Source organism: Pecten maximus, chromosome 9, assembly GCF_902652985.1.
Source record: "Pecten maximus chromosome 9, xPecMax1.1, whole genome shotgun sequence".
Lineage (NCBI taxonomy): Eukaryota > Metazoa > Mollusca > Bivalvia > Pectinida > Pectinidae > Pecten > Pecten maximus.
Window position 1 is genome coordinate 14,488,343 of NC_047023.1, and position 144,179 is coordinate 14,632,521.

General features: G+C 36.6%; 5 protein-coding genes and 1 long non-coding RNA gene across 8 annotated transcripts; 3 read left to right on the plus strand and 3 right to left on the minus strand.

The window, feature by feature from the left end:
• The first annotated feature begins 35,354 nt into the window (after positions 1–35,354).
• Positions 35,355–37,801, plus strand: LOC117335233 (basic proline-rich protein-like). 2 transcript variants are annotated; one of them, XR_004534317.1, is made up of 3 exons: positions 35,355–35,711; positions 36,358–37,072; positions 37,601–37,801. XR_004534317.1 is itself a non-coding variant. In XM_033895224.1 (2 exons), exons 1-2 carry the CDS (start codon positions 35,630–35,632, stop codon positions 37,014–37,016), a joined length of 741 nt encoding a protein of 246 aa, XP_033751115.1. In that variant the 5' UTR covers positions 35,357–35,629; the 3' UTR covers positions 37,017–37,797. The 2 variants fall into 2 exon arrangements, 1 of the variants encoding a protein (XP_033751115.1); XM_033895224.1 differs by having other exon boundaries at positions 35,357–35,711; positions 36,358–37,797.
• Positions 37,802–39,078: 1,277 nt separating this feature from the next.
• LOC117334662 (ARL14 effector protein-like) lies at positions 39,079–43,904 on the minus strand. The gene is made up of 3 exons (XM_033894412.1): positions 43,726–43,904; positions 42,080–42,201; positions 39,079–41,548 (listed from the first exon to the last, which is right to left on the minus strand). Exons 1-3 carry the CDS (start codon positions 43,894–43,896, stop codon positions 41,305–41,307), a joined length of 537 nt encoding a protein of 178 aa, XP_033750303.1. The 5' UTR covers positions 43,897–43,904; the 3' UTR covers positions 39,079–41,304.
• Positions 43,905–43,966: 62 nt separating this feature from the next.
• LOC117334655 lies at positions 43,967–51,520 on the plus strand. The gene is made up of 2 exons (XM_033894402.1): positions 43,967–44,059; positions 48,200–51,520. The coding sequence occupies exon 2, from the start codon at positions 48,263–48,265 to the stop codon at positions 49,322–49,324; it is 1,062 nt and encodes a 353-aa protein (XP_033750293.1). The 5' UTR covers positions 43,967–44,059; positions 48,200–48,262; the 3' UTR covers positions 49,325–51,520.
• Positions 51,521–61,261: 9,741 nt separating this feature from the next.
• LOC117334597 lies at positions 61,262–92,592 on the plus strand. The gene is made up of 12 exons (XM_033894295.1): positions 61,262–61,382; positions 61,694–61,845; positions 72,401–72,508; positions 74,114–74,156; positions 74,688–74,763; positions 76,154–76,198; positions 76,744–76,923; positions 77,232–77,319; positions 78,893–79,045; positions 79,385–79,482; positions 79,983–80,176; positions 80,723–92,592. Exons 2-12 carry the CDS (start codon positions 61,720–61,722, stop codon positions 88,690–88,692), a joined length of 9,081 nt encoding a protein of 3,026 aa, XP_033750186.1. The 5' UTR covers positions 61,262–61,382; positions 61,694–61,719; the 3' UTR covers positions 88,693–92,592.
• On the minus strand, positions 75,045–76,060 carry LOC117334598. The gene is made up of 2 exons (XR_004534200.1): positions 75,840–76,060; positions 75,045–75,211 (listed from the first exon to the last, which is right to left on the minus strand). It is a non-coding gene; the product is annotated as an uncharacterized LOC117334598 (long non-coding RNA).
• Positions 92,593–100,347: 7,755 nt separating the features above from the next.
• Positions 100,348–109,837, minus strand: LOC117334596 (pyroglutamyl-peptidase 1-like). 2 transcript variants are annotated; one of them, XM_033894293.1, is made up of 5 exons: positions 109,726–109,837; positions 109,289–109,393; positions 108,604–108,773; positions 107,030–107,262; positions 100,348–106,527 (listed from the first exon to the last, which is right to left on the minus strand). In XM_033894293.1, the coding sequence occupies exons 2-5, from the start codon at positions 109,326–109,328 to the stop codon at positions 106,371–106,373; spliced, it is 600 nt and encodes a 199-aa protein (XP_033750184.1). In that variant the 5' UTR covers positions 109,329–109,393; positions 109,726–109,837; the 3' UTR covers positions 100,348–106,370. The 2 variants fall into 2 exon arrangements, with proteins under 2 accessions (XP_033750184.1, XP_033750185.1); XM_033894294.1 differs by lacking the exon at positions 109,726–109,837 and adding an exon at positions 109,654–109,720.
• Between the last annotated feature and the right edge of the window lie 34,342 nt (positions 109,838–144,179).

Sequence of the window (144,179 nt, forward strand, 5' to 3'; positions counted from 1 at the left end):
ACCAAAAATGCACAGAGTTTTTAAAACCCGTTTCCTTTTATAAACAAGGGGGAAAACAATTAATTTTCACAATTGAGGGGGTGGGGAATTTTTTTTAACTCCCTTTCCCGGTGAAAACAAGTCTAAACTTTTAATTCCCAAAAAGCGCCCGAATAAAAAATTTTTTTCCCTTTCCAAAGTTAAATGGGCGGGGCCTTTAATTTTAAAAAGGAGCCGGAATAACGTTCCTTTATACATCCCCCCGGGGACTGGTTAATTTTAACTATTGAAAAGGGAAAAAAGGAAATTTTTTAAACCTCCATGTTCCAAATTAAAACTTGGCCCGGGAAACGGGTTTTTTGTTAAAAAGTTCCCAAAAAAAGCGTTGTTTTTTTTTTTCCCCCTGAAAAATCAAACCCTTTTCCATAAAAAACGATGTTTTTTGAAGTCGCCTTTTTAGAAAAATTGGGGGAACTGTTTTTTCCCAAAAAGTTTGGAAAAAACAGTTTCTTTATCATCCCATCCATGCCGAAAATTTTTTAAAAAAATCACCAAAGATTTTAAACCTAATTCCTAGAATTTTAAAAGGGGGGGGGGGGGGGGGGGGGGGGGGGGGGGGGGGGGGGGGGGGGGGGGGGGGGGGGGGGGGGGGGGGGGGGGGGGGGGGGGGGGGGGGGGGGGGGGGGGGGGGGGGGGGGGGGGGGGGGGGGGGGGGGGGGGGGGGGGGGGGGGGGGGGGGGGGGGGGGGGGGGGGGGGGGGGGGGGGGGGGGGGGGGGGGGGGGGGGGGGGGGGGGGGGGGGGGGGGGGGGGGGGGGGGGGGGGGGGGGGGGGGGGGGGGGGGGCCCCCCCCCCCCCCCCCCCCCCCCCCCCCCCCCCCCCCCCCCCCCCCCCCCCCCCCCCCCCCCCCCCCCCCCCCCCCCCCCCCCCCCCCCCCCCCCCCCCCCCCCCCCCCCCCCCCCCCCCCCCCCCCCCCCCCCCCCCCCCCCCCCCCCCCCCCCCCCCCCCCCCCCCCCCCCCCCCCCCCCCCCCCCCCCCCCCCCCCCCCCCCCCCCCCCCCCCCCCCCCCCCCCCCCCCCCCCCCCCCCCCCCCCCCCCCCCCCCCCCCCCCCCCCCCCCCCCCCCTTCTTTTTTAAAAAAAGGGGCCCCCGGAAACCCTTTTTCCTTTAAAAATTTCCCCAAATTTTAAAACCCAAAAAGGAATGGGAAACCTTTAAAATATGGGCCCCTTTTGCCCCCCTTAAAATGAAAAGTTTGGGGAAAATTTTTTTACAAATTTTTTTAAAAGGTTTTTCTCAAAAAATTGCAAAAGAATTTTTTTCCACCCCAAAGGGGGAATTAACCTTCCCAAGGGGGAAAAACCCCCAAAAAAAAGGCCAATGGACCCGGGCCCCAAAGGGTTTTTTTTTTCCCAAAAAAAAGGGAAAACTTTTTTTTCTAAACCAAAAACTGGGGAAAAAGTTTTTTACAAAAAATTTTGGGGGAATGGGAAATTTTCCTTTTTCCCCGAAAAAAAAAAAGGCCCTTTTCACTAAAGAGGGGATAAGCAATTTTTTTAAAAAAAAGGGCGATTTTTTTTAAAAAGGGGTTTAAATTAATTTTTAAAAAATTTTTGCACTAATTCCCAATAAAACGAAACTTTTTTGGGAAAATTTCCTTAAAAAAATTTGGGCATTTTTTTCCCCGGGAAATTTTTAAAAAACCCCTTCCCCCCAAAAATTTGGGGAAGGTTGGTTTCCCCCAAAAAAACCCCAAAGATTTTTTGCCCCCCCAAAAGGGGGCAACTTTTAATTTAAAAAAGGAGGGGAAAACGTTTTGTAAGTAAAAATGGTCCCAAAAAGGAAATTTTTAAAAAAAACCAAAAAAAATTTTTTTTAACCCCCCATGGGAATTAATTGTTTTTAAATTTTAATGAAAGCCAAACGGGTTTTTGGGAAAAAATGGGGGGCCCCCCGGTTTTTTTAACATAAAACGAAAATTTTTCCTTTTTCCCCCAAAATGAAAAAACCTGAAATTTAATCCAATAAAAGGGCCAAACCCTTTTGTTACAAGGGGGGAATTTTTCCCCTTTAATTCAAAAAGACCGGTTTTAACCCCCCACCCCTAAATTTAAACCCAAACTGTTTTTCCCTTTTTTAAAATTTCCTGGAACCCCTTTCCCCGGGAATTGGGTTCCCCTTGGGGCCAAACAAATTTTTTAAACCCCCCCGGGCGAATTAACTTTTTCAAAAAGTTTAAACCCGAAAGCCAAAGGGCCTTTTTTCCCCATGGTAAAAAAAATTTTTCCTTCCCCCCAAAAAAGGGCAATTTTTTTTCCTTTACCAATCCCGGGGAAAAAAAGGGGAAACCCTTTTTTTTTAAAAAAGGGCCGGGGGTTTTGCCCAAATAAATTTCCGGGGAACCCCTTTTTTACCCAAAAAGGGAAAGAAAAATTTTTTTCCCCCGGAAACAAACCCCTTTTTGAAAACTTTTTTTTTTTAAAATGCCAAAAAAAATTTTTTTTTTAATTTGGGAATAAGTTCCAAAACAAATTTTTTAAACAATTTTTCCCCAGGGTTTAACAACTGGGGGAAGGGTTTTTTTGCCCCAAAAAATTGAAAGCGTCTTGAGACAGATGATACGGAACGGATGTTTTTAGAATACTCGTCACTTTGGGATCCGGGAATAACCCAATCTGCTGCCGGAACAAAGTGGTAATTGTTATCACCCCCCCCATACTAAAGGACGTTGCCAGTGTATATTAATGCGCGGAAGATTGTCATGAATCAATAGAATTTCCAACTGGTCATAAGTCGATTTAACACAGTGGACAACTGATTTTCCGCCATGTTCCGATAAAATCTGCCGACACGTATGTTGTCCAATAAGATGCGGAAACTTTTCCTTACACTCCATCATGAAAAATCTGCTCAAACTGAAATGACGACGAATGATTTGAACCGTCACCATGTTCCGTAGTAATGTAACAATGCTGCTGCGGAAACGTGGTTAATTGTTCACCAATGAAAGGATTGTCGGAATAAGCAGATTTTCCTGTTCATCACATCCCACTCGAGGTGCATATGAAGTCTGAACCTTCTAACTACATGAGAAATGAGGACAGACCTGTATTTTGAACCGTCGCCATGTTCCGTAGTAACAATGCTGCCGCGGACACGTTGTTAATTGTTCACCAATGAAAGGATTGCCGGAATAAGCAGATTTTCCTGTTCATCACATCCCACTCCAGGTGAACACGAAGTCTGAACCTTCTAACTACTTAAGAAATGACGACAAAACTGTATTTTGATCCGTCACCATGTTCCGTAATAATTTAACAATGCTGCTGCGGACACGTGGTTAATTGTTCACCAATGAAAGGATTGCCGGAATAAGCAGATTTTCCTGTTCATCACATCCCTCTCGAGGTGCACATGAAGTCTGAACCTTCTAACTACTCAAAAACTGACGACAGACCTGTATTTTGAACCGTCGCCATGTTCCGTATTAATGCAACAATGCTGCCGCGGACACGTTGTTAATTGTTCACCAATGAAGGGATTGTCGGAATAAGCAGATTTTCCTGTTGATCACATCCCACTCCAGGTGAACACGAAGTCTGAATCTTTTAACTACTCAAGAAATGATGACGGAACTGTATTTTGAACCGTCACCATGTTCCGTAGTATTGTAACAATGCTGACGCGGACACGTGGTTACTTGTTCACCAATGAAAGGATTGCCGGAATAAGCAGATTTTCCTGTTTATCACATCCTACTCGAGGTGCACATGAAGTCTGAACCTTCTAACTACTCGAGAAATGATGACGGAACTGTATTTTGGACCGTCACCATGTTCCGTAGTAATGCAACAATGCTGTCGCGGACACGGGGTTAATTGTTCACCAATGAAAGGATTGCCAAAATAAGCAGATTTTCGTGTTGATCACATCCCACTCGAGGTGCATATGAAGTCTGAACCTTCTAACTACTCGAGAAATGATCACGGAACTGTATTTTGAACCGTCACCATGTTCCGTAGTATTGTAACAATGCTGCCGCGGACACGTTGTTAATTGTCCACCAATGAATGGATTGTCGGAATAAGCAGATTTTCCTGTTCATCACATCTTACTCCAGGGGCACATCAAGTCGGAACCTTCTAACTACTCAAGAAATGAGGACAAAACTGTATTTTGATCCATCACCATGTTCCGTAGAAATGTAACAATGCTGACGCGGACACGTGGTTATTTGTTCACCAATGAAAGGATTGCCGAAATAAGCAGATTTTCCTGTTCATCACATCCCTCTCGAGGTGCACACGAAGTCTGAACCTTCTAACTACTCAAAAATTGACGACAGACCTGTAATTTGAACCGTCGCCATGTTCCGTATTAATGCAACAATGCTGCCGCGGACACGTGGTTAATTGTTCACCAATGAAAGGATGGCCGGAATAAGAAGATTTCCCTGTTCATCACATCCCACTCGAGGTGCATATGAAGTCTGAACCTTTTCATTTCAACAAATTTTATTGACATGATGTTAATATCAATTGGATCGAATAACAGGCAAGCCTATATAAATTCTTTCCATGGTGGATTGAGTCATCGAATATAATTATAATCTTTTAAATTAATTGGTCTAAATATTTTGAAATGAAATACATAATATAAACAAAGGAATTAAGGGAAGTAACTATTTTTCAACACAAGATAAACACAGAATATGTTACATAAAGCACTTGCACACACACATACACACTTTAATATCAATATAAACAAATATAACAGTGATTCAGTTCCGAAGGAAATAAATAAACAATTGTAGACATCAAAGTTAATTAATATAGAGACAGTAACAGGTGGCTAGACCAAAAGTCCATGTGCCTATATTGCACAGGTCATCACCACCTGAGCTGTATAGGAATTTTTTATGCATATAATTTATGTAATTTTAATAATACTGTAGTTAATGACCTTATTCACACACTGATTTAATATATAGAAAACAGGAACTAAAATCAATGCAAGTATATTTTAATACATAAATAAATATCAGCTATGTTCAACTGGGTTCATATATATATATATATATATGATATTTAACTTACATTAAAAATTATTAATTTATTAAGAAGTAGTATTTTTCAAGATGAACAGTATGATGGCTTTCTAGATCTTATATAAGTTAAAACGATGAGATTTTCCTATAAAATTTTGGACATCATTAAGTATTACTCTGTTAATATTTCCATCACAACTAGGACATCCATTTAAAATAATGTTAATACAAATATGGTTATGGTCAATATTAAAATCATTGAGGGAAGTAAACAAATTTATCCGCAAGTCATTATGTAGAGGACAATCTAGAAAAAAATGAGAAACTGTTTCATGGTCATCTGAACAATTACATGAAGGATTGTCTGTTAAATGGTCCTGGTTTAAATCAAAATTTAGATCACTGCAATAATTTCTAAGCTGAGTTAAAATTATGTTCGCCCTTCTGTTTCCTTCAGTTTTAAAGATTTTAACAGATTCAATTTCCAATGTGTTATTATTATTTAGTTTATGTTTAAAGCTTGCAAGTGAGGGATAATCAGAGTAGTTAGTATCTGTATTGTTAGCTGTGCGGCACATAGACGGGAAGAAACTATCAAAGTAGCTATTAGTTCTGCATAAAGGTGGGTTAAAAAGTCTGATGTGTCGGAGAGGATAAGTATTATCGTTAGGATTGTTAGTAAATGGAATCAATATATCTTGTAAATATTGCGGTGCGAGTCCATGCATAAGTTTATACATCATAATATGTTTATGTTTCATTCTTCTGGCAGCCAGAGTTTCCCAACCAAGTTCCGTATACAGTTTAATATGTGAAGTGCCAGAGCGAAGGCCTGTGATGATTCTTGCTGCTTCTAATTGTATTGATTCCAGAAGATCGGCAGATTGTTGTGTGCAGTTATCCCAAACAATGTCAGCGTATTCTAATATTGGCCTAATAAAAGCAGTGTAAATTTTAATTAATGTTTTTCGATTGACTTTTGTTTTTATGTATCGAAGAATGTTAAGTCTGCTGTATGCTTATTCATATATGTTCTGAATATGTTGTCTCCATGATGCATCATCTTTAAGGGTAAGCCCTAGGTGTGTATGTGATGTAGTGTCTGTAATCTGGCTGTTTTGAAAAGTTAATGTTGGGTGATTTGTGTCTTGTTTCCTTGAAAATATGACTGATTTAGTTTTATTGGGGTTAAATTTGATGTCCCATATGTTTGCCCATTCACTAATATTAGTAAGGTCAGAGGTTAGTGCTTGTGCAGCTTGAGCGGGGTTTTCATCAATAATTATGTAAAGGGAAGTGTCATCTGCAAAAAGCTTAATATTAGTATTAACATTTTCTGTGATATCATTTATGTAAAGAAGAAAGAGAAGTGGGCCAAGAACAGATCCCTGAGGAACCCCTGCATTAATAACCCTGAATTGAGAGAAATAACCTTCAGTGCTAACTCTTTGTAATCTATCTGTAAGATAACTTTGAATCCAGTCAAGTAAATTACCATTAATTCCATAATTTTTCAGTTTTTGAAGAAGACCTTGGTGCCAAACTCGGCCAAAGGCTTTACTGATGTCACAAAATACAAACCTTAAGTCCTTTCCCTGATCCATATTACTAACAATTTCATTATATATGAATAATAACTGATTAACTGTAGAGTCGCCTGGTGTAAATCCAGACTGATGCTTAGTTATAATAGAGTTTTCAACAAGGTAATTATGAAGATATTTAAAAACAACTTTTTCCATCAATTTACTAAAACAAGAAGTTATTGATATAGGTCTGTAATTTAGGACATCATTAGTAGAACCATTTCCTTTGTAAATAGCATTAATATTTGCTTGTTTCCAACTGTTAGGTACAATCCCTGATTCTAAAGATTTATTAAATAATAGTGTAAGTGGTAGTTTTAGAGAAGAGTTCAGTTTTTTAACAATTTTTGGAATAACGCCATCAGGGCCTGGTGGCTTATTAGCATTAAGAATGTTAATTTGATCAGAGACATCTTGTTCAGTGACTTGAATATGTGTTAGTAAAATTGGGATAAAGTTTTGTGCAGTTTGGGGGAGTTCAAGGTTAGGTGTTGAAGTAGAGATATTAGTGAAGTGATTGTTCAGGACTTCAGCTTTATCAATTGGGTGATGAATGACCTGGTTATTTAATTCAAGAGGGGGGATAGAGGAGGATTTATTAGAGAAGTTAGTGATAGATTTTGCTATCTTCCACCATTTGTCTGGGGAGACCAAGTTATCGTTCAGAGAGTTTTCAATATTTTTTATGTAATTTGCCTTTGCTTCACGGATCAGGTCAATAGTTTCATTTCTAAGAGTGCGAAATCTTTGCCAATAGTGAGGATCCATAGAAGTATCAGTGGCTCTAGTTAAAGTGTCATCAAGTTTGTTCCAGTATTCGATATTACTGTCAGGTCTATATAAACAACCAAGAAGAAATTTATGATTATTAATCAAAACCTCGGACCAAAGCAGTTCTACATCGTCCCTTTCAAGATCAGCTCTTCTTTTTACAATAACAGTGTTTTTATAATATATTGTCACGTAGTTAGTTTTTATTTATATATGACATGTAATTATTAGCCTGTGTATGTATGTATAGATACGTGTGTTTATATAAGTGAGTGAACGAGTGCCTTTATTTATTGTCGTGTTCATGTGCACGTGCCGCTCTCCAGGTGAGACGAGCTATATTTAGCCGTCACACCTGGATAACCGGCTCGGGTACCTGTTCATTGTTAGCGTGTGTGGGTCGGAATGTCTTGTCACGAGAGAGAGATGTCAATCTATGTAGTCGAGATGTCTTGTGTTCTTTAACGTAATAGTGTGAAGTCGAGTCGTAACATGCGTAATAGTGTGAGGTCAAGTCGTCACAGAGTTTTCTTTGTAAATCGTCTGCCTTTGTTCAGGCAGACTGAGCCTGTTTGTTGTGATGAATGGACGTGTCTTTGACACTCTGCTTTATCATTGCTCATGTCTTATCTTATTGCGCCCATGCTTATGACATTGTACTCGTACATGTTTTACTGAATACACATTATTTTAAGTAACACACAGGCCTTTGAGTCGTTATTCCGATATACAACTATTCGTCCCGTGAAACATGGTCACTGGCCGAGTCCAATTCAATATGTTGACAACAGCATTTGTCACATTGGCGCCCAACGTGGGGCTTTGCTAGTGTTGCTATGTAATTGTTATATATCTGCTCATTTTATTGATTTGAATAATTCGCGATGGCTTCGAATTCGTTGTCTCAGTCTCCCAAACATTCGTCGGTTACATCTCAACGTTCGCCAGCTAACAGGTTGGCCCCTGAGATGATCATAGAGTTGTTTGAGAGACAAAATAACATCTTGTCATGTGCTGTCACAGACCTTCAAGGTAATATGAGGTCCGTGTTTAATGATGTTTTGGAGACTACAACCTATCTATTAAATGAGTTGGTTAACACTAGAAAAGAGGTCCAGTTTTTAAATGAGCAAACGTTCGAACTAAAGAAAGAAATTGGTACAATCCATAGTAAGGCGAAGCAGCATGTCCGTTTGTCTGCCGAAAGTTCTTGTCAAACTGATCTAGGGTTATCTTTAGATAACGCACCAGCTGGTGTAGCTCCTACTCCGACGGACGGAATATTCACATTCAACTCTCGTGTTCCGTTGGCCTGCAGCACTCAAGTAGAGTATACTAGGCCCAGCAGTGGTCTAGGGGATACTGCTGTCCCAAATGATGCCCATGATGCGCATGTCGATCATGGTATCATGCAGACAGGGCATGTTGACCTTGCAAGGTCGGATTTCCGAGGTTCAAGCGTTCCACCGAGTATTGAACCTAACCCTAGCTCATCACAATTGTCAGGGGCTAGTAGTAGTAATCCGAAAAGAGTTTCAATGAAACCGGTTACCTACGATGGTAAGGAGGACTGGGAGGAGTATCTCTCTCAGTTCGAAATAGTTGCCGATATAAATAAGTGGGATATTAGGGAAAAGGGCCTGTACTTGGCGGGAAGTCTAGCTGGCTCTGCTAGGGCAGTCCTCAGCGACTTGAATGCGGAAAGCCGCCGCGATTTCTCTCAGCTGACCGATTCTCTACAGCGACGGTTCGGTAGCGAATGTAAATCCGAAATGTATCGTGCCAAGCTGCAGACAAAGGTTAAGGGAAAGGACGAGTCCTTGTCAGATCTGTCTAGGGCTATTCGCAAGCTTACCAGGCAGTCTTATCCTAAGGCAGCACAGGACGTTTTAGAGACGCTTTCTGTAGACTTCTTCATTGATGCCATAGTCGACCCTGACATTCGCCTGCGCTTGCGAGAAGCCCAATTAGATACCTTAACCCATGCTGAAGCTCTTGCTGTGCGGCTTGAGTCCCATAAATTGGCGGATAGGTTCCGAAATCGACCGGTTCGAGCCATCGAAGGGAGAAATGATGAAGACAACAAATCTTCTTCTAAATCTCCGAATGTTTCTCCCAATGATGAATTAATTCAGTCTTTGAGAAGCGAGATTGACAGTCTGAGAAAGAAAGTTGACTCCAAAGGCTCTGATAGAAAGACACAGGAACACTCTGGGCGAGGTTCTAATCCTCCGAATTCTAATTCAAAACGGTCAACTCACAATGGTAGTAACACAACTATTAACCAAGAAAAGCATTCCAGTGGCAAAGCTGACAAGAACTCGGAAAACTTCCAGAGGCCGGACTCGAGGGCCGTAGCCCGGCAATAAAACATATTCCGAGGCCCAACCTGTTAGTAGCCCATAACACATGGACCAATGAAGAGGGCGTGTTTGTTACGGCTAATGTGGAGGGCTTAAATGTCAGTTTCTTGGTCGATACTGGAGCTTCCATTACGTTACTGCGGACAGAACTTTTAAAAGTGTTGCCCGAATCTTTGGCTAAGGAAGTTGAAAGGGTGAATAAGTCGCTACTTACTGCAACCGGTGAGGTGGCACCGCTACATGGTCGGTTGAAAGTAAACATGAAACTGGGTGAAAGGAGCGTCACTCATACAGTTTGGTTTGCTGACATTCAAAACGATGGTATCCTTGGTGCCGACTTCCTCACCAGTAATGGATGCAGTATTCTCCTAGATTCCTTAACTCTTGAGATAGGGGGGCAAAGGGTTCCATTACATATGTCTCTCTCAGAAGAGAGTTCCGCGTGTTGTCGCGTAGCTATTGATGAGACGGTAGTAATTCCCCCTAGGAGTGAAGTTCTTGTCCGTGGTAAACCCGTAGACCAGTATAAACCAGGCCAAACCTGTGTTATAGAACCAACGGTGCGTTTTATCGAGCGTAGCCATGTTTTTTTAGCCAAGACTGTTGTGAAACCTAATAGTTCAGCGATACCTTTACGGTGTATGAATGTCACGGAACGACCACTTACAGTGCATAAGGGTACGGTTGCAGCTTTTTGTGAGCCGGTATGTGCTGTATCTCAGTGTAAAGATCATAGTGAACCTGTATCTGAGGTTGCTAATTCTGTTCCTGAGCATCTTTTAGATCTTTTTGATCGCTCGAAGGAAAACCTTACAGATAATCAGCAACAGCAGGTCGCAGATCTATTGGTAACTTACAGTGACATTTTCTCTAAGGGCCAGTCTGACATTGGCAATACAAATGTGGTCACGCATGAAATTGACACCGGTGGTTCAAAACCCATTCGCCAACCCCCTCGTAGAATTCCGTTGGCAAAGCAAAACGAGGCCGAGAAAGAAGTTGCAGATATGTTACAAATGGGTGTCATTGAGAAAGCTAGTGGTCCGTGGGCATCACCCATTGTTTTAGTGAAAAAGAAGGATGGTTCAACACGCTTTTGCATTGACTACCGCAAGTTGAATGACGTAACGGTAAAGGACAGTCATCCCCTCCCGAGGATAGATGATACACTGGACACGCTTTCCGGTGCTACGTGGTTTTCCACATTGGATCTGAAGAGTGGCTACTGGCAGGTGGATGTTGATGAGAAGGACCGACAGAAAACCGCTTTTGTAACTGGTTATGGTGGGTTTTGGCAATTTAAGGTCATGCCCTTTGGTCTCTGCAACGCCCCTGCCACGTTCGAGCGTCTTATGGAGCAAGTATTGACAGGCTTAACCTGGAAGCTTTGTCTTGTGTACTTGGACGATGTGGTGGTATTTGGATATACTTTTGAACAAGAGCTTGATCATCTTACACAAGTCCTAGATCGTGTGCGTTCTGCAGGCTTGAAGTTGAGTCCCAAAAAGTGTCATCTTTTTCGGCGCAAAGTTCATTTCCTGGGTCACCTAATTTCTGGTCAGGGTATTGAGACAGATCCGGAAAAGGTTTCCGCGGTCCGAGATTGGCCTTCGCCAAAATGTATCAAAGAAGTGAGAAGTTTTCTTGGTATGAGCTCTTACTATAGACGTTTCATCAAAAACTTCTCAACCATTGCTCGTCCCCTCCATCAGCTGATGGAATCCGGCCATGTTTTTGAGTGGACTGACGCTTGTGAATCTGCTTTCCAAGAACTTAAAGACAGGATGGTTGTTGCACCAATCTTGGCATATCCACAGAGGGAAACAATGTTTATCCTTGATACTGATGCCAGCGATACTGGTGTTGGAGCAGTTCTTTCTCAGGTCCAAGATAGCCATGAAAGAGTCATTGCTTATTTTAGCAAATCCATGAGCAAGCCTGAAAGATCTTACTGTGTGACGAGACGGGAATTGTTAGCTCTCGTAAAAGCCGTTAAGCAGTTTCATTGTTATCTTTATGGTCGTCATTTCAAAGTGCGCACAGATCACGGATCCCTTTGTTGGCTGAAGAATTTTAAGAACCCCGAAGGCCAGCTTGCTCGTTGGCTTGAGCTCTTGTCACAATATGACTTCTCGATCGAGCATCGGAGGGGGAAGAGTCATATGAATGCTGATGCTCTCTCCAGGAGGCCTTGTGCCCAGATGTCATGCTCATATTGTGATAAAGTGGATGCCAAATACGCTGTTCATGATAGTGTCGGTGGCGTTGCGGTATTGAGGAAGGCAACTCCCTTTAACAACTCGAGTCAGAACATATCTGTTCCTTCTGACAGCAATGATGATATGATCGATGGAGCCATTTCATTGGAGAGACTGAAAGATTTGCAAGGCAAAGACAAGGTATTGAGTGTAGTTGTAGGTTGGAAAGAAAGGGGGCAAAGACCTTTATGGGAAGACATTTCAGATCGGTCTCCAAGTGTAAAACATTATTGGTCTCGATGGGATGCTTTGTATCTCAGGTCTGGTGTTCTATACAGAAGATTTGAGAATGATGATGGTCTATCCACTGAATGGCAGATAGTGCTGCCAGAGGTATTACATAAAGTTGTTCTTAGAGAACTCCACAACTCGAAGACCGCAGGTCATCTAGGCGTTGCTAAGACGCTAGGAAAGGTGAGGACTAGATATTACTGGTGTGGGCTAAGGAAAGACGTTGAACATTGGTGCAGGGCTTGCGATGTTTGTGCCCGAAGGAAGCGTCCTCCCAAATCTCCAAGAGCTCCCTTGCAGCAGTATGTAGTCGGTGCCCCTCTGGAACGCATTGCTATTGATGTTATGGGTCCGCTTCCGGTAACACATCTTGGTAATCGCTACTTGTTGGTCATGGGAGATTACTTCACCAAATGGTGTGACGCCTACCCAATTCCTGACCAAGAGGCTGTAACTGTGGCGGAGGTGTTGGTAAATCGGTTTATTTCGCAGTTCGGTGTACCCAGGCAACTCCATTCTGACCAGGGTAGGAATTTTGAAAGTGCTGTGTTTAAAGAAATGTGTGTTCTCATGGGAATCGATAAGACAAGAACGACCCCTTTACATCCTCAAAGCGATGGCATGGTGGAGCGCATGAACCAAACCTTAGAGAGCATGCTATCCATGTTCGTTGAGGATAACCAGCGTGACTGGGATGTGCATGTTCCTCTGCTCATGATGGCATACAGGTCATCAGTCCATGACTCAACAGGGGTATCTCCGTGTAATATGATGTTCGGGAGAGAAATAACATTGCCAGTTGATCTGATGTTTGGAAGTCCCGAGTCCGACAGTCCTGTTTTCAAGAGCTCTTATGCGCATGACCTGGCGAACAAGTTGGAACACATTCATGATTTTGCTCGTGACAAGTTGGCATTCGCACACGGTGCAATGAAGAGAAATTATGACCATAATGCTAAGTCTGTCCACTATGAGGTTGGGGAAGCAGTTTGGCTGCACAATCTTGTCAGGAAGAAAGGGGTGTCCCCAAAACTGCAGTTGCCATGGATTGGACCTTTCATTGTAACTAAAAGGCTGACTGATGTTACATATCGCATTCAGCAGAGTCATCGGTCGAAGCCCCGAATCGTCCATTTTAATCGTCTGAAGCCATATAGAGGTGATCAGAAACCTGCCTGGTTCGACGATTCAATGACCAGATCCAATGAAAGCAGTATCGTCTCTCTTCCGGATAACTCTGCACAAGAATCCGTTCTCTCCACGTCTCCTTCTCCTGGGGCAAATGTTCTAGAGAGTGATGCTGAATCCGAGGATTCTAATCTTGGAGGTCTCGGTAATACTGCTGTTGATGCATCAAGTACAACTTCCTCTTCTGTCTCTGACAGCTATAACATTGTCAGTAGACGAGGAAGGCGCATCGTAAAGCCTGCCTGGCATCGGGACTATGCAATGCAGAGTTGATGTTCCCACGTGACTTCGTGGATGATGGTTTCACTACCGTGGACCATGGATGTACGATGTTCCCACGTGACCTCGTGGATGATGGTTTCACTACCGTGGACCATGGATGTACGATGTCCTCACGTGACCTCGTGGATGATGGTTTCACTACCGAGAACCATGGGTGAACGATGTTCCCACGTGACCTCGTGGAAGATGGCTTCACTCCCGTGAGCCATATTGGTGATTTGCCCGCGCTACCACGGATGAAGTCTCCGCTGCATTTTACCATGGTTCATTATTCGCGATTTCTTGGAAGCATTTCCATCACTTCGGATTGGTATCGTCATCGATTGTCAACTGGACGCAGCTGGAAAGGTAACAACGGATGTTTGGTGGACATTGACTTTATGACTAAGGTTGTTTTCGGAAGGACTCTGGAACGGACCACGGACTGGAACCGGAAGTGTATGGTAACATTATTTTCTTTTCAGGAATTTGTGATGATGTGACATTGTGACTCATTTAATTGATAATCTTTATGTAATTTTATGTAATTAATTTACCTGTAAGTAGTATGCAATTTGTCAAATGTGAGATAATTTCATGTACATGTATTGTAGTTAATTTGAGGACAAATTTCCATCTTAGCAGGGGGCAGTGTCACGTAGTTAGTTTTTATTTATATATGACATGTAATTATTAGCCTGTGTATGTATGTATAGATACGTGTGTTTATATAAGTGAGTGAACGAGTGCCTTTATTTATTGTCGTGTTCATGTGCACGTGCCGCTCTCCAGGTGAGACGAGCTATATTTAGCCGTCACACCTGGATAACCGGCTCGGGTACCTGTTCATTGTTAGCGTGTGTGGGTCGGAATGTCTTGTCACGAGAGAGAGATGTCAATCTATGTAGTCGAGATGTCTTGTGTTCTTTAACGTAATAGTGTGAAGTCGAGTCGTAACATGCGTAATAGTGTGAGGTCAAGTCGTCACAGAGTTTTCTTTGTAAATCGTCTGCCTTTGTTCAGGCAGACTGAGCCTGTTCGTTGTGATGAATGGACGTGTCTTTGACACTCTGTTTTATTATACCTCATGTCTTATCCTATTGCGCCCATGCTTATGACATTGTACTCGTACATGTTTTACTGAATACACATTATTTTAAGTAACACACAGGCCTTTGAGTCGTTATTCCGATATACAACTATTCGTCCCGTGAAACATGGTCACTGGCCGAGTCCAATTCAATATGTTGACAACAGCATTTGTCACAATATTATGACCCCACCCCCTGGGCCTGTAGTTCTATCTTTCCTGTGTGGAGAAAAAGTGAAGGAATGCATTTGAATGTCTCTGCTATTTATCAGTGGATTTAAATGTGTTTCTGTCAGGCATACAATATCGTTACTTTCAAATACGGTTTCAAGTAAGGAAGTTTTGTTTCTAATAGATCTAACATTTAGATGAACCATGTTCAGATTATAAAACGGACCAGGATTACTTTCAACATCATTGCATAACAGCAGAATAATAGGTTGTGAAAATAGTATGAATGATAGATTTTCAAAACATAGAGATGATAAATAATTAAGAATTACAGAGAAATATAAGCCATCATAAAGTATCTTGAAATCAATTGTAAGTATATTTAAAAATAACCACCGGCGATCTACCCAAATTAGGATACCCGCAGAAGAGTTACCCATTCTCATACTGGAAACGTTTGACGATATGGTAGGATCCGTCGATCGTCCGGCAGCTCATGATCAGGACAACATTCAATGATGCATATGAAAACCAGTTAAACATAGCTGTGAAATACAAGAAACGACACAAAGATACAACAATCAAACACATACACACACACATACGTAAATAGAAAAGCGGAAGTGACTCTGACTCATCAGAGTGCTTGGAACGTTTGAAGACACAGGTCCTTGTATGACAAAACTATTTTTACTGCATATGGAATATTATATAACAGGGCAACAACTAAAGTGGAGTTTAATTAACGAACATTATAAAGAAAAAAAAAATTGTTAACATTAATAATAGGTACCAACGATTTGTGCATTAGTTAATAAAGTTAAAAAAAAAATAAAAAAATATATGAAAAGACTTGTTTTTAACTAACCCCTATGATTGGGGTCACGTATTGGATCGATTATGCAGAACTCCAAATAAAAAATGACCATGTGATAGTTTAGACAACGTGTTTATAATGTGCACATTCACGTGGAAGGCAATTTGTTGCTGGCAAGACGAACACGTATACACGTGTGCGTATAATATTTTGCACGTTGTTGGGTAATAGAGAAGGAAGTGTTTGTTCATATATATAAATATAAGGACTCAGGACATATTTTTAAATATATTTATGGAGACTCAGGATATAGGTTTAAGTATTCAATTTTTAGGTAAGTTTTATGCATGTCTTTATATTTAAATTATCTTTTGATTGACATTTACCTGCACAATTCATTGGACACACCGAACCTACATGTATGAAATTAAGGTACATGTATGAGAGCATAGAGGCATTATACCTATGGAAATTAAATTAACAATTAAATTTATAAAATAATAATAAAAATATGAAGATTAATGAACATGTTCTGTGGTGATTTCTGAATTAATATACATGCATATATTTTAAGGAAAAATTCCTGGATTTCAACCAGAAATTTAGTTGTTCACCATAAGCTATAGCTAGAACAAAGACGTACATTAATATTGTACATGGAGTAATACAGGATATATGAGACGATTAAATAGATATTGCATGCGAGATTCATTAGGTGATTTACATGTACTGTATATTTCCTTGATACATATATATGCATTTACATTATTCTTGCGAATGCATAAATATATTATATATTTGATATACATGTTTACTGCTTTGGAAAGAAGGGTTCAAGTTAACTATGTTATAAAGTATAATGTTATGAAAATGTGATATGAATTTTGGTCACAATAAGACAGTCGTGTTATTTTAAAATTCTTGTCAATGAAGGCAATGTGTAAACATGCAAATGAAGTTATTTTTACTATGTAAGTATCATCACACACTTGACATGTATTACCCATCTGATGTAAGAGAGCCATTATCTCTTTAATTGAATTACAAAATTATTTTGATTTTCAAGTCAAATTTGGTTCTAACACAGATAATTAAAACGTGTCAATTACTAGATGTTGTTTGTACGAACAAATATAATATAATCACACACATATGTTGTTTTTATACACACGTATAGCAGAATGCATTCAATTTTACAATTGGCGGTTTATGTTTATGTAAAATAATGGCTTTATTACAGACATATATACCACAATTTGCACGTTTTTTTCTTTCTTTTTTAAACTGACATGTTTGACATACACTGTCACATGTACAGCACCGTTCATTTGAAAGAATCTAATTAACAGGTGTTGTTTATGACAACAAATAAATTAATTACATATATGGTACAATTCTTTACTCAAGTGATGTTGGTGTTGTTGTAGACAATGCTATATATATACTTGTAGCTATCTAGAGTTAAGGTATGACAACAATTATATATAGATATTTTTCCAATTCACACATATTTATATAGAAGTCATTGATCTTCCTTCGAGAGGGATTCGAACCTGTTAGGTGCGAAAGATACTGCCTTCTCGGAAGGACCATTGGACTTGTAGGTAGTGCGGTGTTCCGAAGTATTGTAACAATGCTGCCGCGGACACGTTGTTAATTGTTCACCAATGAAGGGATTGTCGGAATAAGCAGATTTTCCTGTTGATCACATCCCACTCGAGGTGCACATGAAGTCTGAACCTTCTAACTACTCGAGAAATGATGACGGAACTGTATTTTGAACCGCCGCCATGTTCCGAAGTATTGTAACAATGCTGCCGCGGACACGTTGTTAATTGTTCACCAATGAAGGGATTGTCGGAATAAGCAGATTTTCCTGTTGATCACATCCCACTCGAGGTGCACATGAAGTCTGAACCTTCTAACTACTTGAGAAATGATGACGGAACTGTATTTTGGACCGTCACCATGTTCCGTAGTAATGCAACAATGCTGCCGCGGACACGGGGTTAATTGTCCACCAATGAATGGATTGTCGGAATAAGCAGATTTTCCTGTTCATCACATCTCACTCCAGGGGCACATGAAGTCGGAACCTTCTAACTACTCAAGAAATGAGGACAGAACTGTATTTTGATCCATCACCATGTTCCGTAGTAATGTAACAATGCTGACGCGGACACGTGGTTAATTGTTCACCAATGAAAGGATTGCCGGAATAAGCAGATTTCCTGTTATCACATCCCTACTCGAGGTGCACATGAAGTCTGAACCTTCTAACTACTCGAGAAATGATGACGGAACTGTATTTTGAACCGTCACCATGTTCCGTAGTAATGCAACAATACTGCCGCGGACACGGGGTTAATTGTTCACCAATGAAAGGATTGCCAAAATAAGCAGATTTTCGTGTTGATCACATCCAACTCGAGGTGCATATGAAGTCTGAACCTTCTAACTACTCGAGAAATGATCACGGAACTGTATTAATTGTCCACCAATGAATGGATTGTCGGAATAAGCAGATTTTCCTGTTCATCACATCTTACTCCAGGGGCACATCAAGTCGGAACCTTCTAACTACTCAAGAAATGAGGACAAAACTGTATTTTGATCCATCACCATGTTCCGTAGAAATGTAACAATGCTGACGCGGACACGTGGTTATTTGTTCACCAATGAAAGGATTGCCGAAATAAGCAGATTTTCCTGTTCATCACATCCCTCTCGAGGTGCACACGAAGTCTGAACCTTCTAACTACTCAAAAAATGACGACAGACCTGTAATTTGAACCGTCGCCATGTTCCGTATTAATGCAACAATGCTGCCGCGGACACGTGGTTAATTGTTCACCAATGAAAGGATTGCCGGAATAAGCAGATTTCCCTGTTCATCACATCCCACTCGAGGTGCATATGAAGTCTGAACCTTCTAACTACTCGAGAAATGATGACGGAACTGTATTTTGAACCGTCGCCATGTTCCGTATGTAACAATGCTGCCGCGGACACGTGGTTAATTGTTCACCAATGAAGGGATTGCCGGAATAAGCAGATTTTCCTGTTGATCACATCCCACTCGAGGTGCACATGAAGTCTGAACCTTCTAACTACTTGAGAAATGATGACGGAACTGTATTTTGAACCGTCACCATGTTCCGTAGTAATGTAACAATGCTGCCGCGGACACGGGGTTAATTGTTCACCAATGAAAGGATTGCCAAAATAAGCAGATTTTCGTGTTGATCACATCCCACTCGAGGTGCATATGAAGTCTGAACCTTCTAACTACATGAGAAATGACGACAGAACTGTATTTTGATCCGTCACCATGTTCCGTAGTAATGTAACAATGCTGCTGCGGACACGTGGTTAATTGTTCACCAATGAAAGGATTGGCCGGAATAAGCAGATTTTCCTGTTCATCACATCCCACTCGAGGTGCACATGAAGTCTGAACCTTCTAACTACATGAGAAATGAGGACAGAACTGTATTTTGAACCGTCGCCATGTTCCGTAGTAACAATGCTGCCGCGGACACGTTGTTAATTGTTCACCAATGAAAGGATTGCCGGAATAAGCAGATTTTCCTGTTGATCACATCCCACTCCAGGTGAACACGAAGTCTGAATCTTTTAACTACTCAAGAAATGACGACAGAACTGTATTTTGATCCGTCACCATGTTCCGTAGTAATGTAACAATGCTGCTGCGGACACGTGGTTAATTGTTCACCAATGAAAGGATTGCCGGAATAAGCAGATTTCCCTGTTCATCACATCCCACTCGAGGTGCACATGAAGTCTGAACCTTCTAACTACAGGAGAAATGAGGACAGAACTGTATTTTGAACCGTCTCCATGTTCCGTAGTAACAATGCTGCCGCGGACACGTTGTTAATTGTTCACCAATGAAAGGATTGCCAAAATAAGCAGATTTTCGTGTTGATCACATCCCACTCGAGGAACATATGAAGTCTGAACCTTCTAACTACATGAGAAATGACGACAGAACTGTATTTTGATCCGTCACCATGTTCCGTAGTAATGTAACAATGCTGCCGCGGACACGGGGTTAATTGTTCACCAATGAAAGGATTCCCAAAATAAGCAGATTTTCGTGTTGATCACATCCCACTCGAGGAACACATGAAGTCTGAACCTTCTAACTACACGAGAAATGATGACGGAACTGTATTTTGAACCGTCACCATGTTCCGTAGTAATGTATCAATGCTGCCGCGGACACGGGGTTAATTGTTCACCAATGAACGAATTGCCATAATAAGCAGATTTTCGTGTTGATCACATCCCACTCGAGCTGCATATGAAGTCTGAACCTTCTAACTACTCGAAAAATGATGACGGAACTGTATTTTGAACCGTCACCATGTTCCGTAGTATTGTAACAATGCTGCCGCGGACACGTTGTTAATTGTCCACCAATGAATGGATTGTCGGAATAAGCAGATTTTTCTGTTCATCACATCCCTCTCGAGGCGCACACGAAGTCTGAACCTTCTAACTACTCAAAAAATGACGACATACCTGTATTTTGAACCGTCACCATGTTCCGTAGTATTGTAACAATGCTGCCGCGGACACGTTGTTAATTGTTCACCAATGAAGGGATTGTCGGAATAAGCAGAATTTCCTATTCATCGCATCCCACTCCAGGTGCACATGACGTCTGAACCTTCTAACTACTCAAGAAGTGAGGACAGAACTGTATTTTGATCCGTCCCCATGTTCCGTAGTAATGTAACAATGCTGCCGCGGACACGTGGTTAATTGTTCACCAATGAAAGGATTGCCGAAATAAGCAGAATTTCCTGTTCATCACATCCCACTCGAGGTGCACATGAAGTCTGAACCTTCTAACTACATGAGAAATGAGGACAGAACTGTATTTTGAACCGTCGCCATGTTCCGTAGTAACAATGCTGCCGCGGACACGTGGTTAATTGTTCACCAATGAAAGGATTGCCGGAATAAGCAGATTTTCCTGTTTATCACATCCCACTCGAGGTGCACATGAAGTCTGAACCTTCTAACTACTTGAGAAATGATGACGGAACTGTATTTTGAACCGTCACCATGTTCCGTAGTAATGTAACAATGCTGCCGCGGACACGGGGTTAATTGTTCACCAATGAAAGGATTGCCAGAATAAGCAGAATTTCCTGTTCATCACATCCCACTCGAGGTGCACATGAAGTCTGAACCTTCTAACTACTTGAGAAATGAGGACAGAACTGTATTTTGAACCGTCACCATGTTCCGTAGTAATGTAACAATGCTGCCGCGGACACGTGGTTAATTGTTCACCAATGAAAGGATTGCCAAAATAAGCAGATTTTCGTGTTGATCACATCCCACTCGAGGTGCATATGAAGTCTGAACCTTCTAACTACTCGAGAAATGATGACGGAACTGTATTTTGAACCGTCACCATGTTCCGTAGTATTGTAACAATGCTGCCGCGGACACGTGGTTAATTGTTCACCAATGAAAGGATTGCCGAAATAAGCAGATTTTCCTGTTCATCCTATCCTACTCTTGGGGCACATGAAGTCGGAACCTTCTAACTACTCAAGAAATGAGGACAGGACTGTATATTGAACCGTCGACGTGTTCCTTAGTTATGTTATAATGCTGCCGCGGACACGTGGTTAATTGTCCACCAATGAATGGATTTTCGGAATAAGCAGATTTTTCGGTTGATCACATCCCACTCCAGGTGAACACGAAGTCTGGACCTTCTAACTACTTGAGAAATGAGGACAGAACTGTATTTTGAACCATCGCCATGTTCTGTAGTAACAATGCTGCCGCGGACACGTTGTTAATTGTTCACCAATGAAAGGATTGCCGGAATAAGCAGATTTTCCTGTTCATCACATCCCACTCGAGGTGCACATGAAGTCTGAACCTTCTAACTACTCAAGAAATGACGACAGAACTGTATTTTGAACCGTCGCCATGTTCCGTAGTAACAATGCTGCCGCGGACACGTTGTTAATTGTTCACCAATGAAAGGATTGCCGAAATAAGCAGATTTTCCTGTTCATCACATCCCACTCCAGGTGCACATCGAAGTCTGAACCTTCTAACTACTCAAGAAATGACGACAGAACTGTATTTTGATCCGTCACCATGTTCCGTAGTAATGTAACAATGCTGCTGCGGACACGTGGTTAATTGTTCACCAATGAAAGGATTGCCGGAATAAGCAGATTTTCCCTGTTCATCACATCCCACTCGAGGTGCATATGAAGTCTGAACCTTCTAACTACATGAGAAATGAGGACAGAACTGTATTTTGAACCGTCGCCATGTTCCGTAGTAACAATGCTGCCGCGGACACGTTGTTAATTGTTCACCAATGAAAGGATTGCCGGAATAAGCAGATTTTCCTGTTGATCACATCCCACTCCAGGTGAACACGAAGTCTGAATCTTTTAACTACTTGAGAAATGATGACGGAAGTGTATTTTGAACCGTCACCATGTTCCGTAGTATTGTAACAATGCTGCCGCGGACACGTTGTTAATTGTTCACCAACGAAGGGATTGTCGGAATAAGCAGATTTTCCTGTTGATCACATCCCACTCCAGGTGAACACGAAGTCTGAATCTTTTAACTACTCAAGAAATGACGACAGAACTGTATTTTGATCCGTCACCATGTTCCGTAGTAATGCAACAATGCTGCCGCGGACACGTTGTTAATTGTCCACCAATGAATGGATTGTCGGAATAAGCAGATTTTCCTGTTAATCGCATCCCACTCCAGGTGCACATGAAGTCTGAACCTTCTAACTACTCAAGAAGTGAGGACAGAACTGTATTTTGATCCATCCCCATGTTCTGTAGTAATGTAACAATGCTGTCGCGGACACGTGGTTAATTTTTCACCAATAAAAGGATTACCGGAATAAACATATTTTCCTGTTCATCACATCCCACTCAAGGCGGAGATGACCCCAAAATAAAGCATGACCTTTCAACCCCGTATGTAAATGAGGAATCTGGACAGGCTGAGGGAGAAGTTTGAAAAATAGCGTTCTGAGCGAGGAATTCGGCCATGTTTTCACAGATTACTGTGTTTTGGATGTAATAATTCGTATTGGGTGACACGGTAGGTCAAAGATGAATGTTTCTTGATGACGGTCGTATATAGTGTGCAACGTGTCAGTTTGCATAAATGTGTTTTTTAGTCGATTCAAGTGAGATGGGGTGCCGATTTGCTCGTAACGAAGTTTCCGGCCTTCACTTTTATACAGTACACATACCACTGATATCTTCTTCTTTTTTAATTCTCATTTTCTATGCAAGCGTCTGTGATATCCTGCACCATTTAATATCACTTCCCAAAAGTTTCTGCACAAATCAATCGAGTGGTCTAATAGTGTCTTTTGCAGTGGAGCAATTTCAAGTCTCAATACTTCCATAGTTACCATGGAAACAAAAAACACAAGTCGCCTAATGTATACTAGTATCATTTTGCCTCTCCCGCTTCGTCAATACACTAGAATGCGAGTTTCAAGTAAACTCCAAAATTTACTAACCTTTCAGTATTTTTTTCCAAAAACAACTAAAAAAAACTCCGACAACAGTATGGGAGCACTCTGTGTGTACATTATAGACATGTGTATATATATTATATATGAAATATCGCAAAATCACTTAGTCTTAAAACTCACATGAAAAGTGAGAGGAAAATACATCTGATATATAATAGAATGCATTATTAACATCTGCCGGTTTAGTTTTGCATGAGAAAAAACACATTTCAAACAATGATCACACAGGCTACATGACTACACAAGTTGCCCCTCTTGGATTGTGGAAGTCTGTAGTAACCAGTATAGCACATGCTATTTTCTTGGAAAGTGGGAAACATTTTTATGTAAGTTTTATAAAACTGTATTTATTTTGCAACGTTTGCGAAACAAGCTATATAAACTTATATTTATCACGTTTGTTGGCCCGGATTGTTCAAAGGGCGCGGGAGGAAACCGAAGTTCCTAGGGAAAACTCAAGCGTAAAACAATACCACATTCATGATTATGTGAAATACCATCATACAGTTGGTTCGTCCTTCTAAGACTCGCCAGTGATGTTAAGGGTCAACAGTGAAACAGAAATTTGTAATTTGTAAATGAAACACACGTAAGGAAAAGACCATAGAATGTGAATTCCTCGTAGATACAATGTATGGTAAAATGGGAAATAAAACCACACCACACGGGCAAAGTGTGTGAATTCCTCGTAGATATGATATACAGTGTATATAATTAAATGGTAAATAAAACTACACCACACAGGTTTTACATCAATTTAGCTCCACGTAAGGCACCAAAGTGTGTTAATTCAGAACTAAGGCAAGGAATAATGAGTCAATCCAAATAATTCGGATATTTGATAATTAAGAATATTAAACCTAACAGTTTGTAACGTCTTCTCCTCTATCAGAAATGAGAGTTTGGATATCACCTTCGTATAAATGCATTTCAAAACAATATATACCAATGTCTCCACACATCCTTCATTTCCCAAACCTGTGATGAAAATAATTGCAAAAAAATATTAGTTTGCTTTAATACAAAAACAATTTTGTTAAACACCATATTAACACCGGTGTGTCGATACTGCCATATTTTTTTATAAGATTTTGTTATTAGATCTGGCAACCTCACCTTCTTACATGTTAAAGACCCTTGATGAGACTCAATAATGAGTAGCCTCTGGCCCGAAAACCGGAAGTTAGACACTGACAAGCTCTCATACAGTTGTTAACTATGGTTTAGGAACATATTCTCGAAAGACAATCATCACATTTTAAGTACAGGGCTGGATTTCCACTCACTTGAAGGGTTGTGTCCCTTTTGTTTTCTTTTCTATATGCACGGAGATGGTTATTTTCTTTAGTCTCATTGACTTCATTTCTCCTATTCATCAAGTTCAAGAAATCTGAAAATTACAGAAGATGTGAAACTTTACAAATTCATTTCTGCTTCCATGTTGGTAAGATTTTAACATTTTTAATAACGGTTGTTGTACTATCCATTGTGGGGATAGGGGGACTTATTTATATCAAACAGATATAACTTTTATACAATAAGGTTCACACTTGCTTATTTGTATATATATTTTTTTTTTCATAATATCTCCGAGTAACAGTCCCTCACAAGATTCTTTATATTTCTTTCTGTTAAATATTTTTCTTAGCAAGCACGGCTGCCCTAGTTACCAACGTCGCAACTGAACACACATTGAATGTTATTTTCTTCGTACTGTATTTAAATGGTTTGTTTGATATAAATATAAGGAGTGTACCTCGCCCGCAGTTGGCAACTAACATATTCTATGGAGCGCTAAGGCGCTTACCACAGGAGATGTTCTTATGTGTTTATATACATATATATATATATATATATGAAGCTTTCAGGTAGCCTGATCAATCGTGTCAAGGGCCCAGCTTCTGTGTTGGTCATATCAACTTTTGCCAAATCAACGGAGGCATCGGCACGATTGACCACGCTCCACAACAATTCATCATGCATAAGTAAGTACGCCCAAGTCCATCTATAGTTGTGCATGCTCAATATTGATATTGACCAAGAAATCAAAATCGCCGACAAAATGCCGTCCTTAGTCTTTATTATTGTATGATGAATCTGTGTTCATGCAGATTCTGTTTGGCTTTTATTAGTAAAAAAAAATGCTATCTACAAACTGCTTTGCTTACAAACATTTAGACGACTTGTTCCTCGTCTTCTACTAACCAAAATAATTTTGATCATATAGTTCGTGCCACGGATTCTATGATTTCACGCATGTTAGTACTCGCGGCCCAATATATGGGTATTAGTCAACATCACATCACACGCTGTTCTCGTCTATAACCACAAAATGATAGATAGTCGGGCTCGTTTACTGACTAATATATAAGTCTTAGAGCAACGTACTGTTCACGATAGTACGCCGTATACCAAACCTTATCACAGCGACTTCAGTCTACCGACGGCACTGACAAGGCGGCCTCATCATGAAGACTGGTAGATTCTTCCTGTGTATTCTGATACTAATGGTGCTTCTGGTGCATGTCACTTCAGGATTCTGGTTCAATACAGGTGAGTGAATATATTTTATTACATTTTTACCAGTGAAATATCAAAGATTATTCATTCTATAAAAGTGATATTTTTCACTAGTGAAAAATATCACTTTTGCTGATTTGACCAATTAAATTAATGATTAGAAAATACCAAAATAATTGACCAATCAGAAAGCCCGACATATATCTCAGCACCTGGACAGGGGGAACTACATTTTTTGTTCACAAATTATCGCTGTAGGCCTAGTTAGCATACGGGGTAGGTTTTTCGTTGATAAAAAATGTAATAAACAGAATATCTAACAGTGTCTTCAGTAATACCAAATATATTTCACTCGTGTGGCTAATATTTAGATATTTTTCACTTGTGCTGCGCACTCGTGAAAAATATCAAAATATTAGCCCCACTCGTGAAATATATTTGGTATTACTGAAACCACTGTTAGATATCCTCTATTTATTGCATTTTTGCCAGTGAAATATAGAAATTTATCAAACTAATAAAACTTATATTTTCACTGCAGCGATGAGCAGTGAAAATATAAGATTTTGCAGTGAAAATATAAGTTTTGCATTGAAAATATAAGTTTTCCGTTTTTGACCAATCAGAGCGGACCTTTGTATTCACCTCGTTGAAACTTGCCGATTTTTCCAATCGAAGCGGAGATAGATAAATTGGTTATTTTGCTGTATTTCTGAAATTTTCGGACTAGTTTTTGACTAAACACTCACTTGACGTTAGCTATTCATGCACATATTCCCCTATAACAGCAGAAAACACTTAATATTAAATTGCGTTGATCAGTCCTTTCAAAATGGCGCCGTCAAGTTGACGTGAAGTAACGTCACAAAGAGATGACGTCATTACTGATTCCCGCACTTTTTGACACTATTGATTTTTCGATGTTTTTAATTTAGATTTTAAGTTTATGTAATGCAATTAAAAGAAAATTGAATGGTTTCCCGTTTAATATAACATTCATTTCACGAGTATGACAGATATTTTCACGAGTGCGAAGCACGAGTGAAAAATATCGAAATATTCTGTCATAGGAGTGAAATATATGTGATATTTAACTGGAAACCATTCAATTTTCTTTTTTATTGCTTTTCATCAACTTAAAAACAAAATTTAAAACATCGAAAAATTAAGTGTCAAAAAGTTCGGGAATCAGTAATGACGTCATCTCTTTGTAACGTTACTCCACGTTAACTTGACGCCGCCATTTTGAAAGGACTGATCAACGCAATTTAATCGTTTTCTGCTGTTATAGGAGAATCTGAGCATAAATAGCTAACGTCAAGTGAGCATTTTATCAAAAACTAGTCTGAAAATTTCAGAAATACAGCAGTGAAAATATCGATATTCTGTCATACTCGTGAAATATATGCTATATTAAAGGGGAAACCATTCACTATCCTCTATATACAGTAATGAGGTACACGTTAATGACGTATACAGTTGTGACTTATACAGTAATGGCGTATATCGTAATAATGTATATAGTAATTACCTAAATAGAATTGACTTATATAGAAATGACGTGCATATATTTAACAATTAAACGCTTGGTAGATTGTATTTATTTGCAAGATCAATGAAATCTGGGTAACAGATAAATAGAATCATGAATATTTATCTGCCACCCAGATTGCATTGATATTGACAATAAATACAATCTACCAAGCGTTTAATTGTTATATTTATATTTACATTAAGATACGTTAAACTTTCTCTTTGCTAAATCTGGGGTTTAAGTTCAGCTATTCCTCTGGTTGTTCAATTGAAAGAACGGCATATGTGAAATCGATTTCACTGTAGTTCTTGGTTTGCATTCAAATTGATGTGTATTACAAAGCTTCGGCGTGACTATGATCAAAAAGCACCAAAATGACGTCATAATTACGCGATTGTTCTAAGTCGAAATCTTTGCTAGGTTTGATTCACCCGCAACGCATTGCCAAACATTTTTTTGACGCTGACGGAAGTGACGACATGTGATCTGGGCTGCATTTATACGGTTTAACACAGGAGTAATGGGAGACTGTCACACAAAATGTAAATATATAGTAATGACGTATACAGCAATGACGTATATGATAATGACGTGTATAGAAATGACTTATATAGAAATGACGTGCATGTCTATAGTAATGACGTATATGATAATGTTATCCTAACGTGTCCTGTCAATGGGGGTGTTATCCTCACGTGTCGTGGTCGGTTGGGTGTTATCCTAACATGTCGTGGTCGATGGGGTGTTATCCTAACGTGTCCTGTCAATGGGGGTGTTATCATCACGTGTCGTGGTCGGTTGGGTGTTATCCTCACGTGTCCTGTCAATGGGGGTGTTATCCTCACGTGTCGTGGTCGATGGGGTGTTATCCTAACGTGTCCTGTCAATGGGGGTGTTATCCTCACGTGTCGTGGTCGGTTAGGTGTGTTATCCTAACATGTCGTGGTCGATGGGGTGTTATCCTAACGTGTCCTGTCAATGGGGTGTTATCCTCACGTGTCGTGGTCGGTTGGGTGTTATCCTAACATGTCGTGGTCGATGGGGTGTTATCCTAACGTGTCGTGGTCGATGGTGTGTTATCCTAACGTGTCCTGTCAATGAGGGTGTTATCCTCACGTGTCGTGATCGATGGGTGTGTTATCCTAACATGTCGTGGTCGATGGATGTGTTATCCTAAAATGTCGTGGTCGATGGGTGTGTTATCCTAACATGTCGTGGTCGATGGGGTGTTATATTAACGTGTCGTGGTCGATGGGGTGTTATTCTAGCATGTCGTGGTCGATGGGTGTGTTATCCTAACATGTCGTGGGCGATGATGTGTTATTCTAACATGTCGTGGTCGATGGGATGTTATCCTAACATGTCGTGGCCGATGGGTATGTTATCCTAACGTGTCGTGGTAGATGGGGGTGTTATCCTAACGTGTCGTGGTCGATGGTGTGTTATCCTAACGTGTCCTGTCAATGGGGGTGTTATCCTCACGTGTCGTGGTCGGTTGGGTGTTATCCTAACGTGTCCTGTCAATGGGGTGTTATCCTCACGTGTCGTGGTCGGTTGGGTGTTATCCTAACATGTCGTGGTCGATGGGGTGTTATCCTAACGTGTCGTGGTCGATGGTGTGTTATCCTAACGTGTCCTGTCAATGGGGGTGTTATCCTCACGTGTCGTGGTCGATGGGTGTGTTATCCTAACATGTCGTGGTCGATGGATGTGTTATCCTAAAATGTCGTGGTCGATGGGTGTGTTATCCTAACATGTCGTGGGCGATGATGTGTTATTCTAACATGTCGTGGTCGATGGGTGTGTTATCCTAACATGTCGTGGTCGATGGGGTGTTATATTAACGTGTCGTGGTCGATGGGGTGTTATTCTAGCATGTCGTGGTCGATGGGTGTGTTATCCTAACATGTCGTGGGCGATGATGTGTTATTCTAACATGTCGTGGTCGATGGGATGTTATCCTAACATGTCGTGGCCGATGGGTATGTTATCCTAACGTGTCGTGGTAGATGGGGGTGTTATCCTAACGTGTCGTGGTCGATGGTGTGTTATCCTAACGTGTCCTGTCAATGGGGGTGTTATCCTAACATGTCGTGGGCGATGATGTGTTATTCTAACATGTCGTGGTCGATGGGTGTGTTATCCTAACATGTGGTGGTCGATGGGGTGTTATATTAACGTGTCGTGGTCGATGGGGTGTTATTCTAGCATGTCGTGGTAGATGGGGGTGTTATCCTAACGTGTCGTGATCGATGGGGTGTTATCCTAACGTGTTGTGGTCGGTTGGATGTTATCCTGACATGTCGCGGTCGATGGTGTGTTATCTTAACGTGTTGTGGTCGATGGGTGTGTTATCTTAACATGTCGTGGGCGATGGTGTGTTATTCTAACATGTCGTGGTCGATGGGGTGTTATTCTAACGTGTCGTGGTCGATGGGTGTGTTATCCTAACGTGTTGTGGGTTGGATGTTATCCTAACATGTCGTGGTCGATGGGTGTGTTATCCTAACATGTCGTGGTCGATGGGTGTGTTATCCTAACGTGTCATGGGCGATGGTGTGTTATTCTAACATGTCGTGGTCGATGGGGTGTTATCCTAACGTGTCGTGGTCGATGGGTGTGTTATCCTAAAATGTCGTGGGCGATGATGTGTTATTCTAACATGTCGTGGGCGATGGTGTGTTATCCTAACATGTCGTGGGCGATGATGTGTTATTCTAACATGTCGTGGTCGATGGGATGTTATCCTAACATGTCGTGGTCGATTGGTGTGTTATCCTAACATGTCGTGGTCGATGGGTATGTTATCCTAACGTGTCGTGGTAGATGGGGTGTTATCCTAACGTGTCGTGATCGATGGGGTGTTATCCTAACGTGTTGTGGTCGGTTGGATGTTATCCTGACATGTCGCGGTCGATGGTGTGTTATCTTAACGTTTTGTGGTCGATGGTTGTGTTATCTTAACATGTCGTGGGCGATGGTGTGTTATTCTAACATGTCGTGGTCGATGGGGTGTTATCCTAACGTGTCGTGGTCGATGGGTGTGTTATCCTAACGTGTCGTGGGCGATGATGTGTTATTTTAACATGTCGTGGGCGATGGGTGTGTTATTCTAACATGTCGTGGTCGATGGGTGTGTTATCCTAACATGTCGTGGGCGATGGTGTGTTATTCTAACATGTCGTGGGCGATGGTGTGTTATCCTAACATGTCGTGGTCGATGGGTGTGTTATTCTAACATGTCGTGGTCGATGGGATGTTATCCTGACATGTCGTGGTCGATGGTGTGTTATCCTAACATGTCGTGGTCGATGGTGTGTTATCCTAACGTGTCGTGGTCGATGGTGTGTTATTCTAACATGTCGTGGTCGGTTTGGTGTTATCCTAACATGTCGTGGTCGATGGTGTGCTATTCTAACATGTCGTGGTCGATGGGTGTGTTATCCTAACATGTCGTGGGCGATGGGGTGTTATCCTAACATGTCGTGGTCGATGGATGTGTTATCCTAACGTGTCGTGGTAGATGGGGGTGTTATCCTAACGTGTCGTGGTCGATGGGATGTTATCCTAACATGTCGTGGTAGATGGGGGTGTTATCCTGACATGTCGCGGTCGATGTTGTGTTATCTTAACGTGTTGTGGTCGATGGGTGTGTTATTCTAACATGTCGTGGGCGATGGGTGTGTTATTCTAACATTTCGTGGGCGATGTGTGTGTTATTCTAACGTGTCGTGGTCGATGGGATGTTATCCTGACATGTCGTGGGCGATGGGGTGTTATCCTAACATGTCGTGGTATTTCAGTGTGATGGTGCTATAAAAGCGTTCGTCACCAGTCACAGTTTTCATATTAACTTAGCTATTGCGAGGAAGTAGAAACCTTAACAGACTGAACAACATACTATTTCAGATGAGTCTCCTCCAGTCATTCAATATTCATCTCTGAAATCAAAGTATCTTCTCTCGGTATTCGTATTTTACACATTTAAATCATGACAAGAAAACGCTCTATGGTAGCACACTACAGTAGGACAGCCTGGCCATGGCGATTTTTTTGTTAAGCAAATAACTCCTGTATTATGATATGCATAAAAAATGAAAAAAATAAATATACACTATAATTGGTATATTCAGTTTACATATCTAAAACATGTGCCATATTTTTCAGAATTGGGCATTTTTACTGTACACTGCTACCTATATGTCAACTTTCAGAAGTTCATCAGTTTTAGTAGCATTTGTTGAGAAATTGAGAAAGGCGTTCTATAACCTGAAGGCTCATGGCATATCAAATTCTTGAAATTGTTCAATGAATTTTATATGACTTTGCCAATCAATACCACCTTGGTGTGGTCGGTATTTATGTTAATGCCGGGGCGGGCCTGTATATGTTGATGCCGGGGCGGGCCTGTATATGTTGATGCCGGGACGGGCCTGTAAGTACCGCCTTGGTCTGGTCGGGGTAGTACTGTCTTGGTCTGGTCGGGGTAGTACCGCCTTGGTCTGGTAGGGGTAGTACCGCCTTGGTCTGGTCGGGGTAGTACCGCCTTTGTCTGGTCGGGGTAGTACCGCCTTGGTCTGGTCGGGATAGTACCGCCTTGGTCTGGTCGGGATAATACTGCCTTGGTCTGGTCGGGATAGTACCGCCTTGGTCTGGTCGGGATAGTACTGCCTTGGTCTGGTCAGGGTAGTACCGCCTTGGTCTGGTCGGGATAGTACCGCCTTGGTCTGGTCGGGGTAGTACCGCCTTGGTCTGGTCGAGATAGTACCGCCTTGGTCTGGTCGGGATAGTACCGCCTTGGTCTGATCGGGATAGTACTGCCTTGGTCTGGTCGGGGTAGTACCGCCTTGGTCTGGTCGGGGTAGTACCGCCTTGGTCTGGTCGGGATAGTACTGCCTTGGTCTGGTCGGGGTAGTACTGCCTTGGTCTGGTCGGGATAGTACCGCCTTGGTTTGGTCGGGGTAGTACCGCCTTGGTCTGGTCGGGGTAGTACCGCCTTGGTCTGGTCGGGGTAGTACCGCCTTGGTCTGGTCGGGATAGTACTGCCTTGGTCTGGTCGGGGTAGTACTGCCTTGGTCTGGTCGGGATAGTACCGCCTTGGTCTGATCGGGGTAGTAATGCCTTGGTCTGGACGGGTGTTACTGCTTTTGTCTGGTCGGTAAGCACCGCCTTGGTCTGGTCGGGGTAGTACCGACTTGGTCTGGTCGGGGTAGTAATGCCTTGGTCTGGTCGGGAAGTGCCGCCTTGGTCTGGTCTGGGTAGTACCGCCTTGGTCTGGTCGGGGCAGTACTGCTTATGTCTGGTCGGTATAATGATAATTTTAGAGCGGGTCTGTTAGGCGATGACTTTATTGAAACAGCTGCTGAATAATGATAAAAAAACATAATGATTTTATATTGCAGCACAAGATAACACGCCCACAACAACAACAACAGCCCCTACTCCACCAACAGACGGATATGCAAAGTCAACGTTTAATTTCTTCCTGAGATTAGGAAAGGGAATATTCAGTCGAGTCTCCAAATTCGGAAACTTATTTGGGAAAAAACAAGAGTGACATTTCCAAACTATGTGACATCATCTTAAAGTGTAGTAATAAAGAAATAAAGATGAGTTACGAATAAGAGTGTTTGTACTTTGTCCCGGACGTGAAAAACTTATTAATAGCTTTCCACGAATCCATGTATACAGAACGAAACAGCAACATTTTCTAAACACAAACACACAAAAAGAAGCCCCGACCCTGTTTGAACACGGATGTAAAGAACGAAACAACGACAATGTCTGAAAACAAACATACAGAACGAAACAACATTATTAGAAAAAAGTAAACAGCGACATTATCTGAACAAGAACATACAGAACGAACCAATGACATTGTCTGAAAACAAACATACAGAACGAAACAACATTATTAGAACAAAGGTAAACAACGACATTATCTGAACAAGAACATACAGAACGAAACAACGACATTGTCTGAACACGAACATTAAGAACGAAACTATATTATTAGAACTTTATCATACAAAATGAAACAGCGACATTACCTGAACAATAGAACAAAACAACGACATTGTCTAAACACAAACATACAGAACGATCAGACATTGTCTGAACACGGACAACAGAAAGACGCAATGGCATTGTCTGACCACGGACATACAGAACGAAAGAACAGCATAATAAAGAGAACGAAACAGCATTATATTACCACACACACACAAAACGAAAGATAAGCATTATCTGAACACGGACATACATACAGAACAAAACAACAACTGTCTCGATACAGACACAGAGAAGGACAGAACAACATTATTTGAACACGGACAACAGAACAAATCTACAACATTGTCTGAACACGGACATACAGAACTAAAAAAAACAACATTATCTTAACACGGACAGCAGAAAGAAACAACAACACTGTCTGAACACGGACAACAGAAAGAAATAACAAAATTGTCTGAACACGGACATGCAGAACTACAGAACAACATTATCTGAACACGGACAGCAGAACGAAACAAAAACATTGTCTGAACACGGACAACAGAAAGAAATAACAAAATTGTCTGAACACGGACATGCAGAACTACAGAACAACATTATCTGAACACGGACAGCAGAACGAAACAAAACACTGTCTGAACACGGACCACAGAAAGAAACAACAACATTATCTGAACACGGACAACAGAAAGAAACAACAACATTATCAGAACACGGACAACAGAAAGAAACAACAACATTATCTGAACAAGGACCACAGAACTAAACAACAACATTATCTGAACATGGACATACAGAACTAAACAACAACATTGTCTGAACAAGGACAACAGAACTAAACGACGACATTGTCTGAACACGGACAACAGAAGAAAAAAAACATTGTCTTAACACGGACAACAGAACTAAACAACATTATCTGAACAAGAACCACAGAACTAAACGACAACATTACCTGACCACGGACAACAGAACGAAAGAACAGCATTATCTGAACACGGATAAAGAGAACGAAACAGCATTATCTTGACACACACACACAGAACGAAAGAACAGCATTATCTAAACACGGACATACATACAGAACAAAACAATTATTGTCTCGATACAGACACGAGAAGGAAAGAACAACATTATTAGAACACGGACAACAGAACAAATCAAAAACATTGTCTGAACACGGACATACAGAACTAAACAACAACATTGTCTGAACAAGGGGCCACAGAGCTAATCAACAATATTATCTGAACACGGACATACAGAACTGAACAACATTATCTGAACACAAACATACAAAAGCAAGCAGCGACATTGTCTGAACACAAAAATACAGAAAGAAACGACATTTTCTGAACAAACACATGCATCACAAAACAACGACTTTATCTGAAGACATACATACAGAACGAAACCAAGACATAGAAAAAACGAAACAACATTTTCAGACCACAGACAAAGAGAAAACGAAAAAGCAACATTGTCTGAACACGGACAACATAAAGAAACAATGACATTGTCTGACCACGGACATAAGTAAAGAACGAAAGATAAACTTTATCTAAACACGGACAAAGAGACGGAAACAACATTACGATTTGAACACGGACAAAGAGAAAGAAACAACATAACGATCTGAACACGGACAAAGAGAATGAAACGACATAACGATCTGAACACGGACAAAGAGAATAAAACAACATAACGATCTGAACACGGACAAAGAGAATGAAACAACATAACGATTTGAACACGAACAAAGAGAATAAAACAACATAACGATCTGAACACGAACAAAGAGAAGGAAACAACATAACGATCTGAACACGGACAAAGAGAATGAAACGACATAACGATTTGAACACGAACAAAGAGACGGAAACAACATAACGATTTGAACACGGACAAAGAGAATGAAACAGCATAACGATCTGAACACGAACGAAAAGAAGGATACAACCATACGTGATTTGCCTTATTGATGTCATCTTTTATTTGCAAAGGAAATAGGAAGAATGTCGCATGTTTATTACAAATACAGTTTTCCAACTTTGAGTCATGTGTAAACATGTACGTCAGCTTTTCCTGCTGGTGATCGATGGTTACTCATCAATTAGACAAGTTCGACAGATTCTTCTCATACGAGACCGACATGGCACTCCCATATGAATATCGAGATTTAGGAAAGTTTATCATAATGTTATATTCAATAGAGCATGGCAGTTAAACAAGTCTTCCGATACTCAGTGGTAGTTTTCGTACTGTTAATACCGCTGTCATGTGGTTTCCTGTTCAAAAGTAAGTAAACACTGTGTAGTTTAATATATTACAGCCATTTAATTGCCCCTATATCCAGGATATATTTGATAATTGAAGCATCTTTTGTGACTATTCATTATCAAAGATCGTCTTATTCACTCCTATAACGAAAACAAAAATGTTACATAGTAATGCTTGTCTTTGCTATTTACAATTCTTTGGCAACATTACAAATCTGATGTTTAGGTCTCCATCCAGCAAAGAATGACACTAATATTAAGAATATACAGCTAGCTACGATGATTTGACATAAAATAAACAGATCGTATCGAGTTGAAATTAATTTGAACAATACTGAGTGTACATCATATACCTCTGATTACAATATTTCTTCATTTATTCTAACATACATACTTACAATTACGTCATTCTCATTGCTCTACTTTACACACGTTATCCTACGTTTACTGAGTATGAGATCCGTTGTATACATCTGTATAAGACGTAATGGATTTGAGGTCATCCATAACTTTTAAGGCACAGTGTCTCGTTTGTCAAGAGCATGATAGAACTTTATGCACACAATAATGATTCCATTATTTTACTTATTACTTCATGCTCTTATCATATTGCCTAACAAAGCCACTTTCTATTGTTCTGTATTGATGTTTGACTTCTTTTCAAGAAAAAACTCCACCAGCCAATCGGATGGGTACCGAGTCAGGTTTCTATCAACAAGGCCCTAACATGATAGGCCCTGGGCCAGGAAACTTTCCACCGGGACCTTATGGAATGGGCCCTAGACCAGGCAACTTTCCGCCGGGACCTAATGGGATGGGCCCTGGACCAGGCAACTTCCCGCCGGGACCTAATGGGATGGGCCCTGGACCAGGCAACTTTCCACCGGGCCCTAATGGAATGGGCCCTGGACCAGGCAACTTCCCGCCGGGACCTAATGGGATGGGCCCTGGACCAGGCAACTTTCCATCCGGCCCTGGACCAGGCAACTTTCCACCGGGCCCAAATGGAATGGGCTCTAGGCCAGGCCCCTTTCAACAAGGCCCTAACGGGATGGGCCCAGGCCCAGGACCTAATTGGCAGAGCCAAGGACCGTATCCGCCGCGACAAGGTTCACCTTGGCCTTATTATGCCCAAGGGCCCTATCAACAAGGCCCTTACCCAATGGGTGCCAATATGTACCAGGCTTGGCCCGGGCCTCACTCTATTCCTCCTCGCAGGCAACCACAGCCACCTAAACGATCTTTCTTCTCCTCTATTGGACGAGTGTTCTCCTCTCTCTTCCGATTTGGAAATATTTTAGTGACTAGTCCATCAAAGTCATAAAAATCTCAAAATGGATCTGTGCGAGTGTTTTCATCAATGAACAATTGCATAAAATGGTAACTGGATTATAAATGCTCCATTGCCCGACATTAATATGTGTAGTAGTACATGTACTATATATGCTTTGTCCACATTACAGATACGCTCAATGGTTGTGAAATTTCAAGAACTGTGCAGAATTCATCTTTCAACTGTCGTAATATTCCAGAGCATATTTTTCATTTAAATGTATATTGCACTGTACTTGAACTGTACATTTTACGACTCATCCAGAACCGTCAAACATTATATGCTGGGAAGATAATAAGATTTTTTTCTGAAAAAATATCCAATCGTAAGACCTTAAGATATTCTGGAATATTACACAACAGCTAAAAACAATTTAATATAGAACATTTTTTATGTGTTTCCCATGTGTAATTTCGGGGTTAATCACCATGAAAAGTAGATGTCTGAGCAAAAAGAATTCTCCCGTCGACAATATATGCTCTTCAATTTTGGTCATTGTTATTTGTGTTTGAACTCTTATGAAAAATTTATCTTGAACTGCATATATTGTTAACATACTTACATCTTAATTACAGTTCTACATTATGTATCGGGTAAAGACGGAATGATGACTAAGGGTAATACTACGCCAGCATACCGCTAGTCTCCACACACTTGTTTATTCCAGTTAATGGGCCCATCGACGGCTGTGGTTATTTAGGACCATCTCAAGGTACACATAGATCCATATAGTAATATTTCAAAGATACGAATTAAATAGATTTTAAATGACTGTTCTTGGCTTTATATTTTATATTTATAGTTCTTTTGTTCAAGTACATGTAGCCATATCCTGAAATTAATCAAACCAATAGTTTTGAACAGGTATGTTCAGGCTATGCGTTCACACCGAAGCAAAATTTGTATTTCTATTCTTCATTAAAAAACAGTCTTTTTTGGAAATTATCCTTCGTCATTTGAAAACAGCTTGTTTACTAGTGGAGCAGACACAAGCTATGGTGTATGAATAACGCAACGGAATCCTGGTATTTATTTATGAGACCATTTTGTTTTTTATGGGTTATTGTACGACCACAGAATTTCCATAGTTTACTATAGGAAACTATTAAGCCCGTTTGAAACATACATACCGTATCCCCAAGCACCTCCAGATCCTCTTCCCAGTAAGACCCTTCAAAACATTACATCATAGGTGCTTAGCACGTTTATAAGTCCAAGACCGATCATAGACTAATATATAGAGATATCTATAATCAGTCTTGGACTTACAAACGTGCTAAGCACTTATGATTACATCTTGCCGTTTGGCTACACATTATATCTCAATTACCGTTTGGCTCTTCCTGGAGTAATAATTTATAAAAAGACCATTTTGACCGTAATGGGTCAGTTTACATCCACAGAATTTCCATATTTTATTGGTAAGCATCCCACAATAAACTTGTTAATTGTCACCCAGCAAATTTGGATATTGATCACAGGTGCACATTGCATTACGAATTATGCAATGTATGTAAATCAAATAAAAACTTAAATTTACAACTGCAAAATAAGTTATATCAACTTATATTAATCAGGCTTGTTGGCCCGGATGGAAGTGCGTGAGGGATCATGGTGTTGGGAGGAAACTGGAGTATCCAGAGAAAACCCACCTGGTCAGACAGGTGACCCCTAACCTTTTCACGTCCTATCGGGGTATCTAGGTGAAAGGCATGTTACCACTGCGCAATCCAACCACCAATGTATATATATTATTATCCCTGTTTTCACGTGGTGTTCTAGTCCATCGCCCAGTCTCTATGGGCAGAGATATGTTACTGGTTCTGAACTTATATATAGTAATTCTATCTTTTAGTTAGAGTCTAATCAAGTATTTTTCAAACTGAAATTGATTTTTAAAAATAACATATGTTTGTCCCTCAGAGGAATTTTCAGTGGCGGTATACGATTGTTGTATGAATTGGTCATGCAAAATAGTTTTAAACAATCAGAGACTGTGGACTTCTACTGCACAAATTGTGAAAAATGCAAATGATGACATAACAAAATGTACTTAAATGAATATGTTTTTATTTCAAAAATAGCTTTTGTATTAGACTTCAAATCATCTACAACATACAAATTAAAAGTAAACTTGCAATCATAAACCAATCTTGCCAATCTGACAGTAGCTGGTATTCAGTGTTCATATACACACCAGGTGCATTACTGTCTCCAGTCATAACACTATCCAGACTATGTATTTCCATTTTTTTTCTCTCAATAGATTTCGTTGGAATACATTTACCTTGGTCCATTATAACACATGTGGTCTTTCAATATAAGAGTGATTGAGAAGTGCAGGGATCAAATTTTCATCTAAATTCTCAATGCCATACAGAAATGGCAGCAGTACAATGCACTACACTAGAGATCTTCAAGGCACATATACACAATGTAGCCCTTGATGATCTCAAACACACACCGTAAACACACCCTCATAATGTTTTTATCTTATAGTTTCCACTAAAATTTAAAAAAAAAAAAAACTCTCACTGTACCCAAATCCCCGCACTTTTTTACTTCTTTTAAAAGCATACAACGATCCTTCCTGTGACCGTAATCGTCATTTTTGACGGAGGTTCCATAATTAAAGAAGAAGAAGAAATGTTCAAATATTAAATGAAGACCAAATTGCCATACTAAAAATTTTCAAATATTAAATGAAGACCAAATTGCCATACAGAAAATGTTCAAATATCAAATGAAGATCAAATTGCCCATAAGTATTTTCAAAATAAAAATACACATCTATATCTAGACTCGTCCTTGCTAATCCCTGTGAAGGTGTCCCACAATCAAATAAGACTGTTCATTTTACAGGAGTTTTAAGACAATTACACAAAACAATGTAATAATAGGCAGCTATCTTTAAATAGGCACATTTTCCTGAGGGACCTTATATAAGTGAAGATTAACCTTACACTAACTGACATATAAACTTGATACCTGAAGTCAGATCAACCTTGTATTCCTTTTCAGATATATATCAACCTAATCCTGATAGGTAAAACTTCAACCAGCTATTACCAAGTATTATAAGCACGTGGCCCTGTCCATAATCATCACATCTCAAAAACATTCTTTAAATAAGTATGACATTGTAATAAAGACATCACAAAAATTTGGGTGTCTGTTTTCCAATATCACTAGCCACTTGCACTAACTTCTTGTCACAGTAGTCTGTGTTGGAATAGTCCACTGACACTAACTTCTTGTCACAGTAGTCTGTGTTGGAATAGTCCACTGACACTAACTTATTGTCACAGTAGTCAGTGTCAGAATAGTCCACTGACACTAAGTTCTTGTCACAGTAGTCTGTGTTGGAATAGTCCACTGACACTAACTTATTGTCACAGTAGTCAGTGTCAGAATAGTCCACTGACACTAACTTATTGTCACAGTAGTCAGTGTTGGAATAGTCCACTGACACTAACTTATTGTCACAGTAGTCAGTGTCAGAATAGTCCACTGACACTAACTTATTGTCACAGTAGTCAGTGTTGGAATAGTCCACTGACACTAACTTCTTGTCACAGTAGTCAGTGTCAGAATAGTCCACTAACACTAAGTTCTTGTCACAGTAGTCTGTGTTGGAATAGTCCACTAACACTAACTTCTTGTCACAGTAGTCTGTGTCAGAATAGTCCACTAACACTAAGTTCTTGTCACAGTAGTCTGTGTCAGAATAGTCCACTGACACTAACTTATTGTCACAGTAGTCAGTGTCAGAATAGTCCACTGACACTAAGTTCTTGTCACAGTAGTCTGTGTTGGAATAGTCCACTGACACTAACTTCTTGTCACAGTAGTCAGTGTCAGAATAGTCCACTGACACTAACTTATTGTCACAGTAGTCTGTGTTGGAATAGTCCACTGACACCAACTTATTGTCACAGTAGTCTGTGTTGAAATAGTCCACTGACACTAACTTATTGTTGTGGGAGTCTGTGTTGGAATAGTCCACTAACACTAACTTATTGTCACAGGAGTCCAAGTTGAGGTAGGCCACTAGTGCTAACTTGTCATTGGAGTCGGGGTTGGAATAGGCCACTTATGCTGACTTGTTGTCATGGGAGTCTGAGTTGAAAATGGCCACTGGCACTAACTTGTCTTTGGAGCCTGTGTTTGAAAAGGTCAGTAGAGCTTAGCTAAATTGCTGTGGAAGACTGAGTTTTAAATGGCCACTGGCACTAACTTGCTGTCATTAGAGCAAGTATTGGAATGCATTGCACCGGCGTTAACTTGTTGTTGTGGGTATCTGTGTTGGAATTGGCCACTTTAATGTCAAATTAGTGCCTTCTACTTCCACATGTTCGTAAAACCACTTACGACAACAGCGACATTCTGTGCCACATTTTTCAGAGCCACACTTGGGACAAGGAAAGTGACAACCTTCACACTCCATGTCTAGGCAGTCACAGAGATCGAGACTGTTGTCAAGTAGGACACCGGTCTCATCATACAGCTGGTTCTTACGGATACTGTAAAGAAAACTCGGAGTTAGAAATATGTAGTTTAATACAATAACACATGAAATAAATGCAATTTAGGATTTCTACAAAGAGTTTAAAAGACAAATACACTTTGGGAAATGACAGACACCTCACCCTCAGTAGATATGAGCACCACATCTTACTCCAATAGAAACAGAAATCACACAGAAGCAGCATTTATAATTCTGATAATTTTTAGGGACCCCTTTAGTTTGAAAAGAACCAAATTTGAATACCATAATATTGATAGCATGACAGTACAGTGAAATTTATTCCTGTACCGATGCACTTTCCTTTATCAATTAATCAACATGGCACACCATCAAAGGACTTTATTTGTGTTTATCTTAACATGGCGCCAAAACAAAACTTCGGATAGCATGATCAGTCAGCAAAACAAGGAGAAATTGTTGTGTCTTTGAAACAGGCAATTTATGCCATTTTCACAATACACAATTCTCTTATTATACATGCATGCTATGATATTTTGTAGAAGATTGAAAATTTGTAAAAGATTACTTCTCTCTGTATATCCTTCTGTTCATCTTCCTCATTTCTCTGGCACTTCTTTCTGGATCAAAGTTATCCATAAACTTTCCAGGATTAGCAAATGTCAGCATACGGAGCTGCTTTGTCACAGTCTGCATAAAAGATCACATCAAATAATCTGTGAACAATGAGGTCTAAAAATCATATCACATGTTTATGTTGACATGCCAGAAATACAAGGATATAGGAGTGTCATATGAAAAACAAAATTTAGCACCGGTCACCTAGAAAGTGAAAACTGGGTTGGTTTGGTATTGTTTTACAATATATCAACACAATAAGGGCATTTAAGGAGTTAGGACAGTATCCATGAATTAAAGGGCTACTATTTGACAGGATTTTAGTGCAATCACACTGAAATGCTACATTTTGAATGATCGCGTGACTGCAGCCAAATGCGCAGCAGAGTAGTAGCAAGGCGCTATTTTATAGACCTTAGTTTGTCTCTGCCAGGAACACAGGGGTGAATGCTCAGCTAATGTCCAAATGAGCATGTGACAATCAACAGAGACATTAGGATACCCCAAAACTACCCCAAAAACCATCCTAATTGACATACAAATACAAGAACATATGACAATGTGCGAAAACATAATTTTGTACAGTACATAAGCAGTTTTACAGTGGCAGGTGTGTTGGCTTTAGTTAATAGAGGGGAGATAACCCTTTCAGAATGTGGCTATATTTTCATCATGAATATGACTGCGGAGATTAAACTTGTCACAAATTTTAACAATAATAAAATACTAAGAATTGTTCCATAAATCTCATTTGTTACTTAAGGTAATTAAGAAATTTATAATATATAACATATAAGCATCTTTTTCAAATTTCCGCTAGCACAGCATGATACCTTTGTGAAAGAACAGGGGAAAAAAACACATTCCTGTCAAGTGTCTCGACTGGAATCGAACCTGGGTCTCTTGCGTGATAAGCCACTCCTCCTCCTGATCGAGCCAAAAAGGCATGCTCTGCCAGCCAAATGACAGAGACTGTATTTAACACTAACCATTTCACACCTTAATTGTAGCAATAACAGCTAGCGTTATAATCATGTTTGTGTAGCGGGACTGGACTGGGTTGATCATTGGTGACCAGGTAGCTCGATTGGTAGAGCATCCGTCTAGTGTTCGGAGGTTCCGGGTTCAAACCCCACTCTGACCGTTAATTTTTTCTCCTCTCCTGTTACAAAATTGGCTCCCAACTAAAATATCCACGGTGCATGGTGGTATAAGGGTCTCGTGTGTTTTTTCGAGGGCGAAAACTTGGAAAAAAGGAGGGAGGTGTGTAGCGGGACTGGACTGGGTTGATCATCAGTGACCAGGTAGCTCGATTGGTAGAGCATCCAGCTAGTGTTCGGAGATCCGGGGTTCGAACCCTGGTCTGGTCACTAACATTTTCTCCTGTCCTGTTACATTATAATCATGACACATGTACACCTTGCAGTATTTTGAATTTTTCTGTGATTCTGCACAACCAATGGTAATTGTTTAACTCGGTTTCTCAAATACATATGTTTAAACGTTTTAATCCATGAAGCAAACATGACAACATCAACTGAGTACACTATTCTAAAATGTATGGTTAGCTTTCATTATTTTTTCTACAAAACTTACATTTCCATCGTCACTACCAGTCCCGTCGTTAGAATTGGCATTGTCATCTTCGATTCCAAATGGGTGTACTTCTTGTGTTGACTTTTTGTCACTACCGTTGGGCGGATTGGGTGCTGGAGGTTTAGCTTTGTTCTTACAACTCCTTTGTCGATCGATTCTCCGGTCTTCCATTTTAAAGCGCCCTCTATTTTTTGTTTGCGATCAGAGCACTACAAATGTTTGACTACATTGCAACTTCCGCCAAGCGTATTAGACACCGAGTAATCACAACTTCGTTTGCTGTCAACAGATTGTCAGTGATTTGCTGCGAAAAACGACAACAGTCACAGAGCAGGTAGACTATATGTCTATAGATATGAAATTGTACAGTAATCATTCAAAATTCACCATCTTTTTTACTACAAAAATATTGCATACGCAGAATCATGTTAAGAACCATCACTCTATGATCATGATGTGTACAGTACAGTACTGAAACAGCAGTTTAACGTTTGAGTAACACAACTACTGTAGATCTACTTCGAGTTATAAATAAATTACTGCAGGATGATTTTGAATAGAAACACATAATTTCTTTTATACGTTTTAACAAAAAAGGATGTCACAAGATGGCCCCATAATCGTTGCGTGTATGCATTTGGTAGCTGTAAAGCATGGTACATTTTACGTAAAAAGGGAATTATTCAGTTCAGAAATCACAAACACAGTACTGTCAGTTGTCAATGGAGAACAAAGTCGGTGATATGAATTGGCATCTTATATAACTAGGAACTGGTCAGGATTTTTTCCCTTGTAGCTTGTTGTGTGCCTTCAATTTTGGCATGACAGAGAGCAAAAGTGCATAACCCCAGAGAAATCGAAGATGTGTTAATACTTGGCTAGCTAGCCTAGGCATGTACTATTAAACTTATAGATGTATCGCAGATTTAAAACTGTTCCAAGTCTAAGGTGTACATTATACATTACAATAAACATGAGTAAAAACATTCTTACGTTTAAATGTGAATTAAACATTTAAGTTTCACTCATACTAAAGGAAAGTTCGCCAAAATAGATCATGATGTCATTCTGAGCATGCGCACAAAATTGGTTGGCAAGAACCATTACAAAAATCTTTGGAATATGGAAAAAGCTCTTTGGATCATTCTTGTCAAACTTATTTGTACAGCCGATCACACAACACGATACAACCATTGCTAATCGGTGAGAATATTACGACTAATCGTCTAGAATCAAACCTCCATCTTGCCAACCAATATATCACGTGACCAGTTGCTGACGTCACAGCGAACACTCCTATATATACATATATAAAGCTAACATGCTATTTACATATTTTTATGAGAAGTCAAACAGTACTGGCCATCATGACATGCAATGAAATAATTGAAATGGCCTATATTTGGATACAATATTGTCTGCATGAAAATCATGGCAACTTTTTTTATTGTCTGGGGCATTCGATTATTTTTTTAATTTCTTTGATTCATAGTAGGAGCTGCGGTTATTAATTGTAGGAAATCAAATACAGTACAAGAGTACCAAAATAGCATAGTTAGTGTGGATGGAAGGCACAATGATAATGAATTTACGTGTATATACTCACCTTTAAAGTGTACCCTGAACGAAAAATTATATTTAATATGTTATTGGTATTGATTAATAAACAAGAATGCAGAAAACCGCATCAAAATTGGCTGAACCATTACCGTGTAATTGCGATTTTTCTCGAAAACACACCTGAAGCCCAAAGCCGAATACCTCGTTTTGGTGACCTCTGACCTGTGACGTCACAGGTTGAACACGATCGAAACCGCCATATAGGAAATATATAGAAACAAACGTGAACACGTGCCTATAATTAATGCGAATAAGACAACAAAAATGAAAGTGCAGAATAAACTCTCTGAGTTATATTTGTGAATTAGTTAATAACAAGTGCTACCGAAACCAGGGACATATAATTTTCTTTTTAAACGGGCCATATATAACATGTAGCATCTCACTAATTTTCTCTCATAACGAGCCATATACAACATGTAACGTCTTACTAATTTTCTATTATAACGGGCCAAATACAACATGTATCATCTTATTTATTTTCTATTATAACAGGTCGTATATAACATGCATATTTATTTATTTTCTAATTTAACGGGTCGTTGTAACATGTAAGACATTTGAACAACGGACCGTTTATAACGACTTACATCATATAGCCTTTATTATGAGGGCATGACCGGTTTGTTACATACAAATGTACCAGTATTGATTTCGGTTATAATACTTCTAGTAATACAAGTTTAAAATGCAATTCATACAAGATGTGAAAAAATGCTAATCATTTTGAATTTGTTATTAGCCAAAACAGCAATGATACCGTTATTTGTGATTTTTGGGTAATTGTCCGCAATTGATAAAACGTGTCCATGAAAGATCAGTAACTCCCAGACAAGATTCATCAAGTAAATTTTCAACATCATGGGTATATACATGTATATATATATGAATGAGGTAACTTTGGTTAATTATTCTATAGACAAACCTTTGAGATACGATTTTTTTTCGTTTGTAAGGAGTTTGATTTCAACAACTTGAAAATGTATTCCCTATAGTACAAACGCAATTCTTAATAAAATTCAAGCTCAATTTATGTACAACCTGTAAAAGCATGTCTTCGGAACTTTTTTGAATGCACAGAAACCAAACGCATGAACTCGCAAGCAATTATCGGCGTGTGCCGATTAGAACACCAGAAATCACAGACACCTGTGGTGCAGTGACAGGTGTGACGAGCTTGTGGACCGTAATTTCACACCTGGTAATTGTTTAGCGGTATACTAACCCATTCAAACTTGAGAATTCGTAATTCTCCGAACATGTTTAACATCTGTTAAAAGTTCCTTTTTAAGTGAAGATATGACTTGCAACACGAATGGAAAGCAAAACCACAAGGATCTGGATCACTTCATAATAATGACACAATTAAAAAAAATAATAGCAAAAAATACCTAAAATTTGAAAAAAAAATCGTTCACGAATATCATTGCGAGTTTATAAGTTTTAGTATTAATTATGATTAGTCACAATGAAATAAATTGTATGTTTTTTATCATAAAAAATGGAGCTAAAATGATGGTTTTACTAAGTACCTATGCTTTATACCTGTACAGAAAATATCAGTTATATTATAATTGTTGCGAATCACTTTTATATAATTTCACTGACAACGATCGTATATAAATTATATCTTTCTCAAGCATTTAATCGTCCTTAATCCCCGAGACCATGGCATGTAAAATAAGGGATAAAATCTGTATATGGAGAAGTTTGTTGTAGACTTCAACACTGGTATTCATACGGGAGAGAGATTTAGTCTATTGTAGATCATGATGATTATAATATATTACTTTCTAAATTAAGTGTCCTTCATGACTAGAAGCGGGTTTTGTATAGAATATAACGCATGGATTTACTGTACGTGTGTTCGTCTTTTCTCACAAACCAGAGTATCCAGAACTGTTGTATTGTATATAGGTCTCTGGTTTATTTGAATATTAATTTGCGAATGATATGGCACATTATTTTATTTAAAAATGTTGATGCTGTGTTCCTTTCTTTGGTAATGAGTAAGAAATGGTAAACACATAACTAATATACATTTATTGGTGATTGACCGATTATTACACCAGTCTGTGTTAACCAGATTTCAGATTTCAGAGTCAATTTTACTATTTATTTATTTATTTTTTAAACTCAAACTTATATTGTTGGATTCCGACTTTTTGTCGGCAATATTCCCCAAATTCAACAACCTCAAATCTCATGTCCAGGTCGTATTCAGACATGTTTGTGCTGCTACTGTTCACACTGTCCTCTATGCTACTGGCCACCATAACAGTCACTCCGTTCAACCTGTGACTTCATAGACTGAAGAGTTCCAAATCAGCGTGACTGACCGATACGCTGATTAGCAGTCGACCGACAGGTGCAAATCGCGTACTTCGATGTGCGATATCTCGGCACTCGGCCAACCGATTTTGATGCGGTTTGCGACATTCTTCTTTGGTGATTACAAAGAATAACATATTTGATTATCTTTTTATGTTCAGGGTACACTTTAACCTACCTCTGTAGCTAGACAACCAGGGTTTTACTCTCTGACTGGATGGGAAAAGTAAAAAGGTAGCTATAGTGGGCCATCTGCCCAACCACATGGATTTTCTTGGGTACTCCTGTTTCCACTACATACATGTGTATAAGGAACACACACACACACCTGTGTTTTGTGTCTTTCTATCTAGACCAACAATAGTGATTATATTAGTATTAGTTGTGGATATGATTTATATATTTCTCTATTTTTTGTAAAATATTTCATTGCTGGTACATGTATATTATAATTACTTGCTTGGGATACATGTTCCTTATCAACCCATACAATGATACATTATATAACTATATCTGTCTTCAGATGATGAACTTCCTGGACCTTGGATAAGTACCCTAGACTTCAGTGTTACAATGATGTGGCAGCATGGGTAACCAGAATGTGAAAGGACATCACCTCTGGCCAACAAGTTGTATGCCAGGTATCAACCGTAACATTGACACTGATGTCGCCCTCCCAAGCAGTGGGTCAGAAGATGAGGGCGATGTTGATAATGTCACATGGAGAGAACTGGAGAATGCTGTTGTCAACAACGATGGAGAATGCCTAGATCAACTGATTAACTGTGGTGCAAATATCAATACGCCACTGAATGAAAAAGGAGAAACAGCATTAATTTTGTCTGTCAAACTCACCCATTTACAACTAGTACGTATCTTACTTGCACAGACACTGTGTAAAAAGAACTGTTTGAATGTCAATAACTGTTCAGCATTAGACCTTGCTATTATAACTGCCTTCGACAATCGTCTGGAGCCACGCCATACGTTGGCCTGGCAGATCATTAAGTGCCTTATGGAGGCCAATTCTGAACCGGTCTGTAAGGATGCCATGATGTATGTTATACGAACTGCATTGAAATACAATGATGAATTGTTTCTGTACAGACTCATACAGGCTGCCATTGACTGTTCAAAATCCTTTAAATTTCATGAACTTCTTCTCCAGAAACTACACAGACACCAACCAATTTACATGGACAGCATAGACCCATTGCTAATGAATGCATCAGATTTCAGTGTAAAACTGGTACGTTATGGGTTACCCACAGACCTTGAATATGTAGTAAATTCCTTTATGTACTACCTTGAATCTTACTGGGATTCCAAGGAGAACAAGAACAGTGTCCTTCAGAAGTTGATCCTGTATGCAACAGCAGCAGGATGGTGCTGGTCTCAACAGCAGATATCACACATACACCAGGTCAATCCAGCTGTCGGGCGCTGGTGTAGTCGACAGCTCACTCAGCCTTTGTCATTGGGACATCTGGCACGTAAGACATTTCGAACAAGTCTCGGGACTGACATCTCTGTAGCAATAAGCAGTCTACCATTCCAGCTACCAGAGTCTCTGAAGTTGTACCTCATTCTTAAGGATGTCGACGAGATCCTCAACAGCAGAATTCCAATGAAGGAAATATTTCTGTAATTTTTCTACACTAGTTCCATTTTATTGATGTTATATTTACTGTCTACACTTTAATACTGCAGCATAAAATGCAGCATTTGAAAATTTGTACTATTTCTAAAACTAATTTTGTATACAATAGGATTTCATGAGCCTGTTAATTTTCTAAAACAATATATTGGATCACCAATCAGTATTGTAGATTTAGTTAAATTGCAAAGGATTAGGATAAGGCACACATAGATGTATAAAAATAAATAAATGTTATAATGTTTTAAATGTATAATATTGGTACTTCTTTTAGCATATTGAAATTAAAGTTATCAAAGTATAGCTGATTGTGGCATTGCTTGAACTGTAGACTTATACTCAGAAAAAAATGGTTTACACCTTCTACGATGTATATATAGATACTAAGTTGTCAGATTTTTGTATTTAAATGGGTACCTTTACTTACGTTCACCTTCCATAAGGTTGAAAAATGTGAAATCTTCACGCAACTCTTTCTGATGAATAGGGCAGACTATATAGTGATATTTACCTGATACATGCAATGATAGAATGAATTTCTGTCAGATTTCAAGGATCACTTTTATCCATAATTACAAATTTGATTTAAACTTATATAATTGATACTTATATTTCAATGAAATGACCATTAATTCAAATGATCATGAGCACCATTGTAAAGATAGGGATTTTGCTTTCATCAATGCCAGCTGTTCATACAGTATTACATATAGTCTTCTTACTTTAAAGAATTGAGACGATAGACATTGCTACAGTATTATAATCAGATGCATCAATCTACTTTTGATACTTTTAAGTTGTGAGTAGACCGTTATAGTGCTTTATAAATCTAGTAAACAATGAATTATCTCCCTTGGACTGATCAAGACGATGTGCCAATTCAAGTTATTGAGCTCTTTTATGTTGGGTTTGACTGTTAATTTGTGGTAAATGTTTGCAAAACTCGGAATCACAGACTGAGAATATAAGCAATATCATCTTCATATGTTGAAGTACAATGTACAAGTACATGTAAATGAATTTATAATGTATATTGCCCAAAGACTGCCCTGTGTTACAGTTATTTCAGTTGGAACATCAAGAGATGTATTAGTGTTTTTCTCGTTCAGTGTTGCATTTAAGTGTTTATACTTTTGCATGTGATGATCAATGAATTTTGAACTTGATACGGATGTTTTATATAAAAGAGGATAAATGATCATCAAATGAAGTTTGTAAGTAATAATCTCATTTTTACACAGGTGAACATAAATTGAAAATCTATACATGTTGAGAGAATATTTGTCACTAAAAAATCTGATAATGTTTTTCCACCGATGCCTTATAATTATGTAATTCCTCAGGATAAGAAAACATGTGGTTATACACCAGTAGATGTACTGTACACCGTACAAGCAATAGTTTATGTTGTGATATTGTACAAAACTCAACCAGATGTAAGTGGCCATTGGTGGTTGGGTGGCACATTGGTAACAAACCTACTGTTCACCTAATTCTTCCGGGGTTCGATTCCCTGATAAGACATGACAAGGTATTTGATTACAATCACCTGCCTGACCACATTGATTTTCCCCAAGTGCTCTGGTTTCCTCTCACAGTAAAAGCCCTCTTCCAATTACATTCGGCCAAAAATCTTGATTAATTTAATTGATATAATACTTGCATGGTCAAATGTGCTAGAATTTTTAAATTGCTTTTTGAATGATGAAGAGGCCAATTTAACATACTATACAAAATAATGTAGAATGAAAGGATATTATGTTTGAACACACAGAAAAGAACAAGACCAATATACTAACTTTAAAAATTGCATAAATTATCTTGATAAGTCAAAAGTTAGAATATCAACAGATGAGTAATATACAGTTCATTGTTCCAGCCTTTTTCTAAATGTATATTATCAAGCACATTGTACTCCTTTACGCACTTTTTATACATATTTGGAAAGATGATGAGATTTGCATCTGTAATAATATTCCAATGCCAATTTACATGTACAATTGTATCTTAAATACCCTAATTCATCCTCAGCCCAAGCTTTAATTTTCATATATATGATGTTCAAAATTGAAATTATTGATGGAATTAAATCATTCATTTATTGATGTCCTATATAAGATATTATCTGTTTCTTGTCATTTCTATGCTGCAACAGTTACAGAAGTAAAATCTGTCCTTGTTACTGGATTCTGTTGTGTTCATTGAAGAATAATTTAATACTCAATAATTCAAAATCTGTCCTTAACATATTTAAATTTAAAATGCCAGGTATTTAATGGATTACCATGGTAAATATATATCAAGTACATTACAATTTTTGTTGAATGTTAATAATGTTCAAAGAACAGACATTATTGGGTAAATATTGATAAATTCTGTACAGAAACAGATTATATAACAATAAATAACGACCTCATAGTCTTATAAACAAAAATATCATTTAATATCCTCAAATTTACTACAAGATTTGTTTAAGAAAAAAAGATATCAAGGATTTGATGTATTGCTATATTTCACAAACAAATTTGAAGTGTTGTAATTATAAACTGCCACAGTAAGCCTAGTTATTACATGCATATGTTCAGTTTGAAAATTTGTATGGGTATCCTTAAACTGGTCAACAGACCCTAAGTTTTTTTGTTGAGAATTGCCAAGCTAAATTCTAATACTAGATTATCTGCCCCTAGTTTGAAACTTCGAGAATCCGACATATCCTCAGGACCAAAATCATAAAGCTCAATGATTTTAATATTCTAGAGATGGGGGCCAGTCTGGGGTATCATTTTTGAAGTGTTTTTAGATGTTGCATTGTTTGAACTTTGATGTCTGATGTTAAAACTAGAAGTGCTCAAGTTTGAAATATTAATAGAATTCTGTTGTTTTCCCATTTGAAGCAGCTCAGGAAGTGTTTGAACCTTACACATGTTCTCTGGCAATTTACCTCATTTGAGCGTACCTAATGGTGGGCTTTTAAAATCATTTCTCGTCTGTGATTTGTCTTATCGGTTCTGTAAACAATTTTTGTTATCGCTGCTTCACACATTTAGTACATGTATTTATGGGGTAGCTAGTTTCACATGTCACATTAATTAAAGATGGCCACCAGCGGCCATTTAGTTTTTTGAAATTTGTTACTGATATATCTCAAGAACTACTAAGTACTAAAGTTATGTTCTTGAATTATTCAAGACATGTCCAGGGTGGGTCCCAGTTGTGTGTGTTGTATCTTGAGCCTGATTGAATATTCATAATGGCCACTGTGGCCAGTATCTTCAAAATTTTCAAAAGTACAATTTCAAAGACAACAAATTATAGAACTTCAGTAAAAGAGTAGACAAGATCAAACTTAACTAAAACCAATAAAGCTCTTAAAGTGGTGCGTTCCAAAAGCTTTCTGGGATCTATATTGTCCTTAAAACAATTGATGGTATTTCTATGGTTATTAGCTCACCTGGACCGAAGGTTCTGTGAGCTTATGTCATGGCGCGCATCCGGTGTCCGTCTTGTCCGTATTCCGTCAACATTTGCTTCAAATCGCTACTAGTCAAAAAGTTCTTATTGGATTTTGACCAAATTTGGTAAGAAACATCCTTGGCAAAAGGGGATCAGATTTTGCATAAATGGTGACTCTGACCCCCAAGGGGCCGAAGGGGTGGGGCCCAATATGGGAAATTAAGGCAATTCCTTTAAATCGCTACTAGTCAAAACGTTATGAATGGATTTGAGCCCAATTTTGGTCAAAAACATCCTTGGGGGAAGGGGAACAGATGTTGCATAAATGGTTACTCTGACCCCTAAGGGGCCGATAGGGCGGGGCCCAATATGGGAAATAGAGGTAATTCCTTTAAATCACTACTTGTCATAAAGTTATGAATGGATTTGAACCAAATTTAGTCAGAAACATCCTTGGAGGAAGGAGAACAGATTTTGCATAAATGATGACTCCGACCCCCGAGGGACTAAAAGGGAGGGACCCAATAGGGGAAATTTAGAGGTTATAACTTTAAATCACTACTAGTTATAAAGTTATGAATGGATTTGAACCCAATTTGGTCAGAAACATCCTTTGGGGAAGGGAAACAGATTTTGCATAAATGGTGACTCTGACCCGAAAGGGGCCAAAGGGGCAGGGCCCAATAGGGGAAATAGAGGTAATTCCTTTAAATCGCTACTAGTCATAAAGTTATGAATGGATTTGAACCCGATTTAGTTAGAAACATCCTTGGGGGAAGGGGAACAGATTTTGCATAAATGGTGACTCTGACCCCTGAGGGGCCAAAGGGGTGGGGCCAATAGGGGAAATAGAGGTAATTCCTTTAAATCGCTACTAGTCATAAAGTTATGAATGGATTTGAACCCAATTTAGTCAGAAACATCCTTGGGGGAAGGGGAACAGATTTTGCATAAATGGTGACTGATCCGAGGGGCCATAGGGGTGGGGCCCCAGAGGGGAAATAAAGGTAATTCCTTTAAATCGCTACTAGTCATAAAGTTGAATGCATGTTGTAAAAACAATCCTTGAGGTCTTTCAGACCCTTAGAGAGTCTAGACTTCGTTATTTATTTAAAGCAGTTTGGATCCCCACACTATAACCATATATAGCATTGTTTGAGATTGACAAATAAAACGAATTGAACATGAACATTATTTTCACATTTGGTCAAATCCAACCAGGTGAGTAATATAGGCCCCATGGGCCTCTTGTTGTAAGTTTTCTATTACACTGTTTCACAATTGTAATTGTGTTGTCTATTTTTAACCTTGTTTGCCACTGTCTTTATAGTGTATAGGTTTAAAAGCTGGGTATTGATAACACTATAGGTAATATTTAAAGAATCTGATGTAAAAACATCAGACTTTTGTGCCAAAATAGGATAAATAATAACAGTTTGGGATAACATTTAAGGCATTGGTTACACTCCATGCAAAAATCAGCTAAATGTAGGAAAATATCACAGCAATAAATATATAAAAATCAGGCGTGAATTTTGCAAAGCTTCATTTTTTGCAAATGAATGAATGCAAGTAACTTCAAAACTGGGGAGAGCAAAGCCTGATAATCAATTCACTAAGACATTTATTGGTGACAGTCTGAAAAGTATAGTCATCAAGAGAAATTGTCACAGCAGGTACTGAAATGACTAGGCACCTACGGTATATGGGTTTATCCTATCTACTGTTTATTTGTTATTATGTCCCAATATCTGCTATGCTAAGTTGTATTTGAATGGCTTTTCCAGGAAAAGTTATTATGTTGTTACATGGCAGAAAGCCATAACAAATTAAGTCAATGTGACCTAATTTTGACCTTTGACCCAATCTTACTGTTGTCTTTTTTGTATATTATGTATAACAGAGTTTCAAATATCAAATGTAGTTCAAAATGAAGTATATTTTGACCTCGAAACCCCACCATTGAACTATGTTCGTCGGAGACATATTTTAAGGTCAAAACTTTGTCAGCACCGAGCAGTTGGATTGAAGCTATTAAGAAATGATTGATTTTGAGGTAGGTATGCAGGAAGAAATCAGATTTGTAGTACATGTTCTTGATTACTGATATTGTAAACTCAAGACTTGATTATATATGACCTGATACTTTAATGATATTTTAATTTGATATCTTACAACTGATGTGTAACTGGAAGGCTCTCCGATGGAGGCAAATGAGATGGTTCTTATCTCATAACAGAGATGTATTAAGGGATATTTTACAAGGAGGTTTTAAAAGTGCTGTTATACTTATGATATTTGTGTATCAGGGATATCTTACTCCTGACTCTCTTATTTTTACAAATAAGAATACCAACTTGGTGGAAGTCATCATCAATCAGTTGTACATTTTTTTGTAAAAAAAAATAATTAAGAAATCGAGAATTTCTATCTACATGTATATGCATGACGTATCAGGGTATTATAGAAACTAGTCGGACATGTGACTTTATAGTGATAACAACCCTGAAGACAATAGATATAAAGAAAATGCATCAATGTTTTTATATGGAAGAAAACCAGATTATTTGATTTAACGGTTTCTGATGTTTTATCTAATACCTTTACAAATCTGATAAAAGGCCGATAAAACATTAGAAACCTTCTGATTACAGAATGCTGTCATATGCTCCAGCCACACAACTGTAATGACGCCCTGGTAATCTACCAGGTAATTTAAATTAGACTTGTAATTTTTAGCTCACCTGGTCTGAAGGACCAAGGTGAGCTTATGCCGTACCGTGGCGTCAGGGGTCAGGCGTCCGTCCGTCTGTCAATACAATTGACTTCTTCTGAACCAATGATGAATTTAATCAAATTTGGTAGGAAGCATCCTTTGGTGGGTGGGATTCAAATTTACAGATATGATGGGGCTGACTCCCAGGGGCCCTGAGGGGCAAGGCCAAAAGGGGTCCATTTGGCAATATTGATATTAACGACTTCTTCTCAGGACCTAAACAATGTTTGACATTGATATTTCAGTGGTAACATATCTAGGTGGCTGGGATTCAAATTGATACAAATGAATGGAACTGACCTGCCAGGGGTCCAAGGGGTGGGGCCAAAAGGGGTCCATTTGACAATATTGATATTAATGACCTCAGGCCCCTGGGGGATCAGCCCATCAGTTGTATACATTTGAATCCCAGCCACCTAGGGATGCTACGGCTGAAACATCTATGTCATACATAGCTTAGTTCCAGAGAAGAAGTCATTAATATCAATATTGTCAAATGGACTGCTATAAAGCACTTCTTGCATTTTTGAAACTATTAAGATCAAGAGATGAACACAATTCTAATGTAAAAATAAGCCCAGGGGTCCTTCCCCACCCCCAAAGGGCTTAAGGTTTCTTTAAACACAATCTTGTTAAGTCTTGACTTCGTTTCTAGGTTATATCTTTGAAGCAGTTAAGATCCCCATCCCATAATCATACATATACAATGTAGCATTGTTAGACATTAACAAATATAACATGAACATTATTTCTATGTTTGCTCAAATAAACCAGGTGAGTGATACAGGCCCTCTGGGTCTCTTGTATTATCCTCTATGACACACTACAATGCTAGGATCCTGTAGGGTACCAGGTACACAAGAATACTAGCATCCTCTAGGGTATAGGGTACTGCATGGGTACACAAGAATACTACGATCCTCTAGGGTACTGGGTTCACTAGAATACTAGGATCCTGTAGGGTACCAGGTACACAAGAATATAAGGATGGGTACACAAGAATACTTGGATCATCTAGGGTACTGGGTACACAAGAATACTTGGATCCTATAGGGTACTGGGTACACAAGAATACTACGATCCTCAAGAGTACTGGGTACACAAGAATACTAGAATCCTCTAGGGTACTGGGTACACAAGAATACTAGGATTATCTAGGGTACTGGGTACACAAGAATACTACGATCCTCTAGGGTACTAAGTACACAAGAATACTACGATCCTCTAGGGTACTGGGTACACAAGAATACTAGGATCCTCTAGGGTACTAAGTACACAAGAATACTAGAATCATCTAGGGTACTGGGTTCACTAGAATACATGTACTAGGATAATCTAGGGTATATAGGGTACCGGGCACACTAGAATACTAGGATCCTCTAGGGTACCTGGTACACTAAAATACTAGGATCCTCTAGGGTACTTTTAATTTGATAGGCCTGGAAGCCATTCTCCTCAGCTTAATTGGTTATATATATAGGTGATAATGCTAGTTTAATCCTGCTGCTGATTTCTGTTGTACATAAACATCAGTTTACTTTCAAAGCATTAAAATAATGTCAAAAACAATAAAATAACACATTCTTCTGTCTTTTTATTAGCCCATCATCAGATGGTTGGCTATTCAAATCGCCTGCATCTGTGGTCCATCCATCGGTAAACTTTCCTTGTTAGTGCTATTTCTGGAGGGATATTCCCCAAACTCAGTGTGTAGGTTCCTCCTGGTCCCTAGTTGTGCCAATAAGATTTCAATTTTTAATTAGAAAAAACAAAATGGCCGACTGGCAGCCATCGTGGATTTTGAGAATCAAAGTTTGTTATTGCTATTTCTTGAAAAGTACTGGAAGGATATATTCCTCAAACTTATTAAACTTCTTGTGTTTTTTCCCATTGATCCCTAGTTTTGCCTAATGAATTTAAATTTTTTTTATTAGAAAAGCAAAATGGCCCACAGGCGGCTTTATTGGATTTTGAGAATTGAAGTTTGTTATTTCTTGAAAAGTACTTGAGGGATATTCCTCAAACTATATATGTGTAGGTTCCCCTTGGTCCCTAGCTGTGCCATCTAATTAAAATTTTGATCTTAAAGGCTAAATGGCCAATAAGCAAATATTTGGGACTTAGAGAATTGAAAATACAATAATGTACTGGAAAGATATGTCTCACTTACATATTTAGGTTCCATTTGTTCAAGTTATCAGATTATTAAAAGAAAAACAGAAAGAAGGGAAAAGTAGAGAGAAGATCAGCCTGATAGAACCAATCAAGATCACATTCAATGGTGGGCTCCGAGATCACTCCTCTAAGCCGATAGAACACCAAGCAATATGTGGAGTCATGTAGGCAGTAAAATAGTATCTGACTGAATTGAGCACTGGTACTCTAAGCTGTCCGAACACTTGACAGTTGAGTCAAATCTAGAAATGGGCGAAGTCATGTTGGTGGTAAATAAAAAACCTAACCAAGGTCAGCAGAACACTGACAAGTCGGCAAGACAAAACTTAGTAATAGGCAGATTCATGTAGGTGGTAAACCTATAACTGAATTGGGTGCCTGCTCTATGTTTACAGAACTGTAACAGATGGGTGAGACAAATTTGACAATGGATGGAGTCATGTAGACATTAAACCAGTAACTAACTTAGGCCAACTGAAAACGGGCTACAGTCGTTGAAACAAAACCTAGCAATTATTTGTTTACTGAGTCTATCATCCTGTGAAAATCTAGGGTCATTTTGAGGCGAGGTCTCCTTGTAGTAGGTGGTGACTACCTAACTGAACAACGGGAGGCCCATCTCATGCATTCCAGAGCAATTAGGGTAAAGTGTCTTGCCGAAGGACTCAATCTTGACAGCACAGACCGGCCCGTTTCTTGGCTTCCTGAGAAAAACATATCAGCATGGTTAAGGAGCGTCGAACCATGTACCTGAGCGTCAAACCATGTACCTGAGATCTTCACCTGAGGTTCTGTGGTCGGAGCTCTAACTGACTAAGCTGTTACGGCCCCCTACCTAGCTATAAATGTATCCATGGCCAGAGTACCCAATTTAGTTATAGTTATTAGTTTACCGCCTACATGTAAATGACTATACATTGCAATAAGCATAGTCATGTAGGCAATAACTAAATCAGGTACTCTGACCTTACTCTCCACAAGTGACCTTGCATGGTTGGTTTAAGGATGTTACACAAAGTCACAGCAAGGCCACAGTTTATAAATACATGTTGGATTAAGATTTTTGTTGTTGTGGAATGTCCCTCATCATCAGCTGTTTGCCTATTACTTCTATAAACCACAGGCATTTGAATCTACTGTAGTTAGTTCATGTATTTATAGAAAAAAAATAGACCTTACTCCTATAATTGATATAGTAGGAGCAGGGGCTAATATTTGTATTCTATAAATACTAACTAGAAGCAGACACCTGTGATATAAACTGTACATGTACTTTGTTGTTATAACATTGCTGTAAAGTCCTGTGATCTTAGCATAGAAGTTTCCCCAAGTAAAACCTGACAACATCTGCAAAAAAGAAAAATGATGTTGGCGAATATTTATTGCCACAGAGATCAAATAAGTTGAAACCTCTCGGAGAAGACTTTCTGATCAACTGGAAGACAAAAGACCTAAAACCAATGTACTTATTAATAATGATATTGCTTACTTGCGTTGTGATTTGAAAAATAGCAACATATTGGTGGTGATTAATTGTTCAAAGATTTTACCCACTCATAAGTTTGGTCGGCTTTTAAAAATAAAATGGAATCCTTAAATTATATATCATTAGTTGTAGAGAAATGATTTTTAATTAGAAGGATTAACATGGTAGGTTTTAAAAAAGTATTTTCAGGAAAAAAACTCATTTCGCTCCAAATTGAGCGTCGAACCGTTTTTACACTGTGGTCATATATGCGATACTGTGCTGTATAACTACTGTGCAATTGAACAGGTTCAGAATGTCATTTTCGCATATAAAGACGAAATCAAATCTAACAGGAGTTTTTGTAGTAATATTTACACGCATAAAGTATACGTGTATGTGTAATTCACAGTAATTCGTGTTTTTTCCTCTTTAAATTGACCAAATACGTAAAGTCGCAGTTTTAAAAGGGAAGTAACTCTGTCCATTCTGTCTTTCTTTAAACATTGGTGTAGATTTCTAAAATAATTAGACTTTTTTTGTAGAAGACGTAGGTTTTTAATTTACCGATGAAATATGTTTCTTGCGAAGATGCATAATATAAGTCTGTATTAAACAGGTACATTCGTTAAAGCAGAGACGTATACGTATAAATTAAGGTGCTAGTGCTGACAGAGTAATTTATGATTAAAAACAAGAATATATATTATGTATAGGGCTGTTGCAATTCCCAAAATTTGAATACTTCATGCTATCACCACCCTGCAAACCGTCGACATTCTCGTGTGACACACGTACGTACAAGTCCCTGTGGTTGGACACGCAATGTAGACGATCCCATTTGTGCATAGGACGTAATCTTTCAACAACTATAATAAGGAATTAATTTACTGAGCATAATTCCTATGTCAGAAAAGACAATGTGCTAGGTTAAACAAAGAAAAAAATAATAACAATTCCAGTCGTTAATTGAAATGTAAATAAGTAAGTACAATCAATTGTATATAGGTTGTAAAACGTATTTACATGTATGGATTATCAAAGGTTGCGGGATAATCTCGATGAACGTTGTCTGTTGATACTCGTCAATTCTGCAGCAGAGACCTACATGTATATACTAAATATGTAATATTAATATAGGTCTCTGCCTGCAGCAAGGTTAGCGGCAATAATTAACGTAATGTAAATTTGAAGAAAAAAACAAGAGAAGGAAAAATAAATAAAGCCAGAAAAAAATATATACAACTGATACATACAAACAAGAAATGTACACATTAACAACACACGCACAGAAAATAACAGGTTACCCTGAACGTACATACGTTCCTGTTCTGGTGAAATTATATAATTCTAGCTCTCAAAAACGAACAGTAATATGACACTTATTATTCATATTTGTTTGTGTTACTTAGTTTTATGTCGTGTGTGCAACTGATATGCATTTTTGTGATAGGTAGATTCAACAGCGTCAGTCTTTTTCTGAACAATGAAATCGTTTTTGCATTAGGATCGGGGACGCCGTTTATATATACATATACATGTACATCTTTAGTCCTATACATAAATATGGAGACCTTTATACAATATACATGGCGTATAAGTCCCCGATAGTATAGGTTTATGTAGTAATACAATGTATTCCTAATCAACATGTCCAAAGGGCCTTAATTAAATCAGTGGTTATAATTTATTAATTGGTTATTATATACATGTATTATGACATATAATTAAAGATCCATGTTTTCGATATGAATATGAAATATAATTTTAATTTTATTTATATGAGCATATATATAGATATATTTATGCTACTTTGTTTTAAAGATACATATTATATATATATATAATCACAAAAAGAAACACTCCATATGTCGCCACGATCCATATTATTTATTGTCACTAAATAATTTGTTTGCGATAAAAGATGGTAGCATCCCTGTAATGATGTTGTCACGATCTGTTTATCGGACGATTAACTCTTAATTAAGATGACAGTAAGTTCTAAGTCCTCTCAATTTGATGAAATATGCCGCACACCTTTCAACTCACCTGTGTGAAGCGACATACCTGGCCGGTGACGTCATCCAGGTGGCGCTGTGTTTAGTAAGCGTTGGGCTGGGACCATTTTGGATTATCATGTAGGACGCAATGATTACAAAATTAACGATATCTCACACAAGGTAAGTATAATTCTGACATGCACACGTTCTTATGCAAACTAGAAGTTTATTTATGTATTATTTGAAATGTAATTGATTTACCTGTACGATGATGTACCTGAATCTACCTGTTTGTTCCACCGGTCAATAAGGAAGCGAATGCAAAGTGCAAAAAATACACACGTAAACATTCGATCGTTGTATTCTGAAGCATGTTTTTCAGAAGAAAGATTTAAGCATTCATAGAAGATGTATTAATGCTTCATTTATGTGATTTGAATTTACTTTTGTCAGATCGATAAATGTGTCTCTTTCTCACGTGCACGCTACAGGTAAACACGGTAGTCTAAAATTAAACATGGAGAGAGAAGAGGAACCCGGAGCTCCGCATACTTCGAGAAGGATTGCACAGGTGCGGTCTGCTCGGAGCGTCATTTGCAGAGTCACTCTTCTGGATGGAAAGCTATTCGAAACAGATGTTGATGTACGTAGTCAAGTAATCATACAATATATATATCGATAATATTTCAAGAGCAGTATACAAATATTTCAAAAATGTAGCTGTTATTTGAAAAATGTCTTTGCCACTATGGCAGTAACATACCTGTATGAGATGAGTTTGAAAAAGAGCTGTTTGTCTTCACTGTTATGTAAAAAAAAAAAAATACAGTGTCGGCGATCATACATGAATTTTAAAAGATATTTTTGTGTCGTTATGCATGGGTCAAACTGATTTACAGGTACTGCTCAGGTGGGATAACATGTCACCTGTCAGAATTAGAAGTCCTCAGGCAAGTTATATAGCTTTATGGTCCAAAAGTGTACTTTTATCACCACATATATTTACAGGTGTGTCAAAAAGCTTGATGTGGGGATGGACTTGAATTTAAGATATAAGTTGTATGTAACACATTGTCCAAAGTGGGAGATCATGCATTCATTGCTGGTGTCAAATGAACCCTTGGAGTATCTTCATATAGTTGTCTGGGTGATATCTCTTCAATTACTGATACATTGTATATTTAATTGAATACAGTCGAAGCTACATGTCTATAAAAGCCAATAAGGGAACAAAGAAAAAATGACCTTTATATGCAAGTGTCTTTTCATATGAGTCAGTGTGTATGGAGTGAATCACTGTTACTCTGCGGAAAACATGTGGCCTTTATAGACAGGTTTTTGTTATAGAGAGATCAAGGTGGTCTGTAGGGGTAGGACTGTACCCTATAGCTGGTTCACTTTGAAAGTATTGTCACCTTTTACAGGTGATCATGTCATAACGTTGATGCATACATTCTATTCACCAAAGTTTAGTTGATATTTATCAGTACATAAATAAGGAAGGAGATCCTGGTCCCCAACTCCGGTGCTGGACAAACTTAAAACCAGTCATGATAAGAGTTTTGTTTACCTAAAGCTAGTGCTAGAGAGTACCCTTTGGTCAACACTTTGATCTGTACCTTTTCCTTCAAAACCAAAACAAACCCAACACTGTAAGGTGTCTCCTCTCCTACGCAGAGCCCTGTATAATATATTTCTACCATATTAAGTGTGTAACATTACACCATCCACAACAATTGAAAATTAACATATAACTTAAACCAAATTTAGGATTTTTCTGTTCTGTACGAAATATCTTCTTAGTTCAATATCTTAGTACATGTTGAAGTCAAATCATAATTTCTCAGAAACCTGGATGGTCAAATCATGTTATATAAACATGTTCTTCAGTGCAAAGAGTCAGATCTCATTTTGTGGAGTCGAAATACTTTCAAATATCTCCCTGATGCACTGTACATGTTAGTACAGTTGTAGTTCAAATTCCTTAAACCACAGCCATTAGTGGTCCTGTATCCCTGTACTGGTGTGGTGCTTGAGTACTAGATTTTACCCTGTACTGGTGTGGTGTTTGAGTACTAGATATTTCCCTGTACTGGTGTGGTGTTTGAGTACTAGATTTTACCCTGTACTGGTGTGGTATTTGAGCACGAGATTTTACCCTGTACTGGTGTGGTGTTTGAGTACTAGATATTATCCTGTACTGGTGTGGTATTTGAGTACTAGATATTACCCTGTATTGGTATGGTGTTTGATTACTCAATATTACCCTGTACTGGTGTGGTGTTTGAGTACTAGATTTTACCCTGTACTGGTGTAGTGTTTGAGTACTAGATATTTCCCTGTACTGGTGTGGTGTTTGAATACTAGATTTTACCCTGTACTGGTGTGGTGTTTTGAGTACTAGATATTTCCCTGTACTGGTGTGGTGTTTTGAGTACTAGATATTTCCCTGTACTGGTGTGGTATTTGAATACTAGATTTTACCCTGTACTGGTATGGTGTTTGATTACTCAATATTACCCTGTACTGGTGTGGTATTTGAGTACTAGATATTTCCCTGTATTGGTGTCGTATTTGAGTACTAGAAATTTCCCTGAACTGGTGTGGTATTTGAGTACTATAGATATTACCCTGTACTGGTGTGGTGTTTGAGTACTAGATATTTCCCTGTATTGGTATGGTGTTTGAGTACTAGATATTTCCCTGTACTGGTGTGGTGTTTGAGTACTAGATATTTCCCTGTACTGGTGTGGTGTTTGAGTACTAGATATTTCCCCGTACTGGTGTGGTATTTGAGTACTAGATTTTTCCCTGTACTGGTGTGGTGTTTGAGTAACTGATATTTCCCTGTACTGGTGTGGTGTTTGAGTACTAGATATTTCCCTGTACTGGTGTGGTGTTTGAGTACTAGATATTTCCCTGTACTGGTGTGGTGTTTGAGTAACTAGATATTTCCCTGTACTGGTGTGGTGTTTGAGTACTAGATATTACCCTGTACTGGTGTGGTGTTTGAGTACTAGATATTTCCCTGTACTGGTATGGTGTTTGAGTACTAGATATTTCCCTGTACTGGTGTGGTGTTTGAGTACTAGATATTTCCCTGTACTGGTGTGGTGTTTGAATGAGTACTAGATATTTCCCTGTACTGGTGTGGTGTTTGAGTACTAGATATTTCCCTGTACTGGTGTGGTGTTTGAGTACTAGATATTTGCCTGTACTGGTGTGGTGTTTTGAGTACTAGATATTACCCTGTACTGGTGTGGTGTTTGAGTACTAGATATTTCCCCATACTGGTGTGGTGTTTGAGTGAGTACTAGATATTTCCCTGTACTGGTGTGGTGTTTGAGTACTAGATATTACCCTGTACTGGTGTACTAATTCCATAATATATGACTTATAGGCAGAATAACGACAGATTTGAATTTCAGAAGACCCTGAGAGTATGTTTTTGACTCCTAAAATCTGATTTGACTCCAGGGATTCAGGGCTGGTCTATTTGACTGTTAATTATCCATCCATATTTCTGAGAAATAATAATTTGATCTCTGAAATGTCAAAAATCAATGGTCAACTGGATGCCCTGATTACAAAAAGTTTAAATCTTTGATAAAAATATGATTTATTTTTCAATTCATTTTCTTCAATTATATTTCGTCTTATTCTGAAAATACCTAGCTGCTGTAAATGAGGTTATTTTCGTAGGGGTTTTGTTATGCAACTTTGATATATATACTATATGAGTGGGGGTAATTTTCACAGTGTATCCACCCATTTGTAGTTTGTATGCTTGGTGGAGCTTTTTGCAATCCAATGGACTTTGTAATAAGGTGAATTCTCTCCTTCCATATATATTTCCATGTTTACAGTATATCGTCCAGTTATCTAGACTTAGAACTTATATATAAATATATATAGCTGTGTTCACACTATGTAATCATGGCAGATAAGTATAAATACACGTATACTGGTATACCCAGACAAGTTGAGGCCTTGAACTTTATTTTGATAGTAAGTTCATTGATCTGTCAGTGAGATTTTGTCCAGCTACACATAAACTAATAGAAGAACCACGGCCATGATAAGTTCTCGAATCTCTGATTACTTCAAATGATACAAGTCCCATGTGTTTGTTATTTTTAATGGGCGGTAAAAATTAAGTGTCTTTAGCTAAAAGGTAGAGTTGTGATGTTGATATCTATATATTATCAATGTAGCTGCATGACATTGTCTACAGTACATGTATAGCAACAACTGTATATTGCATTGCAGGTTTGATGTTTATTTTCTCAGTCATGAAGCTCACAGTGCTAAATGTTTAGTAACACAGCATTGATATGTGATATCGTAAATAATATTGTAAGTGTTATCACAATCTGAAAAACTAGCTTTAAGGTGAACTTGTGTGGCATACCTAGATAAGTACATGTATACAAATACAGGTGTGTATTTATAGTACAGCTATACAGGAAGGAACATGTTTAGTATCATGTACTCCGTCACAAAAAGTAGGATAACTATATAGTTTGTTTGTGTAGTGTAATCCATAAATGATATGAGGGAAGACCTGAGTATTTAAATGTCCTATCTCTCATATTAGTGTTAGTAATTAATTGGGCCATTCTTCTCAAGCTGGGTTGTTACACAAGCTTTTTCCTCTACAGGAATGAGAATTTTAAAACAGTGACTGTGTAAATAAATCATTGTCTTTTGTCTTTCATAAAAACTTGTCAGATCAATGCACTTCCATTCAAACAATTGATTCATATTGTTTTGTGAAATGTTTTACTGACATAGAAATTCTGTATACACTAGACATTCCATGTTTAATGCAGTATACAATGTAAACGAGGTCTTATTTTTCATATACCAGTAATCAAGTCATCTTATACATACAGCTGGTGTGACATCATAATTTAGCATCACTGACAAAATTTTATAATACATTCTGACATTAAATTAAAGGTACCTGTTGTTACGGTAGTTAAGTTATCTCACCTACTCTCACATCATATGCATTCCTTGTCTGAATGTGGTCATTAAGTAAATAATCATGAACACTTCTATTTTATATTAGATTAATGAATCTCGGGTGTGAGGGAAAGTTAACTATATGAGACAATTTTAACTTGTCCATTCTCTTTGTCTAAGAAATTGCCCAAATTTTGCAGATATTTAAGTAATATCTATACAATTTCTGATTTAATCATATGTTTTATACAAAAATACAGTTTGTTCCGTGAAACTTTCAATTTACTTGCATTTTATTTGGGTTAAGTGATGTATAAAAGTCTGTTAATCTTGATATATCAATTGTAACGTCATCTTTTACATGATATTGATCAATTACTTAACATTAGTCCTTTAACCTTTGTACCAGTACACATAGAATCTCAGAAGTACAAAACTACAATACAGTGACTAATATAATGTATGTTTAATTGTATTTGATGAGAACATCACAATAAACCTGTCAACAGAAAATTTTCCTGCAATAAGCAAACAAAGGACAAAATGTATTGACTAATTATAAGAGTTAAATCTATAGTTTTGGCAATTATTCTATTGGCCGATAAATACCCTCAGGCAGAATAAATAATGGACTCTCCTGTATCAGTGACTCTAGCATTATATATATGGCATTGGGCCTACCCAGGCACTCATCAGCTGAAGGGCCGTAATAGCGGACGTAAAACCCATAAATAAATACCCAGGCATATGGAGTTCGACATCAGACCGAGAAGGACCGTTTAGTCGTGTCCATGTCCATCCCAGGGAGCTGTCCGGTCCTGTAGACGTACCGGATGGATAGGACAAGACTCTCCTGGGGGAGATACAGGCACCGGAGGCACTCTACCACCGGCCTCTCACGTCGCCTGAACATAATTATAAGTTAAACCAGTAACCAACCAACCACCCAGGCCAACCACCAATACTACTCAGGGCATCCAGTAGACCCTTGAGAGTATGTTTTTGACTCCCCAAATTGAGATCTGACTCTTGGGTTTGAAGGGACATGTCTATTTGACATATGTTTTGACCCTTCAGATTTCTCAGAAATAGTGATTTGACTTCTGAAATTGCTAAAAGTCAAGGGTCAACTGGATGCCCTGCTACTAAACCTTAGCTATGCTATTGGCCAACACATATCCCCGGACCCCGAAATATTGGGCTATATTCCTGTATCAATGACCCTATGCTATATATATTGGCTAACACATGTACACACCCTTGGCAGAAAAATGAACTTTCCTGTATCCGTGAACCCTATGCTATATATTTATTTATTGGCCAAAAATTACCTGAGGCAGAATGATGGACTCATCCTATAGCCCCTATATCCAGTGACCCTATCGAAATAGTATAATGCTATTTGCCAAAACAAGTGACCTAGTACGTTGTATATGCTGTTGGTATTTTTAAGGTAACCCCATAATAGCCTCCCCTTAACAGTGTCATATTATATATACTGGACCAATACTCCCAGTATGATTTTTTTAAAATCATCCTATACTATGCTATATCTGCCAGTGGTGGGATACCCTGACATGTGTACCCTTATAATTACAGAAATATCAAGTTTGCAGCAAAATAGCTGTCAGTGACCACTTCTCTGTTATATTTATATTTAGGAAAAAATACTTTTGTCACTAACATGTCGTTGTGTTTACTGTCATAACAGTGTTTAAGAATCAATCCCACTTCCAAGGTGATAAGGTAAAGCCTGAGATAATATGTACAGGTAACTCCGGTGTAGTTGTAAGAGCTGCTTATATATAGACCATGGACTTTTTAAGAATTGTTCTTGTGTCGTACATGCATATATGTATATAGCTAAAAAAAGGAAATCTAAAGTTTGGTCGACTGAAAGTCTCAATAATTTTTCAAAATAAGTGGTCTGATTTTATCATGTACATGTTTCCATATATTTATACCTCCAGATTCAGTGTCGTTTTGCTCGATCATCATCTTTATTTTTATATATGTGTACATGTGACATACCTGGTAGATTTGAAGTCGTGTTTTCATATATGAAATGGTTTTCAAATAACAGAGAAGTTACAGTTTTGTTATTAAACTTCCCAAACCAGATTACAGAGCAATCCTCTTGGTGATCATGATTAGCTAACCAGACTTCGAATGACCAAGCCCCCAGGCGACATTGATTAGCTATCATTTCTGACTCACACATACAATGTCAATATTGAGGCAATCTCTACCACAGGTGTAAGACCTACAACATGATTCGGGGGTATGATTATTGATTACTCATGTCTGATGAGTTCAGATAATCGGTTTATAGTATTTTTCATTTCAACATTATTTCAGATACTCTCATAATATAAGTCAGTTGGAATGATTAGCATTTCCAATATACATTTGTGATGATCTTATAACAAATTGCAACAGATCTAGACTTGCCTTACACGTAGGGCATACACATTTTATTTGCTGCCCCCATATTGCATGATAGTAAGAGGCGATTAAATTTTGGATCTCTAATGATCTTTTCTCTACTTTCTTTTAATACAACTTTTTTTCCCTAATGTCTCCCTTGACACTGCCTTATTTTTTAGGCTTGAGTTTAAGGTTCACACTATAATATGAGGTATGCTTTGGGTTTTGTCCACAGAGGTCAAAAGTCATACCAGAGTCTCTGAAAATGATAGTTTCTACCTCCTACTTGGTATCCAGCATTTTAGGAATGGGATGACTGGTTTGACCATTGTCAGTATAATGTGACTGGGTGGGGTGTCCTGCTGGATGTCTTTGACAGTATGGTTCAGTGAAGTAGCACTATAAAGACAGCATCTAAGTTCTGCACTGTTACATGGAGACAAGCACAAAAATAATATACTGCAGCCTAACAAAACAAAACATCACTATATATAACATGCATATTGCTCTAACAAATAACATATAGCTGTTGATAGGATGTTAAAAAATTCAAACCAATTCAAAGCAACTCTTGCAACTCCATAATTCCAACATATGGTCTGTAGTTTACTGGTATTTGTACAGGTGTTGAATAAATGCCTCTGAAGAGCATGCCTTTAACTAGACAAAATGTAATCAAACTTTGAATAAACATATACATTTGTATATTTAAGTATAGTGAATGCACATCAAATTGTGTTTTAATTTTTTTAATTCTTACAGGTGCAATTAATGTTGCATTTTGTTTGATTCATGAAAATATACTAGGAAGTTAAGTTTTTCCAGTATAGGAAAATAATTATAAATCTATTTAAAAAAAATGACGAGGCCAAGAAATAAGAAAAACACTAATACTAAAGGGTGCAATTAAACAATTTGAATTCTAATTCCTCCTAGAGAGTAAGGACACATAGAATTGACTCTACATAAAGGTAAAATGATACTGTTGGTTTTTACATTGTGTGTGCTTTAAATACAGAAAATTCAACAATTTACATATGAGGATGAGAGTCTGGTTCCCAGGCCTGAGCTATATTGTTATGTGTAACTCAGCGTGAAATGACCTTGTTAACTATCATGCCCCTCCCACCACTATACCACCGAAGTCTGGTCTACTTTAAACAGGAAAATATCAAGCTATAATTCTCATCCTCAGTCCCAGGTGAAAATCTAATATCGCATTCCACCTGGGGTTGAGGATGAGTATATCATTCTACACATCTATCAAAATGATTTCTTAGAATACTGATTAAACCAAAGGTTTCAGTACTAGTGTACATGGGATATATACATGTTAACATTCGTGATGACTACCATATTATTTATTACCGTACCTTCTTCAACCTTGATAAGTACCACCTTGATGCCCCCTAGCCTCCACACTTATTTTCAGGGAACGAGGTTGATGGTGCTTAATGAAAACTGTAAACCGTTGGCTTAATTACCTTCCTGATCTGTCAATACAGTTTTCTTTGGTTAATCCTGCAGAAAGAGCTGTTTCTAAATTCCTTATTTCACACAGCTGCATGAGCTCTTGTTTGGTTGATATATGGGAATAAATGCTAAAAGGCATCACTTGTGACAGGAAGATAACCAAGTTCTTTTGTAAAAATCATGAATATGAGATTGGATTGAGATGTATGCCTGTTTGTGAGTTATGTCTATTCAATGTTTGTTTTCATGTGTATTTTTGATGAATCCTGGTGTGTTTATGTTTTGTAAGTTCAACGTTTTGGTGTGTTTATACTGCATAATGTCTTTTTGTTACAATTTTTCAAGTGAAGATCTTTTCTTGGGGGGATCAATATACGTCCCAGTAGTTTCTTTTCATATCCTCCTTGTTAAATGTTTACTCTAAATCACAGGGACTTGGCATGAATTTTCAGCCCGAAGTCCATATTAATATATATGAACATAATGTGTATATCCACTACCCAGAATACATATATGGGTTGGGAATTTGTCCCTGTGATCTACCTGGGTATATAACAACCAGATTTATGGTGTCATTGACATTCTCACCTACAATTTTGTAGTGAGCAGCTATGTATAGGGGAATAATGAAACACCTTTTGTAGAACTAACAGAAAAGTGGGGGTCTCAAAACATTCATTGTATAGATTATCCAGCAGGTATATCAGGTGAATGTATTCAGTATGTTGCTTTCTGGCCTGTACATGCATGTATTAAAGGTAAACATTTTGAAGTTTAGGTTTAGTATTTATTTAATAATCAGAAACATATCTAAGTTACATTATTAGAGGAATGAGAAAGCAAGCTTAAAGCTTTTATAAATTCATTTCTTGAAAATAATTGTATGATAATGGTGTAAGTTAGAACTTTAATAGCTATAGTTCCATGTGAACTAGCTACACATACAGATACACAAACTCCTCCTGGTTGTTCAGTCTATACAACCGGGGTCATTATCGCTCTCCACGATTATAATGTACCTAGCCTGGGGGTGTTTGGATAGAAAGGAACATGTAGTTGTCAATTCTAACATAATGTAGGGGATGTAATGTTTGTATAGCAGGCACAACAATGCACTCTCTTCTGCTTTTTCTGTTGTTGACATTTATATTATCTATAAATGTCATTGGAGATGCAAGTAAAAGAATTTACCTGGTCATTAAAACAACATTCTTGCACAATTATATATTTTTGTGATATTTCATAATTTTTTCTATGAAGTGAGGCTCCGAAGAACACATTAATGATTAAAATTTCTTAAGTACTTTGTGGTTTGTAATCATCAAGAAAGACATAGTTTGTTCATATTATATGTTAATAAAAATATTTTATGTCCTGACCTGGAATAGTTTCCAAGGTCATGTGACAAAAGATTGTTCCATGTCTGCTGCTGACAGTTCACTTTATATTGCTCTCTGTCAAGGCTGTTGTTTTCCTACAAAGAAACCTTATCCATAATATTATAATTCCTAACCACAATTCATTTACATGTTGAATTTATATTATTACATATATGAACTGCAGGGTTTCAAAGTCCCTAGCTGTGTCATAGTGTTGGCCTCCTTCCACCCTCTTACTACATGTATATGGTTATGATGCAGGATTTTCCCATCATACTAGACCTATATATATAGCTATATATTTACCCTAAGACATATGATTGATGATCCTCTCCAGACTCACGTTGTCTGACCTATGTATATACCTTCACATTCTGTTAAAATGTTAAGTATTTAAAGTGTAAGTACACCTGTCTCATCAATGTTTAACAATGCACTCTCTGTACATTGGTTTTAGGTTAGAGTTAAAACACTCAATCATGTTCAGCATCCAATCGTAAAGAGAGCTGATCTTTAGCCACGATTCTGTAGGACTGGTTGATCTTTATGTTTAATCTCATCGTCTTAACCTGTTATCCTGGCACTGGTGATTGTATTCCCAAAGTAATTAAGACAAAGTCTTCATCAATCTTCAATTGTATTTGCTGTGGATGGATTTGGACTTTAAACTTATGAGGCATTCAATGAGTTTTTGAAATCCCCTATAAACTCCGAAAACATTAATAATATAATATTAGTTAATTCCTTTTTACATCCATCTCATTGCTGGACATAGAGGAAACTCAAGGTTATTTTTTTCTGAATTTGAAATGTAGGAAGTTCAGTTACATATGAAGATAGTTGCTTTTAAAAATCATATGAAGATAGTTGCTTTTAGAAATCTTGTATGTAAACATAAACATGATATTATTGCATGATTGTTACAATAGTATTCCCTTTTGTACATTACAGAAAAGAGCTGTGGGATGTATACTATTTGATAAATGCTGTGACCAATTGGATGTATTGGAAAAAGATTATTTTGGCCTATCCTACATAGATTCCTCAACTGGTTTGAAGGTAAGTTTTGGTTAATTCCAGACAAGTTATACTCTTATTAACAAAATCCGCTATAAAGGTTAAAATAGCAGTATGCAGAGGTTATTATAGACATTTAGTCAGTCCTGTAACTTTATAAGATACAGAAATTGAGCTAAGTTGTGCATGTCAACACTGTTCACACATTATGTCATGACCTTCCCTAATTTGATGGAGAGCACACCTCCAGCTTTCCCTGCAATGCGGGGATTAACTTATCATTTGTTTCTGTGCATTTTCAAAAGTCTTGTCCACCCTTGTATAGGATTTGTAATGTCAGTAACATTTATTGACATTTTTGGGTCACATTGTTGTTTATGACATATATTTCCATAGTGTTTCTGATCATTCAGGATCACTGACATCATATATATGTCATACAGGCTTCATATTCAATCATCAATAACTAGTGGATGATATTATTGTGGATATACTGTCACAAATTGTTTTTGTTTGTCAGTCAATGCTGTGCTATATATTGAGTCTCGAATGATTAGAATTGTGAACGTTATATCACTCTGCCAATCTCTCAACTGATATATACTGTCGCCTATTTAGGTATCGATCATACATATGTGTGACCAGATGCAGTATTGTATATATAGAAGCTTAAGACGAATATAGTCAGATACAAGTCTTGTTGCTATGGTTAAAAAAGTTAATCACATTGCTTCAAATTACTCTCTGAAAGTGTTACATGTGTTAGCTATAGAAGATGATATTGACTTCATGACATAGAATTAATTAAGTGACAAATTCTATACATGTATTATAGTTACATGTAGATAGTTAATTTATAATACCTAAATCAGATTTAAAGCACATGATCATGAGGATACCATGGATGAGCTTAAGTACACCTTATTACAGGCCAAGCCCTAGTATAGGTTACTTTACCATTCATAGATACAGAGTCTTTGTCAAACGTTGATTGTGATTTCCATAGGTGTATGCATATGGGCATCACAAAATTGTCTTAGACAATTTTTTAGTTGATCAAGAAACACCTTTCTCCCTCATTTAGGTAAGTTTCAGTCCTTAGCAGGGAATATAAATACTTCGATTCTTTCCCAACCTTTTGGAAATGATGGTCTACTCACGCCTTTATTCTTAAAGCATTAAGAAGATGTTATTATCACTTCATGTAGTTTAACCGTATCACAATCGAAATAAATTGTCAGGTTTTTCACACATTTCATGCACCATCAACAATTGTCCGATGAATCAAAGCTTGGAAGTATATATAGCACCAGTAGAGCGTCAGAGAAATGAATGTAAAATCTGTCACGTCCCTCATATAATGAACCAGAGATATCAGAACCTGGGGATGGGGTATTTATTTGCTTAAAAATGTTTCTGCATTTAAGTATATTCTTAAAGTTCAGCACAAGACTAATTTTCAAGTACTTATATGCTCAACTTTAAATTTAAAATATTCCCCCTTGGGTTGGGATACCTGAGTCAAAGCTAGTCTACATCACACAGAAGTTAGAGAATTCATTATTCTCAATACAAATTGTAATGGAATGTTGAAATATAAAATGTTTTGATTTAGTATACAGTCCTGTGTTTGTGTTTTTGTTGTAGAATTGGGTAAATACATTGAAGAAGCTTTCCAAACAGGTCAAAAGTAAGTACTGAAATCAGCAGTCTTCACTGTTTGTTAGATATCTGCAGTTGAACCTCATCTGCATTGGACGAGTGATTAAGGTGTCCCGACACTTTAGCACTAGCCCTCCACCTCTTGGTCACGAGTTTGAAACCAATTGCCTGGTACTGACTGTAGGCTGCTGGTTTTTCTCCAGGTACTCCTTTCCTCCACTTTCAAAACCAGACATGTCATTAAATAACCCTGGCTGTTAATGGGACAAAATAAACTAAACCCAGTTGAACCTCGTTATCTCTGAGCCAGTTGGGCCATGAAAAAACCTAGAAATATTCCAAGTATATTTTATATATAATTTGTACTATTGGAGCTAGGTTTTCACTCCATCTAAAGCAGCATCTCCTATGTATCAGTATAAAAAAGTGATAGTGGTCAGCTTCTATGTTATGCTGACTATTCCAGTCCTCATAGACTTTCAGTGTTGTAAAGATTAAATTTAAAGGCTGAAAGCTTGATATTTAAAACTTAATTAATATAATCCATTTCTTTTTCTAGGTGGTCCATGGGAATTCAACTTTGAAGTGAAATTTTATCCTCCAGACCCCCAACAACTTCATGAGGATATTACTAGGTAAGTAAGATATATATTGTATACTATATTTCTATAAGATTGATGGCAATAAAAGGTTGTTGCATCTGTTTCTATGGCATGACAAGTAAAATGCAAATTAGAGCATACTGATTTGTCTTGTATGCCTTTTGGTTTAATTAGAAAATCAATGAGTGCAGACCTGTCAAGTTCTCATGAACAAAATGCAGGTCATTACTCATAAAAATGCAGGTCATAGCACTCCAATGCAGGTCATTGCGCGTAACAGCATTTCACTTGAAATAAAAACAATAAAACTGAAAAAATTTATCAACATGTGTCATTTAATAAGCATTTCTATGCACACTTCATTCATTTACATGAATGTTTTACATTGTAAGTTGTTGTAGCTGTTTTTGCCATCTTCAAAACATTGGTGGAAGGTTGATAATCACAGCAATCAGTATTTCATTCCTTCAAAAATATTCATCTAAAATTAAAAGAATTATTTTTATAATTAATTGTGAACCACAAGCATTAAAATTTTAGTTTTTCTATATTATTTTTCAATTCCGGAACTTTTGGTCCGGATTCCGTCTTCATTATTAGTTGCCAAATTGTACTTCCAGCAAGCATAAACAAAGATAGTTTTCACATGTTAAAACCTTTTGCTGTTGTCTTATAAGAACATTTAGGCATAGATTGCAGTAAGTTAACTCTTTGCATCACTATTTCATACTTCAGATGCAGTTTCTATCATTTTTATCAGCATAAATGTCCTTAAAATGTCTTTGAACTGAATGTGCCTCTGGCGACCTAGTTTCCTCGGCTTTAGAATTTTCATTTCAGACACGAAAATAAAGTAGTTTCAATAGCTAATTGTTACGTTTTTAACATATTTCAATATATCCAATTCCACTACAATAATTCTTCTGAATCACATATAACACGGGATTCTGGAAATCCAACATGAAAGTTAAGATAGAGACAATATTTTTTTTCATTTGCCCAGGGCAAGTACACCAACATTTTTCACTTGCCCGAACTCAAAAACTACTTGTCCCGGGCGTCGGGCAAGTGGATTTTTACACCCCTGAGAATTTAGTATTAACACTTACCTGTGCAAGCCTTCGTACACGCCATTTTGGTTGTTGTTGGATTATCTGTTCGGTGTCTCAAATTGTGTTCCTACGCAACAAAGAAAAAATCCGAGGTAGCTCGAACAAAAACGAGATCTTACTGAAATGCGGGAGATTCAAAACACCCGTCAGGAGCTATTTCTGTCTGCGGGTTATAGACCGATTATCCGGGTGTGACCCGCAAAATGCGGGGCACTTGACAGGTCTGTGAGTGCGAAAATTTGAAAGGGTTATAAACAATTAATGGATAAATTGATGGTATTAAGATAATGAAGTTGTTGTGTTGTTTTCAGGTATCAGCTGTGTCTTCAAATCAGAAGAGATATTGTCAGTGAAAAGTGAGTATTACATTAATGTCAGTCTGGTCTTGTACCTACGCCACAGTTAAATATCTTAGTTTTTAGTTGGGTATCACTGACTTAATTAATACATGGTAACATACGTGTTAGTTTTAACCCACCTTCCAATTTATAAGAAAAAAACACCTGTAACATATAGGAATGAATTGAAACATATTCAAAGGGAGGTAAATTCAATACAGGGGGAGGGGGGGGGGGGATGCTGTAAAATTTTGAAAATAAATTTAAAGGATATAAATAATGCCTTTGTATAAATACATATATATATTATACATATATGTTCCTTATATTTAGTGCTAGGAAAGAGGGACAATTCTTTTTATCATAGAAATTTAAGGATATTAAAAAATCCTCAAAAAAGATACCTTGAACAGGAAATCAATTTAGAAAATTATTATCTTTCTCATAATTTCTGTGAAAATGATATTTCAATAAAAAAATACTTTTTGCACTTTAAAACTTTCTTTTTTCAAATCTATAGTTACATGTATTGTACATTAATTTTTCATTGTTTACGTTTACAGATTACCGTGTTCATTTGTGACCTACACCTTGCTGGGGTCATACACCGTCCAATCAGAGCTAGGCGATTATGATGTGGAAGAGTTTGGTCGTGGATTGGACTACATCAGAAAGATTCAGTTCGCTCCTCACCAAGATAGGGAACTATTAAAAAAGATCTGTGATCTACATAAAACACACAAGTAGGTTCATTGCAATTCTAACCTGAAGTCATTAATTTGAAAGGCTGTACTCATATTTCACTATTTAAAAGGCTTAAAAGCGTGCTCCCATTTTTCCAAATATGTAAATACTAATGTAAAAAATGGCAAAAATAACCAACATTTACCATTTGGCATCTGAACCATTTTTACTGACTCAGCTAAAATTGAAGTTTTCTAAAGCAGTAGAACACTGGATTATGAATTTGTAGTGTAGTTTGATCAAGTGTTCTTAGTATAGATACTAAAGCATTATCTAAGGTTTAACATTGGTTGATAATTGTTCGTAGGGGACAAACACCAGAGGAGGCAGAACTGCGTTTCTTGGAAAACGCCAAGAAACTTAGTATGTTTGGTGTGGAACTACATGATGCTAAGGTATGTAATTGTCAAGGTCAGGTACTTAAGGTCAAGTCTTCAATCCTAGAATTGATGTGTATAATTTTGAATAATCCTTCTCCCTCTAAACATCCTGATCAAGAGGGACAGAATCAGTGTAGTGAAAATTGATTTAAATAAGGACCTGGATGCCCGAGTAAGATGTAGACTCTAGACATCAAAAAGGTGTAACTGCTAGGACTTAATCAATAATACATACAGCTGGAGGTTGTTAAGACCTGTACATAATAGATTATCTTAAAATCAATGACAGGTAAACTGTTGGGGTAAAGCCACCATACAAAATATTGATGATTATACACACTTCTGTTGGACTTATCTTTTAATCTTTCCTTGAACAGATGTTTGCCAATTAAATAATATATAAACACTGAAGGTTGAGTTAATTGGTTGAATATTCTTTAACTCACTTCCTGTTTGATGAGCTACATTTCTTTCTGACATTAAACCTTACCTCTATATTGATAAATATAATTTCACAGGTAGCGACAGGCAGATGCAAATTTAGTTTTTGAAATGATAAAAATTGGGAGTGAGTTTTGGGGGAAATAGAATTTAAATAATTTGATTAATTTTTGAAATGATATCCATATATTTGTAATCAGTGATATGGGAAGTAGTCTGGAATTGGAAAAATTTCATGATCAATTTGAATTGTAATTAAATGAAATCCATGGTTTGTAGATGAGTACATCATGTCCATAACATCTCTTGTGTATAAGATATGATTTGTTAAATAAATTAGCCGCAGTGCCTTCTGTCACAGTGAGATACATTTCTGTATTTTGTGTTGTTTATCCTATTGGATAATTAAATAGAAAAGTGTTCTGATATTTGACTTAGGATGTCAAGTTGTTCCTATGATTGAATATGATTATTATATTAATATAAACTTCAGTGAGTTTCATAAATGTCAAATTGAAGTGGAAATGGATTAATGGATTTAATATTAATTTTTTAAAAGAAATTGTTGATCAAATATAAGAAATAGTAAAAACATTTTTTACAAGAAAAAAGACAATACTAAAAAATATTTTTCTCCTTTGGCCAGAAATTCATAACATCATTCCAGTTTCTAATGTTGGGCCTCAGTTTTATCAATATTCCTTAACTTTAAAAAAACTTCTCATTTTTAATTGGAAAGCATTATTGCTTTTAAGTGAAAAATCCTAGTGAAGCAACTTTCTTGAATATGCTTTCCTATGAAAAAATTTAAGCTGAGGAAACTTTGCTCCAGAAACCCATGACAAGTTTAAAATACTGAGTGTTACTGAGATTCTAAAATATAGAAATAGCCATTTAGCTATTGATGATTGTAGTCATTTTATCTGAAATGTGTTTCTCTGATCAAGACCTATTAGGTAACTAAAAAAGTACATACAAAGTCTTTCTCCTAATTCCTTTTTCCTGTACTAAGCCCATACCCTGACTTTGAGCCAGAGGTTATACGGTTTGTTTCCACGTGCTCATTCAGAGATAAATTTAATTTTCTGATAAGAGTTTAAAGTGGAACAAGAATTGTGTAAATAATTTTGTGTTTTCCTTTAAACAGGATGCTGAAGGAGTAGTTATCCAGCTAGGAGTATGTGCTACTGGCCTGTTGGTGTTTAAGGATAAACTACAGATAAATCGCTTTGTCTGGCCCAAGGTCCTTAAGATGTCCTACAGAAGAAGCAAGTTCTATATAAAACTGCGCCCCGGAGAGGTCAGTAGTATGGACTGATGAAATGATATAAGCAGCCTGTGGAAATTTTTGTAGACCTGTACTTTGTACATTTATATAACATAATCATGGTCTTTCAATGAACACAATTTTACTTGATTCCAGTGTTTTATGTATTTTCAAGTCATACTGACAGAGGAACATAACGATTCAATTGTCTTCTTAACACAATGTATTTTGTCACAATAGGATGAATGTATTATTCACCAATGATTATAACAGGCTTTTTATTGTAGTAAATCATAAGAAATTGCTTTGTGGTAAAATAAAGTGTTAAATATGAAAAAAAATGAAATTCCAATGCTATTATTTTTTTAACAGTTTGAGGATTTCCAGAGCCAGGTTGGGTTTAAGCTTGATTCTGTAAAGCATGCTAAAAGATTGTGGAAGATCTGTGTGGAGCACCACTCATTTTTCAGGTAATTTAGGTCTTAGGGGAATACCACTCTGTCTTCAGGTAATTTAGGTCTTAGAGGAATGCCGTCTTCAGTGATTCTTAGGTCTTGTGGGAACACCACTCTCTCGTCAGGTAATCTTAGGTCTTGTGGGAACACTACTCTCTCGTCAGGTAATCTTAGGTCTTGTGGGAACACCACTCTCTCGTCAGGTAATCATAGGTCTTGTGGGAATACCACTTCTTCATTTGATAACAGATCTCTCCGTTAGGTAATTTTGGATTAGGAGAATAACGTTGCCTCCTCAAATCACCCTTTGTCTTGTAAAAAACACAGTCATTCATGCTAAGCACTACTCTCAGGTATGTATTGTTTTTAATTTCAAAAGTTCAGTTAAAATTTCATGTGATTTCAATAGAGATTTCATAATTAAATATTTTGAAATGTTTACTTTCCTATTAAAAGATGTTTATATTTCAGTGTTGAGCTTTGCATCTTATTCTAATATGAATAATTATTTACAGATTTAGGGAAATTGAACTTCCAAAGGCAAAGAAAACATTCCCTCGTTTCGGGTCAAGGTTCCGCTACTCTGGCCGTACACAGTTCCAGACCAAGCAGGCCATGGCCTCTGTTGATCGTCCCTCGCCCTACTTTGACAGAGTCCACAGTCGGAGAGCGACTTACCATGGGCGACCCACACGAAGACCTCGTGATGGTGAGTAACATATTTTGTATATGGTCTTTTGTTTATTTCTTGTGTATTTTTTCAAGAATAGAATTTGAATAAAAGGCAGAATTGGTTTATCATAACTTTATTTTCTGTAATTGTACATGAAACAAAATTTTCAAAGTGTTACACTTTGTTATAATATAAACGAAAAATTGAATGAATAGGGATTTTATTTGAAGGAGAAATTGATGTCCATGGTTAGTGCTAGTTACAAAATGTTATTCTAAATTATGATATTGCTTTGTATCTAGTACAGAGATTACTATTGGAGTCTTCCAAACAAAACTTGTGTTCGTTGTATTAGAAATATCAGCAGTATTTTAGATTTCTGAAAATAAGTCTTTGTAATAACAATTTCTGAAATATAATAGATTGACAACTAAACACCTAGATCCTTACATCTTCTATAGAATGATATGACTGAGTAATGTGATTCTACTAACTACAATTTTATTGTTTCAGAGGTATACAATCCTCTGAAGATTCTCTGCTGTAAGTTTGTGACTAATGCTAGCACCTTTATTGTTTCAGAGGTATATCGTCCTGAGCCTCCCCGAGACCTGCCAGTCCCTTCAGAAAAACGTCCAAGGACTCCCAATAATGATGATCGCTACATTGAGAACAAGCCTCCTGTTGAGTCTGATCATGAACCAGAGAATCGAGATGAGGAAGATCGTCATAGTCATCATGATCTTGACGAGGAACCAGCTGATAGAAAAAGTAGAATGGAAAAGATTCATGCTGTCCAGACTCCGCTGGCTGCAGTCATGTTGGCAGCAAGGAAACAGCAAGAGCAAAACAATGTAGACCGGTCACACCAACACAGAGAAAGCGACGAGGACTCGGAGAGTTTGCCAGAGAAACCTCCCCTTAACGAAAGCATGGTATGTACCTTGTCATATAACCAAGAACGCTTGTCTGACCCCAGGAACTCGCATCACCTAGGGTCCACTTCAACTAACAGTGTCTCATTAGATTCGCTTAACTCGCATCCAAATTTCGATTTTTTTGAAAGCAACGCAGACAGTGCAAGTAAATTGTCAAAAAAGAAGTCAGTGTCATTTGAAGAGAACAAAGGGTCAAGGTTTCGTAAGGGAGGCAAAAGAATGGCTTCTAGTGGCAAAAGTAGAAAACCCTTTGAAATGACAGTGAAAACTGCTGATACCAGTATGAAAAAAGACAATGAAAAGATTCCTGCGATTCAAGTTGCTGACCATCAACGATACCCTTCACCTTCCACAGAATTAGAAAGTCTGGGTTATGATTGGTCAGAAGATGTTCCGAAAATACAAAGATATTTTTCTGATTCAGAATTGTCTTCAGAAGAAGGTAGAGAAGTCATTTCTGAACCAAGATCAGTAAAACTTGAATCAAGTAAAAACAAAACACGTAAGGGGAACCACTCTGTTTTAGATTCACCAAGAGACATTACCTTTTCAAATAGTAATTCACATCAGGATAAAAAGGTAGGTAGGACAGAGTCATCTGTCTGTAAAACTCTTCCTGCAGTTTATGTTAATGAAGAACTTGTACATCCAGAAAGAACCCCATCTCCTGATCAGTCAATAGCTTCGAGAAGCCAAAGTTTAGATATAGAAAGTGACATTAACACACCATCAAGGTTAGCCTACTCTTATAGTTCCTCTTCTTCTGATTCCGACACAGATGTTTTCACATCCCTCGTTTCTTTAGATGACTCAAAACTCTTCTCTGTTGCAAAAATGACTTCTGAATTAGATAGCTTTAATGATGAAAACACAGCTCCTCCTTTGCCTAAAACCCCAATACCTAACAGAATAACAGCTGTTGAGGACATGGAGGATGAACTGTTTCTGGATACAGTGCAGAATTTGGATGAGTCATCCAGGATTGATGATTTTGAAGGGAAAACCATTGGGAATCCAACAGAACAGTACTATCCACACAGATCCTCTACTCCAGAACAACTTAAAAACAGACTCATGGAAGAACCATCTGTAGAGGAAATGATTCCAGAGAAATTTATCTGTCAAAATTTAGAAACATCTCTAAAGACGAGAAGGAAACACTTAGAAGAAACTGTTCCTAATATTGGAAAATATGGGGAAGCCACCAAAGATGATGAACATAGAGATTTTAATAGAAATTTTACGGAATCTTTCATAGACAGTGACTTCAATGATTCCATTGGCAGCAAAGACAGGGCTCAAGTAATATTGGGGGAAGGAACAAACAAAAATCAATATAATGATCCAAATATACGCAAAACATTAGTGGAGGAAGAATCTGTTTATGGGAAACATATGGACAAGAGGAGAATGGTGAAAGAGCCAAAGTCAGAGGAAACCTCCATTGACAATATTGTACCAAGGTCAAAGGAAACATCCATTGATGAAATTTTACCAAGGTCAAAGGAAACATCCATTGATAACGTTGTACCAACGTCAAAGGAAACATCCATTGATGAAATTTTACCAAGGTCAAAGGAAACATCCATTGATAACGTTGTACCAACGTCAAAGGAAACATCCATTGATGACGTTGTACCAAGGTCAAAGGAAACATCCATTGACGATATTGTTCCAAGGTCAAAGGAAACATCCATTGACATTATTGTACCAAGGTCAAAGGAAACGTCTATTGACGATATTGTACCAATGTCAAAGGAAACATCTTTTGACGACGTTATACCAAGGTCAAAGGAAACATCCATTGACGATATTGTACCAAGGTCAAAGGAAACATCCATTGACGATATTGTACCAATGTCAAAAGAAACATTCATTGACGATATTGTACCAAGGTCAAAGGAAACATCCATTGATGGCATTGTGACAAGGTCAAGGGACAATGCCTTTCTAAGATCAAAAGATACATCTATAGATGACACTGTAATAAGATCAAAAGAAGTATATATTGATGATATCATACCAAGTTCAAAAGAAACTTGCATTGATGACATTTTATCACAGCCAAAAGAAACTGTTGACAGTAACATGACCAGGTCAAAGGAAACCTCTGTTGACAGTGTCATGCCAAGGTCAAAAGAAACATCTGTTGACAGTGTCATGCCAAGGTCAAAAGAAACATCTGTTGACAGTGTCATGCCAAGGTCAAAGGAAGCCTCTGTAGACATTGTCATGCCAAGGTCAAAGGAAACCTCTGTTGACAGTGTCATGCCAAGGTCAAAGGAAACTTCTGTTGACAGTGTAATGCCAAGGTCAAAGGAAACATCTTTTGACAGTGTCATGCCAAGGTCAAAGGAAACCTCTGTTGACAGTGTCATGCCAAGGTCAAAGGAAACATCTTTTGACAGTGTCATGCCAAGGTCAAAGGAAACATCTTTTGACAGTGTCATGCCAAGGTCAAAGGAAACCTCCGTTGACAGTGTCATGCCAAGGTCAAAGGAAACCACTGTTGACAGTGTTATGCCAAGGTCGAAGGAAAAATCTGTTGACAGTGTCATGCCAAGGTCAAAGGAAACATCTTTTGACAGTGTCATACCAAGGTCAAAGGACAAACAAAAAAAGAAACATAGAAAAAAATCTGCAGATAAATTTGAAGAGTCTAAAAAATCAAAAGAACAAAAGGAACATTATGTAGAAGAACCCTATGAAATTCCAGAAATCAACTCAATTGTACCGAGAGAAATATCAATAGATGAAGCAGTAGCAAAGAATGAAGCTAAAAAATGCAGATCAACAGAAATGCAAGATAACAATCAAAATACCACAAACAGTTGGAAAGAGAAAGACACTTCATTTGAAGAGGCCTTAGATAAATTTGGATGTAACCTCAAAGACTCCACTGATGTTTGTGCTACAGATGTTAGACCAGACATACCGCTGAGGAAAAATCCATACTATACACGGGCACAATCTGTCGAGAAAGGCAAGAAATCTGTAGAAACATCATTGGATAAAGACTATGATAACACTTCTATCAATTCATCATTTGATGATATCCGGCAAGAAATACCATTAAAGAAAAACCCTAATTACAAAGAATTGCCGAGAAGCTATGAGGTATCTCAATCTGACTTGGCAGAGAAGAAGTCACATCACCAGTTTAAAGACTGGCTGGCATACACATATTCATTGGAGGAAAAAAGTGTCGCATCACCAAAGAGAGGCTCTAGTAGAGACTGGTCAGGGGCACCTGGGGATCATGGGATGGAAAGTACAATACAACACAAACCAGATCTCGATCGGAGAGAATCACATCTGGTGTACAATCCAAAGGGAATTGGACAGGAAATGAAAGATATGAAGATTGACTTAGATGAAAAAATTGCCACTTTACCATACGCCAAAGACAGAAAACAGTCAAGTTCTACAAAGGAAGACAATCAAGAAACAGCCGATAATGTGTTCATGTTAGAGGAAAAACCTGTCACTTTATCCAATATTCCTAAAATGGAATCTATCCGGATACCAGAGGTTGGGTCTGTTCAAAAGAAGAAAGGTCAGGATGTGAAATCTAAACCAAGAGTGCAGCCAGAATTTACAAGTCTCTCCAAATCTCCAACCATTGCGAAGGAACCTCCAAACTCGAAGGATAAAGATTCAGAGTTAAAGAGGTCAAATTCAATCATCAGGAAAGGTCTTGGTGTCCAGACAAATGGATCTCTTATGAGAAGACATAGTTCTGGCCAGGAACCCAGATTAGAAAATGATCAAAAGTCAGGTTTGCCAGCCAGACCTCGAAGTATAGAGGTGTGTGAGAACATAAAAATCAGTGTAGATGGTGATGAGGATGAGGAGGAGGATATTCTGAATAGAAGTTTTAACAGTGGGGTGGTGATCAAGAGGAAATTTGATACTAGTCCTGTGAAGAAAGGTAGTGAAAGAAAACATTCTGATCGCCTACTTGTTACTGATGCTATAAGCAATGATGCATTTCAGAAAAACAGGGAATCGATTGAAAAGTTGGTAGATGACATTATGACAGAAATGTCAGAGGTCAAAGGTGAGGAATCTGGAGAAACAACTCACAGCAGTGAATTCTCTAAACCAATAGGAGCCACTACTGACTCAGGACACAAAACTGTACATATGCCAGCCCCTAATATACAGGCAGTGGACATTGAGGGCAAAAACACTGAGGAACAAAGTGGAAAAGAAAAATTACTGGAAGAGGAAGATATTCAGGTGATGGATTTTTTCACTGAGGCTCGTTCTTTACCTCAAAGTGAGAAAAAATATTCACCTATAGATAACTTATCAAGAGGTCCATTAGAAATTAAACAAGATTTCCAACCTGTCCTGGCAACAAATGTCAATACCAAGTATCGGCCATCTTTCACGAAACCAAAAAGAGATGATGTACCAAATAGTATGAATATGAGCAAGGCACCTACTGACAAAGACAAAGGACAAACTGATAATGTCAGGACTCCCACTGAAAAAGATAAAGGACAATCTGATAAAATCAGCAAACCTGAGATAGACAGAGGACAAACTAATAAAATCAGGTCTCCTGCTGACAAGGACAAAGGACAAACTGATAAAATCAGGACTCCTACTGACAAAGGACAAACTGATAAAATCAGGACTCCTACTGACAAAGACAAAGAACAAACTAATAAAATTAAGACTCCAACTGACAATGACCAAACTGATCAAATCAGGACTCCTACTGACAAAGACAAAGGACAAACTGATCAAATCAGGACTCCTACTGACAAAGACAAAGAACAAACTGATAAAATCAAGACTCCTACTGACAAAGATCAAACTGATAAAATCAAGACTCCAACTGACAAAGACCAAGAACAAACTGATCAAATCAAGACTCCTACTGACAAAGACAAAGGACAAACTGATAAAATCAGGATACCTACTGACAAAGGACAAACTGATGAAGTCAGGACTCCCACTGACAAAGACAAAGGACAAACTGATGAAGTCGAGGCACCAGCTAGTACAGCCACTAGTACAAGTAAGGCACCTATCAGTACCAACAAGGGACAGAGTAATGAAGACAAGAGACTGATGAACAAAGACAAAGTACCAACAGATAATGTCAAGGCAACAACTAATAGTACTAACAAGATGACTGTTAGTAACATCAAGGGACAAACTGGCACTAACAAGGGACCAACTGGTGCTGACAAGGCAAGTAATGACAAAGGACCTAGTACCAACAAGGGACCAACTGGTACTGACGAGACAAGTACTGACAAAGTACCTAGTACTAACATGGGACCGACTATTACATACGTGGGACCTATTAAAAAAGACAAGGGACCAACTGGTACTGACGAGACACCTATAAGCAAAGGACCAACAAGTTGTAATGACAAGGCATTAACTAGTAAAGACAAGGGACCTATAAGTACTGATCAGTTGCCTACCTCCACTCTACCAACACATACTACAGACCAAGGACCTAGTACTGACAAGGCACAGACTAGTAAAGACAATGGATCTACTGTTACCGACGAGGCTAGTTCAACCAAAGTAGATTCAGACATAAGTAAAGAGGATGATTTATATGGTGCTGGTGATGAACAGAAACTGACACTGCCCTCACTACAGTCCACACCCCCTGAGCAAATAGAAATACTTCCCTTGGTGGAAATGAAAAGTAAGCTCTATGGTGTACCAAAGCCCTATCCTGGCATTGGCTTGATTTCAAAGTCCTCAGATCTGCACACTGATCAGGACAAAATAACACTGTATCCTCAATCTACAGATCAAACAATGCCTGCCACTGAACAACTACAAAAGCAGATTATTGCCAATACTAAAGACACAAGAGTCCAGAAGGGGGATATAGGTAGCAGAAACGTTCCTACTGGTGTGTCTAAACATTCTCCATCAATAACATCCTCTGAAGACCTGAAAAAGTATGTTCCTAATGTAGATGTTATACCTACACAGGCCAAAGGAGATTTGGCAGACAAGAGTGACACAGATTCTGAGTTCGGTGAAGAATTTGTGCTAAAGAGGCATAGTTCTAAACAGGAAGTGTCATCAGAGTTTCCATTAACACCTTTGCGCCGGACATGGAACTCCGACATGAGCTTGTCTTTAGGTGAGAGGTATTCTGGAAAGCCAAGAGCCATTAAATTTGATCCGTCCATGAGACTTAAAGAAAAAGGAACATACAGTGTCAATCCAAAACTAAAACTCACAACTCTGAAGACAGGACCTAACACAGCTGATAAGGACAGCTTACGTGATAGAATAAAAAGTGGGAAAGCCCCTGTAAAAAAGGCACCAGACTTTTACCTTAGTCTAGTGTCCCCTGCATTATATTCAAGGTCAAAAGAACTGGCTGGGGGGAAACCACAGGGCAAGGTAGGCTTAGTACCAGGTGCAGTGAGCAAGTCTGTGGTAGAACCTATACAGGAAGGAGAGGAATTAGAAGTTGATGCTGATATACCTGATCAGGCACCATCAAGTGAATCTACATCAGAACTAAAACCAGAAACTAGCGGTAATTTTAATGCAACTTCTCAGAAGGTGGAAGATGTAGAAAAGAAAATGACGGCACAAACTGCTGAGCAGGGGCCTCTATTTGGTAAAAGTGAAGAAGTATGCAAAGGTCCTTCAGAAATGGAAAAAGTGAAACAACCAGACAAAGAAAAGAAAATTGAAAGTCCTGATTCCTACAGTGTTCTTGCGGTTCAGTCTTATGTAAAGGATATCATTTCAAACAGTTGTAACACTTTACAGAAAACAGACACTGATAGTACTGATTCTACGCAAACAACAACACGACCTGACAAGCAATGCAGCTCAGATGTAAAACCTGATGCAGGGCCTAATGCATCTATTGTTCATCAGATACCAAAGCATTCTTCTGAACATTTCACATCTTCACAAACTCCAACACTAATGTCATCTCCTAAGTCGGCTACACCATCACCAGAGCAATCATGCATATTATCATTATCTTCATCAGATAATATGACACAGCAATCATCTACATCAGATTCATCACAGCATTCACATCAATCATCTCCTTCACCATCTAACACAGATCAGCCTTCAATTTCATCCTCTACACCATTACCCCCTCATAATGTAACTACACCATCGTCTTCATCCGTATCATATTCATCGCAAAATTCTTCAGCATTACCGTCATTCTCTCACCCGTCATCTCTAAAATCCCCCTCTTCTCGGCCGTCAGGTGGAAGACATGTAATGTGGGCAGATAAATCTGGTTTACCTGAATCTGATTCGGGCCAACCATCACAAACTCAAAGTCATGCTCAGAATAGTGGAGAAGATTCAGGGCGTCAGACTAATTTCCGAGGTGCTAAAAATCATGATGAAAAATCAACAAAATCAGAGGAAACAGTTCCTAAAGTGTTACAAGGAGATGATAATACTAGTCCTCCTGTTGGAGATAACCCAGATGGAAGAGATTCCGAGTCCTGTGGGGACACAAAGGAGGATAAAGAAGCCCCAAACACTGTACTACACATTCTCACAGAAGTCATGGTGCTCCTGCTCATCTGGCTGGTCTCGATCTTTGTTCTGACATACGACCTATCAACAGGATTCTAGTTCTAACTGTCAAGCTTTTCAAAAGGACATTTTTCATTTTGTCATGCTTCTAGCAGGTAGATTTCATCCTAAAGTAATTTTGGTAACTGCCATTTTTACCCTTCCTCTTGATCCCTGTGTGACATTGGTTTATATTCCATTTTTTGCCATCATCTGTGACCTTTATCATCTTGGACTATGGGTAGTATTGGGTAACTCGGGTAGAAATAGGTATGAATCATACTAATTCTTGTCCTTTATCACATGGCCACAGTTTGTTGCCACAAGAAAAAATCCTGTTGTCATCAAATTACATGATGGCATTGTTTATTGGACTGGTAAATTTTACACTTGTTTCTTTGCTAATTTGTAGACACATATCACACACACGTTAAACATGTACAGTTGTCTTTGAACTATTTATTCGTAGATGATCATACAACACAATCATTACTATTCTAAAAAATGTCCCCTGTTTTTTCTCTAAACAAAGTTAAACTGCAAGGTAACATTTGTCTTCTCAACAAGAACAAATTGCAAGGGAATATTTACTTTTGATGTTGGTATGTCAAAATTAGGCGGTTTAAATTAAGTTTATTTTAGGTATCATATACTGAATCGTTGTTTATAACCTAGATTTGATGCAGTATTCACCCAGAATAAAATTTGTAGCATAGACATGTTATTTGTTTGGAGATCTTCAAAAGATATACAGCAATTTGTTTGGGGTTCTTCAAAGACAGGTGAAATTATTTGTATGGTGGTCAGCTGGCAATTTGTTTGGAGGTCTTCAAAAGACATAAATGCAATGTGTTTGGGAATTTTATAGGACAGGCAGTCAATTTGTTTGGAATTTTTAAGGACAGACAAGTGGTTTATTTTTGGGGGCATGCAATTTGTTTGTGAGTCTTCAAGACATATAATTAAAAGCAATCTGTTTGATGGTTCTCAAAAGACATAAGACATGCATTTTTGGTGGGGAGGAGGGGGGGGATATAACTTGCAAATACAGACATAATTTAATTGTTTTGGCTCCTGCACATAGCAAAAAACTGGACTGGTATACGTTCTATGTTAAGTCTAGATTGCTATGCATAGTCAATTCTTGATAAATATTCATTAAGTATAATATTTTCGGATATCTTTGAATTGTTGGTTTAATTTTGTTTAAATCAATTAAAGGTGCAATATTTACAATGGTGTCTTGAGATGATCACTAATTTTTTGTGACTTTATATTTTATTAAAACATAATGATAGACAAAAAAGCAGTGTCTGATTTTATGATCTTGATTTGAGGACAGAAACTTGTCCTTCATTGCCATATGTTATAGAATACCAGTATATTTATGTATACAATTTAAAACACAGAAATGTAATTTAAACATTGTATTATAATCTTCATTTTGATTCAAATTTGTGATCTGCAAAAATTGTAAATAATTTTGTTATATTTTTTCTACAAATAGATATATATTAAGTTGTTTATCAATGTGCCAATTGAATAGATATGCTTTAGGACGCTCAGTTTATCCCTCAGTGATATAATTATTTCTTTTTTAACTATTTGATTTCCATTTGTGAAAAAGACTTCTAATAATTTTCATTATTAGGAACATTTTAGAAGTAAAACCAGAATACAGTAGCTAGTCATTACTGAGATAATTAAGTGTGATAACTTTTATTTATAGACTTTTTTTTATCATTTTGCTGTGATTCTTTACCTTTATCTGTAATTGAATTTAAAAAAAAACCAATTAGTCAGTTATCTTTCCATGCATTGCTAGATTATACCAGTAACAGGTTAAAAACATGTACGATGTGCAGCCTTTTACAGTTATAAATACCACAATTTACATACATGTTATATTGAGTTGCTAGCTAGGTTTTAGTTAATTATAATTATGAGGAAGTTGATGTGCCTACAAATTTTGAATGATCACGTAGATATCTTTTTGTTCAAAGTCATGGTAAAAGTTTTATTGTATATCTAATGTGCTTTAGATTTATTAATATTAACTGTTTTATTTATTATAGTCTTTAATTTATTGATAATTACATGTTTAATATATATTATAAAAACCATTCATGATAAAATATAGGTTTGTCTGCCATATATTCACGCAGTATTTCATCTTGATTATTGCTAAATTTTGTAGACAATGTACAAGTAATTCTTTGTATAGCAGAGTTCCATATACTGAAATCAAGTCCAAAATTTGCAGATTTATGGTTACTATTCTCATATTTTCTTTGGTCTGTTTCATAGTTTCTCATATCTTTTCAGAAGGGGTAGGGTAGATCTTTTTCCTTGAGGCATGGCCATGGATCATCATCTATAAATAAGTCTGAAATAAGTTTATTTGATTTGGGTTGTGAAAAGGAAAGTATATAATTTTGTTGATCTGATTTTCGAAGAGGTCATATTTGATTTTCAAATGGGTCGTCTAAAAGAAAGCATATAATTTGGTTGATCTGATTTTCGAAGAGGTCATATATGAAGCATATAATTTGGTTGATCCAATTTTCGAAGAGGTCATCGGATCTTATAGATGGCTTAATTAGAATTAAGTTTATTTGAGTTTTGAAGAGGATATCTTATGGATGGCTTGTATTTAAGTTTATCTGATTTTATTTGAAAAGCCATCTTAGAGGATGGCTTATAATTCAGTTATCTGATATTCGAAGGAGCCATCTTAAGGATGGCTTATGATCAGTGTAATCATCTGTAGATGGTATTTAGTTATATTGTAATGTCTACTGTCGTACCTAGCCTAAAGTTGTTAAAAGTCCCAATATTTACATTTTTAGACATTTTATTTAAGATTGTTTATATTATTGTTAAGTTTTTGTGTAAGTTGTGTGATTATTCCCCTCGTAATTTACTGTATTATATATCGGTTATTTTCTGTATGCTACATGTTGTAATCTGTTGATTCTTTTGTTGTGATACAACCTTACTGGAAAAGTGATTCAGCGTTCATGATCAGGTTACGTCAATTATCAGATGATGAGTGTATTTAATTATACGCAAGATTTTATATGAATTTGAAAAAAAGACACAAAAAATTCATACATTTCTCTTTGGGAAACTATTGTGCAATATGTAATTAAACAAATTCATTTAAAAAAAATGAAAACAATGATTATGAAAATATGTATAAGATAATGTGACATTTCTAAAATTAAATTTTGCATTTGAAATAAACAAAACTATACCTAGGTAATGTTAAATCTTTAACATTTTAATATATTTCTCAAATAAAGTTAACAAAGTTATTTTTCTAAATTTCAAATGTTACTTTAGTTTAATACCCTGAGAAGTTTAAATGTTCATGCTCAGCTTTTGCATTTTTATTGACCTTATGTGATAACTTAATCAATACATGAACATGTAATTGCTCATTCTGGACCAATTTTTATGCAATAAAAGTTTATAGGTGCAGTTTGTTAAATATCTTCTTTTTTAATAAAATGTAAACAATGAAATGTATTGGATAACACATTTAAAAGTAAGGATAGAACTTAGTTGTGAAACTCCCAACATTGGGTTGAACCATATCATTCTTATGAATTACAACAATTTGATACCAGTATGAAAGTGTGAGGTTGACCTTTGTATGTAAATTAAAGGACTGTTGTATTGTTAGTTGAAGATTTATTTGAGAGCATGATTCTCAAAAAAAAAAAAAAAAAGATAATCGAGTAAACTGAAACTGACATGACAATTAAGGTGTTTTTATTGCCTCTGTGTATAATCAGAATTGTCTGCCTTACTAATTATATATAGCTGCAGCAGCTGGGATATGGGTGTCTACGTGCTTTTCACTAATGTGTTATTGGCATTTACATGTATGTATATATGTACTGTGCTGAAAGTGTATCTCCTGTGTCCAGACATTAAATTCTGATTTAATCCAAATCTGTCTTTTGTTGTAATGTTATTACTTTTTTTTCTCTCAAAAAGTACATCAAGTGATATTTTTCATTATTGATAAATAGAACTACATTTATACAGTTTTGGACCAGGAATATTCAAGCTAATGGAAATTAGTACCATTTCTCACTTCGAAATATTTAAATACAAGATTATCATTGGATACAAATGAAGATAGATGAAATGTGGTGCATTTACAGTATACACAATACAAATACTGATATACAAATTTTACTTCAAATGAAAAAGTAGGTTGTAATTGAAAACAAAACATGAAAGCAAATAATCTAGATTTTATTTCTTTTTTGGTGGGGGGGGGGGGGGGGGGGTTAAATATTCCACTATTTGATGATTTTGTTTCATAAATGTTGGAACATGCAATACAATTATCATAAAGAATAAAATGATAAAACTCTTAATATGAACTCTATGGTATACAAGCTTTGTTTTGACAATAATTTATAAAATTATCTATAAAGTGAATAATGCTAACATCCCATTGGACAACCAGATGATGTCCAGGTCATAACTCACAGCTATCAGATAAACCTGGAATGTGTGCTGATAGATTAAATAAATATATACAAGTCGTGTATTTATGATTGCTTTCACAGGTAATGAATACATGTGAATAATACATAGGGATTTTTTCAGAAAGAGGTCACACACCAGGTGAACATATGAAGTTAATTATAAATAGATAATAAATGATATTAACCAGACTCTTTTAAGGTGTTGCCAGCTAATATATATAGAGTATCTCTGTGTCAATATCACCAAGTGTGATAATCCAGAAATGTGACAAGGAGGTAAATAGTTGTTAAGTTTCACAGTTAATAGGTAATAAACATTGTAGTGTGTATACCTACATACCTATACATCATTCTGTATACTGACCGGTCCTATTGTAGACTGACCACTGTAGATTGAGAACTGGCTGGCAGATATATATACAGTATGGACTGATATACATCATAAATATTTATATAAATTCCCCAGGGAACTGCAGGATGCCTATATACCTGGAGACATGATGGATGACTTTTTTTCTGAAATATACATGGATCACCAAATCCAATATAAAAAGTGTTTCACTGCTGTATCATCCAAAACTCACAAGACATACAGAGTTTTGACCTATAAAGACCTGAAAACATGACTTGAAACGAAATAAATCCAACTGGTTAAAAAAAAGACTATTTAAGTTATCTTAATAAAATATTTTGGATGCTTCCATCCACTCTAGGTAAAATAGGATAGCCCAGATCAAAGTAATAGGAAGGTTGACAAAGAAAATTAGGGTGGTGAGGCTGGTGATGTCAATCAATAATCATTGTAGATTGATTACTATGCATCTCATGTCTATTGTAAACTATTTACCTTTTCTCTTGTAAAGTATTGATTTGTGGAAATATCAAAGGAAACGCCACATTTGTAGCTGTTGGTAACAGCCCAAGGTTTACCGTAATCGCCATAAAAACCTGAAGAGAAACCAGCACACCATTAGATATGTTAATTCATTAAAGTTTATATCCTTTTGTCTTTTCACAAATACACTACTAAATGAAAACATCTTGGTGACAGAGAAAACAAAATTGTCACAAAATATTTCAGCCATTTTATGTTTTTCCTTTCCTAAACTAGTAAATTAAGCAAAATTTTGAAAGGATGGGAAAGGGCAGGGGGAATGAACGCTAATTATGACAATTCTTTTAAATAAAAAAATCTCTATGTATGGTTGTTTTTCTTTTATTATTTTTCATTACCGTATTTGCTACAATAAATTTTGCCATGGAACAAGTTTATGGATTGCCTAGGGAGCATTGATGCTCATACAATAAAATGTACTGAAGCAGTTAATGGCGATACAACAGGAACAGTACACAGACATGTAACACCCCACAACCACATATACAATAATCAATACTATCTCATTCAGCAAAGATCACACAGAGATTATTGACAAAATTTTGAAGAAAAAAAAAGACAAAAAAAAACTGATATAGCAATTTTTAAAATGCTTCCTCTTCAGATAAAGACATGTATTATAAATTTTCTTCATTTATTAAAAAAATTGAGGGAAATCTGAATATCTAATGTCTGATTTGCATAGATTATAGACACTACTAGGCACCAGTATATTAAAAAGATCATAATCAATTTGTCATAATGGTATTATCAGTAAAGTAATATAAATTGAAAAAGTTACTAGAATTACAGACATGCCATCTTTCTGTGTTTAACAGGATAGGTCTATGGATGAAGATCTAGATGGCATTCCTCCTCCACCTCCTGAAGAGCGCCTGGAAGCTCCACCTCTTGTCTACAGCAAAGAGGACAAGAAACGGCTCGCCAGGGAGGAAAAGGAACGCCTGAAGAAGATCAAGGCAGAGGAAAAGAGGAGGAAGAAGGAAGAAAAAGCTGAGCAGAAACGACTGGACAAAGAAAGGAAGAAGTCACAGAAAGACAAGAAAGGGTCCCGAGGAAAGCAGGAATGGGATGAAGTGGTAGCTGTAGCGGCTGTAGAGGAAGCTCCAGTGGAGATTTCAGAACCCAAGGACCGCTCCAAACGAAGCAGGCTCAGTAGCTTTGAGGATCAACACAAGGTAACGTTAAAATTTGTTGAAAAAATTGTTTCCCTAAATATTTTAAGATAGTTCATGTGTTAAGTATATAGGTTTATGGATGGTGAAATTTAAGTTTAAATTGTTTTATTTTTTTTTATATATAAGCGTTAAACAAGAACTCAAACACAAAGACCTATTGACTGTATCATAATGTTAGTTGTTGTTGTTACAGGTAAGTTTGAGTTAGTCTCTATAAGACTATACCTACATGGTACATTAAACAACTGCATGATTTCTTTGTAGTCCAACAAAAATGTCCCTGTATCGGCCTTAAGTGGCAGCATGCTATGTGTATCCCAATGTTTAAACCACATCATTGTAAAGCATGATCACATTATTTGTCATTGTTTTCTTATGTGCAGTTAAATTTGATTGGTTAAAAATATGTTTGTTTATGTCAATTATATATGCATGATTGTTCAAACATCATATTTTATGATATACTGAATAGTGCCTTATTTTTATCTTTTTTCCAATTCAAACTTAATTATTATTTATTATGTATATATATTAACTTTTTTTTTAATTAGTTGTTAAATTTAACTTTATTGGTTACAATAAGAGAGATGTATTGAGTTGTTAATATTTATTTTCTTGTATATTTCATTTGAAGACATTTAATTTTAATTTACAATTATAATACAGGCACTATACAGGTATATTACTGGGTATGGTCGATGTTATAGTATATACAGTCCTCACTGTTATAATGACCTCACAGCTGTTCCCAATCTACAAGATGTTTAAGACATGTTTTAAATTTGTTCACACAGTCGGAGACAATTGATCAATATCTGAAGTAACTCGGAAGCTTTTAATACCTATTATATATACAGTATATTGGGGGCCTTTTTTGACAGATTTTTGTCCCTTTCTTTAAAGAAAATTTTGCAAACCAGTCCTATTTCTTGACCTTGTGGGCTACTTTTTTTTTTTTTTTTTTTTTCTAAATTTATTAATTCAAAACATTAATGAAAGAATGAGTTACCTTATTTAGGATAAGTCAACTTCAAAATAGACCAGATAAACTTTTAACAAACTGAGCTATAACAAATTTTAGACCTAACATCGTGGAGGTAAAGGTTTAATGAGGTTGTGAACAGCTGTCGGGTTATGCATGAGTAAGTTTTGTGATGACATGAATGCATGCCTTCGGTCTTTAGGAGAGACCCCCCAGTCCACAAGACCCTGATGCTCCTGAGCTACCTAAGTCCCTCCCTCCTCCGCCTCCACCACCCCCAGGAGATGATGATGAGGAGGAGTATGACGATGATGATGATGGCGAAGATTCTAATAGGGCAGATGGTGATGGTTCGGAGGCTGAAGAGGTGGTTATTCCACACTGAATACTAATAGTTTGCTTTATCTAATCCCACTAACATCGTTTCTCCTCAACATAACCAGTTTTAGATTTTTCTAACAACACCATACATGTTGTACCTAATACCTGTGATGTATTAGCCAGCATTACAGATCACCTGTTTGCTATTATCCTGCATGAAAGTATTGGTGAGCAGAGGCGGTAAACTTAGGGGGTGGGGGATAGTGCATGGAATTTAAAGGTTCATCAATATTAAAAGATCAGTGATTCTTCATTGGTTGTACAAAGCCAAAACTAATACCTGGATTTTATTGAAATCTTAATTTTTAATTATCTCCTCTAGAGTGGTTGGTTATCCAACAAGGTAGATTCATATAGAGCTAGTGATCATGAGTAATGCTTTATATAAATGTTCAATCAGCCAACACTGATTGCTTCACTTCTTGTTGAAGATTTTGAGTCGCGTGCTTCTCATCTTCGCTAGCCAAGGCTTCTGATTACGTTACACTACACGAACCCTTGGCGGATATAGGCGTCAGTTCTGGCCCTCTAGCGGAGATTCAAAATTACCACTCTTTACGCATGAAATTTTCGACCAATCAAAACGAGCGTTACCGATTTACTTCATCTGTGATGTTAACAAGCACACATGGAGGCTGGTGTCATTTCGATGAGATATGTGATCAATGACTTAAATAGATTTATCAAACACTGCGAATGTTCCCCTAAAGATTGTATGTCTCTGTATATAGGTAAAATGCCATGACATAGTCGACATTGTAGCTCTGTACTGGGTGCCGCAATTTTTGTTTACTGCGAAACCAAGCCCGAGTGTAAAACGCGATTTGATTGGATGCCCTGGGATTCCAGGGCGCGACGATTTGAACACGCCTATATCCGCCAAGGGTTCGTGTAGTGTAACGTAATCAGAAGCCTTGGCTAGCGAAGATGCGTGCTTCTGTTCTGAGAAACGAATCGCTTTCTTGCCAGCATGTGAATACATCCACTGTTTATATTGGCGATCTAGTTTTGAACTGCCTCAGACTTGAATGCACTTCCATTTTGTGAATTGTGTAACTTTGTTATGCACGTATATAAAAACAAGTGGAAGAGCCACTTTTTGTGCTAATAAAGATACCTGTATAATGCAGACAGTTTAGAAAATAGGAGCTGACAGAACACTGACACTCCCGATAGCACCGAGCTCATGACCTCATGACCTCGAAGCGCAGTAGGCCCATCCTCGAAGGGGATACTCGATATCATTTTAGTTGTCACAGAAAATATATCTCAATTAAACAACACAAAACAGACTGGTATCAGTAATATGCTACATCAAGCACAGGGACATATTACTTTCGTAATTTGACTCATAATCTAAACAAATGGAGGACACAAGTTTGGGACCATCGAATACCGCCAATTTTCAAATCAATGTTATCAGAATTTACATCCCAAAATGCCAGTGCGACAATGAAATCCAATATTTCAAGAACACCATATAAATCCTCATCTAATCTGTGACTATAAAATCCACATCGTTACACTTTTTCTCAAGCTCTGAACTTCCCAGCTATTAGACTTCATCACATACGGTCACAGGGGTTCAATTTTAGATTTTGAGTAACATATGACATCTATAAATAATTGCAAGACTAAAAATCCAACATTCATTCACATTTATAAAACCTTACAAAATAAAGTCTATAACAATTTAGAGTGTATATAAACACTGGTTTTTAGGTCATCTGACCCCTATAGTCATCATGCTTTGTCAGTCGTGTACGACATCTGCCTTGCGTAAACTTTTCACATTTCAAACTTCTCAAGTTCCACTGGTGAGATTGACCTGAAACTTACCTGGAATGATCCTGAGATGTTCCTGACCAAGTGTTATTATTTTTCGCTTGAAACTTCTTTTTCTATTGAGCTGGAAATTAGTGAGGATGTTAAGGAAGGGGGGGGGGGGGCAACAAATTGTTGTTATTTTTCAGCTTCATAAAAACTCTTGACATGGACTGATGAAAGGTCTAGTGAACCTCGTACAAATTGTACATGACTTGCGAAGCAGCAGTTCATTTCATTTGCACAAGGTTTACTTTTCCTTCATAAGTCCATGCAAGCAACAAAATTGACAATCAATCTTTAATTAAGGCCTTTAATATTAATTCTGGTAACTTCAGGAGTCGTAGAAAATCTTTCTGAATGTTCATTCCAGATTTGTATCTTATATTTAATACATTATTTTCTTCTTTTTCCCCCACAATATTTTTAATTTGAAAATTATGTTCTTGGAATAACATAGATGGCTTTTGTTGGGATATTAATTACACGCTAGTTACATGATGTACAATGTAATTACAAATTCAGAAAAAAATGTATATGATAGTTGTAACAAGCAGCTAGGTTGATTGCCAGTAAAAATACTAAAATACTTACTGCATTTAGAAATAATTTCAGAAAGTTTACAAAATATATTCCACTCCTCCTGTTTTAGATCAGCAATATGAATATTGGAAGATTAAAAAAAAAGGGTTTCATTGATGGAAAATATTGTTTTCAAATTTCATTGATGGAGTTATTGTGGGTTAAATATGCCTGAAGCAGACTGGAGATGTTAAACTTAAGCCTATAGAATTATTTTCGTCTTAATTTCAGATACTGTATTGATGATTGCAAATCAACTGAAGTAGATATGAATTTGCTGATGGTCTTTTCTTGTTTTCCTTTCAGGAGCAAGATAAAACTGGACAGGAATTTGATCTTTAGATGAATACATGACTCCATGTTTGATTAACGTTGAGATGACCTACACAAGTGACCTCTGATGGTTTGAAGCCTAGCAGTTGACACAGAATTAATTATACTAGACCATAATTTGTGATGTCCCGATGTCTAAGGCTAGCTATATTTGAAGATGTGGGTTGTATATCAAGGTCTATTTTCGTCACATATAACGGAATGACATACACAAAAGGACACTTACAATGGTGAGGTATATCTCGATCCTGACTTCAGGACGATGCACAGCTATATATCCAGGGAACAGACTCTGACAAGGGAGATAATTCTTATAGACAAGGGAGATAATTGTTATTCTACCTTTCTTGTATTTCTAAACTAGAATGGTTATAGTTACTCTTTATCCATTGTGACAGATGGCATGTTATGCAATATTATCAGATGATTGATTAAACAAATGCTATTTTTGTATGGGGAAAAAATATCATCTCATGTCACAATGTATTTATGTTTGCTTGTGTGTTTTTAAACTTGCCCTTATTTCTCAAACTATCAGATGTTAGGTAATTACATTAAATGATCCAGGTTAAGATGGAATCATGAATAATGTTTTTGAAAATATAAATTTGTTCATAGCTTGTCAGAATTAGTTCTATTATGAAAGACTGTGCCATCAATTTATGATCTTATTGATAAAAGATTGATTTCCATTTTCTAATTTTGTAAAAATGAATTTTATGTATATTTACTTTTATTCTTTGTAAAATTTTATCTTTGTATATAGAGTGTTTGTTTGGCCGTATAAAAATCAACCATTTTGTTTGTGGAACTCTTCAGGCTGAAGAAGCTTTAAACTTGTCATTATTTTAGGAACGCAATTTAATGTTTTAAGTAATTCTTCTAGTAAATGAGATTTTATTGTCGTATTTCCAGTTTCATGTATTTTTATCATCTCTCCCTATGTTTGTGTGGAATTTGCTGTAAATCACAAAACAAGTACATTATGTTCCATTGACAATTATTTCAGATCTTTGATGACAATTTTTTTTTATACCTATTTTGGTCACAACAAAGAGTTACCAGATGACTTTCTCAAAATTATGATTTGTCACGTCTGGATAGTTCATGCCCCCACGATCAATAATGAAGGCATTGTATTGGCTCTCCCAATTGTCTGTCTGTCCATCCATATGAGAAATGTTGGTTTAAGTTTTCTTGTTTGAATTAAATTTCCGATCCTTAGATGCTGTATATCCCAGTCATCAAATTTAACATACAAATACATTTTCAGGGGAAGTACACCGTCATGTGATGAGTAGATCACAGTGACCTAAATTTGTTTAACTGACTTTGGTCAATTAAACATCACATTTAGCTTAATTGATCCAATACTTGCTGTCTTTGATGTTAGATTATGTATCCATCATCTGACAGATGTTTTCTCTCCTGACTTTGATTAGTCTTCAAGTTAAGTTTCTTTCCCATCAAAGTGTGTCATGTACATGTTTTACAAACATTGTGTAGTTGTCAATCATCTGATGAAATTCCTGTTGTATTCATTGTGTTGACTGTTTTGATGGCAATACTACATGGCCAGGAGCTGAAACATTTTTGTGTGGACAAATTTATTATTTCACTATAACTACCAGTTTCATTTCTTGCATTGGTGTCAAATCATTTTGTTCTGTGGTCTAATTTCAATTCATACCCCTTTGATGTTGTTTTTAAATGTTTTCAATTTGTTTTTAAATATTTTGACTTAATCCAAATGTTTTTTCTTTTTTGTTTTAAATGTAGTTAAATATAATTCATAAATGATCAAACCATTTTAACAATTGAAAACATGTTTTGTGTTTTCTACTTTGTACTTCTCTGGTGTTGGATGATGAAGGATGAGAAGGATGGCTACATGTAGAGTCCCATCACTATTTGTTCTGCTTTTAAATCAAATAATATTTGTAATGTACGCATGTTATATGTAACGTACACCAATTAATATATTGATGGCAAATTGAGATAAAAATATTTTTATCCTTTTATCTACAGAAACAAAAATCTGTGGAATGATATACATTGATATCTTACTTATATATCTACAAATTGTGTTTTTAAATAAATTGTATGATTTTTTTAAGTGGTTTAATAGAGATCACTGTGACAGTCCAAATTTTAAGTGATTAGAAATGTATAATTTCTAAGTGGTTAGATTGTAGTTTTGTTAACATTTCTGATTGTTGTTATAGTAAGTGGCATTTTGATCTATATATCGCAATTTTATATTGCGACAGGTTCCATCAATGTATCATGTTATGAAACCTTGATAATAAAATTCACTTTAATATCCACAAAACTCAGTAGTAAACAAGATTTAAAGGGAAAATATTAAAATGGTATTGTTAATTCTAGAAACACATAGCCATTTCCGTAAGCCATGAAACTGGGTTAACGAGTGAGCTTATAGGGCTGGATCATTGTCACATAACTGGATGACTTGGATAATTAGTCTGAGAAAACTTAGTCAGGAGAAGGAAGCGTGTATATCGTCGGTTTCGTATCAACATTATCACTAGGTATTTGGATCTGTTGTATATTCTGGATTATATAGGTGTTTTAATAACAAGATTTATTTTTTCTAAATGAAGTAGAACAAGTCCTAATATTGACTTGTCTCTTAATCATAAAAATGATAGTACCAACATGGCATATATATGGAGAATGGTGTATCAAAATGTTCAGCTGCCACTACAGTTTGTGCTACAGTCCAAACATTAGTGGTCGGTTGTAGAAATGTGTGTTCACACTCATAAAGTCACATTATAAGAAATTCACCCTGATTTCATCACATTGCGTACTTAAAGTCAAAAAGTTGTCGGTAACAAATACTGTTTAGACTTTGATCAGAGGCATTTGGTGTAAATTCACAATCCTGCAGTCTGTACACATAGACCCTCAATTTCTTTAATGCATGTAATTTCGGCAAACAATCATGCAGCCATTTTGTTTCTATAGTTAAGAACATTTTGGAGGATAGTACAGTGAAACCAGACTGATCCATGTTGGACAATATATACAGGTCAGATTTGACAGGATGTCGGATTTTATTTAGTAGTTTCTGAAAGATTGGATTTAATCATTGAAGAAAATGTTGGAAGTTTCTGGGGTAAGAGAGATTCACTGTACCTGCATCAACAATTTTTAGATAAGATATTGTTGGAAGACACAATGCATAAAGCTTGAAAAAAAAAATGCAGATTTATTTTGTAGAATAGAGAGATGAAGATCAGTTGTTTCATTTAGTGCAACATTTGGTAGATGTGATCTGCACTTGTGCTCAATTCCTCATGGCAATCTTTATATATTCTATAGTATACATGTATCTTAATTATAAAATATGCACTTCTGTAGTTCAGCTATGTAGTGAAATTTTCTTGCATCGTAAAATTTCAAAAGTAATTTCCTACAAGTTCTCAGAATAATGTTCTATAATTAGAGACGGTACTTTCACTATATTTGTTGCATTTAGATTTTTACGATAATTCATTTGATTGTACTAGTATTTTTGTGACAAATTGACTACATATTTCTATGTACAATACTATTCATAATCATGTATTTTTGGCCAAGGCTACTTTTCTACATTCCAATGAACAATTATAATAAAATGTTAATACAAACATATTACAGTTTTTAATGTTTTCTTTTGTTTAAACACATGTAGTGTTATGACCACGGATAGTTAAAAATGATACAAATTTTGACTGGACAATGGCTTCTAGCAGACCTTGAAAATAATATGCCCAATCAGCAATTTTCTCATTCGTGTATAATCATTAACTTTGGTGTTTTACTGCAGCATCTAAAAACTTTCTACATCCTCACCAATAGGTTGAGGGGAAATCTGGAACCAAATCAACACAAACAATATCATCAATGATTTAATGTTTTCTCTATAGATTTAATATAAACTGAATATCACAGGCATAATTAAATGATTTAAAATAACATAATTAATGGTTAATAACTGTCCCTGACAAGTTCAAAAACCGCTTAAAATACAATATACATGTATACCACTTTGATAAATGTCAGTGATAAAATGGAGTTCAGTGAACTTAATCAAATAATGTTACAAACCTATCACCATACAATATAAAGCAAATCAAATAAACCGAAGTGCTATTCTATTAAAATATCTACCTGACCCCAGGACTCCAAAATAAATCACTTCTATCCATGGTTGGACTACTTTCCATTACTTCTATGTAATTTATTAGATAAATTCTATGAATGGTACCTGGAGTCCTGGGGTGGGGTAGATGTTTTACTGGAAAAGCCCTAAAGGAAATGTAGGTTTCAATATCAATATGCTTTAGACTTTAAGAAAGCCAAGTGTTGGCTGATCTCAACCACGATCATTCCAATTTCAACAAATGAAACTGTTCAATTTTTCTCCAATACAAAATCTGCATGAATTGTAGAAATTCAATATTTCTTCTAATTATACAACAAAGCAAACACGTGGGTTATCTCTGGGTTTTTGGGGGTTCTTCCCACACTCAAACCCGTCAAACTCTTCCATCTAGGCCAACAAGTATGATAGTATAAGTTGATATACATGTAACTTGTTTCTCAATTGTTGTAAAATAAATAAAGAAAACATTTCTCGTGTTTTCCCACAGGACTTCATAGAAATTTTCTAAAACATTTGTCACACTTTCTCATGGCAAAATGTACAATACATGAAACAATGTTTAATGAATGCTTCCATGTTAACTTATCCTATGTAAAATAATTGCTGTTCTTATATCATATATATGAATTATGAATTTATGCAATGTATTCATTTAACACAAAATTAAATTGACCTTCTGTCTTGGTGACATACATCCTCAATAGTGAATACTCCAGTTGTAACATTCATTTTTGCTCTCTGCACCCCTTGGAATATGTCATTGCAAAACCAAAGGCTCAGTCACCACCATCGTGTGGATAAAACAAAATGTCCCCATTCAGTTGTTGTTCCATATGTAATCTTAAAAAAAATGCCTCAGTTTTGCGATATGTCAGATTTTGTCCGTACTCCAATTAAATATCTAGTGTGCTTTTCAATTTTGCCATGATTGGTGCAGAGAGTCAAAAAGATGGGTGATCAAAGATAGACAACTCTTATTGAAATATGTTGTAAAGCTATATGTAAATGACAAATTATTATTGCTGCTGCAGTCAACATTTTACTGACTTTCAATAAAATAAATAAAATAAAAACAGGGAAAGAAATCACCTGAAAATACATCCATGTCAAAAATAATTCTTTATATATTTGAAGTGAAGTTACAATATCACAAAAAAAAAACATGGCCAACAGCAAATGTTTTAAATATGTATACCCGGTAAGTGCATGCATTCGTCAACTTAGACTTATGCTTAGCTGTTCACTTAATAATCATGTACTGAAGTATCTTCTTAATTATACTCAAAATCAAATATCAGACCAGGATCTTGAGGACCATATCACGGATCTTGAGGTCAATATCACAGTGATTTGATATAAACCAGGTAGGGACCGGAAAGTACATGAGGAGTAAGTACAGAAATAAAGGGAAACCCTTCAATTTGACATACATTCTATCAAGCTGTTTTACAATATTTAATTTTACATTGATACAAACATAATTTATTTCATGGACCAAGCTTGAAGCTTTTTAAGTAATTCACAATACAAATTGTAAAATTAATTATGGCTTTTAATCATTGCGTTAAAAGAAACTGCAAGTTTAGATGATTCAGAGAGAGAGGACAATTACGAAGAGTAGGTTCAGAAATAAGTTAAAGATTGTGATTGGATTCACAAAGATGAGAACAATGAAGAGCAGGTTAACAAGAGTCGATAATTTATCTTCAAATGACCATATTGAGTTGTTGGGATGTAAAACAATTCCAAACATAGACAAGAAATTCAAAGATTAGGTCTTCAGAGGAAGATGAAGGGAAGGTTCACCGAGACGATAGAAAGGAAGAGTAAAGAGTACGACTAAATATCAATCTTGATACAGTTGGAAGCTTATTAAGATTCTCATACAACCAATAATTTAATATCTATATGTTCTGAAACTTCATTACAAATCAACAGAATGTAGAGGGAGATCATCAAGTTTCTGTACTGTAATTCAAATTAAATAATTGGACAGGTACTGGGTATATTTTTTAAGAATATTTTCTACATGATATTTGATAATTTTTTTTATTTTTTGAAATGTTTACTCATTTATCAAAACTTTCAACTATCAATTCCACAGAGGCCAGATATATCTATTTTAGTCTATAAACAGTCAATAATTCAGCTCTAGACACATAGCACAGTGATTTTCTTTTTCCACATCAGCTTTAACACAACACTGAATGTTAGTACTACAACTAGATCCACATTCTCACATCCAACATTACAATATCTGATCATTTATAGTCAAGCATACAAGTCTTTGGTAAATATCTGCTATATCTTATAGTTGATATTGTAAAAATCAATCGGAATCGGAATGTAGTTCTATAAAGAAATAGATAAACAGTACTTCATATCAACAGCCCTTTGTCGTAACTGATGTTTCTGATGATAAAATCCTTGTGGGGATATTCTTAATTGCAAAAGTCATTCCTGGGATAAGTAAGACAAATTGAAAATACTTTTACCAAAGTATCAAAATTTTCCTAATCTCCAATTGCAAACATTTTTACATGTACATGTATCCAGAATCTAAATTCTTGCATACTTGAAAATTAAGTGTTTGCTCAGGCAGGTTAATAGAACAGCCTGATTGTCTGGGTAACCTTTATATTCATCTGGTTAAATGTTAATTTTCTAAATACTTGTGTAAAATTCTGAAATAAAGACACTGAAATGACTCCTCTTGGGGCCGATATTATTCTTCATTTGTTTCCAGAATTCCATATACCTCTTACAAAGGTAGTCTAACAGGACCGACTAGTTCACAGATGTATGACCTTGACCTAAGTAGGTGTAATATCATGACATACTAGTTCACAGATGTATGACCTTGACCTAGGCAGATGTAGCATCAGGACACTTGCTTTAACATGGCTGTGATTGCGGCCTGAAGACCTTGTGCCAGTTGTTTCCCAGAGTACGGCTGATCCAGCGGTGGAACATGGATGAAGGCGGAACGTGATTTGTCGATATTCAACGACAAGAAGTAGGAAAAGTCACACAGGTACCTTAAACAAATATTCAATTTCAAAAAGAAGTTAATTCCTAACCTAGTACTTAGTAGTCTCTCAGACAATTAGCTATTACAAAATTGTACCTTCAAATATTCAAATGTAATTAGCTATTGTCTTGAAAATATTCAAATGTAATTAGCTATTACCTCAAAAATATTCAAACATAATTAGCTATTACCTTGAAAATATTCAACATACTTGGAAATATTCAAATTTAATTAGCTAGTACCTCAAAAATATTCAAATGTAATGTAATTAGCTTGTATCTTAAAAATATTCAATATTATTAGCTATAGTAACCTTAAAAGTATTCAAACATAATTGGCTACATATAGCTTGTACATGTATCTAAAGATATTCAAACATAATAAGCATTTTTTCATTCGCAGTCTAAGGTCAAATAGAGGTTACATAATTCCCATTTAAGAATCCTTTCCTGTTGTACCTATACATATCAAGGCCATAACATTTTTCGTGAGATACCAGTAAAACCTACCTGCCAGGATCCTCAGACACAGTTGATTTGACATCAATTCCTAAGTCGTTGATTTCATCACAGACTTTGTGCATGTCTATGTTGGACACAATACAATTATTCGCCCCATTCACACAACAGTTCTTCTCTGGACACGTGCCTTTCACATCCTTCTTGTTGTAACCGTCGTTGTGGGCCTGTTGTTCCAGCGTCAACTTGGACGCGATTCCTGACACACCAACATGTATTACAAGCTGGAAACCATTACAAACTAATTTAGACCTTTCCTAACAGAATTGTTTTCTTAGAAATGCTGGGAGGAAAACAGTTATTTTTTCATAAAAATCATATTTTAGGTTGAATGAGTACATTTATGATTCAGTAGCAAAGACATTCCTACTTTTTCTTTTCCTAACACAAAATGTCAATATATAGGTCACGAAGATAAAATATTCTATCATGAAAATTTTTAAAATGTGAAGGTTCAAGAGATCAAATGTGACCTTATTACAATTACCTGTCCTCAGAATGTTTTCCTCTGTGAGTGTGTGGATCTGTTAATATTAACTTACACAAGGTTTGACTTCCTCTGTGTGTGGATCTGTTAATATTAACTTACACAAGGTTTGACTTCCTCCCAGAGTGTGTGGATCTGTTAATATTAACTTACACAAGGTTTGACTTCCTCTGTGTGTGGATCTGTTAATATTAACTTACACAAGGTTTGACTTCCTCTGTGTGTGGATCTGTTAATATTAACTTACACAAGGTTTGACTTCCTCCCAGAGTGTGTGGATCTGTTAATATTAACTTACACAAGGTTTGACTTCCTCCCAGAGTGTGTGGATCTGTTAATATTAACTTACACAAGGTTTGACTTCCTCTGTGTGTGGATCTGTTAATATTAACTTACACAAGGTTTGACTTCCTCTGTGTGTGGATCTGTTAATATTAACTTACACAAGGTTTGACTTCCTCTGTGTGTGGATCTGTTAATATTAACTTACACAAGGTTTGACTTCCTCTGTGTGTGGATCTGTTAATATTAACTTACACAAGGTTTGACTTCCTCCCAGAGTGTGTGGATCTGTTAATATTAACTTACACAAGGTTTGACTTCCTCTGTGTGTGGATCTGTTAATATTAACTTACACAAGGTTTGACTTCCTCTGTGTGTGGATCTGTTAATATTAACTTACACAAGGTTTGACTTCCTCCCAGAGTGTGTGGATCTGTTAATATTAACTTACACAAGGTTTGACTTCCTCCCAGAGTGTGTGGATCTGTTAATATTAACTTACACAAGGTTTGACTTCCTCTGTGTGTGGATTTGTTAATATTAACTTACACAAGGTTTGACTTCCTCCCAGAGTGTGTGGGTCTGTTAATATTAACTTACACAAGGTTTGACTTCCTCCCAGAGTGTGTGGGTCTGTTAATATTAACTTACACAAGGTTTGACTTCCTCTGTGTGTGGATCTGTTAATATTAACTTACACAAGGTTTGACTTCCTCTGTGTGTGGATCTGTTAATATTAACTTACATAAGGTTTGACTTCCTCCCAGAGTGTGTGGGTCTGTTAATATCAACTTACACAAGGTTTGACTTCCTCCCAGAGTTCAGGGACCATTTTAAATACAGTAGCGTACTCCACTGGGATCTCCTGTATTGCTAAGTCTACCCCTTTCATGTTCCACTGTTTGTCCAGTTCCTGTACTGCCACCCAGCTCGCATTAACATTGTGGGAACCAAATGGTCCAAACCCTGAAAAATAAAATTGCTGTATGAAAAATTGGTGCCGAGTCCAAGAATTATACCATTCATACAGTCATCTTGTTTAATGTTGAGTTTGCATTACATCCCTGTGAAAAGTCATTTTGAGAAAGATTTTCCTGATAGTAGCCGGTGGCTAACTAGGCACTAGTTTAAACTCAAGTTAGGTGACCAACATGACATTTTTGTAACAGTATATAAAATCATTTGTCATGGTCAAGCATATCAGTGAATAAGATTTCAGATGATTATGATGTCAGAAGTGAGATTTTGTTTGTCAAGTTTGCATTTTTGTCCAGAATATTCTAGATGTCAAGAATTAATTCTTTTACTTAATCATGTTAATTATTACTAAGGTTCTGGTGTTACTGGAATTTTTTTAATACTTGTACAGCTAGACAGTAAACACTGTCGGATACTGCATGGCCAAAAAGCATTTATACCTGTGTATATGTATATAGCCTCTGGAAAACCAATATAAATACAGATCATGTATTTCTCTTTACCTGTTACCAGCACAGTTTTATTTGATGTTTCTGCTGGCATGGTGATGTATTAGGCTTGTCACTTGTAGTCTGTACGTCACTTCTTCAACTGTAACTGATATTTATCTGTAAAATATAAACATGATATTTAATAGGAAAAATAACTCTTCATATTTATCTGTTTATATTTCAAATATCTTCCATAGAAAAACTGAAAAAATAGGCAATAAAACCACAAATTTTAATAATTTTAAATTATTTTGTTTACAATGTTGATTACCTTTATCTACCACAATAAACACAAGTCGTAATCTGGATACTAGGCCTATCAGATAATGCTCTTATTCAGCCACTAACGTTAACGTCAGGCAGTATTTGGTAAATACCTCCAAATCGCATCAATATTTGACAACATCCCTTCGCTAAACAGGAACTGATAAGAAAGTTTTGCCACTTACAGTCAGGAGGTCTGGTCCGCACAGTCGTCTAGCCGTATCAACGTTCCTAACGGTACCTCGAGTTGTCCATGCATAAACAGGAAATGAAACTTTACTAGTTTTCTTCTGGGAGTTATTTCCCCTTAATCACAGTTGAGGCGCATCTTAATAATCAACCTCATGATCGATATCAGGCTGAATTAGGGTAAGATATGAACAAAACTAAAGAAACATTTGAACGGGAATAATTGAAAAATAGAAGACCGCACGGAATGCTTCGGTCTAGACCGAATCCTTCAAAGTGCAGTATGCTCTCTGGCAGTGGTCTTATGCAATGTATAATCATGTAGAAAATCTCCTAGTACACCTCTTGCGGAATTGTTATACTAGTAACATTCTCAAAATGAAAACCGACACGATGACCTCCATTGTACAGCCAATTTGAAGATGTTTATATGCGTACATCTTACGGAATGGTTCGTGCCTTCCTTTTCAGAAACTATACACATGATTGTAAATGTAAACTTAAAACTTGCGGGATGACGGTGAAATAAAAACCTATACATCTAACCCGAAGGTTTCTTCGGATTCACACATGTGATCACATTTTTCACCATTACTGCATCTCTTTATATTTTAAATTGTTTGTGAATCATGATGTTGGCAATGTGCAATTGTTCCGGATGTTACTATCCAGAAATGGAAAATTCGCAGTAGTGTACTGGTAATTAAAGTAATCGCATTTTCAATGAAATACAAATTGTAATCATTATCCCTATTAGCTACAGAGATTGTTTCTACACGAAGTCCAGGTCTGCTACCCTCATGGTATGATTAGTACCACATACGGTTCATCGCTTGGAATAAAAAACAAAACAAACAAAAAACAAAAACAAAAACAACATACCGACATGCAATAACAAACTATAATTCCAACTCAAATTCATAAAAAGCAACTAAATAGAACATATAACTTTAGATATAAGACCAGGTGTTCCGAGAGAGTAAGCGTCTTCAGCTTCATTAATGACACCCGCCATACAAATCTAGGTCACGACGACACCCGCCATACAAATCTAGGTCACGACGACACCTGCCATACAAATCTAGGTCACGACGACACCCGCCATACAAATCTAGGTAACATCACATTCTGAAAATGAGAACAAGTGAGGTCACAAATGAACCACTAGGCTTATCAACAAACATGTCGGCCTTCATATCATATATGATAGCATGATGTCGTCTATAGAACTTCACCATGGTTTTCACCAGCCTGTATCTGAGTGTTCGTCAAAGGAGAGAAGACCTTCATCACCACCACGTGTAAGACTGGTTTATGACTATAGAACAATAAACAACTACCAACCAATCAAAAGGTGAAGGTCGTGGTAAGTGGTGAACAGTCTATACAGCTGTCTACGATTTAAGAATTCAGTAAGTATATCCAATCGAAAGGTATTGGCAGAGTACTTGTTACACTCTCCACAGTAAAATCTGCATGCCTTTCACTACCCCGGAAATCTCCTTTAAATACACAGGATCTACGAAATGTAATCACAAAAACATCACCTGTTTTGATTAACTATACAATGTGTAGTGAAAAAATAAAAACAAAAACAAACAAAAAAATAAGCAAACAAAACGTATTGAACCTTGAATATCAGGCGAAAATGCGATTTTTGTACGCTGAAAATCGGAAGATAATTAGCATCGGTATGATAATAATGACTTCGCAAGAACAACCGCCGATATCTCCTTAAATACGACTATTGCAGTGAAAACAAAACACAGATTGGTATCTTTTCACTTTATTTATTCTCATTGAGAGTCGTTTCCTTGAGAACTGGACATTTATTTTTCAAGTGAATTTGACTTTAAAGAACATGATTTTGACCTAGGTTTGACCTGGATTTATATGGCTATTTTTCCAATAAAGCAGAACAGAAGACGGTTATACTTCAGGAACTCACAATCAATGTCTGATTTCCATTGTGTGTTTTAAATGGTCGCCGTGTAAATATTATCACATCTTATCCCTGTTTTATCGATTTTGACGTAGAAGTGGGGATACATCAAATGGCTAAAGAATTTATTGTTTCTATCTGAAAATAAAATTGAAGAGTTTGATAAGATATGTGTTACATTTTCTGATAAGCTCATCAAAGAATTGGAGGTTCTTAAATAAACTTCACACAGATGTTGTCAACAAAGGAATCAATAATGACAATACATATTGACCTAGTAAATACATATAGAAGAATACAGAGTACCGAAAGACAGGACAGTGAGTACAGAAAGAAAGAAAGGAAAGAAAGAAAGAAAGAAAGAAAGAAAGAAATAAGAACACAAGTGTTGGGAAAAGGACAGATGATCTCTTTTTGAACTCTCCATGTCCCCTTAATAGAAGACACGAAGAAAATCCGCGAGCCTCACAATCAGTCTCCTCTTCCCTCAATCCTGCACGGGTTTAGTTCACAATTATAATTACTAGCGTTTTTCTGTCTTGGAAAGGAATGCTTCATAACAAAAGAGAAACGAAAATATATTACGTAGTTATTTTTTGCATGAGAACATATCAGAAGAAGTAAGTTTTGTTTAATGGCGTGTATCATCAACAAGATCAGCGCCGTATCACAGAACAGTAAGTTATTTAGATAAGTATCAATCAAGTAAGGAATAAAAACAGGTAAAAAGTAAAAGATGAAATAACGCAGCTGTATTTACATAGATATCAGTGTAATTTACGCTTAAAACTGATGTAGTTACGCTATATTGATATTAAACACCTATTTATAGAACACAGATGTTAAAAAGACGAATTAAAGCATGCACAAAACACAGCCTAATATACATGATTTACATGGTAATATAAATGCAAATGTAAAGATTGACATCCTATATAATAATAAAAGTGTGAATCAAACGAAGACAATGAGACCAGTTAGTGTGATATATGGCTGTCGTTAGTTGTTTTTACACTTTGCCAAAGTAAAGCAGAAAACGCAGTCACAATGAGCAATTTCAAGACACTGATAATGAAGACAAGCTCTTATGAGCAAGCAACTTCAAGTCACTGATCGCGAAGGCAAGCCCTTATAAGCAACTCAAAGTCACTGACCAGGAAGGCAAGCCCTAATAACCAACTCCATGTCACTGATCATGAAGGCAAGCCCTTTATAACAGATTACCAGTTTAAAGATCAGAAGTTAAATGACGTGTTAAAACATTTACTTCCTTGTTACCATGTGCGACTTCATTAAGAGCTGGGAAATTGTGGTTACCGTATTGATCAATATGTACCACTTATCATCACTGATGTTAATATGATATTTCAAAGCTAGTAAAGAATAGATATATGGATTTATTGCATTTTTTGCTAGTGAAATGTAGAAATCTATCAAACTGATAAAACTTCTATTTTCACTGCAGCGATGAGCAGTGAAAATATAAGATTTTGCAGTGTAATATAAGATCCTGCAGGGAAAATATAAGTGTTTCGTTTTTGACCAATCAGAGCGAACCTTTGCATTCACCTCATTGAAATTCTCCGATCTTTCCAATCGAAGCGAAGGAGATGAGTTATTTTGCTGTATTTCTGGAACGGTCAGACTATTTTTTACAAAATACTCACTTGACGTAAGCTTTTCATGCATAGATTCTCCGATAAAAGCAGAAAATGCTTAAATTTCTATTATCAGTCCTTTCAAATTAAATGGCGCCGTCAAGTTGATGTGGAGTAGCGTCACAAAGAGACGATGTCATGAATTATGTTACTGACTCCCGCACTTTTATTAATTATTAATTTGTCGATGTCTTTAATTTTGTATGTTTTTGGTATACATGCAATAAAAAGAAAACTGAATGGTTTCCCGTCAAACATAACATATATAATATCACTCGTATGACAGATATATCGATATTTTTCACTCGTGCTTCGCACTCGTGAAAATATCGATATTCGTGAAAGATATGTTATATTCAACGGGAAACCGTTCAATATCCTCGATATCTTACATGATCACACGAAATGTAGGAACTCCGTTGACTTGTGGCCTCATTTCATGACAGAAACATATCTAAGAATTAAGGTATATAAATATCTAGAATGAGTCTATGATCCAGGTAACCACGGCCAAAGGCACTGCTTCCTTAAAAAGACACACACAAAAATGCATACGGTTAATTGTATCGAAGTATATGAAACTGAAATAACAAAAATGACGGGTTTTAACTTACAGGAAGAGTCTGAGCTGATGGGAAGAGGTCACCGACAAGGATAACTTACTATAGCCGCGCGGGCATGATTGGTGGAAATCACAGGGAGATAGGATAGATTTAGGTGTTTCGGTACCAGGCAGGTACTGTAACGGTGATAAACCATGTAAACAAAACAGCCCAGATCAAAACACCTTTCAATTCACTGAGTGATTGAAATATAATCAATTTGTTTTTTGTATAATCAACCATGTCGTCCGATGGTTATTGGATCTCAAGTGTTTGCGGCGACATCTCGCCAGTCCTTCAAAGTGATTCTCCGTTCATTAGTGCATAAATACAGAAATAGAAACAGACTAGGCACGTTCTGATACGAAAAAGAAAATAATAAAACACAAAAACCAAAAACAAACAACAACAAAAAAGAGAGACTGTTTAAAGATTAAAGATGTGTTTACCAGGGTTTTTTTTTTTGCCTGGAGTGAGTTTGACTTTACTGCTTTTGTAGAAAGATTTCCTGTACAAAATATATAATTTTTTGTTTGACTGATAAAGATAACGATTAGAAATTACCACTGGGAAATATCTTTAAGTTAGCTGACATTGGCATGCTCATGGGGAAAACCGTACCCGTCTATATACCAGAAAGTAATTGAACCCTAAAATCGAAACATTGAAAACAAAAAAAATATTAAGTACGCATTAAAATCGACAAAGAGAATAAGACCTGTGCTTCATTCTCGGCATCAGTCAACAAAGTCAAATCGAGCTAATGTCGTTTGCTCAGAATGAGAATCGGGGCCGTGACTAGAAAGTAGTCATTAGTCAGTCACTCTAGCGAGCTTCATATCACATGGAAAGGGAATTCCCTGGGAGATCTTCATCATTATAAAAAAAACATCCCCATATACTTACGCATACCTACCCCTTTCGAAAAATTGTCATTCAGGTTAGTCAATTTGTAAGTTAGATGGTTAGTTATTGGTTTCTTGCCTACATGTCTTCGCCCATTGCTAGGTTTCGTCTCCACGACTAGAGTCGGTGTTCTGTCTGTGTGGGGGAGTACCGTTTGTTGTGAACCATCTTTCCTGTAAGAAGCTTAATTGTAGTTTTAGAGGACGGTTCCTCGTCCCAAAAGTGTGTCTTATCCTATTTTTTGTTTTTGACTGAGGACTCATACAATAGTATGAGTTAATGAACGTATATAAACAGAGTAAATAAATGTCAAGCTTTTTAGAAACAATATACAATATCATTAATATTTGTTATAAATGAATATTTTACCTTGAAAATATCGTATTTATGTGTATCAACATCGTAATAATCAAAACGCGTATGGCGCTATATTTTGTATTGCCTTGGCGACGAGAATAGCTGACTGTCTGCTGTTCCACTACTGTACACACGTGTACGATAAGTATAACAACGTTACAAAGTGACGCACTTACGTCACACTGTTGCGACCGAATTTTGCAATCTGGTGGCGAAGTTTTTAATTTGGTTAAATATAAGGATTGATTGTCAATTTTGTTGCTTGCATGGACTGATGAAGGGAAGTGAACCTCGTGCAAATGGTACATGCACTGCTTCGCAGTTCACTTCATTTTTATCGAGGTTCACTTCCCTTCATCAGTCCATGCAAGTAACAAAATTGACAATCAATCCTTAAATAAAAACTTAGCAATACTCATATGAATACGAATTTAAAGTGCAGTGTTGACAGTACAGTATGTGCGTGATTTGGTCACTCGAGACACAGGGACTCGGTTAAAAAAATGAGCACAAGGTTAACGTGACGACAGTTCAGTGAAATATTACAACATTAAAAAACAGTGTTTATATACTCTCTAAAGTTTTGAAGGAAAAAAATCGATTTTGTAAGGTTTTATAATTTGAATGAATGTTGGATTTTTAGTCTTTCGATTATTTATAGATGTCATAATAATTATGTAACTCAAAATTTAACGCCGAACCCCTGTGACCGTATGTGATGCAGTCTAATAGCTTTCTGGATATTCAGAGCTCGAGAAAAAGTGTAACAATGTGGATTTTAGTCGCAGGATAGCTGATGATGTACATGTAAATAAAACAACTTTCACTTTACATGTTCTTTTAAAAACATAGTTTATCTTTTACTTTCTACAAAACAAAACAAGAATCATATCATGGTATTCTTGAAATATTGGATTTCATTGTCGCACTGGCGTTTTGGGATGTCAATTCTGATAATAGTAAGTAAAGAAACATTGATTTGAAAATTGGCGGTATTCGACGGCCGGAAACTTGTGTCCTCCATATGTTTAGATTGAGTCAAATTACGACAATAATGTGTCCCTGTTCTCGATATAGCATACTTCTGCTACCAGTCTGTTTTGTGTTGTTAAATAGTGTTTAAATTGAGGTTTATTTTCTGTGACCACTGAAATGGTATCAAGCATAGCATTCGAGATACAGCTAACGTTAGACCTACTGCGCTACGTAGGTCATGAGCTCGGTGCTATCGGGAGTGTCAGTGTTCTGTCGGATCCTGTTTTCTAAACTGTCTGCATTATACTGGCATTTTTATTAGCACATAAAGCGGCTATTCCACTTGTGTCCATATGCATTTATAACAATGTTACACAATTCACAAAGTGAAAGTGCATTCAAGTCTGAGGCGGTACAGAACTCGATCGCCATTGTAAACTCAGTGAATGTATTCACACGCCGGCAAGAAAGTGATTCGTCTCTCAGAACAGAAGCACGCGACCCAAAATCTTCAACGGGAAATGCAGTAATCTGAGTTTACTACGTTCATTGAGGCGGAGCGAAGTAAAAATGTAAATATTATACTCTAGGTATACTGTATGTATTCATTATACTGTATGTATTCATTATACTGTATGTATTCATTATACTGTATGTATATTGTATGTATTCATTATAGTGTATGTATACTGTATGTATTCATTATAGTGTATGTATATTGTATGTATTCATTATAGTGTATGTATACTGTATGTATTCATTATACTGTATGTATTCATTATAATGTATGTATTCATTATACTGTATGTATATTGTATGTATTCATTATACTGTATGTATACTGTATGTATTCATTATACTGTATGTATACTGTATGTATTCATTATACTGTATGTATTCATTATACTGTATGTATTCATTATACTGTATGTATTCATTATACTGTATGTATTCATTATACTGTATGTATTCATTATACTGTATGTATACTGTATGTATTCATTATACTGTATGTATTCATTATATTGTATGTATTCATTATCTTGTATGTATTCATTATATTGTATGTATCCATTATATTGTATGTATTCATTATATTGTATGTATTCATTATACTGTATGTATTCATTATATTGTATGTATTCATTATATTGTATGTATTCATTATATTGTATGTATTCATTATACTGTATGTATCCATTATACTGTATGTATCCATTATACTGTATGTATTCATTATACTGTATGTATTCATTATATTGTATGTATTCATTATTCTGTATGTATTCATTATACTGTATGTATACTGTATGTATTCATTATACTGTTTGTATACTGTATGTATTCATAATACTGTATGTATTCATTATATTGTATGTATTCATTATACTGTATGTATACTGTATGTATTCATTATACTGTTTGTATACTGTATGTATTCATTATACTGTATGTATTCATTATATTGTATGTTTTCATTATACTGTATGTATTCATTATACTGTATGTATACTGAATGTATTCATTATACTGTATATATATTGTATGTATTCATTATACTGTATATATATTGTATGTATTCATTATACTGTATATATATTGTATGTATTCATTATACTGTATGTATACTGTATGTATTCATTACACTGTATGTATTCATTATACTTTAGGTATATTGTATGTGTTCATTATACTCTAGGTATACTGTATGTTTTCATTATACTCTAGGTATAATATAAACTATAGTCTGGAGGCTCGATTGTATTGTGCATACCAGATAACATTCACAGCGACAAAGTACGGTGCAAAAATTGATCACTTCTGTAAATGTAAACTCAGTGAGGATAAAGAATATAAATCTGCGACATGCAGCGGTTTCTCCCTTCCTCTGTGATGCTAGGAACTAAAAGAAAATAGAATACATTATAATACATTTATATTGCATAAAGCCTATATCAGATATTGCCAGATTTCCCTTAATTGCTATCGGCTACAACATGGACACTAGGAGGTCAATATTTGAGATATCTACTGATGATTATAGTTTGAGAAACATCGAGTCAATATTGAATTAATGACGCCATAATCATTGAAACGTCATAATGCCTTAATTTATGTTGATATCCTGTTATCAAGATAAATATAATACAATTCCGCCGGGGTCACGGGGTCACTAAGTATGGGTATCCATAAATCAATAACGGATATAAATAAATAATGATTTAGTTCCACTTTGTATTGTCATAGTATGTCAAAAATGCGGACGTATTTGTCTTGTCATAAAAAAAAATAGAGGTCATTCACCTACTATGTCTGCACAGCCGCTACAGAAAAGGTCTAAATATAAATAGATCCCATATATATTAGTCGGCGGTATGTCTTCAAAACGTGTACTATATATAGACGGGTGCCAGTGTAGACGCACCAGGTAACTCGGTTGCGGTCTGGGTCACAGGGCGTTACACCAAATTCTAACCCCACGATCCATACATATGCACGTATTGTAGATATACCGGTAACACATAGGGACCTAAGGGTTGAACATTGACATGCGAGATATTTAGTCGTTCACCGACATCGAGAACTAGCGCAAAAGGTCAAAATTAATGGCGGCGGAGCTATTTTCTTTCTCGTGACATGAACTTTGCAAAAATAGAAACTTTTGAGCTCGATCGTAAATGTACGTTTCCTGTATAAGAATAACAATTTTAACGCTAAGATGTCTTCATAAAGCCTTAAGAATTGACACGGCGGTGTTTTTATTTACTTTTGATATGTAAGCTTTAACACGGAACATTTCTGTTGGAGCATGGAGCATTGTCTTTATTTCAAATAATTTCAGCTGGCTGATAATTTATTATTGATAATTAGTTCACAATACTGATGTCCATTCTGTTTTATAATGTACCATTGTTCTCCATTTGTTAATGTTCATATTATCTGTACTGTACTGTTTATGAGAAAGGTTTCAACAAATGGATAGAAAATTATCCGAAGGTTTCTGGCCTTTGAACCGTATCAAGGGTGATAGCAGGCGCGTAGCCAGGCGTACGCCAGTACGCCAGGGCTCCCACGTCATTTTTTCAAAATAATTTTTTCTCCATTTAATTATTTTCAAGAATGTATTCTTTTAGTAATATCATATGAAAATAATAAAATTCCGTGAGGGTATAGATGACACTATGGGTTTTTTTTCTCTCCCAGAATGCCTCATTCAAGATGGCTGCCAATTGGGCAGCCATCTTGAAATGAGGCATTCTGGGAGAGAAAAAAAACCCCATAGATGTCATCAATTCTCTCCCCTGTATCTTGGTTTTCAAAAACAGAAGTGACATACCTTTCTTTGTATTTTCTTGAGATTTTATCTTTTTTAGGTTCTTTTAGACATCTTCTTCTTTCAATATCTGTTGTTGACGATTCATGGTGTATACCAAAAAACATTGGAACCAGATTCATCAGAGGCCTTGGTGATTAAAACAAGATCTCATGACAAATGATCCTGATGACAGGTAAAAAGTTTCTGTCTGTGTATCAGCCATGCTAGCTTTGTTACACCCCATTTTTAAATATGTGTAAACCGCCAAACTTTCCAGAATGAGGCTGTGAAGAATTCAACATGGCAGCTTCCATGTGTTTACATTACCTCAGGATGTTTATGGGTTTTAACATTATAAAATATAGCAGGTAAGTTGTGTTTTTAATCTTTTTGATCTGATCATAGAATATTTATTTTAAATGTATGAGTATATTATAGAATGAAGCTGTTTTTATCATGATTTACGGAGATTGATTTGTTGGTGCTCAAGTTATCATTGACTCAGTGTTACGGAGGTCATTTTTTGCAGATTACAGTAGATTTAGATGGTTTGTATTGTAAAATGGAATCATCTCAGTTCAAAATAATCATTATGAATTGATGTCTTCATAACAGTAGTAAAATAAAGGTTTTGTTTTGTTGCTAGAACTAAAAATACTACCATGGTAAAATGCTTTCACTTTCTATTCCCGGAACTGTGACGTCACAGCCATAACTGTCTTGAGTTGTACGGAGGTCATTTTCCGTAAATTACAATAGATTTAGATAGTTTGTATTGTAAAATGGAATCATGTCAGTTCAAAATAATCATTCTGAGTTGATGTCTTCATAACAGTAGTAAAATAAAGGTTTTGTTTTGTTGCTAGAACTAAAAATACTACCATGATTAACTGCTTTCACTTTCTATTCTCGGAACTTTCTAGAGAGTGTGACGTCACATCCATAACTGTCTGAAGTTGTACGGAGGTCATTTTCCGTAAATTACAATAGATTTAGATGGTTTTTATTGTAAAATGGAATCATGTCAGTTCAAAATAATCATTCTAAAACTGTGTCTTTTTAACATGGTGTTTTAACATGCTAACATGTTGTTTTAACATGCTGATTTGCTGTTTTGACATGTTTATATGGTGTTTTTAACATGTTAACATGCTGTTTTAAATTCATGATTTTGTCATTTTTGTTGTTTTTGTCATGTTTTGTCATTTTTGTCATGATTTTGTCATGTTTTGTCATGATTTTGTCATGAATTTGTCATTTTTGTCATGTTTTGTCATGAATTTGTCATGTTTTGTTGTTTTTGTCATGTTTTGTCATTTTTGTCATGATTTTTTCATGATTTTGTCATCTTTTGTCATTTTTGTCATGATTTTGTTATTATTTGTCATGATTTTGTCATTTGTGTCATCATTTTGTCATGTTTTGTCATCATTTTGTCATTTTGTCATGTTTTGTCATGATTTTGTCATTTTTGTCATTATTTTGTCATTATTTGTCATGATTTTGTCATTTTTGTCATTATTTTGTCATGATTTTGTCATTTTTGTCATGTTTTGTCATGATTTTGTCATTTTTGTCCTTATTTTGTCATGATTTTGTCATTTTTGTCATTATTTTGTCATTATTTGTCATTATTTTGTCATTTTTGTCATGATTTTGTCATGTTTTTGTCATGTTTTGTCATTTTTGTCCTAATTTTGTCATGATTTTGTCATTTTTGTGATTATTTTGTCATTATTTGTCATTATTTTGTCATTTTTGTCATGATTTTGTCATTTTTGTCATGATTTTGTCATGTTTTGTCATGTTTTGTCAGATTTTGTCATGTTTTGTCATTATTTTGTCATTTTTGTCATGATTTTGCCATTTTTGTCACGATTTTGTCATGTTTTGTCATGATTTTGTCATGATTTTGTCATTTTTGTCCTCATTTTGTCATTATTTGTCATGATTTTGTCAATTTTGTCATGATTTTGTCATTATTTGTCATGATTTTGTCATTTTTGTCCTCGTTTTGTCATGATTTTGTCACTTTTGTCATGATTTTGTCATTATTTGTCATGATTTTGTCATTTTTGTCATGATTTTGTCATGTTTTGTCATGATTTTGTCATTATTTTGTCATGTTTTGTCATGAATTTGTCATTTTTGTCATGATTTTGTCATTTTTGTCCTTATTTTGTCATTTTTGTCCTTTTTGTCCTAATTTTGTCCTTTTTGTCCTCATTTGTCATTATTTTGTCCTTTTTGTCCTCATTTTGTCCTAATTATGTCCTTTTTGTCCTTAGTTTGTCCTCATTTTGTCCTTTTTGTCCTAATTTTGTCCTTTTTTTGTCCTCATTTTGTCCTAATTATGTCCTTTTTGTCCTGATTTTGTCCTTATTTTGTCCTTTTTGTCCTATTTTTGTCCTTATTTTGTCATAATTTTGTCCTAATTTTGTCCTTTATGTCCTCATTTTGTCCTCATTTTGTCCTAATTATGTCCTTTTTGTCCTTATTTTGTCCTCATTTTGTCCTTTTTGTCCTAATTTTGTCCTTTTTGTCATGTTTTGTCATGATTTGTCATGTTTTGTCATGCCAATTTAGCATGCTAACGTGCTGTTTTAACGTGTTGATTTGGTGTTTTAGCATGCTAACGTGCTGTTTTAACGTGTTGATTTGGTGTTTTAGCATGCTAACGTGCTGTTTTAACGTGTTGATTTGGTGTTTTAGCATGCTAACATGCTGTTTTAACATGTTAGTTTGACACTTTTAAGTTTTTTATGTGTAAAAAGTTTGAAAATAGGCAAAAAAATGACTAAAATATGCAAAAAATGAACAAAAAATAGTAAGAATATATAGTGAAACTTGCAAATTTTGTGTTGAAAAAAATAAACAAGAAAAATGCAAAATTGGAGTAAAAATTCTGCAAAAACTGGTTAAGAAACCTGCAAAACTGGTTAAGAAATCTGCAAAAAATGACTAAAATATGCAAAAAAATGAACAAAAAATAGTAAGAATATATAGTGAAACTTGCAAATTTTGTGTTGAAAAAAATAAACCAAAAAAATGCAAAATTTGATTAAAAATTCTGCAAAAAATGGTTAAGAAATCTGCAAAAAAAGAATTAAGAATTCTGCAAAAAATGACTAAAATATGCAAAAACAAAAAAGTATAAACAGAATTTTTTTAAATTTCATCACTACCTCTTCACCATTAGTTTGTCTATATATAAATCTAAAACACCTGTATATCCTTTCTTACTATACCATAGGTACCAATTTATCCCCAATACATACATTCTATTTACAGGTTTTCTGGGATTTGGATTAACTTTACCTCCTCTGTCATACTCACATGTCTAAATATCATTATTGACTTTTTTCTTCTTTTTGTAGGTGGCATCTGAACATGAATCTGATGAATTATCACAATACTCTCCTAGAATGCCAATCTTATCACCAGCATCACCCACCATGCCAACTTCACCACCATCCAGACCATCAAACCAAGCACTGATGAACTCCCCTAGAATGCCAGTCTGATCACCAGTGTCACCTATAATGCCAATATTATCACCACTATCACCTATCATGCAATATTATCACCTGCCAGACCAGCAAACCCTTCATTGATGGACTCACCTAGAATGCCAGTCTTATCACCAGTATTACCTAACATGCCAATATCATCACCAATTAGGCTAACTTCAAACACTTCACAAATTGCTGGAACATCTAACACTTTTGGAGAAGATGGTGATGATGATAATGATGATGAGAATGTGAGTAAATTTTTGAACTCTATATTGTCCTTTTTAGTTCATTTTCAGAAAAGTATATATGATGAACTTGTTAGTATTGTTCATTTTCAGAAAAATATATAATGAACTTGTCATATAATGTGAAAAAAATGTTAAAACATTTTTTTAAAAAGGACATGCATTATTTTTAAGCATTTGTTTGTATATTTCATTAAAAAAGTTTGCTACATTTTGAATAATTACTGCTATGAGATCATCAAGATCCTAAAAACAAAAATTTGAGATCATTAAGATCCTAAAAACAAAATTTGACATATTCATGAAATACTTACTGAGATCAGTCTATCTAAATCCTAATGAAAAAAATCATTGTTGATGTATCTATATAAGAACATAATTGATAAATAAAAAAACAAATATATGATTGCTGTTCTAGATTCCAGAGGGAGGATTGTGGAAAAAGGGGAAAAAAATGTTTTAACATTTTTTTCACATTATATGACAAGTTTAATTATATATTTTTCTGAAAATGAACAATACTAACAAGTTCATCATATATACTTTTCTGAAAATGAACTAAAAAGGACAATATAGAGTTCAAAAATTTACTCACATTCTCATCATCATTATCATCATCACCATCTTCTCCAAAAGTGTTAGATGTTCCAGCAATTTGTGAAGTGTTTGAAGTTAGCCTAATTGGTGATGATATTGGCATGTTAGGTAATACTGGTGATAAGACTGGCATTCTAGGTGAGTCCATCAATGAAGGGTTTGCTGGTCTGGCAGGTGATAATATTGCATGATAGGTGATATTGGTGATAATATTGGCATTATAGGTGACACTGGTGATCAGACTGGCATTCTAGGGGAGTTCATCAGTGCTTGGTTTGATGGTCTGGATGGTGGTGAAGTTGGCATGGTGGGTGATGCTGGTGATAAGATTGGCATTCTAGGAGAGTATTGTGATAATTCATCAGATTCATGTTCAGATGCCACCTACAAAAAGAAGAAAAAAGTCAATTATGATATTTAGACATGAGAGTATGACAGAGGAGGTAAAGTTAATCCAAATCCCAGAAAACCTGTAAATAGAATGTATGTATTGGGGATAAATTGGTACCTATGGTATAGTAAGAAAGGATATACAGGTGTTTTAGATTTATATATAGACAAACTAATGGTGAAGAGGTAGTGATGAAATTTAAAAAAATTCTGTTTATACTTTTTTGTTTTTGCATATTTTAGTCATTTTTTGCAGAATTCTTAATCATTTTTTGCAGATTTCTTAACCATTTTTTGCAGAATTTTTAATCAAATTTTGCATTTTTTTGGTTTATTTTTTTAACACAAAATTTGCAAGTTTCACTATATATTCTTACTATTTTTTTGTTCATTTTTTTGCATATTTTAGTCATTTTTTGCAGATTTCTTAACCAGTTTTGCAGATTTCTTAACCAGTTTTTGCAGAATTTTTACTCCAATTTTGCATTTTTCTTGTTTATTTTTTTCAACACAACATTTGCAAGTTTCACTATATATTCTTACTATTTTTTGTTCATTTTTTGCATATTTTAGTCATTTTTTTGCCTATTTTCAAACTTTTTACACATAAAAAACTTAAAAGTGTCAAACTAACATGTTAAAACAGCATGTTAGCATGCTAAAACACCAAATCAGCATGTTAAATTAGCATGCTAAAACAGCACGTTAGCATGCTAAAACACCAAATCAACACGTTAAAACAGCACGTTAGCATGCTAAAACACCAAATCAACACGTTAAAACAGCACGTTAGCATGCTAAAACACCAAATCAACACGTTAAAACAGCATGTTAGCATGCTTAAAACACCAAATCAACACGTTAAAACAGCACGTTAGCATGCTAAAACACCAAATCAACACGTTAAAACAGCACGTTAGCATGCTAAATTAGCATGACAAAACATGACAAATCATGACAAAAATGACAAAACATGACAAAATCATGACAAAACATGACAAAATCATGACAAAACATGACAAAAAGGACAAAATTAGGACAAAAAGGACAAAATGAGGACAAAATAAGGACAAAAAGGACATAATTAGGACAAAATGAGGACATAAAGGACAAAATGAGGACAAAAAGGACAAAATTAGGACAAAATAAGGACAAAATCAGGACAAACTAAGGACAAAAAGGACATAATTAGGACAAAATGAGGACAAAATAAGGACAAAATTAGGACAAAAAGGACAAAATTAGGACAAACTAAGGACAAAAAGGACATAATTAGGACAAAATGAGGACAAAAATGACAAAATAATGACAAATGAGGACAAAAATGACAAAATTAGGACAAAATGAGGACAAAATAAGGACAAAAATGACAATCATGACAAAAATGACAAAATCATGACAAAATCATGACAAAATAAGGACAAAAATGACAAAATAATGACAAAAAATGACAAAATCATGACAAAACATGACAAAATCATGACAAAATCATGACAAAATCATGACAAAAATGACAAAATCATGACAAAACATGACAAAATGAGGACAAAAATGACAAAATCATGACAAATCATGACAAAATCATGACAAAAATGACAAAATCATGACAAATAATGACAAAATGAGGACAAAATCATGACAAAACATGACAAAATCGTGACAAAAATGACAAAATCATGACAAAAATGACAAAAATGACAAAATCATGACAAAACATGACAAAATCATGACAAACATGACAAAACATGACAAAAACATGACAAAATCATGACAAAAACATGACAAAAATGACAAAATCATGACAAAAATGACAAAATAATGACAAAATCATGACAAAATAAGGACAAAAATGACAAAACATGACAAAAACATGACAAAAATGACAAAATAATGAAAAATAATGACAAAATAATGACACAAATGACAAAATCATGACAAAATAAGGACAAAAATGACAAAACATGACAAAATCATGACAAAAATGACAAAATCATGACAAAAATGACAAAATCATGACAAAACTTGACAAAACATGACAAAATCATGACAAATAATGACAAAATCATGACAAAAATGACAAAATCATGACAAAACATGACAAAAACATGACAAAAATGACAAAATCATGACAAAATAATGACAAAAATGACAAAATCATGACAAAATTAGGACAAAAATGACAAAACATGACAAAAACATGACAAAATCATGACAAAAATGACAAAATAATGACAAATAATGACAAAAATGACAAAATCATGACAAAATAAGGACAAAAATGACAAAATCATGACAAAACATGACAAAATCATGACAAAAATGACAAAATCATGACAAAACTTGACAAAACATGACAAAATCATGACAAATAATGACAAAATCATGACAAAATAATGACAAAAATGACAAAATCATGACAAATAATGACAAAATAATGACAAAAATGACAAAATCATGACAAAATCATGACAAAACATGACAAAATGACAAAATCATGACAAAACATGACAAAATGATGACACAAATGACAAAATCATGACAAATAATAACAAAATCATGACAAAAATGACAAAATCATGACAAAAGATGACAAAATCATGAAAAAATCATGACAAAAATGACAAAACATGACAAAAACAACAAAACATGACAAATTCATGACAAAATCATGACAAAAAGATGACAAAACATGACAAAAATGACAAATTCATGACAAAATCATGACAAAACATGACAAAATCATGACAAAAATGACAAAACATGACAAAAACAACAAAAATGACAAAATCATGAATTTAAAACAGCATGTTAACATGTTAAAAACACCATATAAACATGTCAAAACAGCAAATCAGCATGTTAAAACAACATGTTAGCATGTTAAAACACCATGTTAAAAAGACACAGTTTTAGAATGATTATTTTGAACTGACATGATTCCATTTTACAATAAAAACCATCTAAATATATTGTAATTTACGGAAAATGACCTCCGTACAACTTCAGACAGTTATGGATGTGACGTCACACTCTCTAGAAAGTTCCGAGAATAGAAAGTGAAAGCAGTTAATCATGGTAGTATTTTTAGTTCTAGCAACAAAACAAAACCTTTATTTTACTACTGTTATGAAGACATCAACTCAGAATGATTATTTTGAACTGACATGATTCCATTTTACAATACAAACTATCTAAATCTATTGTAATTTACGGAAAATGACCTCCGTACAACTCAAGACAGTTATGGCTGTGACGTCACAGTTCCGGGAATAGAAAGTGAAAGCATTTTACCATGGTAGTATTTTTAGTTCTAGCAACAAAACAAAACCTTTATTTTACTACTGTTATGAAGACATCAATTCATAATGATTATTTTGAACTGAGATGATTCCATTTTACAATACAAACCATCTAAATCTACTGTAATCTGCAAAAAATGACCTCCGTAACACTGAGTCAATGATAACTTGAGCACCAACAAATCAATCTCCGTAAATCATGATAAAAACAGCTTCATTCTATAATATACTCATACATTTAAAATAAATATTCTATGATCAGATCAAAAAGATTAAAAACACAACTTACCTGCTATATTTTATAATGTTAAAACCCATAAACATCCTGAGGTAATGTAAACACATGGAAGCTGCCATGTTGAATTCTTCACAGCCTCATTCTGGAAAGTTTGGCGGTTTACACATATTTAAAAATGGGGTGTAACAAATCTAGCATGGCTGATACACAGACAGAAACTTTTTACCTGTCATCAGGATCATTTGTCATGAGATCTTGTTTTAATCACCAAGGCCTCTGATGAATCTGGTTCCAATGTTTTTTGGTATACACCATGAATCGTCAACAACAGATATTGAAAGAAGAAGATGTCTAAAAGAACCTAAAAAAGATAAAATCTCAAGAAAATACAAAGAAAGGTATGTCACTTCTGTTTTTGAAAACCAAGATACAGGGGAGAGAATTGATGACATCTATGGGGTTTTTTTCTCTCCCAGAATGCCTCATTTCAAGATGGCTGCCCAATTGGCAGCCATCTTGAATGAGGCATTCTGGGAGAGAAAAAAAACCCATAGTGTCATCTATAATCTCAATTCCTATGTTTGGTTTTCCCTCAAACCCTACGTTAACCTTCAATATATACCTAATCATCGGCGTCTATAGATTATATAACTAGATGTAACAGGACAGGCCATCGTCTGGCTAATAATTGTAATGAAGGAACCTAAACTGTATCCGAACGTCTAAAGATTCTATTATACTGTGGAAAGCTCCTTCAGCATCAAACGTCGGCTAAAGACATACATGTACCTGTACCCGAGATCTACCATGGACGCAGAACGAATGTCTTTTCTGGCATTGTTACATACGTATCACAGGGATCTGAGAATTTGTTTACACCGGGGGTGTCAGTTTTAACGAATTTTTATCTAGCCCCCCACTCTCCCTATACATACTCCAAATACACGTAGACTGTAACAAACTATAAGTTGCCTATGATGCATATCGGTACTACACTGTATTTCTTTAAGCAAACCAACGACGATTGACATTTGTATCATAGCAATTCAGGATTACGATGATACAGTAGTTATTGAAGGCACTGTTAATCCATCGTCTGTTAAACACACGCCTTAGTTTCCGTATACATTTATATGACCGTTTGTATGATTTCTCACCTCAATATGTACCAGAATGTCTCTTTAGTTTACACGATATTAGTTACAATATAGCACAGAACATTAGTCATGACTTCTATTGTTTGTTTTGTGCGTGTGTCTTTGAATTCTCAATTATATCGCTCAGAATTGCTCAAATGTCACCTCTATTCATCAAGAAATACAAAAAAAAAAAAAAAAACTCTCATGCTTCCCTCCCCCATTTCCTGGTCGCGCCTTCGGCACTCGGTACATTTAAATTTAAGTCTGGCTACGCGCCTGGATAGGCTATACCATTCCTTCTTATAGTTGCACCCGTGTTTTCTATTTTGACATTGGAGATATTTAATATTTATTTCAGCATGAAAATAGTAAATTCTCAAGACTGATTTTCTTGGTTATCTTTAAAATATTTCAGTAAGTAAACTGTATTTTATATAATAATGTCACATTTTCGCATGCTTTATTACAGATTTAGTATAGGGGTTTGGAATGTATTGATAATTTCCTTCTGCAGACTAAGGCAATTTTGAACAGTAACAACATATGATAAAAGTGATTTTGATATGGACTACAAAATCTTAAGACAATTCGATAAAAAATTACAACCAATAATTCATTTGATAACCCCTTTCTTAGGAATAAGTGGCTTGATAGAATGCTTTGATGTCGGTGGTTATCAGAGGTAGGTGTGTACCAGTACATAAAACCACCATATATAGTTTTGTACACGCAGGAATAGCTGAACAAGTCGGTTAACACCGAAACAGACGAGTAATCGAAACCATTCACCGATTTCTGTAAGAGAACGTAGACTGGAGGAGCTCACCTGTTTCGCGAGTCTTTTATAGTCTGACTCGTTATCTCGAAGCGACACTCATTTTGACCCCGAACACAACGATTAAATTGTCATTCACCGAGTTAGAACCAGAACTGCCACGCGATGTCTAGTGGGCAGTGTTTATTTTAATTTAAAGCGAATAGAACACCTTTGATATGATCTTAATGTGACACCAATTTGCTGATAAACATGAAAACGGATATGGTGAGATTATTGTATGGTGTTTTCGGATGCATTTTTGTTAAAATGAATGACAAATACATATCTCATAGTTGGTAATGTATTAAGTAGTCGTATTATTAGGAGAGATTAATTTCTAGGTTACATCCGTTGTATGATTGGAAATGGTCCGATTTGACGACTTGGTAAAAAAACGTTTGATAATAGTAAATATCAGAACAATGGAAAACCAATCATTCAAGATAAGTACATTGGTATTAAGTCTAGGTGCAATGACCGATACACAAACACGTTATTTGTGAAATATGTGATGCAATATTTTTAAAAGTTACATGATTATTTAAAAATTTTGAAAAATGACATCTGCCATTGCACACCTTCGTGCAGATTCAATAGAATAGTTTCAGGGTTTAAGCCAGACATGCCAGGTCACTTAGATTAAAATTACCTATTTTTCTGAGATAAAAAGGTCACTTTAACACACTAAACTAGATGATATGACGATATTAACACAGCACTCACGCATACCAATGTACTAGTGTCACCTTTTATGTAACTCTGTTTCACATGTACGACTTTCTCAGTCTGTAAACTAGACCACGCCTAGAAATTCAGCCAACGTCACCATGACATGGCTGGGATTCAGATCACCGATTTTTACTCTATGGGTAAAATATCGGTCGTGCTCAATTTAAGTACAAGTCTCAGCTTTATAATGATTTTAAGCTTCGTATAACACTGAACATCACGAACAAGATATCGAATTATGGACTGTTTCAGACATGAGATTATGTACAAAGTTGTAAACCTGCCAATACTAATATGCTAGATAAATGGAAGAGAGTTGACGCTAGGTTGGTTTACATGGGAAATCTGGCTAAAACAGATGTTGACAGGACCAAAATCTTTCTAAATAAAATGTTTACGGGGAAAAAACACTTATTAAGATTTCAGAGAAAAACAAATTTTGTTAGAAAATTAACAGGGAAAACCATGCTAAACAGATATAGACAGGAAAAAACATGCTAAATAGGGTTTCGGAGAAAAAATTCTTTGTTAAACAACGGATTGCTAGGAAATCCTTTTCTGAACAGATCTTTATATGGAAAACGTCACTAATAGATGTTTTCAGGAAAAACCTCGCAAATAGATGTCTACAAACAAAACCTCGTTAACAGATGTTTACAGGGAAAACCTCGCTAACGGATGTTTACAAACAAAACCTCGCTAACAGATATTTACAAGGAAAACATCGCTAACAGATGTTTACAAAGAAAACCACGCTAACAGATGTTTACAAAGAAAACCACGCTAACAGATGTTTACAGGGAAAACCTCGATAACAGATGTTTACAAAGAAAACCTCGCTAACAGATGTTTACAAAGAAAACCACGCTAACAGATGTTTACAAAGAAAACCACGCTAACAGATGTTTACAAAGAAAACCACGTTAACAGATGTTTACAGGGAAAACCTCGATAACAGATGTTTACAAAGAAAACCACGCTAACAGATGTTTACAAAGAAAACCACGCTAACAGATGTTAACAAAGAAAACCTCGCTAACATATATTTACAAGGAAAACCTCGCTAACAGATGTTTACAGGGAAAACCTCGCTAACGGATGTTTACAAACAAAACCTCGCTAACAGATATTTACAAGGAAAACCTCGCTAACAGATGTTTACAAAGAAAACCTCGCTAACATATATTTACAAGGAAAACCTCGCTAACAGATGTTTACAAAGAAAACCACGCTAACAGATGTTTACAGGGAAAACCTCGATAACAGATGTTTACAGGGAAAACCTCGCTAACAGATGTTTACAAAGAAAACCACGCTAACAGATGTTTACAGGGAAAACCTCGCTAACAGATGTTTACAAAGAAAACCTCGCTAACAGATGTTTACAAAGAAAACCACGCTAACAGATGTTTACAAAGCAAACCTCGCTAACAGATGTTTACAAAGAAAACCACGCTAACAGATGTTAACAAGGAAAACCTCGCTAACAGATGTTAACAAGGAAAACCTCGCTAACAGATGTTTACAAAGAAAACCACGCTAACAGATGTTTACAAAGAAAACCACGCTAACAGATGTTTACAGGGAAAACCTCGATAACAGATGTTTACAAAGAAAACCTCGCTAACAGATGTTTACAAAAAAAACCACGCTAACAGATGTTTACAAAGAAAACCACGCTAACAGATGTTTACAAAGAAAACCACGTTAACAGATGTTTACAGGGAAAACCTCGATAACAGATGTTTACAAAGAAAACCACGCTAACAGATGTTTACAAAGAAAACCACGCTAACAGATGTTAACAAAGAAAACCTCGCTAACATATATTTACAAGGAAAACCTCGCTAACAGATGTTTACAAAGAAAACATCGCTAACAGATGTTTACAAAAAAAACCTCGCTAACAGATGTTTACAGGGAAAACCTCGCTAACAGATGTTTACAAAGAAAACCACGCTAACAGATGTTTACAAACAAAACCTCACTAACAGATGTTTACAGGGAAAACCTCGCTAACAGATGTTTACAGGGAAAACTTCGCTAACAGATGTTTACGGGGAAAACTTCGCTAACAGATGTTTACCGGGAAAACTTCGCTAACAGATGTTTACAGGGAAAACCTCGCTAACAGATGTTTACAAGGAAAACCTCGCTAACAGATGTTACAAGGAAAACCTTGCTAACAGATGTTTACAAGGAAAAACCTCGCTAACTGATATTTACTCGCTAACAGATGTTTACAAGGAAAACCTCGCTAACAGAAACAGAAGTTTACAAGGAAAACCTCGCTAACAGATGTTAACAAGGAAAACCTCGCTAACAGATGTTAACAAAGAAAACCTCGCTAACAGATGTTTACAGGGAAAACCACGCTAACAGATGTTTACAGGGAAAACCTCGCTAACAGATGTTTACAAGGAAAACCTCGCTAACAGATGTTTACAAGGAAAACCTCGCTAACGGGATTTTTACAGGGAAAACCTCGCTAACAGATGTTTACAAAGAAAACCACGCTAACAGATGTTTACAAACAAAACCTCGCTAACAGATGTTTACAGGGAAAACCTCGCTAACAGATGTTTACAAAGCAAACCACGCTAACAGATGCTTACAAAGAAAACCACGCTTACAGATGTTTACAAAGAAAACCACGCTAACAGATGTTTACAGGGAAATCCTCGCTAACAGATGTTTACAGGGAAAACCTCGCTAACAGATGTTTACAAAGAAAACCACGCTAACAGATGTTTACAAAGAAAACCACGCTAACAGATGTTTACAAAGAAAACCTCGCTAACAGATGTTTACAAAGAAAATCACGCTAACAGATTTTTACAGGGAAAACCTCGCTTACAGATGCTTACAAGGAAAACCTTGCTAACAGATCTTTACTAAGAAAACCTCACTAACATATATTTACAAGGAAAACCTCGCTAACAGATGTTTACAAGGAAAACCACGCTAACAGATGTTTACAAAGAAAACCACGCTAACAGATGTTTACAAAGAAAACCTCGCTAACAGATGTTTACAAAGAAAATCACGCTAACAGATTTTTACAGGGAAAACCTCGCTTACAGATGCTTACAAGGAAAACCTTGCTAACAGATCTTTACTAAGAAAACCTCACTAACATATATTTACAAGGAAAACCTCGCTAACAGATGTTTACAAGGAAAACCTCGCTAACATATATTTACAAGGAAAACCTCGCTAACAGATGTTTACAAAGAAAACCACGCTAACAGATGTTTACAAAGAAAACCACGCTAACAGATGTTTACAAATAAAACCACGCTAACAGATGTTTACAGGGAAAACCTCGCTAACAGATGTTTACAAGGAAAACCTTGCTAACATATATTTACAAGGAAAACTTCGCTAACAGATGTTTACAAGGAAAACCTCGCTAACATATATTTACAAGGAAAACCTCGCTAACAGATGTTTACAAAGAAAACCACGCTAACAGATGTTTACAAAGAAAACCACGCTAACAGATGTTTACAAATAAAACCACGCTAACAGATGTTTACAGGGAAAACCTCGCTAACAGAAGTTAACAAGGAAAACCTCGCTAACAGATGTTAACAAGGAAAACCTCGCTAACAGATGTTTACAAAGAAAACCTCGCTAACAGATGTTTACAAGGAAAACCTCGCTAACAGATGTTTACAGGGAAAACCACGCTAACAGATGTTTACAGGGAAAACTTCGCTAACAGATGTTTACAAGGGAAACCTCGCTAACAGATGTTACAAGGAAAACCTCGCTAACAGATGTTTACAAAGAAAACCTCGCTAACTGATGTTTACAAGGAAAACCTCGCTAACAGATGTTTACAAGGAAAACCTCGCTAACAGATGTTAACAAGGAAAACCTCGCTAACAGATGTTTACAAAGAAAACCTCGCTAACAGATGTTTACAGGGAAAACCACGCTAACAGATGTTTACAGGGAAAACCTCGCTAACAGATGTTAACAAGGAAAACCACGCTAACAGATGTTTACAAGGAAAACAAACCTTCCACATTAATAAAATACCCTGTTGCAGGAGCATTGTGACTATCCGTACAGACTTATCGGTCTAATTTGTGCAATTTTTCAAGTTCGGTTACTTAAGAGTTCACACTGACAAAGCCAGTATATCCAGTTGGCCTGTTGTCCTAAGATAATGTAACAAATGAGGAATCATCAACCTTTGTTTTACTGTCTTCTGTACTAGAAGACTCTACAAATTCCATTTTAATACATGTTTAGTTATTTGATATTGCATTTTATAGATATTTAATTATGATATCATGATTCATTTATGCGCTTTTCCTTTCAAACATTCAGATTTTAGTACTTGTCAGAAATTGGCTGCTATCGTCATAAAAACTGGATATATAGACAGGTGTTAATAGGGTAGACCGGTCAGTCTATAGTATACAGGTGACATTTCACACAGACTACGTTTTGCGTGCTCTAATTATAGTTCAAAATGACATATGATTGACTCTATGTAATCATTTGCGTACATGGGTATCACTTTAAATAAGCATGTTAATTATACTAGTTATAACAAGTCTCAAAGTTCTACTTAAGCTTACTGCGATATTGATTTATCTGTTATTTCTAAAAGCACGTACATTTTAGATATAACCGAACCTGGACGTTACTTATGTTTCTTTATTAAGTAGAGAATCAATGTGGGAATACGGTTTAAAGATTGGTAATTGTCATGTTCACCTAAGTTGTATTCATGGTTAAATATTGTCTAATGACGTCAATGACCGTATTCCAAAATACGGTCACATGACCGGGATTATGACAAGGTAGAGCGAGACCATATTCACTAACGTACACCTCAGTTAATGGGTCACGATGACCCCAGGTGACTTCGGAGACTATCACTGTTAAAGTGTTGAAATATCTTTGGGAATGTTGATTTGACGACGAAAATTTTGAAGTCCTTCCTTGGACATATCAAGGGAATAATAAATCATGGTATTAAACTGGTCCATACTTCCTAGTTTGTTATAGTGTATATGCGTGGATACCCTCTTATCTAAATAAAGACATGAGTCAGATACTTCAGAACTAGTCTAACAATTCTTAAAATTCTGCCCCAGTTGTACATAGCCGGTTACAGGACGTATAATACAAGTATCAGGGGTTTAGATAAAACAAGCTATATACTGGTTTCTGAGAAAATGAAGGAGTGCTTTGTTATTCGAGATTAGATAAACCAAAAGAAAAGTAATCAGTTGACTTACAATGTTGTTTATCGATAGAACACATGATATGAATAGGAGAAATAAAAGATACGTCGTCGTGGAAGGGAGAAAACGTAAAGATTTAGAAGGAAACAAAACTGGAAGCAATATCATCGAAGAGCGAGAAAAGTAAATTTATATGAAAATGGAATTTTAAAACAGAATTTACACAAAGTGGCATTAAGACCAGGTGAAATGAAGATTTCCATGTGGTGAGTGGCATTAAGCTGATCACCTGTTACGTAAAATGTTTAACCTAGAAACCCTAATCAGCAAATGGACTTTTACATGTGAGTAGGATATAAATAGGTCATATTTTGTCAGGTATTATAACATTTGTTTTCATAAATGGACGCCAGCGTGTCCGACTTTTTTATACACAAGTCATCAACTATGTACAACTATGGTTTACGTTTGTGATGCTAGTGATGTTAGCAATATCTGTCGAAACTATCACACAACAGCTACCCTGGTCACTTTTATCAGGTAGTCCGAGCTCGCGTCAAAAAATATTAAAACACTGCAATTGATCAGTCTGTCAGCGAGTGATATCATTGTAATATTGTTCACATAAACGTTTCATCGATTTGGAGGAAGAACTTTGATTTTAATTTCCATGTCGTTAATATCTTGATGAGGGACACCGGCCATTGTCTCTCTATTATGAGCACTGTTAGACGTCATTCCCAGCCATGTTGTTCATCCAAACAGTCAAGTGCAAATTTTATATATGTGACTGCTGTAGGCAGATGTTATAAACCGCCTAATATAAGTATTTTTGTCAGTCAAAGGCAAAGTTTCATTATATACTAGTCATGTAGGTCTTTTGCCGTGGAATTATAGACATTAAAACATTATTAGATCTTTATATATATATCACAGCCGTGCTTACATGGAGGTGTTATGGGGGGCATGTACACAAACGTTAGCGGTAAGAGAGTTTCTATGGTAGGATTACATTTCTATATAATGGTCAGCCACGGGTCAATGATACCTAAGTCTAATTATAGGTCACTGGTTGATTTTGCTGACTTTTCACAACTCAACCAGATGACCGAGTTGACCCCAATGTCGGTCAGCCACCATCGTTAGACCTGAAGTAAACAGAAGGAGTATGTGATAGAGTCCGTCAACCACAGTAAAATCACACACGTGATGTACCTCTAGGGAGGCATACAGGTGCTTTCTCGTGAGAGAATTTTGACGCATAATGCATATTTATTGGTGTATAGTATATATTTTCAATGCATATCACATATCACAGGAAATGTTGAGACTATTTAACTTATACTACACTTAACTTTTGTAAATATGCTGTTTATAAAAATGTTAATCTGCACATCTTGTAATGTCGTTTATAAGGGCCCCGTGCCCTATTGTAGTCTGTATGTCTGTTTATAAGGGCCCCGTGCCCTATTGTAGTCTGTATGTCTGTTTGTCGTTTATAAGGAGCCCGTGCCCTATTGTAGTCTGTATGTCTGTTTGTCGTTTATAAGGGCCCCGTGCCCTATTGTAGTCTGTATGTCTGTTTGTCGTTTATAAGGGCCCCGTGCCCTATTGTAGTCTGTATGTCTGTTTGTCGTTTATAAGGGCCCCGTGCCCTATTGTAGTCTGTATGTCTGTTTGTCGTTTATAAGGGCCCCGTGCCCTATTGTAGTCTGTATGTCTGTTTGTCGTTTATAAGGGCCCCGTGCCCTATTGTAGTCTGTATGTCTGTATGTCGTTTATTAGGGCCCCGTGCCCTATTGTAGTCTGTATGTCTGTTTGTCGTTTATAAGGGCCCCGTGCCCTATTGTAGTCTGTATGTCTGTTTGTCGTTTATAAGGGCCCCGTGCCCTATTGTAGTCTGTATGTCTGTATGTCGTTTATTAGGGCCCCGTGCCCTATTGTAGTCTGTATGTCTGTTTGTCGTTTATAGGGCCCCGTGCCCTATTGTAGTCTGTATGTCTGTATGTCGTTTATAAGGGCCCCGTGCCCTATTGTAGTCTGTATGTCTGTATGTCGTTTATAAGGGCCCCGTGCCCTATTGTAGTCTGTATGTCTGTATGTCGTTTATTAGGGCCCCGTGCCCTATTGTAGTCTGTATGTCTGTTTGTCGTTTATTAGGGCCCCGTGCCCTATTGTAGTCTGTATGTCTGTTTGTCGTTTATAAGGGCCCCGTGCCCTATTGTAGTCTGTATGTCTGTTTGTCGTTTATAAGGGCCCCGTGCCCTATTGTAGTCTGTATGTCTGTTTGTCGTTTAATAGGGCCCCGTGCCCTATTGTAGTCTGTATGTCTGTATGTCGTTTATAAGGGCCCCGTGCCCTATTGTAGTCTGTATGTCTGTATGTCGTTTAATAGGGCCCCGTGCCCTATTGTAGTCTGTATGTCTGTTTGTCGTTTATTAGGGCCCCGTGCCCTATTGTAGTCTGTATGTCTGTTTGTCGTTTATTAGGGCCCCGTGCCCTATTGTAGTCTGTATGTCTGTTTGTCGTTTATAAGGGCCCCGTGCCCTATTGTAGTCTGTATGTCTGTATGTCGTTTATAAGGGTCCCGTGCCCTATTGTAGTCTGTATGTCTGCTTGTCGTTTATAAGGGCCCCGTGCCCTATTGTAGTCTGTATGTCTGTATGTCGTTTATAAGGGCCCCGTGCCCTATTGTAGTCTGTATGTCTGTTTGTCGTTTATTAGGGCCCCGTGCCCTATTGTAGTCTGTATGTCTGTTTGTCGTTTATAAGGGCCCCGTGCCCTATTGTAGTCTGTATGTCTGTATGTCGTTTATTAGGGCCCCGTGCCCTATTGTAGTCTGTATGTCTGTTTGTCGTTTATAAGGGCCCCGTGCTCTATTGTAGTCTGTATGTCTGTTTGTCGTTTATAAGGGCCCCGTGCCCTATTGTAGTCTGTATGTCTGTTTGTCGTTTATTAAGGGCCCCGTGCCCTATTGTAGTCTGTATGTCTGTTTGTCGTTTATAAGGGCCCCGTGCCCTATTGTAGTCTGTATGTCTGTTTGTCGTTTATTAGGGCCCCGTGCCCTATTGTAGTCTGTATGTCTGTATGTCGTTTATAAGGGCCCCGTGCCCTATTGTAGTCTGTATGTCTGTATGTCGTTTATTAGGGCCCCGTGCCCTATTGTAGTCTGTATGTCTGTATGTCGTTTATTAGGGCCCCGTGCTCTATTGTAGTCTGTATGTCTGTTTGTCGTTTATAAGGGCCCCGTGCCCTATTGTAGTCTGTATGTCTGTTTGTCGTTTATAAGGGCCCCGTGCCCTATTGTAGTCTGTATGTCTGTTTGTCGTTTATAAGGGCCCCGTGCCCTATTGTAGTCTGTATGTCTGTTTGTCGTTTATAAGGGCCCCGTGCCCTATTGTAGTCTGTATGTCTGTATGTCGTTTATTAGGGCCCCGTGCCCTATTGTAGTCTGTATGTCTGTTTGTCGTTTATAAGGGCCCCGTGCCCTATTGTAGTCTGTATGTCTGTTTGTCGTTTATAAGGGCCCCGTGCCCTATTGTAGTCTGTATGTCTGTATGTCGTTTATAAGGGCCCCGTGCCCTATTGTAGTCTGTATGTCTGTATGTCGTTTATAAGGGCCCCGTGCCCTATTGTAGTCTGTATGTCTGTTTGTCGTTTATTAGGGCCCCGTGCCCTATTGTAGTCTGTATGTCTGTTTGTCGTTTATAAGGGCCCCGTGCCCTATTGTAGTCTGTATGTCTGTTTGTCGTTTATAAGGGCCCCGTGCCCTATTGTAGTCTGTTTGTCTGTTTGTCGTTTATAAGGGCCCCGTGCCCTATTGTAGTCTGTATGTCTGTATGTCGTTTATAAGGGCCCCGTGCCCTATTGTAGTCTGTATGTCTGTTTTTCGTTTATAAGGGCCCCGTGCCCTATTGTAGTCTGTATGTCTGTTTGTCGTTTATTAGAGCCCCGTGCCCTATTGTAGTCTGTATGTCTGTTTGTCGTTTATAAGGGCCCCGTGCCCTATTGTAGTCTGTATGTCTGTATGTCGTTGATAAGGGCCCCGTGCCCTATTGTAGTCTGTATGTCTGTTTGTCGTTTAATAGGGCCCCGTGCCCTATTGTAGTCTGTATGTCTGTTTGTCGTTTATTAGGGCCCCGTGCCCTATTGTAGTCTGTATGTCTGTTTGTCGTTTATAAGGGCCCCGTGCCCTATTGTAGTCTGTATGTCTGTTTGTCGTTTATAAGGGCCCCGTGCCCTATTGTAGTCTGTATGTCTGTTTGTCGTTTATAAGTGCCCCGTGCCCTATTGTAGTCTGTATGTCTGTTTGTCGTTTATTAGGGCCCCGTGCCCTATTGTAGTCCTGTATGTCTGTTTGTCGTTTATAAGGGCCCCGTGCCCTATTGTAGTCTGTATGTCTGTATGTCGTTTATTAGGGCCCCGTGCCCTATTGTAGTCTGTATGTCTGTTTGTCGTTTATAAGGGCCCCGTGCCCTATTGTAGTCTGTTTGTCTGTTTGTCGTTTATAAGGGCCCCGTGCCCTATTGTAGTCTGTATGTCTGTATGTCGTTTATAAGGGCCCCGTGCCCTATTGTAGTCTGTATGTCTGTTTGTCGTTTATAAGGGCCCCGTGCCCTATTGTAGTCTGTATGTCTGTTTGTCGTTTATAAGGGCCCCGTGCCCTATTGTAGTCTGTATGTCTGTTTGTCGTTTATAAGGGCCCCGTGCCCTATTGTAGTCTGTATGTCTGTATGTCGTTTATAAGGGCCCCGTGCCCTATTGTAGTCTGTATGTCTGTTTGTCGTTTATAAGGGCCCCGTGCCCTATTGTAGTCTGTATGTCGTTTATAAGGGCCCCGTGCCCTATTGTAGCTGTATGTCTGTTTGTCGTTTATAAGGGCCCCGTGCCCTATTGTAGTCTGTATGTCTGTTTGTTGTCCATCCGTCAGCAAATTGTGATCCCGAATGCATAATCAATTTTTATTTGCCGATTTAAATTAAATTTCTGTTAACAAACATACATAGGGAAAAAAACTCAAGGTCAAAGGTCATGGTCATAGGTTCCAAAGGTCAAAGTTGAATTTTGTATTCTTTCGCTGATGGACATTTTCTTATGTCTCTCTGAAGCAATGTAAGTCGGAATTAAACTATGAGTCAACTGACCAAAGATCAATGTCAAGATCATTTAGGTCCAAATGTTAAGGACTAAGTGAATCTCTGATGACCATGGCTCTTAGTTCGGGAAGAATTAAATGTTTAAATAAAACAAATCAAAGCTAACAATTGAGTTTTACACTGGAGGTTTAATTTCTAAGGTATAATTAACATGGAAACTGAAACTGGAGTTCATAAGCAAAATATATACAAACCATACAAGTTGGTGATTCTTGTCTGTGAAAAAAGACGTACGTATCTTTTCTGTGGCAGTGAGATACGTCACGATGCTTAAATGAACTCAAAAACATTCACAACACTTGAACATACAGAGAATGTTCTATTGCCTTATCAATGCGGGTTTTGATACTGTACTTAACACATAGACACATCTTATTTCAAAGAACATTTTAATGGGAATCTTTCTAAGTTCTTAATGATACAGAAGTATCTACAACTTTGCGAATGTTCTTTTCTCTCTCTCTCTCTCTCTCTCTCTCTCTCTCTCTCTCTCTCTCTCTCTCTCTCTCTCTCTCTCTCTGATCTAAAGGTTGTCTAAAAAACTTAACATCTGCTACATATCTAAAACTCCATCAACACACATACAAATCGAAAAGGAAATAAGAAATAACATACTTGTATATACTGAAAAAGTATCACTCATTCCAGGAAAAAAGACAGTGACCAATAAAGATTTATAGAAACATAAGAACGAAAAATGTTCTCAAAACAGCAGGAAATTACGAAACCTTTATACAATATATATCTGAAATGAACAAAACACGAAATCGATAAATAAAAAAAGTGAATGAACAAGGAACTGAAAAGAGGAAGAGAAAGAAGAAATCATTTCGTTATCTATGGATATAATTCATTGTCCATTAGTATGAAATCTAAAGTTATAGTTGTTTTTATCCTCTAGGATAGATATCTGGTAAATTAAAGTGTAGTATTTCTACGTATAGGCATTTCCATCAATCATCTAGTCTACTGAAAAGAAAGGTATTATATCACATGCAAGTCATCAAAATTAAACTAAGATTCGAATTGATTACATTAATTCCATGGCACGACCCACGAAATAATAGCTGTGTTAAGTCATTTAGATTAATTGTGTAGCGCATTTTTGAAAATACAAATAACGTTGTGTCTGGGTTAAAATGGAACTCTTTTTCCAATACAAGACCAACAGGTGTACATGATGTATTAACCTACTGAAAGTACACTTGTTTATGTGAGTATATTTTTATTGCTATCGTTGTGTTACACTTATCGTGTCTCGTATCATTCCCCACTTAGCTGGTCCTGGATATCGGGATGACATGGCACATTAACACGTGGTAGTTTGTTTTTATCACATTTCATCTTTTTAGTTTGTTATGGGTTTTTGCTGATTTGGGTGTTTTTGTAAAACAGCGAGAAAAATAAAAGCTAATGTGTATAGGTAACAAAGGCGCTGAGTACGAACGTACTATACAACAAAACCCAGTCTGGACCGACTGGTTTTTGGACACGGGTTGTGACTACAATGCGCAGTCAAGAAGAACATCGGGGACACGGCCTTACATTGTTATCTCGATATGCGGTACAAATTAAACAGGTCTCTGATCAGATTAAAATGCGGGGAAACAAACATAACATTATGGTTTTTCGATCTCTTTTAAAATGCAAGATTTGTAAAGTCTGGGTGTAACCTTGACGATATCTAATGTGTATTTGTCTCGTTTTCGGCCCGGTTAGTCCCCCCACGCCAACAGCTGATTTCGCTCGCTGATCGCCAGGTCAAGGTCGCGTGGTGAGATCAGCTGTTTTCAAGATGTAAACATGTTTGTTGAGGGTGCCCCATACTCCCCGGCCTTGAACGGATGACGCCTGGTTTCTATTCAAACGCCGAACATTCTGTCAACTACTTATATACATATCTATATATATCCATTGTTGGTTTTATAACAATGTAAGTATAACTGGGTTACAGCTATTAAGAAACATGTCATTATAATCTTAACGCGTTGTGAGAAATACATCCAAAGGTTTAAAACAATAGTTTGTGGGAACATTTCTTATTACTGATGTACAGAAGTATTACATTCGATTTACTCAAAGTCATCTGGAAATAAAGTATATAAGAAGAGCTCATCAGAATTGAAATACTCTCAAAACATTAGTGCATCATTTTAAAAGATGTTAGTGGTGTCTATATGTGCTTGGTAACATATATACTTCACAAAGAAGGGTACTATCTGGCTTGTTTATTGTTCGGGCCTCGAAATCACTTAGAGCCATATACCGCTTAGCCCAGAATAACTATCGGTCACCACCCAGTTATATCTCATGGAGTTCTTACCTGGAAAATAAATATAGTATATTATATATTGTATATCTTTATGTCATGTTTTAGAAAGTTGATGGAATTAGTTTGGAAAAATAAAACGGTCACCATCATATGCAAGGAATATGTGAAAATAAGACATTTAACTCATTATCAAGGTATATCAGTCTTACAATGTATCTGAAAGATTGAATAATTTGCCATTTTGGATCTAAAGCATCTGTAAAGCGACAGATTATGAGTATCAGTCAGATAACCAGTATAGTTACCACTCACCAATATAACGACAGTACTTAGTGATCACTCACCAAAATAAGGACGGTACTTAGTTACCACTCACCAAAATAAGGACGGTACTTAGTTACCACTCACCAAAATAAGGACAGTACTTAGTTACCACTCACCAAAATAAGGACAGTACTTAGTTACCACTCACCAAAATAAGGACGGTACTTAGTTACCACTCACCAAAATAAGGACGGTACTTAGTTACCACTCACCAAAATAAGGACAGTACTTAGTGATCACTCACCAAAATAAGGACAGTACTTAGTTACCACTCACCAAAATAAGGACGGTACATAGTTACCACTCACCAAAATAAGGACAGTACTTAGTGATCGCTCACCAAAATAAGGACAGTACATAGTGATCACTCACCAAAATAAGGACGGTACTTAGTGATCACTCACCAAAATAAGGACGGTACTTAGTGATCACTCACCAAAATAAGGACGGTACTTAGTGATCACTCACCAAAATAAGGACGGTACTTAGTTACCACTCACCAAAATAAGGACAGTACTTAGTGATCACTCACCAAAATAAGGACAGTACTTAGTTACCACTCACCAAAATAAGGACAGTACTTAGTGATCACTCACCAAAATAAGGACAGTACTTAGTGATCACTCACCAAAATAAGGACAGTACTTAGTTACCACTCACCAAAATAAGGACGGTACTTAGTGATCACTCACCAAAATAAGGACAGTACTTAGTGATCACTCACCAAAATAAGGACAGTACTTAGTTACCACTCACCAAAATAAGG

Excerpts from the sequence above, each read along its gene's own strand:
- LOC117334596 (XM_033894293.1), bottom strand. The coding sequence starts at position 109,328 with ATGCCAGCAGAAACATCAAATAAAACTGTGCTGGTAACAG. Across the intron at positions 107,263-108,603 it reads GGGAGGAAGTCAAACCTTGT|CTTGTAATACATGTTGGTGT; the intron begins GTAAGTTGATAT and ends AATGGTTTCCAG. Across the intron at positions 106,528-107,029 it reads GTGTCTGAGGATCCTGGCAG|GTACCTGTGTGACTTTTCCT; the intron begins GTAGGTTTTACT and ends TATTTGTTTAAG.
- LOC117334662 (XM_033894412.1), bottom strand. The coding sequence starts at position 43,896 with ATGGAAGACCGGAGAATCGATCGACAAAGGAGTTGTAAGAACAAAGCT. Across the intron at positions 42,202-43,725 it reads CTGGTAGTGACGATGGAAAT|ACTGTGACAAAGCAGCTCCG; the intron begins GTAAGTTTTGTA and ends TCTTTTATGCAG. Across the intron at positions 41,549-42,079 it reads AGAAGGATATACAGAGAGAA|TATCCGTAAGAACCAGCTGT; the intron begins GTAATCTTTTAC and ends TTTTCTTTACAG.
- LOC117334655 (XM_033894402.1), top strand. The coding sequence starts at position 48,263 with ATGGGTAACCAGAATGTGAAAGGACATCACCTCTGGCCAACAAGTTGT.
- LOC117335233 (XM_033895224.1), top strand. The coding sequence starts at position 35,630 with ATGGCAGTTAAACAAGTCTTCCGATACTCAGTGGTAGTTTTCGTACTG. Across the intron at positions 35,712-36,357 it reads ATGTGGTTTCCTGTTCAAAA|AAAAAACTCCACCAGCCAAT; the intron begins GTAAGTAAACAC and ends CTTCTTTTCAAG.
- LOC117334597 (XM_033894295.1), top strand. The coding sequence starts at position 61,720 with ATGGAGAGAGAAGAGGAACCCGGAGCTCCGCATACTTCGAGAAGGATT. Across the intron at positions 72,509-74,113 it reads ATTCCTCAACTGGTTTGAAG|AATTGGGTAAATACATTGAA; the intron begins GTAAGTTTTGGT and ends TTTTTGTTGTAG. Across the intron at positions 80,177-80,722 it reads CACACGAAGACCTCGTGATG|AGGTATATCGTCCTGAGCCT; the intron begins GTGAGTAACATA and ends TTATTGTTTCAG.